Raw genomic sequence first — 143,863 nt, 5'->3', positions numbered from 1 at the left:
CCTTGGCTGTGTCTCAGTTTTCTCATGTGTAAAATGGGGATAATGCTAACAGAATGTACTTCATGGTGTTGTTAAGAAGAATTGAATGAATATTTATGAAGTGCTTAGAATCATGCCTAGCATACATCAAGTCCTATAAAAGTACTTTGATGAGTAAATAAATTTTGGACCTACTCCTTTCCCAAGATATTTTTAAGTTTTTAGTTCCAGCAAAAAGCCTTCCCTTACTTCCTTTGCCCACCAAGAGTTCCCATAGCAATGATTACGCAGAGAAGGGATCAGACAGGGTTCTCACTCCCCCTCACCACTGGCATTTTTTTTCCTCTTAACCTATGGTGGATGTAGAATGTGCATAATAACTCGAGCTAGCTATTTTAAACAAGGACATCCAGATTAGGAAGGGGTAAATGTGCTTGACTTGTAGATGCTGCGACAGGCTGAATGATGGCCACCTAAAGCTGTCCTTATCCTAATCCTCAGATTCTGTGAATGTGTTACATTATACAACAAAAGGAATTTTGTAGATGGGATTAAGTTAAGAAACTGCGAATAAATAGATTATCCTGGATTTTCCATAGGGGCCCAATGTCATCACAATGATCTTTAGAAGATGGAGGCAGGAGTCAGCAAGGAGGGAAGACGCCACATTGCTGGCTTTGAAGGTGGAGGGAGGAGCCACGAGCCAAGGCAAGCAGGCAGACTCTAGAAGCTGGTGAAGGCAAGAAAGCAGATTCTCCCCAAACCCTCCAGAAGGAATGCAACTGTAGCAGCACCTTTATTGCAGATTGTGACCTCCAGAACTGTAAGATAATACGTTCGTGATGTTGTGAACCACTAACTGCACTAATTCACTAGAGTAGCAATGGGAAACTACTAGAATGCTCTATACTAAAGACTTTCTCCAGATGGAAACTAGGAAGTTCAGAGGCCTTGACCTGGAAGCAAGATGCCCAGAGAGAACCATAGCTCAAATGGAAAAAGAACACAAGGAAAGACTGTATTTTTTAAATCATTTTTTATTTTTTTATGTTAACATATTTATTTTATTTCAGAATATGACAGGGGTACAAATGTTTTGGTTGCATGAATTACTTTTGTACAGTTTGAGTCAAAGCCATCAGTGTGCCCAGCACCCAGATAGTGTGCATTGTACCTCTTAGGTGTGAATTAATCCACTCCCTCCTCCCCACGCCCATTTGCTTGATTTCTGTTGAATTTTACTAGCATATGTGCACAAGAGTGCTTATCAGTTAGTTCCAATTTAAGTGAGTGCATGCGGTATTTGTTTTTCCATTCTTGAGATACTTCACTTAGGAGGATGGTCTCCAGTTCCATCCAGGTTGTTACAGAAGGTATTAGTTTACCATTTTTTTATGGCTGAGTAATACTCCATAGTATATGACTGTATTTTTTTTAAAGAAATACTTGGCATCACCCTCTGGGCTCTATTTCATCATCAATTTACAATGAGATCATTTGCCTTCTGGTCACAGCTTGTACCTGCACGTGTTTCCAGACATAGCAGCAAGTTCATTCTATAGAATATATCTGAGGAATGTATTTCTCCCTTGAAAGGTTTCATTTTTGCTTATTGTCATTTCTTCCGTTGTTTTTGTTGACTGTTACCTAAACCTTTTATTTACATTTTTACATGTTTATATCATAGTACTGAGCAACTAACATTTATGGTCAGCCTTCTGTGTTTAGGCGCTGTCCAAAGCATTTGCATGCATTCATTTAGTCTTCACAACAACTCTTTCAAGTATATACTGCCATTGTGCCCGTTTTGTAGATGAGGAAACTGAGGTTCTGAAAGAGTAAGAAACTTGCCCAAAGTGATACAGCTAGAAACAGGAAGATCCAGCCTTCAAACCCAATTGGTGTGGCTCCAGAGTCCATGAGCATAAACTATACTATCTTGCCCCTCAAAACAACCAATTTTCTAAAGGCCAAGACTCAGGGTGATTCTTTCTCATTTTTACCTCCCCAATCCTGCCCCACCATGCCAAGCACATTTATTGAGCACCTGTTATTGGTAGGCCGTGTGGTGGACACTTCAGTGTACATTACTCCATGTAGTCTCTACTATAACCTCAAGTGTCTTGTCCAAGATCATACAAACTCCGATTGGGAGAACCTCAAACCCATACCCTTTTCAATCTGAATTTCAGAAATAGGAGCACTGGAGTTGGAGCCAAAAAGCCTGATTCGAGGCTTAGCTCTTCTGCTTATTACCAGCTGTGTGACTTGTGCCCATCTCTCCAGCACACGGGCCTTTCATTTCACCTCCAGAGTGGAGATGACAAAACCTACTGCTGTGGTTGGAATGCTTGTCTCCTCCAAAACTTATGTTCAAATATAACTCCCAATGTGGCAGTATTGAGAGGTGGAGGCTTTAAGAGACTCTGCCTCATGAACGGATGGATCCATTCATGGATTAATAGATTAATGGGTCAACGGATTAATGGATTATCATGGGCATGGGACTGGTATCTTTATAAGAGGAAGAGAGACCTCAGCTAGCACATTAGCACACTCAGTTCTCTTGCCATGTGGGGCCTTGCACTGCTTCAGGCCTCTGTAGAGAGTCCCACCAGCAAAAAGCCCGTTACAAGATGCAGCTCCACGACCTTGAACTTCTCAGCCTCCGTCACTGTAAGAAATAAGTTTCCTTTCTTCATAAATTACCCAGTTTCCAGTATTCTAAGCAACAGAAAACAGAATAAGACACCTACTTTGCAGGGAGGGTTATAATTGTTCAAGCCCCTGTTGGAGGGGCTGGTGGCACGCCGCAGCTGGCAGGCAGAGCTGGCCTCCCCCACGGCAGCAGGGGCTGTCTGGGTCTGGCTGTGAGAGCAGAGCTGTGGTGGGCAGCTCTACCCACACAAGGCCCAGCTCTGGGCCTCCCTTCCGGCCTTTTCTGAGAGAAGGCATGTCAGAGTGCAGGGCTTGGAGAGGACTTTCTCCCTGGGAGCAGCATTGAATCACCCGCTGCTTCCTCACTGTGTCTCAATGCTAGCTACACATCAGCATCACTCAAGGAACCTAAAGGAAATACAAACATCTACATCCCGCCTCTGATTAGTGACGTCAGAATCTCTGGAGCCGGGGATGGGTATTTTCTAAAAGCTCCTCCAATAGCTTTAATGGGCAGCCCGGCTTGGGGAGTCTGGTGCAGGTTAAGAGCTCAGTGTTTGGAATCAGTCAGCCCCACGGATGGCTATGACTCGCTAGCTAAGCAGTGAGGGACAAGCTACTTGAGTGTTCCTTGCCTCAGTTTGTTCATCAGGAGACGGATCAGTACAGCAGCTCTTCCCAACTGTTTTCATATCATGGTGCACAGAGAAAATAGGAATATTTGTAGAGCATCCCAGTGCAAATAAATGAGGGGAGGAGAAATTTCCAGATGCTTCGACCATCTCAAGGGCTAGGGGATCAGTACCTGTGCACACCTGGGTCCCTTTCAAGGCATGCCAGTCACGAGGCTCTACATAGCAGAGCGAGGGGGGAATTTTCATCAGATCAACTTACCATAGAATGTTAGAGCCCAAAGGGACCTTAGAAAATGATATATTCCAACCCCCTCATTGCACACCGAGGAGGAAACTGAGGCTGGAAAGGTAGGGTGACTCACTAAAAGAGTGCGTTGGATTGGTGTCAGTGATTGCCTTTGGTCAAAATCACACACCGTAGACAGAGGGCAGCCACAAAAGGACACTCCCAGCCCTTGTCGGGGATCTCACTTACATCAGCCCGGACGACAGGTTGACTCACTGGCCCCACACTCTTGCAGCCCCACAGGCTGGCTGAGAGACAGCCATCCTGAAGTGCGGGTGCCCGTGAGGAATGACAGCGAGCAAGTTTCTTTGCTCTTTTTCTTCTTTTCAATCAGGAAAGCTGCAGTCAATGAGTGTCTGCAGAATTAAAGCCAGTATGTAGGAACGGAGGTATAATCGGAAAGCCACTCAAGACTGACAAGTCAACCACTCAGCATGTTGAAATCATTTGTCTAGCTGGAGATCGTTTTTCCCCATTAGGTTTATTTCAGCTCTGGAGTGGTTGGGGTTTAGGGGGGCTGTTTGGGCCCTGACACTTGAGATTCTTCTGCACTGCTGCTGATGTATAACGGACCCTCGATGCTGGAAACGCTGGCTACCCTGTTTGTATGCAGCCCAGAACTCCCTCCCCACCCGCCCCCTCAATTCCACTTCCCCACGCTGCATGGATATGAAAATCCAGAATGTACAATATAAAATCTGCTGGTGACAAAGAAGGGCCAGGAAGCCACTGGTTACATGGATTTGAGAGTGGAAGCCAGGTGCGTTCTCTCCAGTATGGCTGCAGACTGTCTTTGAAACAGATGTCACCCGCTTCCCTGCCATTCTCTTTGCATAGGGGAGGCACAGAGTTCCAGAATGGGAGACAATAGGCATTAATATCCATTGGAATGACAGCTGTTTATGACTCGCTTTGCTTGGGACACGTGTCCCCCAAGCAGAATGTTTAGCACTCCAGCAGAATACGATATTTGCCGGTAATCAAAAGTGAATGGCAGACCGTTTGGGCTAATGGGAAGCAGGGTCCACATCAGCCTTTCTGGAAGTTCCCACCAAGAATAAATAATAAAGTGGGTTCAGAGCAGTAGGCTCCCTGCCACGCATAACATGGTGGATTTGTTTAGCGTATCCTGGGAAAACTTACCTGCCTTGCCAGGGTGTAAGGAGGATTAATTAATGTTTGTAAAGTGCTTGGAATTCCACAGAAGAAATGTACCTTGTCGATGCAAATTATTATCATTATATAGTGCCTTTCATCCCAGAATCTCAAAGTGCTTCCCCAACAATTAATTAAGCCTCACTACACCCCTGCGAGGAGGAAAGCATCATTCTGCCCGCACTAACACAGCAGAGTTTCTGCACCTGAGTCACAGTCTAATGTTCCAGTCGCCCAACAGGAGGGAGAGAGACTCCATTAGCCAGCGTCCCTAAGTGCTTCATAATACATGAGTCGCTAACAATGCAAGGCAAAGCACTATACGCTGCTACCTATGGCCATAAGGACTTGTTTAATTTTGTTTTGTCCCTAATTGTCTGGGCTGCTTGTTTTATTTTTCTCCCTCCCGTGTAAGCGATAAGGAGAGCCTGATTAGCAGCTGTAACGAGTTATATAAAAGTGTTCTGACGACACCATCTAATCCTATTCCTTAGTATCCATAATTCCAGAAACAGGTTGCACCCTCCCCTCCACCACTCACACCCCCAAAGGAAGTTAACTTACCTTTAGCAAAAATTTTAATGGGATTATTAATAGGGTGGACAGTTAGATGCCGCATTAGCAATCTGGAAGCTGTATGCTTGTCTAACGTGTGAGCATCTCAAGCATGTATTGTAATTCTTTTTTCATTACAAGTGCAGTAATTCATAAGCACAAATCTCTTGAGTTGGCTCCTTTTAAAAGGAGCTTGAAAATCAAGTGAGCATGTGTAGCATTCCAGGGGCACGGTGTGTGCTGGAGACAAATCAGCCTGCACCGTCCTTACCAAATGCATTTTGAAACAGAACGTTTTGGCTTCGGTTCTGGACAAGTTTTAAGACAGGAATTTGCTCGGGAGGCCAACTTTCTAGTCAAGAAAACCTGAGAGGCAAATCATGATTTCCAACTCCTATCCTATGTCAGCGGTTGAGTCATTGTGTGACCTCAGAAACATTCCCTAAGCTGACGTAAAGCTTCCAATTTCTCTTGTGCACATCTTGGAGCTGGAAGACCTGGGGTCCCAGATGGGTTGACCACTTACCAGTCATGTTACCCTGGACAAGCCACTAACCTCTCTGAGGCCCCATTTCCTCATCTATAAAATGGGAATAATAATGGCTGCCCTACATACTTTGTATGTTGTATAGATGGAACGAGATCACTTTTATGTGGGAGTGCTTTGTAAACCGTGAAAGCTATACAAATATAAGTGGCTGCTAATAGCAGGAGTCAAGTCATCATAAGAACCCTGCAGTTATATGAAGCCAGGCTTGTTCACAGTCATAAATCCCACTGAGCAGTAGCCATCTCTAAGATGTGACATGCTTATTATCTGTGCTAAGTAAACTGATAAGAGAAGTTGAAGAGCTCTAAGACTGGAAATTTTAGGCATTATCAGATGGATGGCAGCAGTTATGGTGTTGTTAGCCTAGCTTCCTCCCAGCCCCCACCATTACCTAATCCCCTAATTCCATTGAGGAATCCCTCCCTACCGCCCATGTGGTCCTGGTTGGTCTTTCACATATGGTCTTATGACATAGATGGGTGCGTGATCAAGGGTTGGCCAATCAGAAGACTTCACCCTCTGGCCTAAGGGATGGGCATTAATTCAAGCATGGTCAATAGGGGTATTTGCAATCTGATGTACAGATGTTGGGAGAGGGAAGTTTATTTCCATTGAAATTGCTAAACTGGGAGGATGTGAGTTGCTTGCCACTGGAACAAAGCCTGCTTGAGATTGTCACCAAGCAGAGACAAGCTGAGGCAAGGGAGAGATGATTACTTGGAGCACATGTGTATTATGGGGCAATGGTTTAATGCCTTAACAACATTATTTGTGTTCCTGAATCAAGCTGTGCCTTGACTCCTGATTTTGCAATTATATGAGCCAATGAATTTCCCTTTTACTTAAGCTAATTTGAGTTGAATATCTATTCTTTGCAATAGTGAAAGGCTTAACTAATACTGTCATGAACCAATGAAGAATGGACAAGATGCATCAGTTCACCTTTGGGAAAAGGTGAGCCACATAACCCCTGTGATTGGATGAAGCAGTTGCTTTGTGAATCTTTTCATAGTACCTAAAAAAACACATAGAAAAAGTGATTTGAAATGACCCTGTTTTTCAAAGGGAATATAATGGGCCTCCTCACATAATCAGTGGGGCACCACTTCTCTTTGGGGTCCATTCTTCCTGCCTGCTGCTTCTTTTTATCCATATTGTCAACCAGTAACTATTTTCCTGACATTAATGCCTCTGTTTAGGCTTCCCTCTCTCTTCTACACCTGCCCGATCAGAAGTCTTCATTCTTCTTTCACTGCTCTGCCATTTTCATCATATTATTCTCAGTAGGGTTTGGTGCTGTCCCGTGGGTATAGATCGAAAGCTCTTTGGGGACAAGGTTAGAACTCCTGAATGTTTAGCACACTGCCTGATACACGGTAGAATCTTGCATTTGCTAAATTGATACTGGTTGTGACATGCTGCTCACTTAATTTAAGGAAAGATAAGGCACAAAAAAATGACATTTTTATTCTGAGATCAATCTGATTGATTAGGTAAATGAAAGCATTCAAGAACAACTGGTGTGTGTGTGTGTGTGTATGTTTTAACTTGTTCACATGCTTTGTGTTGTTGGATTGGGTTACAGGTATATGAGGGTGCATAGTTATGAGCTTCATTTCTGGTGCCCAAAGGTCTGGGTTTGAACCCTGACACTGTGTGGCTTTGGGCTAATCATTACCTCTTTGCGTCTCATTCACTTTATCTGTAAAAAGGGGCAAAAAATAAACCTACCTCATTATTGTGAAAATTAAATTGATTTGCACCAGTAGTGCAGTTAGAGCAGTGCCTGGATCATAGCAAATGCTCCAGTGGTCCCAACTCCAAGGACCTGTTACATGGAAGACAATTTTTCCATGGACATTGTGCAGGGGGAGGAGACAAATGGTACCGGTCCATGGCCCAGGGGCTGGGGACCGCAGAAATACTCAGTAAAGGCAAGCTAGCTTGATTATGAATGAATTCTGGCGAATGCTGCTCATTCAACTGTGGGTGTGCCCACACAGAATCAATCAGCTCCTCTCCACTACGCAAGGTGCACTTTATATTTTTCTTGATTGTTTTGCCTGTGAAATTCAGGTGATTGCTTCTCCACACCGAGTCACTGTCCTGTGGGGCTGGGCAGCAGGTGGCATGCTCATAAAAGCCTATCATAGTGTATCACCACCATGGCTAGTCACAGATGGTGTCCTGAGATGCCGTGATGAAAACCAGCAAGAGGCGGCTAAGGATGCTCATGGAGCTTCCATGAAGAATCAATCACAGAGCTCTTCGTTGTTGTGCTTGTCAATGTTTTTTCTGGTTTATTACCTTTGTGAACATTTATGTTTCCTTATCATGTCCCTATGGTAGGTTTTCAGTCTCTGTATTTTTGGACGTCAACTTTTACATGTTCGCCAATTTCCTTCCCCACCAGCCCTCATCTGATTCTCATCTGCATCTCCTTGCTTGCGTGAGAAATGTGGCTTGCTCACGAGTGTCAAATGCATGAAATGTTTCTCATGGTAAGGCAAGTTTATGTGTCCTCTGAGGTCTCCTGCAAGGTAACTCCTGACCTCCATGCACTTCATTCATAGAGCTTTGAAATTTGTTCAACTTGCTAACAAGTCGGAGAATATTTACAGAGCAGAGATGAGTCAAATGGGGAACATGAACAGATGGAGAAGAGCCAGTTGTTATGCTTCAAGTACATTTCCCACATTGGAATGCGTCAAAGCCTGGCTGTATACACTGCATGCGAGTTACCCGCATAGTATAAAACTGATTTAATTTACTACCAAGTGCCTTCGTTTTGCCATTACATAATCATAAATGTGCCCCCAAAGAGGCAGTATTGGAATGTAAGCCAGGGCAAGGAGCCAGCAGAAGTGAGTTCTAGTCCTAGTTATATAGTCTCTTCCATGTTCTACAAATCCTCCGTGGCCTTTCTGATGTGTGACAGGGACATACCTTTACACCACTCTTGTCTGTGGACTTGTCTTCCATTTACCTTGCTGGTAGGGTGTTCGGTTTACCAGCTATTAATAGATTCCCAAGCATGCTGGAGAGATCTATAAAGGGTAATTGACACTGGTGCCTTGAGGTGTCTAGGCAACTCTCAGATCCACACCCTCACATCTTGCCCACTTTCTAGTGAAATTGCTGCTCTGCAAACAGAGCTCAGCACAGCTTGACAAGAGCCTGGAGAGGATGTCCCTCGCCACATTTTTCCCCAAGGTCTTGTTGTTAAAATCTCCCACAGTCTCTAAGAGCAAATTATCAGCGATCCACTTAACCGGCCCTAAACACCTCAGCCGCATCTACCTGGATGAAGGAAATTGCTTTCAGGGATAGATACCTCTCAAGAAAGTTGGCTACAAAATGGATTTCTATAAAGAGAATTCCATTTTCTCCTGGCTTCCATTACAAAATTGGAAAATTTGTCACACTGGGGGAAAGAATGCTCTCAGGAGACAAATATGAACATTTGGAATGAAAAAGAAATTAACGTAAAGCCATAGCAATGACACGTCTCTCATTGGAATGCACCAGCACCTGCTGGGAACACCTAATGGTTCACTTTTCCTCTGAATCATTTGCAGTGTTTTGTAGCAGTGTTGGAACTCGCAAACCTAATAGACGCTGTCAGTCCTTTTCCCTCCTCACCCAAAGTTTTTAGACTTTTCCCCACGAACGAAGGTCCCATTTCCATGTTCTTACACCTCACAAAACTTGCTACTGCTACCTCCTATTCATCTGAATATGGCTTCAGGCTGCAACAAAACATCTTATTCATTCACTCCCTTATTTATACCCTACTTCTTTCCTATAAATAATTTGATGTGGCTTACAGGGATAAACGAGATAAAATGGTGTATTTGCATTTCAGATTTAATTCTACTTGTTTCATTTTTACTTGCATTTCAGATTTAATTCTACTTGTTTGCCCTAATTAAGTCAATTTTGACATTTTAATGTCATAAGCCATAGCACTAAATAATACATATGAATCTATTTGAGCTGGAGGAGTTCACGAGGTCACTTGGCCGACCTCTGACCCAGTATGGCTTCCACCTTATCTTGCCTAGTGAAACGGCTCTGGAACAGATGGCTTTTACACAAAACTTTTCTCATGATGTGGCTCCTGAGAAGCCTTTGTTTATGATATGAAGCTTGATGAGTTTCTCAGTAGGTGAAGAAAAATTCGAGTCTCTCTGGGAAGACTTGATCACCAATTACCCAGATAATTGCCCACTATTGGGGCATAAAGGGTTTATTCTCTCAGTAGTTCATTAGTAACACCTGAGGCATTTCTCACTACTCTTTCCATTTTTCTCCTTTTTTGAGGATCCTAGAAAAGCAGAAGTCTCAGCTTTCTGAACCCCCAACTTCATGCCCCCTCCCTACCTCAAGATGAAAACTGCTTACTTCACTGTGAGCCACCTTTGATTCAGTGGAATTTCCTGAATTCTGTCCACAGAATCACCCTGCCCCACACTTCCCTTTTTGTGGGCCAGTTCCCTGAGTTATTTCTGCTTTAGTGACCTGTAACTGTGAAGAAGGCACCTGGTCTTTCTCTCAGGCCCACATGGGGTGATTCTGCTTCCCTCTGGGGAGCGGAAAACATGGGCAGGGACCTGGAGCTAACAACTCAGCGCATCAGCTGACTGCCAGAGACTCCTGATCTCTCCTGCCTACTCTGTGAGCGTCCAGGGTACCGCCATCTGCTCAAGACACTCCAGCTCTCGGAACTGTAGGAAATGCCACCCATCGCTTTGTTCCAGGACCACGGGGAACAACCATACAATGAGAAGTCAGTGTATCCGTCTGCATTTGCTAGCTTATGCTGCTGTGACCTCAAAATCTCAGTGACCGACAGCATAAAGTGAGTTAGTGTCTCACTCCCAGCACACCTCAGCACGGCTCACCTGCATCCCGGCTCTGCTCCTCGTGCTGTCATCTGGGCTCCAGGCTGACGGGGCCGCCTTGGCTGGTATATGCCATCGTCATGGCAGAGGCAAAGGGCAGTGGCCAAACCACATGACGGTTCTCCAAGTGTCACAGGTGGCATATGTCACTTTTACTCACATCCCGGTAGCCAAAGCACATCCCATGGCCACGACTCATGTCAAAGGGGTGGGGATGTGCACTACTTCTTAGAGAAAAATGGATACTACTCTACCCAGCAAAGGAGGATTGTATCATCCTTTTGCAGCAAGTGAGGTGAATAATTGGGACCAATATTCATAATACAATCTAGCTCAGTTGGTGACATTATAGTTTGGGAAAGGCTCCCATAGAGGAGCTAACTTGTTTATACCAATTATGACGCATCATACAGTTTCACTGTCCAGATTTTTGGGGCATCAGCTCACTGTTGTTTCTTCCAGCAGCACTGAGTGTCCTCCACAGATGTTTCTGTTCCTTTCTCATCCCACACCCTTCCCCCTCCCCCACCCCCACATTCATATATAGCACCTGGGTCTTCTGTACTCTGTTCCCCCAAATTTCCGACTTCTCCTTCATTTCCAGGCTGTGATCCTTCCCAGGGCTGCCTCTTGTGCAGGGATACGAACCCGTGCCTGTTCCATTTCCACAGCTGGGGGAGGTAAGGGGAAAGCCTCAAGTCCTCATGTGGAAAGAAGGAAGGAAAGACTTAGTGTGGTCTTGACTTCAGCAGGCAGCTTGCTTTTGTTTGCTATCTCTCTGAATTTCTTTAGTTGTAATCGTGTATTTAAAATAAATCAGATATTTCAGACTGCAAGAGTTTATCTTCTGCCAATGGGCTTCCCTGAGTTTATAGATGAGACTCACATTCTCTCTGCTAGCAAAGCTTTTGTACCTTCTTATCCTAAAAGGATATCTGTCTCCTTCACAACCTTTGGTTACATAGAAATTACTTTTCTGTTTACTTATCCCTGGAAGATGTGGCCAGTGATTGCACTTTGAAGATCTCTCTGTAAGTTTGTCGGTGTGTGTGAGTGTTCTGTTTTTTGTTTATTCATTTTGCCTGGACTGCAGGGGGTAAGTGAAGTCAGTTCTCCTCAGTCACACAGGAGCCCTATGCCGGTACCATCCACATCCATTGAACTGTCTCACCCACCAGCACCACACTTTCCCTTCTCTTCCAAAAGTACCACTCTTTCTTTATAACTCTTGGGACCATCCTGCTGCCCAAAAGATGTCTGGTACAGATGAGCATTTTCAAAGTCCTATGCCCACATGTGCTTCTCCCAGCTTTGCACCGTTCCTTATTGTGGGTGCATGATTCCATGGGACTGTTTAAGCCTCTGTATATTACAGAGAAATAGCCCGGGGTTGTTGCCACACACTGACACTTCTAGATCATCTCCAAAACAATGCTTACCAAATTGTCTTTTATAGTCACTTAAAAAGCTCCAGTTTGAACGCTGTCTCCCTGACTCCTCCCACCCAGTCTCCCTGATGAATCAGAGAAGGGGCCTCTCCACCCGAGGCCTGTGACTCACAGAATACTCCAGAGGGAAGGGACATTGTCACAGGCTCAAATCAAGACCCTAATGCCATTCAGGTATGCAGTTGTCCTGGTTTCTATCCAGAAAGGTATGACCTTTGACCCTCATGATGTTTGCATTCCTGCCCCTGTGCCTAATCCTGCTGCTTTGGGACAAAGTGTGCTAACCTATACATAGCCGGGCTCTTCTTTCAAAGTATGGACAACCACTGGAAATCATGCAAAGCCAACTTCCTCATGAAAGAACATACATTGAGAGAGGGCTGTTGGTGCAAATGTCCGGGGAGCTCACGTGTCGTGGAACCATGGAGTGGAAAGAAGAGCCATCTTCTAGGGAGACCAATCAATTCCAACCCTCTCATTTTATAGAGGAAGAAACAGAAACCCAGACAGTCAAGTAGCACTTGCTTTCAAGGCTGGTGAATGATAGGAAGTAGATCTCTTATCCCTTAAAGCAACACTCCTTCTGCATTGCTATGCCCCTTCCTTGACCTAAGCACAGTAATTTTTTTCAGGAGACAGCAAACTCACAAGAAGATTTTAAAAATTTTTTACTGATACATAATATTTGTACATGTTTATGTGGTACATGTGATATTTTGTTACATGCATGGAATATTAATGATCAAGTCAGGGTATTTGGAGTGTCCATGACTTCTAGTAATTATCTTTCTACATGTTGGGAACATTTCAAGTCCTCTCTTCTAGCTATTTTGAAACATACATTGGGCTGGTCCGATGGTAGTGGGTTATCAGAATTTATTAACATCAGTGTCACTAAAGTTGGTATACAACCCCCCCACTGCTAAATTTGACTGGCTAAAAAAAAAAAAGAAAAGAAAAAAAGAGATGTACAATACATTATTGTTAACTATAGTTACTCTACTCTGCTATCAAATATTAGAACTTATCTCTTCTACCTAACTGTATGTTTGTACCCAATAACCAACCTCTCTTCCTCCCCCTCTCCCAACTACACACCCTCCTCCATCTCTGGTATCTGTCACTCTACTCTTTCCCAAATGAGACCAACTTTTTTAGCTCCCACATATGAATGAGAATATGCGATATTTGTCTTTCTGTGCCTGGCTTATTTCATTTAACATAATGACCTCCAGTTCCATCTCTGTTACTGCAAGTGACAGGATTTCATTCTTTTTTATGGCCAAATAGTATTCAATTGCATACATATACCACATTTTCTTTATCCATTCATCCATTGACAGACACTTAGGTTGACTCCCTATCTTTGCTATTGTGAATAGTGCTGCTAAAAACAGTGGAGTTTGAGTATCTCTTTGGTACACTGATATCCTTTCCTTTGGCTAAGTACCCAGTAGTGGGATTGCTGGGTTGTATGGTAGTTCTATTTTTAGTTTTTTGAGAAATATCCATACTGTTTTTCATAGTGGCTGTACTAGTTTACATTCCAATCAACAGTGTATAAGAGTTCCCTCCTCTCTGCAACCTCACTAGCATCTGGTTTGCTTTTTGTTTTTTTAATAATACCATTCTAACTGGGGCAAGCAAGATGATATCTCATCGTGGTTTTGATTTTCATTTCCCTGATGATCAATGCTGTTGAGCATTTTTTCAACTACCTGTTGGCCATTAGTATGTCTTCTTTTGGGAAATGTCTGTTCATGTCCTTTGGCTACTTTTTAATGGGATTATTATTTTTTTTTAACTGTTGAGTTGTTGGAGTTCCTTTTATGTTCTGGATATTAGTCCCTCATAGGATGAATAGTTTGCAAATATTTTCTTCCTTTCAATAAGTTGTCTCTTTGCTCTATTGATTTTTTCCTTTGCTGTGCGGAAGGTTTTTAGTTTGATATAGTCCCAATTATCTATTTTTGCTTTTGTTGCCTGTGCTTTTTGAGGTCTTAGCCACAAAATCTTTGCCTAAACCAATGTTCTGAAGTGTTTCCCCTATGTTTTCTTCTAGTTGTTTACAGTTTCCGGTCTTACATTTAAGTTTTTAATTCATCTTGAGTTGATTTTTCTGTATCGTGAAAGATAGAGGTCTAGTTTCATTCTTCTGCATATGGATGTCTAGTTTTCCCAGCAACATTTATGGAAGAGAGTGTCCTTTTCCCAGTGTATGTTCTTGGTGGCTTTGTCAAAAATCAGTTGGCTGTAAATAAATGGCTTTACTTCTGGGTTCTCTATTCTGCTTCGTTGGTCTATGTGTGTCTGTTTTATACCAATATCATGCTATTTTGGTTGCTATAGCCTTGTCATATATTTTGAAATCAGATAGTATGATGCCTCCTGCTTTGTTCTTTTTGCTCAGGATTGCTTTGGTTATTCAGGCTCTTTTTTTGTTCCATACGAATTTTAGGATTTTTTTTTTTATTTCTGTGAAAAACAGCATTGGTAATTTGATAGGGATTCCATTGAATCTGTAGATTGCTTTGGGTATTTTGGTCATTTTAACAATAATAATCCTTCTAATCCATAAGCATAGAATATCTTTCTGTTTATTTTTTTTCAATTTCTTTCATCAGTGTTTTGTAGTTTTCCTTGTAAAAGTCTTTTACCTCCTTGGTTAAATTTATTCCTAGGGTTTTTGTGTGTGTGTGTGCTATTTTAAATAGGATTGCCTTCTTGATTTCTGTTTCAGCTATTTCTTTATTGGTGCATAAAGACATTACTAATTTATTTTTATGTGTTGATTTTGTATCCTGCAACTTTACTAAATTTATTTATTAGATCTAAGAGTTTTTGGATGAAGTCTTTAGGTTTTTCTGAATATAAGATCATGTTTTCTGCAAAGAGGGGCAATTTGACTTCCTCTTTTCCAATTTGGAAGCCTTTTTTCTCATTCTCTTTCCTGATTGTGCTGGCTAGGACTTCCAGCACTATGTCGAATAAGAGTGGTGAAAGAGGGCATCCTTGTCTTGTTCTAGTTCTTAGAGGAAAGACTTTCAGCTTTTCCCCATTCAGTATTATGTTAGCTGTGGGGTTGTCATATATGGCCTTTATTATTTTGAGGTATCTTCTTTATATGCATATTTTGTTGAGAGTTTTAATCATGAAAGGATGTTGAATTTTATGAAATGTTTTTTCTGCATCTGTTGAGATGACTATATGGTTTTGTCTTTCATTCTGTTGAGGTGATATATCACACTTATTGATTTGCATACGTTGAACCATCATTGAATCCCTGGGATAAATCCCACTTGATAATGGTGTATTATCTTTTTGATGTGCTGTTGGATTCAGTTGGCTAGTATTTTGTTGAGGAATTTTACATCTATGTTCATCAGCGATATTGGCCCATAATTTTCTTTTTTCATGACATCCTTGTCTGGTTTTGATATCAGGATATCATCATAGAATGAGTTAGGGAGAATTCCCTCCACTTCAGTTTCTTGAAATAGTTTAAAGAGAACTGGTCTTAATTCTTCTTTGTAAGTTTGGTAGAATTCAGCAGTGAAGCTATCTAGTCCTGGGCTTTTCTTTGTTGGGAGACTATTACTGATTGAATCTCATTACTCATTGTTGGTCTTGTCAGGTCTTCTATTTCTTCCTGATTCAATCTTGGTAGGTTATACATGTCCAGAAATTTATCCATTTCTTCTAGGTTTTCCAGTTTTTTAATATTTAGTTGTTCATAATAGTCCCCAATGATCTTTTGTATTTCTGTGGTATCAGTTGTAATGTCTCCTTTTCTTTCTCTGATTTTGTTTATTTGGATCTTGTATCTCTTTTCTTGGTTAGTCTAGCTAGAGGTTTATTGATTTTGTTTTATCTTTTTAAAAAAAAAAACACCTTTTCATTTCATTGATCCTTTGTATCTTTTTTTTTTAGTTTATATTCCATTTTCTGCTCTGATCTTTATTATTTCTTTCCTTCTACTAATGCTGGGTTTGGTTCGTTTTTGCTTTTCTGATTCTTTGAGGTGCATCATTAGATTGTTTATTTGAAATCTTTCTATTTTTGTGTGTAGATGATGTACGTATTGCTATAAACTTCCACTGAGCACTGCTTTTGCTATATACTATTTTGGTATGTTGTGTTTCAATTTTCATTTGTTTCAAGAAATTTTTTAAATTTCCTCCCTAATTTCTTCCTTAACCCATTGTTCATTCAGGAACATGTTATTTAATTTCCAACAAGTTTAATCAGAAATTTTAATTGTATCGTTTCCAAAGTTCCTCTCCACAAGAAAACATTTGAGATATTCTTATTTACAAGAATGTTGTGTGACAAGTAATGGCAACTTGTACCCATTTAGATAGGAGTTAGTTTATTTCACTTCGTTCCCATCGGCATTAGTGGAAATAACAGTCAATGGTTCTCCCTTCCCAAGTCCACCCTGTCTGCTTGTTCCTGGGAGAGATCTGACACACCAGTAGACAAATTATCACTCCCAAGTGTGTATCTTACTATTCATGCATGTCATGCCTCCCTTGCTCACTGGCAGTCTAACTTGGTATGTCGAGGTATGTCTATACTTACATACATGCTGAAAGAAGAGTTGTCTCTTTGCCTGGCCCCAACTGCACCCCAGGAGCAATTAGGTGCTTAGTAAATGCTATTGTAGGGTGACATGTTTTTACTATGGTGGTGATAACTGTTTTTTTTTTTTTAAATCAACATCCTGGTGACAGACTCCAGTTTGGCCAGCTGATGCTAATTTGTGGTATGTTGCAAGATTTCTTTCAGAATCTGTTCCTAAATTCTTTTATAGGCACATGAGTAAATAGACCATGTGGAAAAAGGTGGGAAGAGCTGGAGTCTGGAGTTTGAACAGAGCCCTGTGGGGAGAGTACAGAACTTGGTGTCAGAAGTTTAGAGTTTAATTTCCTGCTCAGCCAACAACTCTTTGTGTGATAAATAAACTGACATCCCTGTACCCGTAGGCAGAAAGACTGTCTAAACAACTCTAGAGCAGGGGGATCTGTTTATTTTGCAATTAGCAAAAGGTAAAGGGTCTTGTCTGAAACATTTAGTTGGGATCCCAGACTTGACACTCCTTCCACTGGCTGTGTTTCCCTTGCCTTTAAACAACCCCACCACCACCTTTTAAGAGATTCTGAGGATTTTTTTTTATTATTCTAATGAATACTACAGCAGCATTTGTTCAAATTGACTTTTTAAAATCATTTTCATTCAATCTGGGCTTTCTTCTAACATGTTACCCTTGAACATAAAGGATCAAAAATATGAAAGCTATTGTAACAGTCTTTCTGGTAAGCATTTTTAATACTCAGCAGAAAAGGCTATGATTTCTTCCCATCACAATGTTGCAAAAAAGCCTAAATACAGCTTTGCATTTGTTTAACTGAAAGCTGCCATTTCTCAGTGTCATTTGGGTGTTGTATCTCAGAATAATGAGTGCAGTTAACTTTAGCTACCAAAAAAAAAAAAAATTGAGTCTTTGCATATCTTCACCAGAGTGTCATTGTTGAAACTATTCTATAAGAGATTCTACAAGGAGAAAAATCTACAAAAACTGAAATTACTTAGGGAAATACATGGGATGGGTTTGCATTTGATATGACTCATAGTTAGCAAAGCAAAGTGTGACTACATTGAACTTCCCTGACCTGGGCAAATTCAACACTAGTAACAAAAGTAATAATAACAACAGCAATAAAAATAAAGACCATAAAATGATACAAAAGCCTTTCGTGATTTTTATACATTTTGAGTTAAACAATGGTTTCAGAACTGATTCCAAGCAAATATGCTTTCGTTAGTGCCATGTCAATCTAAACTTGTAGGGCTAATCAACTCTGGAAACCCTAGTCACTTTAAAAATTAGCGCTTCCTTCAAACAGTGCCTTCTTTTAGATTATTTACAATCAACTTTGATTCACAAAAATGTGACTTCCTATATAACATCTTGAGAGTGCATTTGTTCGTGCCCCTTTGTAGAAACATGACTGCGGCCATTGTGTGCTGGCCGAGCAGTTGTCATGTGAGTGGGGTGCGAGCTTGCTGTTGCTGCTTTTTGGTATACATGTGTCCGCTCTGTTTGGGGAAGGTTGGGTGAGGGGGTGGGGAGATGGATCCAGAAGGTTGGGTGTAGCAATCCTAAACTCTGAGTCAATTTGCCTGGCAATGGATTTTCAGGCAACTAAGGAAATAGACTTAAAAATTAACTTGTAGGCATGTGCACTGGGCTCCACTGACTTATCCCTTTCTTAAGGATGACATATCTCTGATTCCTCAATGGAATCTCCTTGGTGTTCTCCCATCCCAGTGGACGTCAACAAGGGTTCCTGGGGAAGAAAGATGGAAGACTTGGGGCATCTAATGTATAACTTTAAAAAATGATTTTGAGACTCAGAAGCCTACTATTTAAGCCATAACTAAGGAAAAAAAGCTTGTGTTAAAGTGAGATTACTGCCACTCTGACAAAGGTGGCTTAAGAAATGAAAACTCACAAGGTCAGGGGAATTTTCAGGAAGGCAGAATTATCTGGGTCCCCAAGGACAAGAAATAGAAAATTTTTCCTACTAATTCTTTTCTTTTTTTAAACAGTCTAAAGGTTTATTGAATTACAGTTATAAGTAAAAAGAAGGCAATTTGCCCTGCTTGGGAGAAAAACATTTTAAGCTCTTTCTTTTTTTTTTTTTTACTATTAACAGAGTTTTCAAGAATTCTAAGAAAAGGCAGTTTCTAGTATCACAAAAAGAAAGGGCAATATAAATTTTGAATTTGGTTTGTAAGGCTGGCATTTGGGAAAATATAATAAATTATTTTGATATGTTGTCTTTAAATTTTTTTGGTGATTCATATTAGGTGGCTGTATTTATTTTATTCTATCTATTTATTTATTTATAGACAGGGTCTCACTCTGTCACCCAGGCTGGAGTGCAGTGGTCCCATCATAACTCATTATAGCCTCAAACTTCTGAGCTCCAACAATCCTCCTGCCTCAGCCTCTCAAGTAGCTAGGACTACAGGCACGCACCACCACACCCAGCTTATTTCTTTATATTTTTGTAGAGATGGTGACTTGCTATGTTGTCTAGGATGGTCTCAAACTCCTGGACTCAAGCGATCCTCCCGCCTCAGTGTCCCAAAGTGCTGGGATTACAGGGGTGAGCCACCACACCAGCCTATTTTAAGACCTAGCATATAAATATCATTTCCATTAACTCAAAAGACATATATTAAGCACCAATCATGTACCTGAAACTGAGTTACACGCTGGGATTCTCTGATGAACAATACTACTATTTATTTAATGATAAGTAAAATGAAGCAAAAACCATGCTACATTAGACCCTTCCTATAAAAATTTAATAGAATCAGAGTTTGAAAGCTTAAATATATTTTAGAAGTCATCTAATACACAGCAACCTACAAAAAGAAATACACTTCACATGGCACCCTAAATACTTGTGTATGTTTATGTGTACACAATATATACGTATATATAAAAAAATGGAAACCAGTTTCCTGAAACAATACATACTCTTATTCTGATTTATTGCATTAAATGCTGATCACAATCCTCTAAATTGATTTCAGAACGCATTAATGGATCTCAGTCTGAACTTTGGAAAACACCAGTGTAGCACAACCCCTTATCTTAAAGATGAGAGATTGAGTCTTAGCTAGGTTACTTGCTTATATTAGAGCCTTGGTTAGTAGAAGGGCTCAACCAGATTTCCTGTCTGCTGTTTACTGGTCTATCACATTATCTTATTTTCTTCTTAGAACTCATTATCACCATCTGAAATGATCCTGCTCATTGTCATGAATGTTATCTGTTTCTCGCCCCAGGAAGTAGAGCTCATAGAACAGCCATCTTCACTGATGGACTGGCTGATACCCCACCTGTGCATTTGGGAAAATATAATACATTAATATTATTACATATTAATTCATATATTATATAATAATATATAATATATTATTAATATAATTGTATATTTGTAATATAACATTATATTATATAATTATATTAATAATATAAATTATACTATATGCTTGGCATACAGTAAGTGTTCAATAAATTCTTTTTTTAAATCAATGAAGCCTCTAAACTTGGCCCAGCATGAAGTGCAGATATGCCAGAATTTTGGTAGGGCCATTACTGTGGAATAACACCATACCTTTTAGGAGTGAGAAGAATCGCAGAGCGATGAAAGAATTTGGCACCAGGCACACACAGCATCAGCGCAAAAGCCAGAACCAGAAACTAGGTCTCTTGTCCTCAGTTCAGGCCACTGAGTTTCCTATGATATGTTTTCTTCTACTGTTAACCTAATGATGTTATTACTCAGACTTGCCCCAGAATAGTCCTCTCCCATAAAGTGGAACTTTTGCGTCGTCAGCGCTGGGGGAGCTCAGTGTCGGAGAAGCCACACTATTTATGACAATACTGCCCGTCATATACTGCAAGAACTTCCAGGTGTTTTGAAACATCAAAAATTACATTTATTTCTTCTAAATTATGATCAAATCAAATGGGAAATGTTTTCGCATCCTAGATCCTTGCCAAATTCTAACAAAGAAACATAAAGTCAAGTAAAACTACTTTGGGGTACTTATTCAAGGGAAGCAAATTGCTTCTGGTCAGAGAGGTTTTTGTTTGGCCAAGTTTCCAGCATGAATTCTAAAACTTCTTAGAAAGTAAACTACAGGAATCTATGTCACAGAAAAAGGGAATGAGAGACAGGGGATTAGAGAGAGCTTCTCATGTTAAGCCATAAGGAAAACCCCAAATTCTGCAAAATGACCACGGTTTGAAATAGCTCAAATTGCAGCGTATCCTAGTTCATCAAAACTCTGGTGGTCACTTGAGAAAGCCCCAGCTTCATCTGGCCCAGGGGTTAGGGGTTCTTTATGGCAAATGCTCTCCAGGATTTTTCTTTATAACCCCAGCATACCCAAAGTGTCCCCTGCCCATCCTGGGTCTTCAGTAAATATATGAATCTAACAACTGTGATGGGTGATTGAGAGCCAGTGCCTTTGATTGTAAAATGAAAGTTCTCACTGGATTTTAATGAGTAGCAATGGGCATAGAGTTTGGGGCAGCTTGGGAGTGTTCTATCTTCTGAATCAGATTTAGCAAATGGTAAACAGAGGACACCCAAGCATTCCATGTTCTATCTGCCAACTCTAGATCAGGGTTTCCTGATGTTTTTGCCATATTTTTTAAAGTTGGGGAAGGTAAGTTTGGACTAGAAAGAGAAAAGAAGATATTAACTAAAAGTGATCATGTTTATTGTGCTCTAGAAACAATTTTCCATTTAGTATTATCCCAGCACAAATGTTGCCCCTGCATTCCATGCACAATGCAAAACATCAGGGTACAGAACTCCCATGAGGGCTTGTTCCTGCTTAATGTACCCTGGGGGAAACCATAGAAAACATTAAAGCAGTAGCTACGAGCTTTAACAAAGTTAACCTGCTGAAATCAGGGGAGGTTTGCCTGAAGTACACCTGAAAGCACTTTGATTACAGCATCAGCTTCAAAAGAAACCCCTTCCCTCATTTCTGAGCTCTGCTGCACTGAGAATAGAATCATGCCTTGCTATTCAGGCTAATTTCCCTGCCTTGCTGAGGGCTGAAAGCATTCTTCAGCATTCTAAAGATGTAAGAGAAAGGGCTGCTGCTCCCTATGCCTCCCCTACATCACAAACCCAGATGGACAGAGAGGGTTGCCCAGAACCCTTCCATATGAAACAGGTCCTGAGAATGTGAAGTCCGGCATGATCACTGCCTTCCGGTCCAGAAAAAGATAAACTCCCACCTTCTGCCAACATGGAGCCAATTCAGGCTCCACAGGTTTGCTTTAAAAACAAAACAAAACAAAAAACCTTGTATAATGCCTGGCCTTCACAAATTGCTCCTCTCCTAACACACTTCTATTAGCTGTTTAATATTATTACCTCATTCTCCATTTCCTTTTATTTTGTTTATTTGTTTCTTCTTCTTCTTTTTGTTTTTGTTTTTGTTTTGGGGGGGTTGTTTTTCTCTTTGGCTGATCTCTCTTCTTGGCATTCCTTTTATTTCCTTTTGCAGCTTTTCCTCTAGGATTTTAGGTCTTCGTTCTAGCTTGTTTCCTTTTTTGGTCACAGCTGCCCCCTAATGGTTTTCAAGATCATTACTGCTTTGGGCTAGAGGAGAGAAAGAGGGAGGGAAAGAGCTGGAGAAAGAAAAATAGGGAAAAACGTAAGATGCGTCCTTGCTTTGAACTTGCAATGTAGTCTCCGTATCTCTGGAAGGATACTTGAAACCTGCATCAACGGGGAAGTGAACCAAGAAACTGGGGGACAGGGATTACGTTTTCCTGGAATACCTTTTTGTGACATTTGAATTTTTTAAAAAAGATGTACATGTACGACTTATTCTCTTTTTTCTTTAAGTTAGAAAATAAACAAATAGAGTCTGAGTCTGGAGACTGCCTCTATAAATTATTTCTCAGTTGCTGCAGAAAGCAAGCACCCTTCCAAGCCCCCTCCCCATCAGGGCACTCATCCGATACTAAGGGTTGATTGGCAGCTCAGTAAACTGTGTAGGAGTGAATATGAAGGAGGAGAGTGGGAACTAATGACTAAGGTGGGTGTGAATTAACCCACCCCAGAGTATCCTCAATAGCGAAAGGTCAGCTCCCTGACTCTTGCCTTTCCATCAAGACTTTCATGCTCAAATTAGCAGCTATTACCATCATAATGTAACAATCACCTGACATGTAGATGTCTAATTAAGGCACCATAAGTCACAGGTTACAAATTTGAAAACAGCACTAACAACAACAACAACGGAAAAACCCCTTACAAATCTGTGGGGATTTGATAGGGTACATATGCCTATGAGTGAAGGAAAAGCAATGTGCACGCACGGGTGGAAGATTCAAGTTTCCTAGAAACTTAGTGTATGAACTTAGTAAAATCATGAAAATTTTCAGCTCAAAGTAAGCTTTTCCTGAATGATAAAAGAATTCAGATTGTAACCCCGAAATTTCCAATCACATAACCTATAAATGCTGTGAAGTTACAAATAAATTCTTGGTCTTTGTTTGTGATTGCCAAGTGGAATCTTTGTTTTTGTGAGGGGCTAAGGAAAGGCCTCTGTCCACAAATGTCTCCTCTGAAAGCCCTGCCCAGATGTCTGACATACTCACTATTTATTGCTTGCTCTTTGAGAAAAGGTACCCAGAGCAAACACTGTGATGATGGAATATCCAAGTAAACCCCATCCATGCATTGACGTTTTAGGGATAAATGATTATTAATTTCAAATTACTTAGGCTGGCCTATGGAATTTGGACTAAAACCAGGTTTAAATTCGTGAATGAGAATGGGGTCAGGAAAAAGCCCTGGCCAAAATTCAGAACCGGATAAGGTTAAGAGTCATTTAAGCCAACCCCTCTTTCCATACGTGAGGAAATTGGTCCCAAATTGGCTAACAGACTTTTCAAGGACACCCAAGTGGAAACATAAGGTGCATCTGCCCCCACCTGTTTCTCTGTGCTGGACTCCACTGAGGACTGCAGCTGAGGCCAGGAGCTTGGAGAGCTTCATAAAGGACCTGCTTCCAGGTGAGTGCTCTGGAAAAGTCATCCAAGAGAGCGCAGAAGGGGCCCAGGACGATAGACAATCATGTAAGCTAGCCCTTCTCTTCCTTAGCCAAATAGACATGTACCTGTTTCCAATGATGCTTGACAATCAGAGCTTCTGCTGATACTAGGCTTCCCTTCTTGGTGAGCAAGTGTAGTTGCCACAGAGATTTATAAGGTTATGAATTTCTGTAGGTTTCGATGGGAAATATTCAGCTCTGGCCTTTTGATTACCTAAACCTGAGTTCTCCAACATGGTAGCTGGTAAGCACATGTGGCAACTTAACATAAATTAATAAAATTAAATACAACCTATAATTCAGTGACTCACATTAGCCACATTTCAAATGCCCGATAGCCATGTAAACAGCAGAGACCGGCATCCTTGCAGAAAGCTGGATTGGAGAGTGCTGCTCTAAAGGCAAGGGTTGACTGGGTCTTTTTTGATGCACTGATGCCTCAAAAGTATAAAAATTAGGATAGCAGAGGGAGATCTGCTTCATGCTAAAGCCAAGCAGAGTAGAGGGAGCAATATAGCTTCTTTAGTTTCCTTTGCCAAGGATTCCAGGGAGGTTTGAATGAATTTTGCACATTTTGCTACTGCCTTTTTTTTTTTTCATTCATAAGGGTCCCTCCTACCAGATTTGTGTCTGAAGAAGAGATGAGACACATGCACAGTTTGGAGTGAAGGAGACTTCAATACTTTATGAAAATCTCTAAGGATTCTGGGAACCCACCAAAGGTGATAACATCACATGCAAATTACTAGGCAGTATTCAAGTATGCTGACCAAAACAAAAATGTTAATTGTTTAAAAGGTGAGTGGAAAAAAAAACCCTATTGACCAGAAACCTGGACTTTCACATCAAACAAAAGAGAGAATTAAAAATGAGGATCTATTACATTTTAACTGAAGCTTTGCCTCTGAGACAGATGTAGCTAAACATTAACTAGGGCAGTGTGGCAAAGTACAGATTAAGATGCAATTATGCCTCATGTCTTCCCCTTTCAGGATGAGAGCTCGCTGATATCAGGGCACAGATAAGGGGAACACCATGTGATGGGTGGTATCTATGTGGAAGCATGAAATTTCTGGAGCTTTTAGATCTTGTGTTCCCAGGAGGCAAGACCTAAATGTCTGTCTTGCTTGCACACCTCCTGCATAGTCATGCATCCGTGAGCGTTTAATCAGTGTAACGTGATGAACACAGATGGAAAACCACACCTGAAACAAACCTCTAGTAACAACCAATGGTTGAGTGGGTTGGTGAAAAGACTGCATCCAGCTGCATAAACCCATCAGCTGGTACTGTGAGCCTGTCCCTGCAAACCTCCCACCCCCATAGGGTGAGGTTTTTGGCTTTCTGCTGTTGCTGCTAAAGGTCACAGGGTAAAGCTGGGAATCCCACCACCCTGGCATTTTAAGGAACATATTCTTGGTGTTTTTTTCCAGAAATGTGAGACATCTGTCCCCTCTCTGAAAAGTGCCTGGAGAGGAAATATTAAGGAATACTTGGTCAGGTGTCCTTCAAGGAAAGAGCATATATTGAAGGCTGTCTGTAAATTTGACACATCAAAATGGAAGTTCTCAACTACTGGCCTGTTGGGACTTTGCATCAGAATCACCTAAAATGTGTGTTAAAAATACAGACCTTCAGACACTACTCCAGACCCAAGGAACTGATCTGTAGGAGGATGGTACCCTAGGATCTGAATTTTTAACACTTGCCCTAGGTGATTCTGATGCAACCTTGGGCCTGGTACTGCCTAGCTGGGAACACCCAAGTTTCCACTGGGGTGTGGCTGGTAACAGCTTTCTCTTAGCATAGTTTACAAATCCATTTTATGTTTCCTCACATCCCTTCTCATCAAAGGAATGGAATGTAGCATGGGATTACCTATTATTATTTCACAATTAAGGATAATGACGTGAAATATCCTAGGTGAGTCAGTGATATGGCCAGGAATCTCAACTTCACTAGTTAGCTGCTTTCTAGTCAGTTCAGTGTTTTTGTTCACAAACCCATTGTCTCCACCACTGACACTGGCCTTTTAGTAGACAGGTTTCCCTACAGGTCAAGAATCTGGACTCACAAAATACAGAAAAGAGCAGTGGCTCCTCACCACTGCACCTCTGGTCAAAACCAAACCAATTGCAGCCAAATCCCGGAGATTCCAGTCTAGACAAAAACAAGACTGACAGGTCTGAGCCAGCCCCAGTCTGGAGAATTTCCCTAAAGATTCCTTTTCCATGTGGCACATATGGGATTTGTGTTCAGTTCCCAGGAGTCTTTGGAAGTTCTAGGTTAAAGCAATTCTAAGTCCTCCCTGGCCTGGTGGGGTCTTGTTCTGAGTGGACTGGGGGAAATCTGGCCTCACTCTGAATCTTCCCTGGTCTGATAAAGCACTTTGAGCTCCTGAAGTAAAAGTAGCGCGAGAAAGGTGATGGTAAGTGGTGTTACCATTATTTATTGAGTGCTGCCCCCTAGAGGATTAAAAATGGTCCGGCCACTTGGAGTCCCCAGGGCTCTGAATCCAAGACTTACCCCTCTCTCTCCCGCCACCAACTGCAAGAAATGAGGCCTTCACTCAAGGGGATTGCTGAGAAGTCTTGTAGCACTGGTACAGAGAACTCCCAGAACTAAGTTAGCACCCCCTTTAGGACACTTCTGGAAAATGGAATTCCATAATACTGGGAACCAGGTTCAGGAACAGAACACGGAAGCAGATCCTGACTTCTCCCTAAGGGACCAAGGCCCCTGTAAGTTGCCTGGTGGGGACCCTCCACCCTGAGACCCCAAGACCAAAAGTCCAGAGTTGTCGTTCTTATGGTTCCCAGTGGGCTTCAATTTACTTAGAAAAAGGAAAGACATCTCTTCCCTCTTCGTGGTGCCCTTTCCCTAAACTCTGGCTGTTGTGTTCCCAGAAACAGGATTCTCCCATGTCGGGCACTTACTAGAATGGTTTGGCACGCCTGGGAGTTGTGGGGGGAGGTGATACTAAACGATCCTCTGTTCAGGGACTGTCACTGCAGATAGTGTTATTTGTCCTTAGATTAGCATCTTGGCAGTGACATAAACTGGAATCTCTGCTTAAGGTTCAAAATCCAAACTGCCTCTCTACTTCATTAAATATTTGAGGCTGCGAGTCATTTTTTACAATTGAACTTAAAACAGGAAAAATGTAAATCTGGAGTTTTTAATAATGAGGATGTGCTCTTCGGAGAAGGAAGGAAGGAACGAGGGAAGGGAGGGAAAGGAATGAAAGGTAGCCTTTGGGGGTGGGGGAGACGTGCCTCCTGGAAGAACTCAGAGGCCTCTGTTAAGTCCCTCTCCAACCAGGCATCTAAGATTAACAGTGTGATACTCAGCCTGTGGACTTACCCTGTAAAATTCCTCCATGGCTTGGCTGAACTATTTGCAAATCACTTCTGATTCAATTCTGTTTTGGTTATCTCAGTGTAAATAACAGTTAAGTGGGAGTTACAGATTTTTCAAACACTAAAAGTGATAAACAAAGCTAATGGCAAGTCCAGATAAGGAGAGAAACCACCCAGAAGAATCCACAAGTACAAGCAAAGAAGAAAATGCAATAGTTTACGTGTGTGTGTTTCTTGTCACTGAAACTTTTTCTTAATCTACAGAAAACTTTATTTTCTTAATTTTTAAAAATCTTAATCTGAAAAAAAATTTCTTATTTTTCATGTACCTTTTCTGTGGCAGAAAGAGTGTTATTTAGGCTATTTCTGTTACAGTCTTTATGATAATGTAGTAGTAGGTGCCCTGCGTAGCAAGACAGTTTGGAATCCACAAAGCCATCCTCGGAAACAAAGATACAAGTGTTTCCCCAACTGTTAGCTTGCAGCTCCCTCTAAACAGTTTTCACGCCTTCATTTAAAAATAGTTGGCATAATGCTGTTTCCTTTCTCTCGGCGGCGTTGTGACCACATTGCCATGGGGGCAAATGTGGATAGAAGTAGTTACAGTAGCATTTTCACGAGAAGCTTTCATGTACCTGTACTTTTGGGGGGGGGAGCTTGGGGGAATCCAATTTAATTACCTGAAGAAACTCTTTGCTGCAGAAAGTCTTTCTTCCTCTCATGATAGTTACAAGTTAAGGGCGCAGGGATAACTACACCTTCCCCCAGAGAGGAGAGGAGCATGTTTGGGACACAACAAAGGATCTGAGTCGTAAATGCTGGGAGTGTTTGGGGTTTTATTCAGCCCGGGCTGACGGTGTGTGTCGCCGCCACGCACTGCTGCCTGTGCGAACGCATGGCTGAGCTGCCGACTGGCTCCCTACCCCACACACCGCACGCCACCCGGCTCCTCTTGTAACGCCATTGCGCGTGGCATTGTGTTGGGCTCCGCGTGTGCAGCATCGGAGTCCCGGAATTTAGGGGGAACGAGGCTGTCGCCCGCGGCCCACGGACTCGCCCTCGGGCGGGGGCGACGCGGCCAAGGGCAGCGCGCCCTGGAGGTGCCCGGGGGCGCCTCTTCCCCGGGGCGTCACGCGCGGGCGGCGGGCGCGGAGGTGCGCGGGGCGGGCGAGGGGCGGCCAGGTGGGAGCTGCCTCAACTCGGCTCCGCGGCGGCCCGGGGGAAGCCGCCGCCCCGCCCGAGCTGGGTGCGGCGACACTCGCCTCTGCGCCGCGCGGCTCCGCGGCTGCCTCTTTAATCAGGAACACAGAAGGGGCGGGCCCTGAGCCGGCGCGTAATCGGATAGCTCTGCCGCGGCTCTGACATCCACATGCTGCTCGGCCTGAAAAGGCAGGGGGAGCCGGAGGGGAGGCAGAGAACGCGAGCACGGCGGCAGCCCGCAGCCCGCCCCCGGCACATCCTCAGACGCGCAGACACTCGGCCAGGCGCTGCGCGAGGTGGAGGTGAGCGCGGGCGCGAGCGGACTCGGAGAGGGGCTCGCTCGCTCCCGGGCGATCCCAGCCGCCGCCGCCGCACCAGCAGCAGCAGCAGCAGCAGCCGCAGCTTCCTGCCTCAGACTCCCCTCGAGAGGCTGGCCAAGCGGGTGTAGCCGCTGCGGGAGGCTCCCGCCAGGGGAACCCGGAGAGCACCAGAGCAGGGCGGCCGCCTCCCACTCCGGCCGTCCGGCGGTCGCTGTCCCCGCCCGCGTGTGGGTCCCGGGTGCCGGGCGGTGTGTGTCAGTTTACGCCTCTGAGATCTCACAGCTGCCTGGGGGCCGTGTGATGCCCAAGGCAAGTCTTGGCTTTAATTATTATCATTATCATTATTATTATTATTATTATTATTATTATTATTATTACGCTTGGCGTTCGGGAAATATTCGTGATGTTGTAGGATAAAGGAAATGACACTTTGAGGAACTGGAGAGAACATAGATGCGTTTTGTTTTTGAGAGGAAACCGTCCCCTCTTCCCGGCTTGCTCTCTCTCTGCTGATTTCAGGAGCTACCCTCCTCCTGGCGAGGTGGGGATTCCAGCAAGAATAAAGGTGAAGACGGGCCGCCAGGACCCAGGAGAGAAACACTGACCGTTAGAGACCTTGGCAGAAGACATTGCAAGGAAGAAAATAAGACAGAGAGAAAAACACAAAGACTTATAATCAGTTATACAAGAAACCTACAAACCCAGCTCTGGAGAAAGCTTCCGTCTCCAAAATGGATATGTTTCCTCTCACCTGGGTTTTCTTAGCTCTCTACTTTTCAGGACGCGAAGTGAGAGGCCAACCAGGTAAGCCCCTGAAAGTTTTTTCTATTCATTTCAACATGGTTTCCCCTTTAAAAGCTGCTGCTAAAGCAGGGAGGCCAAGCAGAATGGCACAGAAGGAGGCTCCTTCAATACTCAATAATTTAAAGAGAGATCCCAGCCGGCCCTCCCTACACCACCGCGATGCTAAAACCCAACTTTCCTCTCCTGCTAGGAGTGTGTGTGAGTGTGTGTGTGTTTTGAAACAGACAGAATTTGGCCGTGTTCAGATGTCACATATGGACTGAATCAAAGGTTTAAAAATACTACAAAGCCTTTGCATTACAGTTTTTGGGGATTTTTTTTTTCCTGTCTTGAAGCAGAACACATCTCCCTTGAGTTTCTTCAACCTAGCCAGTGAAATATAAATCATTTGCATTCTCTCCACTTAACTACATTGAGCAATATTAACTGAAGGGCTTGGGAAAGACAAGAGTTTCATTTTGGTTTTCAGATGCTGTAGATTCTTTGCAGAATGGGTGGATACGCCTCAAAATTGTAGTGCTCAAGCTGGTGGAGCAAATTGGCTTGCGGCGGAGACAGGGGCTTGGGCTGGGCGCTGCTGGCAACCAAGGCGGTTGGTCGTCCCTGCTCTCTTTCCTGTATCCATGTGTTTCCTGGGAAAGTAAATCATATGTTCTTTTAAAAATTCTTATTAGATCAAACACACTGAAGGCCCTCGAAGGTCTCTCATTCTTGTGAAGTGGTTAGAAACTTTTGAGTGGAATTTTTTATCAACCACTGCCAAAAAGGCAGTGTGTGGACAGTCTGCTGCTACGGAGATAAGCACTGTGAGGCCCAGAACAGTCTGGGACCAGCATTTGTGGGGAGTGGCAAGGGGTGCACTCTGAAAAGGGATCTCTGGTTTTGTGGGGAATCCAGTGGGGCTTGTCCTTCCTTCCCAGAACCAAACTCCAGGGTGAGCCTCTCTCTCTTCTGAGAATAGGGTCTGGAATCTGACAACAAAACTCTTAGCAGCTGCTACAGGTGACTGGGGATGGGGAAGCCATCTATGGACGAAATAGAGGAAAGAAAGGAGAAAAAACCTTACAGAAGTGCCCTTACCCCCAGGCACCTGGAAGGCGATGGCCGCAGGTTTAGGGCTAACTCCTTGCAGGCTCCCGGGCATCCCCCAGCTCATCAGCCAGTGGGTCCTAGTTTTGCCTCCGGTGCTCTGGTTCTCACCCCTCCTTCCTCCCAACACACACACACACACACACACACACACACACACACACACACACACCACTTTAAGCTTGGGTGTTTATTTGAGAAAGAGGAAAATTCGGGAATGACTTTGCCACCCAAATCCACAGGTTCGTACCTCCTTCTCTGCCATAACTGGTTTTCAGGGCAGCTGCAAAGCCTATCAAAGGGATGGGTGCAGGTCCCATTTGGGGAGATTTTATGGGCCTCCCCCATTCCCTCTTGCCTTAATTCTAAATTCCCAGCTTGAAGCGAAATTAAATTACATCCCACAGACCTGGATGCTGCGTAAATTATGTATGTTTGTGTGATTTGCCCTGCGTGTGTGTGTGTGTGTGTGCGCGCGTGTGTGTCTGCATGCGCGCGCTGTGAGGATGCCCACAGTATATTATGTATTCAGACACGGACTCCGGTAGGCCCCGGCGCGCGAGTGCGCGCACACATGCAACTTCAGGTTCCGTGTGCTGTGCGGAGCGGGAGGGGTCGTGAAGACTCAGAGGCCATTCCTTACCCCAGATGTTTGCACATCTGTCCCCGAGCGCTGCGTGGAGCGTGTGTGTGCGCAACACCCGTTCGGACCCACTCCGGCTCTGCCACCTGCCTCCCGCGCTCTCCGCAGAGCCCCCTCCCATCCCAATCCCTGGCCGCGCTGCGTCACTTCCAGAGAAGCCCAGAGGCGCCGAGTGCGGGGCAGGTCACCCACTACGAGGCCGCGAGCAGCCTCGGACCCGGGGTTGGACCTGGAACTGAGACCTTCCCGCGGTGGATATTCTGCAGTCCCGCGAAAATGCGATCGCAAGCCGTGGGCTGCTCAGGCTTTCAGGCGGAGCAACCGACTGGCACCCGGGGTGCTGGCAGCGGGTGGCAAAGGGCGAGGCCAAGCTAGACCTCTGACTCACTCGATGTGCTCTGGCCGGGAAGGGAGCCGGGCCCAGCGGCCGGCGGCGGCGGCGAGAACCGATTCCCGGACCGAGTCAGGGGAAAGAGGGGGCGGAAGGTGCGCGCTGGGGAGCAACTGGGCCAATAACACGGCGGTCGCGGCGCGCGGGTGGCTGAGAGGCCGGGTGGGCACCGCGCACCAGGCTCCCCCAGTCCTCGCCACGTCGCCTCTCCAGATCCCCCCAGTGCAGCCGCCTGCCATCCCAACGCCCGGGCTTGGGGACTCGGGGCCGCTCGACTTAGCCCTGCCCAGGGCGCCCCTTCCAGCCCCCAGCGCTCCGCTCTGCGCCGCATGCCCGCCGCGGCCCCTAGAGAGCCGGCTTTGAGTGACTGGGGCCCAAGGCCTGGGGATCCAGGCGCTGGCCGCACTGGGTGGTGGGCAGCTGGGGTGGGATTTCGGCGAGGAGGGCGGAGAGAGGAGGGAGGGAGCCCGCTGGAGCCGCAGGAACGCGCGCAACTTGCACAGCCTCTAGGAGCGCAGCGCGCCGGACGCCCGCGGGTGCGGCGTTACAGGTGAAGAGCACGCGGCGCGCGGGCATCCACGTGGTGGGGACGTGGTAGCCCCTCAGCTCTCCCCCTACACTCCCCCCAGCGGTGTCTCTAACGCCGCATTGATTTGTTTGGGCTACGCAGCAGAAACAGAGCCGAGCGATCCATAAACATTCTATTAAGCAAAAATATCCCCAGCGAAAGCAAAACCGGGACTGAAGCCTCTGCGAAGTTGGCCGCTGCCAGCTACTCCAATCCTGTCCCCTCCTCCCCTTGACGAAGGACACCCCCAGGGAGAGGCCTGCGGCATTTTCTCGACGCTGCCCAATGCGGGAAAGTTAGCTCTCGGCTGCGGCTTTCTCCTCGGGAGAAGCCTCTGCAGTCACTGGCGAGGTCCCGCCTTCCCTCCCCAGCCGCCCGGCTCTTTGCTTTCGCACGTGAGAAAAAGAAATTGTCACGGCCAATGCTTCATTTTCACTGATCGGTTTCTTTTTAATACCAGCACAAGTTAATGGAGGCGAGGCGCGGCGCGATTAAGCCTCGGGCCGACTGCGCCGCCAGGCTTTCCCGCCGGGGCGCGGCGTCCGGCGGCTGGGCGGGGGCCGCGGGTGGGGCTTACGGGTTTTTGGTGGGGGGTCGAATGGACTGATCGCCCCTCTGGGAATAGTCGGGGATGGGGGTGGGGGTGGGGCGGGGGCGGGAATCAGCTTTCCAGACCAAGTTTAGGGGATCCCGCCCCTCTGTGTTGCGGCTTCTGGGGCGCTGCTTGCATTTCTTCTTGAAGGGAGGGGATCGGCGTCCCGGCTTGCTGGCGTGTGCTGCCTGCTCCGCTCCCCCCTCCGCCTCGCTTCCTTTCAGTTTCTGACAGAGAGCAGAGCCCCCTGGCGCTAGCCATTCCCTGTCAGCGCCGGGCCGCGAAAGTCTCCTTTGCTAGAGTTAATCACGATCTGCGGGGGACTGAGTTTTGCTCAGGAAATCATTCCGGTCCTGACAATGAGTTTCTTCAAGTGGTGGCAACTCCCAGCCCTAAAGTCCCCACCTCCGGGACACACCGCTTGGGGCCAAATGAACCCAGACCCCATAACCATCTCCCCCTCCCCCCCTCGCTGGGAGAGCTTTGATCTGTGCTTGGGTTTTAACACCATTGCCATGGACACGGGCAGATTGGGTCAACTCAACCTTCTGTCTGGACTGGATGATCAGATAAGAGGTGTAAATTGGTTTGGGAGACAGGTCTGGGTTCAAACAAATCCTGAAAGAGAAGCAATGACGGTCTAGGCGCCGAGTTTGAAGGGGTTGAAGAGTTTCTTTTAGCCTGTCTCCCCAAAATGCAGGATGGCCATGGGTGAGCGTAATACTTTGCAAGTAAAACTGTAAACTCCTGGGTTTTACACAGACAGCCTGCTCTAGGCTCTGGGGACTGGTTTCATGCCCACATTAAATGAGTGCCCAGTCAACTTTTCCCCGGTAAGCAGTCCCTAGAGGTAAGGAGACTGTTGCCAACAGAGCACACAGTGCAAAACAGTGGAAAGGGGAGCGCTCCCCACAGGGCTCCCAGCAGGCCCCTGCTTGTCCAAGATGTGCCTGGTAGAATTGTGAATGCCCAGGCAGCTCATCAGGGTTGGAGCTTTATGTCATCCCGTGGAGCCCTCAGACATTAAGCCGCAGAGCGCTTAACTGGCCGGAGGAAAGGCTGGACGGCTGCAGTGACTGGAACCCAGGCTACCCAGACAGGACTCCGGCTGTCTACCAAATGGCTCTGATCCCCTGGTGTCGAAGGTGTAGTCCACATTCTGCAAGGGAAAGGCCAGTTCCTATCTTCATGGCATAGAAAAAGCTGGGAGTCCAAATGCCAATTCATATGCAGTGAGGCATGAACACAGACAGCAGTTAGGGTGGGGTATGGGGGGGAGATACCATGGACTAGATGATTCTGAGGCCTCAGGTGTTTTTCATCTCACTCAACTGTTCAGTAAAGCAATCAAGAAAATGAACTGACTTAGGGTGAACCAAGTGTGGGACAATTCTGAATTGACAGAATTCAGAGCTCTTCACCGGTAAAGAGTTTTCAGAATATATTCCCCAGAGGTCCAGTTTGGAAGGACTTTAGGAACTAGAGATGAGATTTTCCTTTTTTAAAAAGACAGAGCAAAAGCCAAATACCTTTTTAATTTCTTGAATGGACGAGAAAGGATTTGAAAAGGGACACCTGGGCAGTAGTTGGTAGTATCATTAACATATTTGAGATATTTTATCATCTGGCCATCATTTACCACTGCATAATCTTTCAGGCACCCTCCTTGAGTGGCAGATGAGTGTTTTGATCCCCAGAAGTTAGGCATTGTATTCCTTCCAGGTAAAGACTTAGCTATTTCTTTTTTTTTTTTTTTTAAATTAACCCATTCCTGGAAGATACTGCAGAAGTTTGTTGTGGAGATCCTTCAGCATTTTTTCAAAACTTTATCTGCTTTGATGAGAAATGGCCAAGGGCTTAATGGTTTCATTACCTAACAGGATTTAGTGGAGTTGGATTTCAGAACACAGTGGCCTTGTAACGTGGCTGGCCCTCCAGGAGAAAGCATCTTCTAAAGGTTTAGGAAGCTGTCAAGTTTAGATAAGGCTGAGCTTCTATCCTATGGGACCTTGGTTGTATTAATAAGGAGAAATTAATTTTTAACCACTGGGAATGTTGCCAAATTATGTGACCTTTGGCAGACCAGCTGTGCTATAAAAATAAATCCCCCATTTCTAAAAATGCTGCTCCTATCCAGTAGAACAATAACAACATGGCATTTAGAATAGGGAAGAGTGGGGTTGAGAAGAAAAGAGAGAAATAGGAGTTGACAAAAAAACCTTCGATGTTACAATATATGGTTTCAGACCTGAGCATCCTATCCATCACTGCCCCCAACACCTCCCATTGTCCCTGCCCCAAACCCAGGCCTGGGTTTCCAGAACATGGGAAGGAGGGCCAGGATGACAAGGAGCCGAACGCCTGTGTGTGCAGGGAGCAGACAAGGTGTTAAGAGCTTCCAGCTCACTCGTACCCCAGCCTGGAACACATCTCTCGTTGTTCACACATACAGATTACTGGCATGGGCAGAGAAAAGAGAGTTTTCCAACAGGCAAAACGTTCACCTTTCCCCTAAATGAGTTTGCCACTGAGAAGTTTTGGGGGGACCATCATTGGACTTGCCAGTTTCCGAAGAATTAGAGCCAGGCCTGGGTTTAAAATCCAGCTCAGCCACTTGTTGGCTCTGTGATCCAAGTACTCTGTATGATCAGGGTATTTAATCTCTCTGTGCCTCAGTTTCCTTATCTGTAAAATGTGTTTGATAACAGTACCTACTTCATATGGTTATTATGCTACACCTGACTACTTAGAATATTGTTTGGCACATATTAAACCTATTCTGAAGACATTTAATCTTTAAAACAGCTTCAGTGGGGCTAACTGTATCTTAGGATCATAGAAAACACAGTATCATCATTGTGGTAAGTTTATTTTTATGAGTTTTTTAATAAGTAAATAATTATTCATTCCCAGCTCTTCCCCTTCTCAACCTCTGTGTTTTATAAGCATCATTATTATCTCTCAGCACACTGTTCCTCAGAGACAGACATTCTTTGCTGGGTTCTTGTCTTAGATTTATGTCTCCTCTTTGCATTTTTTTTTCCTGTTTGCGCTTCTGTTTTCAGTGTTCTTACCTCCGCTTTCTTTTTAATCTCTCTTTCTTCTTTCCTTTCCTTTTCCTTCCTATCCATCCTTCATCGCCAAGAGTGTGCTCGGCAGGGAACACTGTGTTTAAGGCGCTCTACCGAATGTGTAATAACTTCTACTCTGGCATTAAGGCCCTTCAGCAGCTGAACTCAAAAACGTCGTCATAAAGACAAAATAGCTTTTACCCAGCAAGACTCTTAATAATCCCATTTCCCTCTGGGTCTTCATAAAAGAGTCATGATCTAATCCAGAAAAAAGGGAGGGGGGCTGGGAATCACAAAAGGGAAGCTTTCCCCAGTAGCATGCAGGGCATGGGGCTGCTGGCCAGCTGAATGCACGTCTGTGGTACCCTGCTCCTGCCCCCCAAAACCCTGTGCTAACCAGCAATCAGGTTCTGGAGAATCTTTCAGCGAAGAAGATAAAGGGAATTGCAAATTACTGGGCTGAATGGTAATAATAATTGTTCGGATAAAGGGAGAAAATAAAACAGATGTGCCCAAAAGGCATACTAGGGGCCAGAGAGAGGGGATGGGGAGGGGTTGAGTAGAGAGAGGTGAGCTGAAACCAGGCAAGGGAAAAGCCAATACCAGCAAATGGTTTAGTGATGAAGTAATAGTTAGCATCTTCCTGGGGCTGTGGACAACAAATACTTAGGACTTGCCCTTGGTAGTATGGAGGGTTTGAATGAAGGGGACAGAAAAAAAAAACTTCATATAAATTAACTTTAATAGTATTTGAATTAAAATGTGAGTGTCCTTTGAACTTCACCATTATTATTTAAAGTTAGGGTGTCCTAGGAGACATAGTTCACACTAACTCTACCTTGACCTATGACTAGGTATTATTATCCCAGACAAGTTATTTAAACTCTCAGTTCACCACTGAAAAACATTTACATTTAATAACAGGTGTAGGTGGGGAAGGAAGGATTGTAGCTGTCGAAGCAGAATAATTTTTGATACGACTCACTCAGAATTTATACTCTCTAGTGATGCTTTTTGGTGTTACTTTAGCCAATTCTTAACTGGTTAATTCATCAAATCTCATGGCATCTGACTTTGGGGAAAGGCTCTGGGTTTGATCCTATGAGGTTTGCCAATGGTGGATCAGAAAGTAGTCTGGTTGCTCAAGTTGCTGGTGGTCCAACGGAATGGCCAAGGCCAATGCCAAACTCTCAGACACCTTAGAAGATGCTAAAGAGTTTCAGCCTCTGAGATCCAGAGGAAGGGAAAGATTACTCCCCATGTGGGAGATGGGGAAGGGCAGAGGTGGCATCTGACCCTGGAGGGGCAGGATAGGTGGGGTTTGGAGCTAGGAAAGGCACGCTAGTGGAAGGGGAATGCAGGAGTAGAGAAATGGATGCTGGGTTTGTTTGGGGAATGCTCAGAAGCTGCAGTTTAGAATATGTGGTGGGAAATAATTGCAAATAAGATTAGAAATAATAGCTCGGACTCAACGCAAGGCCCAAATTGCTAGGCCAAGGAGTTTGGGTTTCCTTTGCTAACCAATGGGGAGCCATTGACGTTTCATCATAAGCTTCAGTTAATCAAAATAAATGAAAAAATATATTATACTACCTTTTTTCTCCTTTGGTTTTTGGAGAGACCTCAAAATTATTCTTCTTCTGTTTCCCTCCCCAAATGTCTGTTAAAATGGTCAGGAACAGATCTCTCATCAATGGCATCAAAATTGCATTTGCAACGAGGGCTGGAAAAGAGCGGACATAAATATAAACTAATGATATTATATCGGCTGCCCTATTGGAATTGCATTTGTTTATGATATAAGATGACAAATAACAAGGTTACCACAGGTGGCATGATTCGAGGTCAGGGGAAGTAATCACATCAAACTTACATTTTACCGATTAAATGAGGGTTTATTTTTAGAATCCTGATTGAGGGGAAGAGACGTTCAAAAGGCCCTATTTCCAGACCCAATTTCCAGTTCTCTCCTCAGTGAATTCATTTGAGGTGTTTTAGAAGAGGGAGTTTGCTTCATTCCTTATTCTTTTCCATACTCATTTGCCGCCTGGCTCTCCTGCTCTCTCCTTCTCTCCTAGACGGTTCTTTAATTCAGATTTTGAACTTTATCCTTGCAAAAGTTCATAGGGATTTCCATTTGCTGTGCCTTCAGGAGCGCATCATTCACTGCCACCCAGCCCCATAAATTGAATAGATTGCATCCCTTCCCAGTTGCCTTAGGAAGTGGTCAAACAGCCACATTCCTGGGCTGATGGATTGGCTCATTTCTTCCCAGCTTAAGCCAAGATACAGATTTTATGAGACTGTCTTGTGACAGGCTGAAGTCGCTTTGAATAAAACAAAATCCAGCCTCAGCTCACAAAAATAACTCTTAAAAAGCAGCTTATCCTGGGTTGGTGAGCAAAATTTGGTTAAAACCCTGAGCAAAGGACTTAGATGATCTGGGTGAGGGATTTGAAGAAACTCCTTTTTGGTCTTTCTTTTCATGCATCACCGTTGTTGACATGCTCACATGCAGAACTGTGTATCCATAATATTTATAAATACATAGCCACAGACTCGGTTAAGAAAAGAAACTCATGTCAGTAGAGCTAATGTGATTAAAAGAGACATTTGAACTCTCCATAATGCAAGACAGACATGTTCATCTGAAGAATCCTGGAGTTTTGTTTCAAGCTTACCAAGCCAATAAAGCAGGGGTAACACCTTGCATAAATGTCTTATGGTTAGGAGGGTAAATGTTTTTTGAAGTTTTGCCTCAATCTATGGGTTATCTGGGCTTTGAATTTTAGAACTGGAACTGACCTTTAGAATCTCCCCCCACATTTATTAGGTGAGAAAACAAAGGCTCAGAGTTGTCTACTAACTTACCCAGGGTCACACAGCTTGCCAGTGGTGAGACCAGATTTGAGGACTGGGCTTCTGAATCCTGGTCCAATGCTATTTCCAGTAAAGTGCCCTGGTGGAGTAAGTGGCAAGGTAACAACCTGCTTTCTTTTTAAGTGGAGGGAAGAGTTTCTTCTTTGCCTTGATACTAATAATTAAATGAAAACAATGCTGTAGAAATAGGGACAGGATGGGATTGTGCTGTGGATAAAAAATAAATTATAAAGTAAATAAAATGTATTATTTTCAGGGGAAATGAGACCAACTACTTTTCTCCACCAAGTGCCCTTGGTACGTGTAAGAGAAATGGATATCCGCTCTCTCTTTTCCTGACATTTGAAAGTAACAAGGGAACCGAGATCCAGTTTAGTGGGTTTCTGCTCATGTTCCAAGAACCCCTAGTGAGCGGGCAGAGAAGCCCCCTGAGAGATGAGGACAGGACTGGGAGGTCCCGACTCTACCTCCCTTGTTACCGCTGTCCCAGCATCCAAGGAGAGCTCCGCTTTTATCTGCTTGGGACATTGGGGGTCTAGATAGAGTTTTGTTCAAGGAAAAACAAAAAGTACCCTTCTAAAAAAAATTTGAAAACTATACACCTAATTTAATCCACTCATTGAATTCCAGTTTATGAAGCTGAGACCCAGAAAGGTCACACTGAGTTAAGAAGCAGGCACCGCCTCCCATCTTTTTGCTAATGTCAAACTCTGCCTTTCCTGGTAACCTGGTCCCATTACCCCAGAAGCACCTTTGACAACAACTGGACCCTCTAATCCCACATCCAGCCCACATCCATCCACGTTTCCCTGTTTCCACCAAGGACTGTCTCCAGTTCGACTATGCCAAGAGACCTGATTGTTCTTTTATTGGGCCGTTGTGAAGTAAGCCATTGTAATTCTAATTATTTAAAAGACCTCCCTATAGTCAAGCTTCAGATTTTAGCAAATATTATTGTCAAGTTCAGGCCATACAGTGTTCTTTTAAAACAACTCCAGTTAAATTTTCCTAGAAGGCAGACAGGTTTTTAGAAGATCTTTCTTTACCCCTTCTTAATACTTCCTACAAATCAAATATTACCAAGGAACCAGCAATCTGTCTTAACTTGGGTTCTGTAGGAGAGTGAGTTCCTAGATGAATGGGTACAAAATCTCTTTACCTTATCGAAGGCTGTATTACCCCTAGGCAGCATCAGATGGTGCTTAGGCTACCAGCAAGGCAAAGACACCCAAGAGGGAGGAAAAGAAAGAGAGGCAGAAAGATTTTTGAAACAATCTGATATTGTATATTAAAAACAAAAACACATAAGTATTCATTATGGGGGCAAAATCAGAACTTGGTGACTTTAAAATTTAGTGTTCTCTTTATTTCAAATTACATCTAGGGCTGTCACTTCAATGCTTTCATCCTTGGGCCTCTGAGGTCTTTATCTGACCTGGCCTGGCCTATCCCTTAGGCTTCCCTCGCAGATGCAGGAGAAAAATGCTCTGAACAGTCCAAGCCTGGGTTTTGCTACTTCTCTTTGGGAAATGAATTTGCCCCAGGTGAAAGGTATTCACTAAATAGTTGGAGAATGAAGTCCCTTGTCAACTCACCAAACAGGCTCAGTAGCTCAAACTTCAACGGGGGTCAATTTCCCCTCTGTACATGGAGATTGGCCTTAAGGGGTTTGCCCTTGAGTTCAACTCTTTTTTGGATTGGCTTGACTCCTCTGAAACAGGACAGAAACCATTTATGAAGTTCCTTTTGGAACACAATAAAGGCCTACAAAGTAATGGATGGTATAGCTCTTCAGAAGAAATGCTAGCCAGTTTCTACTGGGGCATGTTTGTATTTAAGAAATGAAGGGTCCCCAACCCTATAAATGAAAGAGCAGTTATCAAGAGATGTAGAAGGAATAAGTGTGTTTTCTTTACCATTTTTACTAATATATTTCAAGAATTCTGTTCTTTCCAAGAAAAATAGAGACAGAAATTATAGTATTTATCTTTGTGGATATATGTCTGTGCAAATGATGTGTGATATTTTATGAGAAGGTGTGAACGTGTATACAGGACTAGAGTGTGAACTACTGATACGTATATGTAATTGATGTATGTTCAATATCTGTGTTTGTGTGTGTTTCTGAATGTGAATGTAATCCAAACAAGAATGCAAGTTTACAAATGTTTGGGTATTGAAAAGGTTAACAACACACAGCCAAAGCAGATGTTTTAATGAGTTCGCAGATATTTCAATAAGTGCCTTGATTTTCTTCAAGTAAAGAAAGTACAGAAAAAAAAAAGTGGATTACTCCTTTTTCTCTTGGTTTAACAGCAGAAAGTACAGTCTATCAGCTGTGGGATATATATAGTTTAAATTTTTTTTTTTTTTGTAGTGGGGAAATGATCATTCCTAGTGTAGATGAGAAATGAAACCTTCCTGGGAGGAAGTTTCCTGCCTTTATTGCTGATCTCTGTGCCGGTCTAATTACTAAAAGCTTAAACTTGGGTTGTGGGGAATTGAGAGGGAGAAGTTCTTTTTCGGAGGGTAATTGGAGAGAAGCAGGGAACCGGTGGAGGAAGGCAGGAGAGAGCGTGGATGACGTGGAAACTAACGGTTACTAAACAGGAGCTCAGCTCAGATTTCCTCTGATGAGTTCCAAGGAAATAAGCGTGGTTTGGGGTGAGTTGGTGGCAGGGCAGCAGTTTTCTGCAAAATAGCTGGCAGAGGAGCTGGACCCAGTAGAAAATTCCCTTGTCCGCCAGTTCGGTAAGAGCAGCTGGTGATCTATGTCTCTACACCTCTGCCTTTTCAGAGGGCCACTCCCAGCCCCATTTCACATGCATGAGCCAAGACCAATGGGCCGTAATGTGGCCAGTGGGAAGGCGCTGGGCACCCAGTGTGGGTGAGTGGTGCAGGCACCTGGAAAGCCTGTGGCATTGGCTGCAGAGGCCTCATTGCTGGCCTCGTCTGGGTGGGAGGGAGGGGCACACTGTCCTCCCAGACCAGGCAGGGTGCAGGGTCATTAGGAAGAGGGTGATGTGGTGTGTACTAGCCCAAGGAAATGGCTGCTTTTGTTTTCACCCAGTAGGAAATGGACCCGAATCCATTAGATTCTGGGCAGTTCAACCCGGCACAGTTTGAGCTCTTGGAAGCTCAATGCTGAAAAGGCTACTTGTGTGGATTTGTGTCCCAAACACCATTGTGCAGTGTGCCCATCTTTTATGCATTTAAAGCCTGTCAGGCTGGTAATCTAAAGCAGAGGTCTGGAAAACAGTAATGCCAACAGACGTGGGGAATAGTAAAGTGCACCTGTAGAGTTAAAAAATGCATGACCTGTTCCCTCAAAGAGTGAACACAGGAGAAAGGCCCATCCTGGAGGGTGGCTGCTGAGTCGTAATACATAATTCACGGGCCCGTGCTGCTCCACGCAGATGGCAATATTAAATCGTGATTGATGCTAAGAGACACACAAGTCTCAGGAAGGTCTCCAAGAGGCTTCTGAATATTTCCATGTCTCTTGTGCCTTTCTGTCGTCTGTCCTACTGTGGTATTAAGCAACCCTCCCCGCCTCCATTTCCCAGCAACCCCTGCTGGGATTGCAGAACTTCACTCCTAAATAGATGAGATTCTTCAAATGTCCTCACCCACCTTTTCTGCCTTTGAAGATGGCTGCCTTCCCTCCTGGGCCACAGGAAGCTGTTTACCTGCAACCAGGCACTGCCGGGGAGGGGCGCCCGCTGCTCACAGGGCTGGGGACGGCTGGACAATGCAGCAGCACACTCTGGTGGTGGGGACCGGGCAGAGGGGACAGTGGGCAGAGTGCAGAAAAAACACAGACGTCCATTCAGCACAAAGCACCTTTGTGGAAATTCTGAGGTCGGAGCCAGTGAATTCTCTAATACAGATTTTTCCACTCAGTGTATAATGAAATAATAAATCAAATTTGTGGTATATGTGGAATTAAATGTTTGGGGGTTTTGTTTTGTTTTTTTTTTTTCTTAAAAAGGAAAAAAAAAAAAAAAAAAGCTGAAATCACCCTCCAGGGCCTGTTCTGGCCCAAAGCTGAAAGTGCTTCCTCTGCACCACGTGTAATTGTTACCAGGCTGGCTTGTGGGTCGGCACCACAAAACCGCTATTGTCAGTTCCCAGAGTCTTGACTGCTGCTGCCGGGGCTGGGCTGGGAGACACCGAATAAAATGAGGGATTTATGAGATAAAGATAGAGATAGGAGGTTTGAATGAGGAGAAGAACATGGGCCAAGGAGGGGAGACAGGAAAAGACAGGGAGGCAGGTTCAGTTTGCAGTCTTGTTTTTTTTTTTTTAATCGCAGACCATGTAATTGGGAATATTTATGACCATGTTCTGGAATACTTTCATTTGTGCATCTGTGTGTGTAGTCGAGTGGGCAGGGGGAGGGATGAGCTGAAATAATCTCTTCCACCGAATGAGTAAGTAGGTTAGTCTTCTGGACTGCCATAAAAGGTCTGTAAAAGAGTTTTAATCAGCCACTGGTAGAGAAGAAAAGCAGGAGAGGGGAATAAAGGCTGTAGCATATTTGAAGTTCTTTGGGTTGTTGGTTTCTCTTTCAGACCCACCCTGTGGAGGTCGTTTGAATTCCAAAGATGCTGGCTACATCACCTCTCCCGGCTACCCCCAGGACTACCCCTCCCACCAGAACTGTGAGTGGATCGTCTATGCGCCTGAACCCAACCAGAAGATTGTCCTCAACTTCAACCCTCACTTCGAAATTGAGAAGCACGACTGCAAGTAAGCACCATCCTGGTGGGACCCCACGGTGTATAGGGGACCATACGGTGGGACCCTATTCATGACACTCATACTCCCCACCCCGCCCCATGCTCTTGTCACTTCTGTCACTGAAAGGCAGCACTTCTCACCCCAGGACCTGCTGCTAACCAGTAGTGGACCCTGGCCCCAGAGAAACCTCAAGGTGACATTCTCTTTCAAAATAGAAATGAAGGTGTAGTTGACCCCATAATACTGTGGAAAGAGCCTTCCTGAGTGAAGGGTGTGAGGAATAGCACCCTGTCTTTAACAGCTGACCGTGGAGGAGAATTTCCACATGGGGTGGGGGTAGACTACAAAACCCCATCTCTCAACTTTGGGATTTACCTTCTCCTTGGAGATCTCCCCATCTCCACAGCTGCTGCAAGTAGAAGCCCCACCAGCTTCCTTAATGAGATAGTAGCCGGATCCTGAAATGGGGGCTTCCTCTGCATCCAGTAGTGGAGGATCAGTGTGTTATTTTATAAAGTGGCAGCTGAGCTCCTTGTACAAAAAGAGTGAAAAATCTGAGTCTATATGGGTAGATCGAAGATTCATATTGATTCTTGATATCTGTGCCGCACAGGTTACAGCCTCAAAGTTGGTGTTATGGATTTGTTTAACAAGCACTGTTCTAATTGCTTTACAAATATTAATCCATCCGCTTCTCACAATGGCCCTGGGAATTTGGTGCCATTATGATCTCCATTTTGCAGAAGAGAAAATTGAAGCACAGAGAGGTTAAGTCAGTCACCTGAGGTGACTCAGCTGGTCTTACAATATCGGCTCTGCCACCTTGGAAGTGTCTAGCTTAGGAGGTACCAAGTGGACATTTAGACATTTGTGAGTGTTTTACAAACGCCATGTTAACACCGAGGTCCCAGTAAGTTGAGGTTGGGAAGCAGGCAGCATCGTGATGTCGAGACTGCAGATGTGCTTTGTACTGTCTAGTGAGCTCTACCTTGAAGTCTTTCCTCGTGGAAACAAAAGTGAGAGTTTTCTGTGCAGAAAAGAATGTGCCAACGATCACATTCTGCTCCAAATGCGCACCTAAGCATGCCGTTGCTCTGATAAGTGTTCAATGCTCCCATGTGATTAATAAATTGTCTGAGCAGTCCTTGTGATGAAGGCATTGTGAGTACTGAAAAATTAATAAAGGGGCCGGCTGGCGGGACAGGTACCTCGCCTGCGTTTCAGAGCAGGCCAGGTCTGGGCCAGCTCCTCCACGAGGAAGAAACAAGGGCCCTCTTTAACTAGTCCTAGACTGTGAGGCTCAGTGAATTCGTGTCATTATTATCCTCGTAGGACTACTTTGCACCTCCATAATGGTTTTCTCCTAACAAGAGGTAGTCTTTGTTGAAAACCAGAGGGTTTCCCGGCTGGATGCCTCGTGTGATAAAGAGTCATAAGGTGGAGTTTCTCATCCCAGACCCTCTCTTGACTCAGTGGGTGACATAGGGTAACTCATCAGCTCCTCGCTAAGTTCAATGCCCACCCTGGATACATTTGCTCAACATCTCAAGGTTTCTGATTCGCTGGCAGTGAACTTTAGCAAGAATTTCTGTTAGAAGAGCTTCTTTATAAGGTGTTTGGGGTCCTGGCTCCTCTGGCTGGGCTGCAGAAAGTTGGCACAAACCAAAGCATAATGCACAGAGAGCTTGGATCTGAGCTCAGGGAAATTTGACTAAGCACCTCTCCCGACTGAGGGCCAAATTCTGTTATGCTTATGCCAGCAAGTCTCCCAGGGAAATTGCTAAGAGGTCATCTTGTATATATTCATGGTGACACAGGAAGAAGGAATGGCTTTTGGGGAGGAAAAGCTGGGGAGCAGGGGAGCAGGGTTTAGAACATGTTGGGAAGGATGAAAGGCCAGGAAAACACTCCCCTGCCCTGCTTTGGGCTGCAGGGTGCCTCTTCCCCTCAGGACTCAGCCCCAGAGAGGGGGAGAACTGAAGGTCGTGGAGCCTCTGACCAGGAAGAGACAAGACATTGCCCCCTGCAGTGGGAGCAGGAGAGGGCGTGAGGGTGTCTTCTGGGTTATCATCCTCACTAAGTCGCTTCCAGTTTTTCTCCTCACTCCTCCGTCTCATGCTTCTGGCTTGAACTTCAAAGGTCAGGAAGGTTAGAAAAAAAAAATGTTTCTGGGGTCTGCTTCCCCCAGTGCCAAATGTCAGAGAGGCTCCGTTGGGATTAAGCCACATCTACTTAACCTTGTCCTTAATTCTCTGTCCCTCCCCCCCTTTTCTCCTCCACTCCCCCTTTATTTCTCTCTCTCTCTCTCATTAATTTTTGTATTTAGAAAGACACATCTGGTTTTCTCAGCCTCTCACTCTCCGATGTATTTTTGACATTTCCCCTTGGCCATTTGCATTTGGAATAAATGAGCTTCCTTCTCTCCGCTGCCTTGTTTTACTTTCTTGTGAGAGGAACAATTAATCTAATTGAAGTCTGGGAAGTTCTGCCTTGTTCCTGCTCTCCAGCCTGCTCCCTCTCTCTTCCACACTTCGTTTTCGTTCCAAGGCAGCTCCTGGGTTTGGAAGGCACTGACTGTCAGAGGAAATCAGCCTGCTTTCTCCTTTCATTGTGGGTGCATGTTTCAAGTTGGATTTGGCTCTTAAGGCCCAGAAGATGGGTACTTCCCAAAAGAAAACTGCCCAAACTGTCCTTCTGATGATAGAACACAGCAGCAACACCCCAGCAAAAAAGGGGAAATGAGTAAGAAAGTCAGGAAAAAAGGCCGGCCCAGCTGTGGAGAAAGGGCAGTGGTCAGCATGTGGCCTTCGGGTTTTCCCTTCTTTTTTCCATGTGCAGGATTAACGGCAAAGGTTGCCTCATGGCCTGCGGACGGGGCCCCGATATATAAGGACTATCCTGGGCTGTGGCCCCTGGGCCCTTGGCTCCGTCTTCCTTGAAATCTACATCCCAAAGGTCGAGGCTGTTGCTGAGTAAACCCCAGACAGACCTTTTCCTCTAACTGCCATTTGTTAATTTTGTTCCCCCTAAGCTTGCTGTCTGCTTGGAAAATTTCACTCACCAACCTCAGCCTTGCCTGAATCGGTACAATCCAAGGCCACCGTCTCTGGTGAGCTTCCCCTGACTCCTCCCTCCAGCCATTTGCAGGGATCCAAGCCCTGAGAACCCACGGGCTGTGCTGGGGTCTGTTTAGCAGCTGTGGGCAGAAACCGGAGGCTGCTGTGGCACTGCCAGGCCCCTGTGGCTGAGGGACAAAAGGGCAGGACTCAGGGCCGTCTGGGCAGACAGAGAGCAGCCACTTCATTCCCTGTGGAGCGGAAGATGCTGGGATGCTGCTGCTTCAGCAGACAGAGGCCTTTCTTTTGAGTCATCAGCTAACGGGCTGAGTGTTATGGTTTTAGAAACACATACACAAAGTTGAGGGTTTTTTCCATGTTGAAAATTTCAAATGTATGTATTTTTAAAAACACCCGCCTGCGTATGATACACAGCTGATTCATGAGTCCTCAAAACAGGCACGGCACCCACCCTCCCAGAGGCTCACCCAAATAAACCGAAATCAAGAGGCTGGGTCCTTTTAAGAGCTAGTCATTTCCAGATGGGTTTCAGAAAGTGCAAAAGCCCCTAGAAAGACTTGAAAGAACATTTCTTAGCCTAAAAACCTCACAAGGAAGTCTATACTAATGATCTTATGTGTTATGTTCAGGACAATATCTCATTTACCATGTATCATTGAAGAACGGCATTCCATCTAAGTGGAATTTCCAAATACTGAAACATCCCCCTTTAAAATTCTGAAAGTTCTTTCTTTGAAGGGTTTCTGGTAAAGAACATTCTAAATCACTTGCCGCACTTCCCTGTCTTCTTAAATAAAACCAACACTAAGGGGAGTCAATTTTTTTCTTGATGACTCAAGCTTCTATTAATATTTCTAAACTTCACTTTTGTGACAGGGGCCAGGTAATGTCATATTTGGAACAGACAGATTTAGATTTGAATTTTTATTGACGTTTTAAACTTCCCAGACCTCAGTTTCCTCATCTGCAAAACTGTGATAGCAATAACTACTTTGTAAGATTGCTGTGCCTTGTTTACGTAGATCCATGATGAGTTAGCAACTGTGTCCACATCTTTGTACTTTGTCATGGGAAAATTTGGGACTATTTTTTGTCGATGCTCCCACTTTCACTTCCTGTTGTGAGTATGCCTGCCTCCTGCAGCCTTCCTCTTGGGACTCCTTGTTACCTTTTTACTATGTGTTACCAATTTTGTTTCGGGAGGTCTTGCTGTCTGTTGGGATGTTTTGGTTCTGGGGTCTAAGCTTTGCCCCAAGCCAGTGCAGAACCAGAGCCAGCATTTCTGTTTAGGTGGCTTCAGCCAGCCAGGCCACAGCAGAGTAAGGATGGGAAGTGACCCCAACGGGACCAAGGGAAAGAGCAACAGAGCAGGGAGCTCTCGGCTCTAATTTAGCCGCTCATGATCTTTTCTTCTGAACCCCCTCACACCCTCCCAGTCTGGGTATTTAAGGTTTTGGTTATTTGGCCTCTAAGTGTCCTAGATGAACAAGGTGCTCTTGTGTGTGTTTACAGCCAAGGGAGCCTTCTGCGTCTTGGAAGATGTGTCTGTGTCTCCCAAAGTAAGGGATGGTATCTTAGAAAGTAGCCATTTCCCAGGTTGTTGAATGGATCATCATAAACAGAGGGAACAGACCAGACCTCAATAATCTGGCTTCTCCCCACCCAGCCGGCAGTTCCCTGTGCTCGGTGAACACCCTCCATTCCTTGCAAACAGCCAAACGCCAGGCCATCTTGCATCCGCGTGAGCCCCTGAGTTCCTGAGCTCAGAGCCTCCCCGGCTTCCCTCCACAGTGTCCAGCTGGAAGCTCCCCGCCTCTTTCCCTCAGTTTCCTTGCTTCCTCCAGGTCTCTTTTATCAGCCCCTATTCCTGACTCCTGGGGCATTGGATATTGCCTGAGTTGTCTGTTTTTTGTTCACGTGTGCTCATCTTGTGTTTTGAGCATGTAAATTCTCCAAGGATATGGACCACATATTTCATTTCTAAACTCTAAACTACAGCATCTAGTTGGGGACGTTGCTAAGCAAATGTGTGCAGGTGATTGTTTTAGTGATAATTTTACATTGGAGATGCCAGGCAATAGGTCAACATGACCAGAACCCGCGCTGGAAGGCAGACACATCTGTTTTCCCTATCCATCCATCTGAGGATATGACATCGTGACTGCAGGAGGATAGGATACAGGCTATGAGTGTCACTTCCACTCCGTGACTTGGCTCTCTCACCAACAAAGGGGCAATAGACCATTCTTTCATTCATCAGGAAATAGTTATTAAACACCTACTATGTGCTAACCACAATGGTCGCATTGGGAATACAGTGATGAGTAAGTTGTACTCTTTGCCCTGTCCCTCATGGAGCTGAGAGTTTGGGAGGAAGAGGCAAGCGAAAAGATGATTATTGACATCTTTTGGATGTCACATCTGGAACATCCCCTATGAGCCTGGCACTTTGCTAAGCACTTTACACTCATTATCCTATTTAACCTACACACACACACACACACACACACACACACACACCTGCACAGTTGCTGTAATTCTCTCCATTCTACCGATGAAGAAACTTGGGCTCAACGAAGTTAAGGGACTGGCCTGTGGTCCCGCTCTCATAAGTGGCAAAGAGAGGATCTGAAGCTAGATGCCCTAGTTTTCAATCTGTACTCTTTTCTTTACTCCTGAGATCTCTGCCTCCCCCACACTATGTGTGTGGTGGGGACATGCTATGGGCCTGTTATATGAGCCCACAGCACCCAGGCCCAGCCTCACCCTGGGAGATCAAGGGGGGCTTGCTGGAGGCAGTGATGCTATGCCGCACAGATCCTGAAGAAGTTAGCCAGGCAGCGGGGGAGTGCATTTGGCTGGTGGTCCAGGCAGACAGCAGCACACTCAAACACAAGAAGGAGAAGGGGTTGATGCCTTTGGGAACCAAAGTCAGTGAACATGTCTGAATCCAGTTTCCTTCCCCATGAGCATTGTAAGAGTAGAGTAAGAACGGCTGTCCTTGTGACTTGCTGATACAAAGCCTCTTCCAGGTGAAGAGGTGCCTGAACTATGCTAATTTAATTTTATTTCCTGGCCAGGCAACTTCCACCGTCTAGGAGACGGTCTGTGGGCAGGAAGCAGGAAAGACTAAGATTATGGGGACTCTCTGCTGCCCCCAAGCCTCCCAGTCCATTGCAAAGTCTCTACAGTCTCCTATCCTAAGGGGCCCTCAGTTTAATGCCTGAAAGCGGGGTTTGGCCTAGGAAAGTCCAAGTAACACTTTGGATTAAGCTCCTCTGGTCAATTTCCTCCTACACAAGACTTTCTCTTAATCCAAGTCTCTTTCCTATGAATAGAGGGCGGGAGGCCAAATTGCCCAATGGGAGGTGTGGCTTCAGCTGGTGTCCCCCGCAGTCTCTGAAAAGCCAACAAAGCAGAGTAAGAGTTCTCTGTGGTTCAAGAGGGTGTCTTGTGCTCACTCAGGAGAGACCCTCGGGTTGATTACTCATGAAATTATTACTGACATTATTATTTACTGCCTGCCCAACCGCAGAAATATTCCAATTCCCCCAAGGAACCAGTGAGCGGTAATGCTTTTCTGTATTGCAACAATCCTCCTAATGACAGAAACAGATCCACCTCCAGGTACGTGGTGTAGTAATGGGAACAGTCCCGCTAACTCGAGCCCAGCTGGCCGCTGACCCCACGCTTACCAACCTTGACCGAGGGCTCCACCCAGCAACTTCACCTCGCCCGAGGAGTGGAGGAAAAACAACTCGCAGATTGTTCTCCTCCTCTTACCAAGGTTAAAGAGCAGTTGGGATTATTTTGGGCAGTTTGTTTTTAAACACGCAATGTTGCAATCATAACTGTCTCAGTGCAAGCTTCACTGTGGATGTCCTTCTTAACAATGCATTTTAACTCCTGATTGAGAAAATCACTTGAGATTTTGTCATACACAATCCCACTTGTTCTGCTTCTCCACCCTGGCACCTTCTCTGAACCCAGAGGTCCCAGGGGCCAGCATCTCACCCCATGTAACTCCATGTAATTCTCCCATCTAATTACACCGGCTGAGAGTCTGTCTTAAGAAATTCAGTGGGAGCTCTAAGTGTGGAGGGGATAAAGAAGAGAAGGAAATATACCAAGTAAAGAAATTAGATTTTTCTAAAAATGTATTTGTGTATTTTGCTGGAGTCATGAGTCCTATGGAAAAAAAATACATTCTCTTTGTTTTGTCCTTTTTAGTGGCAAGGGGATTTAAACCTTTGGATTAAGAGAAACTCAAGAGATAATTTAATTCCATTCTTCTACTTCTGCCTGGATAAATCATCCCAGAAAAAAAAAATATTAGCTGCCCTTGTCTTTTCTTCTAGACAAGAGCTTCCATAATCGTCTTTCATTATGGGACCTCGAGCCTCACAACTCATCTCAGTTGATTGCAGAGGAGATGGTTGTATTTAATTTACATAATCAAAATTTTTTTCCTAGAAGGAGAATCCCTGAAAAATGTTAGCTGGGTCAAAATAAATTTTTTAAAAAAGAAGAAGGGAAAGGAGAAAGAAATAAATGTGAATTGGGCTTATTAATAGATTTGGAAGGGCAGCAGAGATGCCACATGATAAAGGAAAACCCTTATGATTTTTTATGCCTTTTTTTCTAGCTTCGTAGCCAAGCATCTTGGCAGTCTTTAAATGTTTTTCTCCTTTGCCCCATTAGGGACGCAACTATATGTTTGTAGGTCACACGGAGGGACTCTCAGTTAGACAGTAATAGGAAATATTTGTTGAGCTCTTGCCAGGGCTGATGCTAAGAACTTTCTATGTTTAACTTCCACAGCGGGTACTGGTACTATATTGTGCCCATTTAGCAGATGGAGACACTGAGGCCCTGAAAGATCACACGGACAGTAATGGTAGGGCTGGATTCGAAGCCAGGCAGCCCAAAGCTGCCTTGTGTACCTGTGTCATCTGCTTAAAGCTGTCATCGGTTGTCCCAGTGCTTAGGTATCTGGGGCCTCTCTGGTCTCTTTAGATATCCTTGACAAGGCTTTTCTTTTCCTTTTCTCTTTTTATTCCTTTTCTTTGCCTCTTCCTGCCATGTGGTCACCTCCGGATGCCGGATGCCAGCGGGGCAGTCAAGGAGAGAGATCTCCTTCTGTGTCTTTAAATGCAAGCTGGAGGCCTCTCAGTCAGTCGTCTCTGTCTGCCTCCCTGTCACCCACGTCCTGCTCCCTCAGCCCCAGCCCCCCTCACCACCCTCTTCAAATTCCCTGCCATCCCCACCACCACCTTCACTCTCCATCTGGAGTCCGAAGACGTGAGGGCCAGTAATAGAGTGTCAGCGGAAGTAATTGATTCCTCACACCGAGAGAATTCTCCTGCCTTTAGTGTCAATGGAGCTGAACCAGAGCCTTGGAGGGTGAGCGAGACGTGTAAACAGTCCATGGCTGAGCTGTCAGGTCGAACTTAGACACACCGGAGAGCGAGCGAGGGGGAAAACGGTGGAACAAATAATTGTTTTATTGGGAAGGAAAGGAGTAAATAATATTTCAGCTCAGGCACTGGCAGTTTGAAAGAGACGGTTGAGAGGCAGGAGCAGAAGGAATCATGAGGCAGGCTTTTAATGGGAAAGATTTTCTTTGTCTCAAGGTAGGAGGTTCTGTCCCCACCCAACCCCCTTCTGCCATTATCATCATTATCATTAAAATAATTACCGTAACAATTACAGTTGATGAGACCTGAGGTTTATAGAGCACCTTTCATCTGAAAGTTCAAAGTGATTTATCTATGTGTCATCCCTTTGAGAGTGGTAGGAGGGTAAGAAAGTATGATTATTTTTTGGATCTCATCCACTGGGAAACTGAGGTCCAAGCAGATACAGGATTTAGTCCAAGCCTCAGGGCAGGCTGCTGGGTTAAATGTTGGGGTTCTGACTTCTGTTCTGGGGGTCTCTCCTGCTGCCCTCTTCCCCACCGGGGCACTGATCCACGCATGGCTCTTTCGGCCCATCCCTGGCACAGACGCCTCCTCCCACACTGTGAGGGCCCCACTGGTGGCTGCAATGTGGTGGCCAGGCAGCTGCCAGCAGCCGCGTGCACAAAGCACACGGCCTGCTTACGGCTGTGGGATGAGTAAAGGTCCTTCAAGGTCTGACTCACACTGTTCCCATCCAGCTTGGAGACTTCCTGCAATCTGGTTCCCTTTCTTGTAGGAGCTCATGTCCTTTCCAGACATATTTCTTCGTGGTCTCATGAGCCTTTAACCATGAGCACTCGGCATTCCCAAATGTTCACTGCTTCCACCCCCAAGAAACCCTGAACAGTTCTTTCAGAGTGGAAGGGGCATTTCAGTGATGGGAAGAGGCAGGTGCTGTGACATGCCTTGCGTGGACCGGGCTGCCTCTGCAGCCGTGGAGAGCACAGTGACCGAGTGGAGGTCTGAGAGGAGGAAGCAGTTCCAGCTGACTGGCTGCTGAGTGCTATATACAGAATCTCCACCCTGGCGTGGCCGCAGCCCCTTCCTGCCAGGACATTTAGTGCGGGCCCATCATTTCCACACCACAGTGCTTTTTGCACAATAGTGACAAGTTTGCCCCTAGAGCCAGGAAAAGCCCTGAGCTCTGTAACCTGAAGCTCCAAGAGACTGAAACCCACAAATGGGCCTGTCACATCTGCCATCTACTCCCAACCTGTCCCCCACTTGGATTTCTATATGGCACATTGTTCAGATGAGCTTTGTGTCTTCTGAGTTTTGTTATGGAGTCTGGATGCCAGCAAAAGGGAGTAGGAAAATGACTGGGTGCCTAAATCCCGGGAAAAACAAAAAGGGCTTTTCTGATCCGTGATTGATTCTCTTGTGCCCAGCACACCTCTGTTCCCAGCAGGCTCCCATTTTTTAGACAGATGGGGAGGTTATGGTTTGCTGTCACTGTTGGAGCCTCCGGGAGCCGGGATTAGTGAACACCTATCCCTGAGGGAACTGTTCACACCACCAAGTGGAGGGACACTTTCAGTTCACCGGGGGCCCCAGGGCAATGTGCTCTGATTTTCCCCTCCATGGTTGCCAGTCACTTTATGCCCCTTCTAATCAGGCCTGAGAGGCACAGAGGCATGATCCCTGTTCCCATTTATCAGATGAGGCAAACTGAGGCATGATAGCTTGCTTGACCAAAGCCAGGACAATTTAGTGAGTTCCAGCCCTGCTGCTGCTGCCTCTAAAGAAGAAAGAAATGGACAAAACTTGCGGGCTCCTCTCACCCACTTTGTGCTAGGGTCTCATTACAAAATGCTGGCAAGTTGACTGCAGAGGGTGAGGATTTTATAGATGCAGAGCAGACAAAAGAAAGCCCCAACAGTCATCCTGAAAGCAGCCGGCCACGCAGCCTTAAACTTCACATTGGCACCGGTTGCCTAGAAAATCCTTCCTTACATAAGCAAACACGTTCCATCCCGGTGGCCTCCAGAGTGCTTGCTGGTCCAGGAGCAGAGCAGATCTGTGGCCATATGGCCTCAGGAATGTGTTCTGCTGGAAGGCCAGGTCAGTGGGGGAAGTGGTGTTCGCCCAGAGGATCAGGGCAGAAGTGGTGGAGGCTTTGTTGTGTGCCCTTAATTCTCTGCAAGTTCACCTACAGTGAGACTTATCAGACACCCTGTCTGCAGCGGCCCCCTTCCTCACGTCGAGCGCCATTTTTGGCAGCCTGCTCGGTGAGGAACAATGAGCCCGGCAGGGCCGTCTCCATCGTCCCAGGGCTTCTGCGGAAAAACAACCCGCAATTATAAATAGATGTTATTTGTAGTTTCCATTTTCTTGCCTTCAAGGTTTTTTGGAATAATTCCTTCAGTTTGTTTTGGGTTATTCTCTTCGTGTACTTCCTTTGCTGGGTGGTCAGATTTCCTCCCTTCTAAAGAGCTGTGGTGACCCTGTTTGTGAGGGGATTGTGGATAAGCAGCTCAAAATATCAGAGATTTGTGGTGGGCAGAAACGAAGGCAGAAAATGCAACTGCAAACAGCCGTTCTTAAAGAGGCACCTGCTACTACTGCAGATACACAGACAGAGTTTGGGAACTGCTTGGGGCTTTGCAGTCCCATAACAAATAATAATAGCAGCAGTAACAACTCACGTCTACTCACTGAGCACTTACTGTGTGGCAGGTACTTGTGCACATGCTCCCGGCTGGGAAACATCCCTAACTTCAAGTTCTTGCTGTTGTGGTTTCTTTTCTCTGTTTTTATTGGCCCTGACCTTTGGGGCCGTTGACCATATCCCCCTATCTCCTGCCCTGCCACCTGCATGTCTAACCACCTGCTCTGCCACCTGCATGCCCTCATCCCTACCTAACATGCTATTGACGTGCATTAACTCTGCGGTCCCCAACCCCTGCTACCATGCCCATGGCCTGTTAGGGACTGGGCCACAGAGCTCTGCAGACCTCCACCCCCACCCCAGGTCCATGGAAAAATGGTCTTCTAGGGAACAGGGATGGCTGCATTAACTCACCAACCTGTAGGGGGGTTCGGTACCTTGCTGTTCAAGACACAGCAAATGGAAGAGGGGTGGTTTTGAACCCATCTGAGCCTGGACTCAGCAACACGAGATTGAACTAAAATCTCAAAAACTCAAGTGACTGAAGCACTGTTGATGGATTTTTGTGTGTGTAGGGGGCCTTTTAGAAACCTAGCCCCGAGGTTGAGGGCACTGAGACTGTCTCTAACTGTGGCTTTTAATTTCGTCTTCTCATGTCTGGTGCTCAGAGCATCACGTGTGTGTAACTGTTTTCTCCCCCAAGTCCACCATCCAAATATGTCGAACAGTGAATAGAATAAGAAAATCACTAGTAATAAGAAAAATCACTAGTGTCTCTCATGTGTTTTCTAAGGCATCTGACACTGTGCTGAGCCTGTGTCTACCTTCACAATCCTGCCACAATCCCAAAAGGTGAGGACTGTTATTATGTCCATTTTATAGATGAAAAACTGAGACTCAGGTTAAGTACTTTGCCTGCAGTCATACCACTAGCAAGTGACGGAAACCAGCTGGATCTATCCACGAGGCCCATACACTAAGTGTACAGTGTGTACAACACTCTCAGACAGATACGTTTTTGTGTAACAGTAATTTAAGATTTCTTTTGTCTCAGACCCCTTCCCTAGGAAAATGTACATATACACAAACACACAAAATTTCAGCACATGACTACAGGGGTTTGTGTGCCAACCCACTGAAACTCATGTGTGGACCCTACTACAAATCCATGGATTTTAGAATATGTGTTGTAGATGGTACTTTGAGAGCTTATAAATACACAGGATGCTGTTTTCTCACTCAATGGGCCATATGTTCACAAATGAATATATGTGCTTATAAAAATACTACACTTACAAAAATTAATATGTTATCCCATCTGAACATTTACAAGCTAGATTTCTACCGGGTGAGTCTTGAAACCGTGAATTCTAAATCACTGTTCCTGTTGGTGATTTGTCTATTAATTTTGGTAAGTCCTGCAGATGTCGTTTAAGCAGAGCAACAAGATTTTGTTAAGTCTATTTCATACCTTATACCCATTTTGTGGAAACCTGTGGCCAAAAGGATTCTTTCTGCCTGGTACCTGCTGATACTATTGTGCTGTGGCAATCTGGTGTTTTCACTGCTCTCAGATCTTTATTCCCCAAGGAAAGAAAGAGAGGGAGGTGGGGTGTGTATGCCTTGGAGCTTGATTGCCTGGGTTCAAAGCCTGCCTCTGAGCTGTCCTCATCATGTGACCTTGGGGAAGTCACCTAACCTCTCTAGCCTCAGTGCCTGCATCTGCAAATGCAGGGTAATTGTAACAGGCAGGGCCCAGTGTATATTAAATTAGAATTAGATGAAATAATATCTAAACTGAGAGCCTGGCCCATAGTACATGCTCAATAAAAGGCGAGCACGTTTCATGATATACCAGTTTCTTATTACATGGATGGTACCGATGAAAGGCAGAAATTCAAGGAAATGAAATTTACTTTGTAAAAAATTCAACCCGACAACAAACTAGTTTCTTCGTAAAGCCCGGGTGTCCATACTGAGCCCAAGCAGCAGGTGGCCTGGGGTTGGCCCAGAACTGACTGGAGACCTTAGCATTGTGCAGACTCACCTTGCAGCATCTTCGTTTATCAGGCGGCTCCTTTGTTGGGAAGTCGTCCACGTTCCTCCTAGTCTCCTCGCAGGTTTTAATGTAAGGATTAATAAGACAGTGTTTGTAGATGTCTTTGAGCTTCCTGGAAGAAAGGCACTCCAGGAGGTGATAAATTCTCTGGCCTGGATAATCTACTCATGAAATATGGAACTTTGAAAGTGTGAGAAAAATCTCAAATCACTTTGACAGCATTTTAATTATAGTTGATTTGTTTGCCGCTAATAGTGAAAATGCTGTCAGCATGATTTGAGATGTTTCTTCCACTCAAAATGTTATATTTCATGTTTTTGAGTCACGAGGCAACATTTTGGTTTTCAGATACAACCAGAATAGCTCAGTAAATGTGTCGGGGCACAAAGGCAGAGAGTATAAAATGGACCTACACAGCAAACCCCTCAGAAAGCATCTTCATAGCATGCGTCCTTCTTAATGTGGAACACTGACCTCAAAGCCCGCATTCATTTATTCATTTAGCAAAAATTTAGTGAGTTCTCCTATGTGCCAGGCACCAACCAAATCTTATAAATTCAGCAGTGAAAAGACAACCCTTGCTCTCATGGTGCCTACTGCCTAGAGCAGGAGATAGATCATAAACAAATAAGTATGTTGACAAGACCTTTCCAGATTGTAATAATAGCTATAAAGGAAGTAGAGGATGGCAAGGGCATGCTATCTGAAATAGGGTGGTCAGGGCAGGCTCCTCTGAGGAGGTGACACTGGCACTTAGGCCTGAAGGATGAGAAACAGCCAGCCATGGACAAAACTAAGCAAGAGCATTGCAAGCGGAGGAAAGAGCAAGTGCAAAGGCCCAGGGGTTGGAAAGCACATGCCATATATAAAAAGTCTCAAATGTTTTATGATCCAAGCAGTGTGAGAGGAGGCATTGCCTGGTTGGCAAAGGTTATGACTTCAGGACTTGAGCACAGATGTTCTGATGTGTAGACCCAAATCCCATAGAATGGACATAGTATTCTTACTTAGAGGACCTAAATACTCTTTGATATGGAAAGCCCTTCACAAGTGGTTCTATGATGCATCCTAAAGGTAGACTCTGACAGTAGCTAGACGTCATCCCGCCTTGGGAGAAGGGCCCCAGCTTGGTGAATCTTCCAGCACCGGTTCCACTGGGCGACCCAACCTTTAGTGTCCTGCTGGGAAGTGTCAGGCATGGATAGAGTTGTGGAAACCGGAAAGCTGCTTTCCATGTTTGCCTAGTGATGAGAGGAAGAGATGAGATTGTTGCTTTTTCATATCTCTCCCGTGGACTCTTAAAATTAATTCTACCATCAAGATTCCCAAGCCCTACATGTGGGTTTGGGGAGAGAAATGTAAGACTTTGAAGTTGAGAAAGAAAGGCGAGAAAGCATTCTCTAGACAAATGCTCGACAGGCAGATGTCAGAATCCGTGAGGAGAAAAGTCAAAAGGCACTTGGGGAACCATTTTAGGGAGAAAAAAAGAACCGGGAGTAGAGATGGCTACTTCAGCTCAGGAAAAAAATAAATAAAATAATAAAAGGTAGTGTTAAAGCCTTGAAAGGAATTTTTTCATTTAAGAGAGATTATGAATAATGAAATGCAAACACTATAGTTAATATGGTTTATGTTGCCTTCCGGAGAATCAGTGATATGTTCTAAGAGGAGCAGCTTTTCAAGTCACCCCCCTTGACTATCGAGGGGGTAAGCTCTGAGTTTGTACCCCAGATTCCTTTGCCAAACAAACACTGGACATCAGCTGCTAGATGCAAAGCCGTATTTATTCCAAGGCCACAAACTTCCTAAGCCTCTGCCGAACTCTTCACGAATGAACCTGACAACACTGAAATTTCTAAGGAGATTTACTCCAGCTGTAGCAAATCCCTAATAACAAAAAATTTCCCCAAATGAGTCAGTCACACAGGAGGTAAATGAGACATTCTGTGTGAAGTCAGCATGTCATTTGGAGTGTGCCCTTTATGTAAAAAGCCCAGCCAGAAGACCATGTGGTTAGGTGGGGCTTGTCCACAGGGCAGAACCAAACCAGGGGGCTCAGCCACGAAACTGTAACTGAGTCGCCTCCCCCTCAAGCAGACCTTACAGGAAAACCCGGTTTTCCGAAGAAGTTCAAGTAAAAGCTGATTATTTGCTTCGCAAAAGGATTCACCAGACGGGTCCTTTACCTAACAAGCTCAGAGAGAAAATTTATGACATGATTGAATTATATGGCCCTTTTTCAAAAATGCATCCCTTCTGTAGATATGTATGTAGATACGTAAGGATGTATTTGTTGCTGGCCGCATTACAAAAAAGGATCTCCGCTGAGTAAATTGAGGCAGGCTTGTCACTGTGGCATTTGGTGGGTAGATTCATCACTGATTCTGTTAATCCTCTAAATTACTCTATGGGTGATTAGGCAACCCGATAAAACCTCCCACTTCTGAAGAACAAGCCAGTGGGATGTCAGGGCCTCTCTTTGTCAGTCCCAGAGAAACGGGTAACACAAAGACTAGAACTCTCTGGTGGTCTTCAAAAAAAATTTTTTTTTAATTATTTATTGAGTATAGGCCATGTCCTTGGCCCTACCCTAGGTGTTCTGACATACTGTGTCTTAGTTTGTCCTCACTCCAGTTCTGTGAGCCGGGTGATGATGAGGATGATGGTGGTGATGAATTTATTTCTTTATCTGCTAAATCATGAGAGCTGGATTATTTTTCTCAGTTCTTGTACTTTGAAAAAAAATTCCTAATACAAGCAACTTTATGTATTTTTGGCTTATTAAAGAAATGTGGGCTCCTCATAAACAATTCAGATAATAGAAGGGAACAAAAAAGAAAGTAAAAATGACCAATTATGGTATCACCCATATATCTTGCCACCGTTAGTATTTTAATATGTAATCTTTCAGACTTTTTTCTGCATGCTTATGCAAGGAAATGTATACATATATTCAACATACTTTTAAAAGATTTACTTTTTTAAATTAATAGTCTATCATGAGCATTTTTCAAGTAAAAACAAAAAATCTAGACCTGCAGCACTATTTACTATAGCAACAGAATAGTCCATTTTCTAAGTATACCAAAATTGATTTGCCCACCCTCTACGGTTGGACTTTCAAACATGATGCTATTTATAAACACAGCATCTTCCCACTTTTCATATGCTTTTTTAAAACATATGCACAAAGATGCATATATATCTTTGCACAATTGTGTGATAATTTGCTTAGGAAAAAGTCCTAGCAGTAGGATTGCTGGATTAAAGGCTATGTGCATATTAACTGTTGTCACATTTTGCCAAAATGCCTTCCAAAATGTTTGAATAGCTTTTCATTCCCACTTATTCTGCACCTTTGCTCTCTTAGAGAAAGTCACTTCTGCTCTACGCCTCGTCCCCCTCGCCTCTGAAATGGGTGAGAACACAAGAAATCGCAGTTCACATTTATTAAGCACGCACCGAGTGCAGACTGTGTACTAACACTTTGTATCGACTAGATTCAGTCGTTTAAATCTCACAAAAATCCCAGGAGAAAAGTTCTAATATCCCTATTTTACTTTCATCTTACCCATTTCTGAGGCTCGGAAAGTTTCAATAACTTGCCTGAGGACGCCCAACTGAAAAGTGGCCAAGCTGGGATCCAAACCCAGCTCTGCTTCTGGGATTGCAACTCCTGGGCCCAGGGCCCGCGTTTCCCAGTGCAGGTGAGCGCAGTGTCGTGTGATTAATGAACACAGGTGGCAGCCTCGAGACCTTTGCCTACACTGCTAGGGCGTCACCATCGCTCAGTGGCACGGGACTGTCCGGCAGCGCCTGCCTCAGTGTAGAAATAGCGAGGAGGGGTTTTCCAGAAGGTCTGGGGAGTTTCCCCTGAGAATGAACTAAGCACTTTTTTTTAGAAGTGAAGAAGCATGTTTTCAAAGTCAGCACCATCTCCTGTGCTGAAATCACAGACCTAAACAGATTCCCCCACCCCCACAGGCTTCTCAATCTGTGGCCATCTCTCCAGAGCTCCCAGGGGAAAACTGCTATCTTAACTTCTCCAGACTCTAAACCAGCTTCAGCGGTTCTTTCGACTGTAGGAGTCCAGCCTGTGGGGTCTAAGTATGAACTAATCCTGGTCCATTCTTTCTCGTATACTTTCTTTGCAGCTCTACAATTTGGAAGTGGCTGAGCAATATGGCTCCCGGGGGCTGAACTGAGGCCTCTGCAGCTCACACCAGCCCCTTGTGCAGGCAGCCAGCGCCCCCAAACCCTGGGAATGACATGAGCCAGCTGGCACATCCCAGAGAAGGGGGCCTTCCCAACCCTTTCTTTACCCACAAAGAAGAGATTTCTTATGTGTTGCTTTAACAGGTTGATACAAACTAAATAAACAGAGAGGGAGGGAGAGGGAGATGGATGGTTTCAGTAAATAATGGTACAGTGGCCAGCAATTTGAAGGGAGCTGGTGGAAAGGAAGTTTCCCACCTAAGCAGTTGTGACAGGAGTATTAACTGGGAGCCCAGAAAGGGAGCACAAACACAGCACCGTGAGGATTGCCAGAGCACATACCGAAGCTGAAAAATGTGTGTCTGTCAAGATAAAGTGGTGCACTATGTGTGCGCCGTCCCATGAACCTAGCCAAGGATGTCTTGGAGGTGTCTTTCCCCCACCCCCAGCCAGTCTGACTCTGCTTAAAGTGAGCACAGGCCTCAGCTCAGGGAGGGCAGCCCGCTCCGCCTCTTGCTGAGCTAATAGTTGTGTGTGCGTAGACACTGGGTCCCTAGGGACTCACCCCCTGCTTTTGGAGGAAGGTTTTTATTGCTTTATCTAACATGATGCTGATTCCTTTTAAAAACGTGCATTGACTAGACGCTGCTGATGTGAACTTCGCAGAGTGATCTCAGGGAAGGAGGTGATGGGGAGCCTTTGTCACGAACAATTAAGGAGAGGATGACCCAGGAAAAAATTGAAACAGGGGATGAGAGGGAGACAGGAAAATAAACAGCATCTCTGAAACATCCCCAGTGGGGCTGGCACAGTACCTAGCCCCCTACATGTTTACATTCCATCTCCTTCCCAGCCTCTGGAGTGGATATTCCGATCCTTGCCCTACAGATGAAGAAGTTGATGCTCAAAGGGGTTAAGCAGCTTGCAATGACACAGAGCAAGAAGGAGAGACTGAGATTCTGAGAGATCATAATGGAAATGAAAATGGTGCTACCAGAGGGGAAAAAAATGTCTGTTTTGAGAATGAGGCTACTGCTCTTACGTGGGCAGGAGATAAGACCTTCCAGCTCATTCACTCTCTGGCTTTAACAAAGCACAGCAACTTCCTGTGTCTCTGTTTGCCAGTCTATGCAAGCAGACATAAGTGCCCTTTATTTATCTGTCTGAAACACCTGAATTGTGTAAATGAATGGAGAGAGACATGAGTGGGAGCGAGACAATGGTCTGTCTCATGTCCTTGTAGTGATCTTTTCTTGTCTGTGCCATCCCCACCCAGGTATGACTTCATTGAGATTCGGGATGGGGACAGTGAATCTGCAGACCTCCTGGGCAAGCACTGTGGGAACATCGCCCCGCCCACCATCATCTCCTCGGGCTCCATGCTCTACATCAAGTTCACGTCCGACTACGCCCGGCAGGGAGCAGGCTTCTCCCTGCGCTACGAGATCTTCAAGACAGGTCAGTGTCACCCCAGGCAGGGGCTGGGAGCTGGGCATGGTAGAGAAGACGGGCGGACAGCAGCCCAGTGGGTTGGGACAGGTGGTAAGGGTTACAGTTTCATCCAGTGGGAGCATGGTGAGAGGTTCAGGGTGAGTCTGGAGACACCCCAAGAAGAGCCAGTTCAGGTTATCATCCAACTGGAGGGGCCAGAGTGGGGGCACCAAATAAACAGAAAAACACTTTTTGAAAGAATCTAATTTTTGTGCGTTTTTAAAAATCAAAATAATCTTCATGGGAAAAAGCAAAACTCAGTTGAACTTCCCACCATTTACTTCATGGTTTAATGTTGCCTTTATTTGGAATTACATGGGACTGAGGACATAATCTTTTCATTGTTTAGAGTCTCTAAAGATCTCACCATGACCCTCCAAATGAGGTCACACCATAACTCTTAAAATAAGGCTCCTAGAAATTCCCCTTGGCGAGCCATATTACTACTTCTACCCATTCAACCCCAGCTTTCCAATGAAACTGACGCCCTGAAAAGCAATGAGAAAGATAGCAGACAAAGGGGCATGGAACACTGCACGTGTGTTAAGTTGACTGCTTGATTTCCATTAGGTCCGCCTTAGATAACTTTAGTCCCAGAGAACATGGGTGAGCGCGTGTTTCCATAACTGGGTACAGCAGACATTTATTCCTCCTCTCCCATGCATGGGGCACCTTATCTCCAGGCTAAGGGAGGCGTGGCCTCCAGTTCTCCCCTCCCCCCACCCCTCTCCCCGCCTCCAAGGCTCCATCCACGAGTGCGTGTCTCCACTCTCCAGCAGTCCAAGTTTTACAACTCACGGATGGAGTCTGGTTCAAGGGGAGGCTGTCAGCCTGTCATCGAGAGGCCCCAGACTCAGCGCCTGTCGAGTTCAGTGTGAGGGGAACTATTCATATATATTTTCTTTTTCACTAAACAGTTCTTGAAAGGAAGTGGTAGCTGCTGAAAGCACTTTTTATATCCACTCTGTCTAAATATTTGTCGGATTTGTCTGCCTGAGAACAAGAACGTGGCATCAGACGCAGGGGTGGGGCGAGGGAACTGTGTTGTGCCAGAGCGGGAGTCCGAGCTGTCACAGGGTACAAGTCCCAGGAAGGTCCGTCTGCCTCGGGTTTTCATGCTCCTGACCACGGTGAGGTCACAGGGACTGACAGTCTGTGCGTCCAGTGGCTCGGGCTGGTGTGAGGCCCCCGAATAGCTTGATGCACGTTCCCTTGAGCCCCGTGCAAGCTTCGGGTCAATGCTACCGGCACTGATGGAACATCCTCTGCCGCCCAGCAGTGGGGACAATAAAAGAGAAAGGAATAAAACAGGGTGTTTGCCGTCTCCTAGTTGGAGAGACAGGTGTGTAATCCCTCAGCACAGGCAGAAGCACAGTCGATGTTGCTGGATGAATGTGTATGTAAACTGAAAGGAAAACTCTACTATGAGGCAGAATGAGTAAGTGCTAAGTAAAGGTACAATTGACGTGCTGTGGTTATGAAAATGAGGAAGCAGTTGAGCAGCTCTGAAGAATCTATCAGGTAGCAAGGTCCCTAGTGCTAAAGTTGTCACTCAATTCCACTGTGCTGAGCATGAAAGGAAAACAGCTTCCAGCAAGATCTTCCAGGGAGCTGGCCCAGGGACGTCAGAGCAAGGGTGAGCAGAGCCATTAGAGCTCATCTGTGGTCTCACACCTCCATGCTTAGTATTTCACAATGCACATGCCACAGTCTCCAGAAGGCCACAGAAAAGGTGAATGTTCACTCTATCCATTATGCAAATTTGAAAGAAGGATAGAAGGCTATTAAAAGATGAAACATACAAGAGGGTAGCATAATTCAGCATTGCTGTCTTGAGGACATGCTGAAGAAAGATTTGGAACGAGACAGCAAGTCTGGGGACTGTCTGGAGACAATGGTGCTCATCAAGGAAGCTGGGTGGCTTGGGCTTGGAGAAACGGGGCTTCCTGGGTTAAGGATCAGGGTTGCCCGTAGAAGGGATTGCCATAGTGAGAGACAGCCCTGCCAACAACAACCTCACTCCCGGGAACACAAGAGAAAGTGAGAGCCCAGCAGCCTTCTCAGGGCCACTCACGCCTGCCGTCGCACCCATCCCGAAGAACAACACTCAGCACAGAAGTCAAACGCATATAAAACACAGAAATGTGTGGGGCTGCAAAATTCAAAACTGAGAAGTTTAAAAAGATGAGCGTTCTTGCAGGTGTCGTGTCCTATACCCTTACTTCCATTGTTGGAGTCCTGAGAGAAAATACACAAAGTCTACGTCATTCGCAGAACATGAAAGAAGTGGGTGGACATGCTGAAGAAATCCAAACAAACACAGCTATGTTTGCTAGTCGGATTCATAAAGAGGAAGAAGGAGGAAATTGTAAACACAGATACGCAAATAGCCATACAGAGGGCTCTGGAAGCCTTCGACAGCACACTGTCCTGGCAGGGCTGCGCCGAGGAAGCCATGGTGTGGGTGCTGGCCAGGTGCGTGTGGCTGCGGGAGAAGGTTCATGTCTGCCCTAAGTGAAACGGTTCATAAAAGATTCTATGAGCTACTAGACTGTCCACATGTCAAAGGGTAAGCCCAAACAACTCACAAACTTAAAAGATCTCAATAATCACCAAATCCTGAGCAGAACAGAAAAAGGAATTTTTAAGCTTAAAAAAGTAACATCAGAAACAAAATCAGTGGAAAATATATGTGTGTGTGTGTGTGTTGTTGTTGTTGTTGTTTTTTCCCCTGATGCTCCTTTGACCAAAGTTCAAGATCAGGTTTTCTTCCTGTTTGCCCAGTGACATTTCTGAAACTGAAATTTCTGGGGTCATTCACAGGTAGGGAAAACCTGGAGCACCCACTACCTCTACTCCCTGAATTAAGGAACTGAATTCACCTTCTGTGATCAAGGAAAGCTCAGCTTTGCAGAAATCTGCCATGTTTTAAATATCTTCGTATGTATAGATTCTTCTTCCACTTGCAGTTATTATGAAATTCACAGTGGAAAAACACAGAGTGGGCAGTTTTCATACCAGAGTCCTTTGGTATGAAATCATTCACTGTAACCAAAATCTCCAGCTTCTATGGACAATCTTAGCATTGAGTGGACTTGCCTATTTGTTGCCTGAGTTACTTTTTAAAACTTTAATCCTTTTAACACATTGCAGAAAAAGATGTTGGATTAGGTAGATATTTCCAAGAGTCTACTTTTATCTCCTTTTCTGAGATCTCTTCTCAGCATTTGATATTCAGTTGCCTTTCTGATGCTTTGACCATGCTGCACACAGTGAAATGGTGAAATTAGACAAAAACACATGATTTTAATAGACAGGTTTGATTTTTCTACATAAAAAAAGATAAAACTAGATGAAAGTTTTCCCACCTCATTCAAACTAAGCCAGAGGATATATTCATTTATAGCCATATATCAGAAATGGATACTTTTTTTTTTTGCCTTAAGAACCTACAGTTGAAAATTTCTTTCCAGTTGAATGCTCAGAGCCCTGGAAACTGTGGATACTGTAGACTCTCACATTCTCCAGGTCTCTCTCAGATGCGCTGGATGTCCATCATGGAAGCGCTTGTGCCCCACCTATGAGAGGGACCAAAGAAAAATTCCACCACAAATTCCCTACTGCTGGGGGTGGGGCTTCTCCTTGCCTTCTAAGGGAGTGACAATAGCGTAGACTCTAAGAGGAATGTCAGGATGCCCTTTCTAGCTCTCAAGCATGTTGTGAATAGAGAGTTAATTTCCTCCCAGCTGTGTGCAAGGCTCAGCTAAGTGGCCCACATGAAGAAGGCTGCACAGCAGCCATAAACTCTAACCTTTTCAAAATTCCTCTTGGCCCCCTGAAGACCTGCCAGCTGGCCTGGCTTTGCTGAATTGCATCATGCCGGGCCATTGAGGAGGCCCTCAGGAGTTTGCAGCCCGATGGTAAACAAAGCTGGGAGGCAGCTCCAGCTCAACCCTCACTCTGGGCCAGCCCTGCCACTGCCATGCCTCTGAAGGACCGGGTGCAGAGCGCAGTGCTCAGAGCCACCAAAGAACCCATGGAAAGGTTAGCACTTGCCCTCATGTGTCCCGGGTCCCCATGCTGCCCAGGCACAGCGCAAGGCAGAAACAAGGAGGTGATGGATGTTCAGGTAGGAGATGCTGGAGTTTCCCGTCTGGCGATAAAGAAAGTTGTAAACCCCCACGCCCACTTATTTGCATGGCACCTTTTCCAAGTCAGACATTTCGCTGCTTTCCAGAAAGCAGCCGTCAATAAAGAGACTCGCGATGGGGCCCGCTACAGGAGTCGTGGATAAAGACATCGCTGCGGGCTAAGATCTGCGTATTGACATCACCTAGTTATATTTCAGTGCGATCCCCAGAGGACACTTCCTGCCAGTAAACACCTGGTTTATCAAGTATTTCTGTGGGGTGTTTTTTCCTTCGTGCTTAGAGTTTCTATTATCTTGCTCGTAAATCCTGCTTCCTTTTCTTATTTAAAAATCCGAACGCAGTGAATGAAGTCAGTTCTAAATGTCCAGCATTTGCATCCACCAAGTTAACTTGCCTCAGTTCTTGCTCTACGCATCTGCGTGGGTCCGTGGGTCTGGGTCCCGGGACCCTTCAGTGCTGCTGCCCTGGCCAGTGATGGCTGGGTTCATGTGACTCCACCTGGAGGCATCAGGAGATAGGGTGGCTCTAATCCCCTTACGAGCTCCTGCTGCCGTCCAAGCTTACCCCAGGATGCGAATCTGTGCCGCACTTAATCAGGACGCCTCCATGCGTCCCAAGAAAACAGACACAAGAGCTCAGGAGAGAAACAAGGCCATCCTCACCACAAAGGAACCAGAAGCCTTCCAAATGTCAGTGCACTGCTGCATTTTTCCAAACTTGCTGCCGGAGCGGCCTTTAACATCCCCGACGCCCCGCTGTGATCCACCAGCTAAAAACATCGATTGTTAATTGTCCGACCACTACAGAGCAGCTCGTTTTAATATAGTCATGACATGAATGAGACCCGAGCTCCCCTTTGCCCCTCCCCTGAGGCACCTTGGATCTTGCAGGGAAAAGGCGGCACTTAGTTGGCTGTGGTACAATGGGGGCTAGTGTGGAGGTCAGCAGTAAATAAGGGGTAACATTGTTTTCCCTGCTGGCAATCAGCAAGCCTTCCTTAAGGATTGAAATAACTTACATTTCTGGAACGAGCAGCTGAGTAATTGAGAAAGAAGACTCTGTTCCTCTTTTCAAGAGAATCTCCCTCTCTCTCACTCTCTCTCTCTCTTTCTCTCTCTCTCTCTCACACACGCCCCCTTCTCTCGACCCCCAACCCCCAATTCCTCAATTGCTCCTCTCACTCTAATATGCAGAGCAAGCCAGTTGTGCCCCCCTAATTTCTGTCCTAAAGAGGGACTGGCTGGAGGGCTTGAAATGTGCATGTGAAGAGCATGTTGCTTCAAGAGCCACTCCAGTGGAAACAAAAACCTTGTGGGTAGGGAGATTTGGGCCCAAACATTTAAATAACCCATGTGACAGAGGCAGCAAAGAAAGGCATCTTCTTCTTTATGCTACGGTTCTCTTTTACGTGCAGGCTCTGAAGATTGTTCAAAAAACTTCACAAGCCCCAACGGGACGATCGAATCCCCTGGGTTTCCCGAGAAGTATCCACACAACTTGGACTGCACCTTTACCATCCTGGCCAAGCCCAAGATGGAGATCATCCTGCAGTTCCTGACCTTCGACCTGGAGCATGACCCTTTGCAGGTGGGCGAGGGGGACTGCAAGTACGACTGGCTGGACATCTGGGATGGCATTCCAAATGGTGAGTGACGACGCGTCGTGAGGTGCTCCTCAGCGGCTAGGCCTTTCCCTACTGATCGCTTTAGTGATGATAAAAAGGTAGAACAAAGAATTCAAAGCTCCTTAGAGTTCTTGTGCAACCCACGATGATTTTCTCTTTTTTTCCCTCACCAAGTATGCTTAGAGGGAAATTACAGAAAGGCAGCCTACTTTCTTGGACATATTTCTTTGGAAAAGGATAGGATACTACGGACTAATAGGTACTTTGGAGAGGATGAGAAAGCCTAGAGGTGATGTTCTTTTCCACTCCAAGTTGTCAGGACAGAAAGTGACTCAGTGGCCAAGCCCTAGGACCAAATGCAAGGACTCCAGAGCCAGACTGGGCTCGAGTCTTGGCTCTGCTTCTTGGCTCCACCGTGCAACCTTGGACAAGTTACTTAACCTGTCTGTGTCTTATCTGTATAAGTTAGCTGCTATCATCATTATTATTAATATAGTCATAGATGTTGAAAAGGTGCATCACCCAAGGCCAAAAGGGACCTGTACTTCTCAGATGAAGACCAACATAAATCTCGAGTATGGTCGGTATTAGTGTCTGAGAGGAAACAAGTCTTTCAGTTTTGTAGTCATTCTACATATTTTCCAATGTAAGGGAGACTTGGTGGCTCCCTCAGTGAGAAGTCCCTTAAGACTTAAGTCTCCTAAGACTTAGTCAGAAAACTTGAGTTAAGCAGTGTGAACAAGAAAGTCACATGATTTCTCCAAACCTCAATTTCTTCTTCTGTAGAGCAGGTATTGCAATGATACCTTTCCAGCCTGTCTCCCAGGGCTGTGACAACAGAGTGAAGCCAGCAAAAGTGGCTTGTATTTTCTCATTAAAAAGTAAAAGTACTTTTAAATGTACAGGAAAAATACGAGACTTTATTCTTAAAACCTTTCTTTGGGTCTATGGTTTTTATGCCAAGGCATACAGAGCGATGCTCCATTGAATGACTTGCGGTGGTGGGAAGGGCGAATGTGTTGAAAACCACGTTTGACATTTTCATTTCCGCTGACCTCTCTTTGTCCTGCATGTCCAGTGGGCCCCCTGATTGGCAAGTACTGTGGAACCAAAACGCCCTCTGAACTCCGTTCATCGACAGGGATCCTCTCCCTGACCTTTCACACGGACATGGCTGTGGCCAAAGATGGCTTCTCTGCACGTTACTACCTGGTCCATCAAGAGCCGCTAGAGAGTGAGTGGGCCAGTTGGGAACTTCTGTCCTGTCCTTGCATCAGGGCTGTGAGGGTGCACAGGTGAAGGGAATCTGACCTCTCCGAGAGAAGGAGATGGGAACATCACGAAATTTGTGCTGGCAAATTTCGTGCTGGGGTTCAGGGAATGGGAGCTGCATCCTCTTGCCAGGCAGGGGTTAATGAGAAAAGAACAGGGGTCAATCTGGGTGCTCATTTCTTTAAAGAAAAAATGTGTGTGTGTGTGTGTATACCGAGAATTAGTTATTCCCGGGGAAAGTCATGGGACCATCTCATGTCTCAGTTTCCTCATCTATGAATGAAAGGGAAGTTAGTTAAAATGATCTGTACAGGGTCCCTCTTATGCTAACATTTTTTGAGTCTGGGGCCATTTTCCCCCCTCTCTAAATCTGGGGTTATTGTCTCAAAACTGAGCCATTTTAAATTTCTCTTTATATATCTTTTTTGACATTAAGCATCTCTGGCCCTAGGTAGAGTTTCCCTGGCTAGACTGCTACAACTGCTGGGACTTTCCCTTCATACTCCCAATAAAGACAGTTTTTGCAGCTTCTGCGGTATGCCAGGCACTGGGCAAAGCCTTATAAACTGTCACTCTGACCCTAGCTGTCATGGAGCTTGCGGTCTAGGCCATCAGTCTTTCAACCCCGGGCTCTGTCTTCAAGTCAGCTGCTCTTGGACATGTGCTTCAGATGTGCTGCCATTTCCACTTAGGAACCCAAACAATAACACTAAGAACTAAAGAAGCACTTTAACAATGATTAGAGCCGAGGAAATCCTGCCATGGTTGTAGACAGCTCACCACGTAACAGACATGGCAGCCTGGCCTGCAGGAAAGTCTCTGGGTTTTGTTGCGGGTTAAAACCATCAAAGAGCTCATGAAGACTGGGCAGATGGTACCAGGCCATGCAAATGGCCAGTGCAGTCACAGAGCTAAAGAATAGGTTCGATGCCTGAAAGAGATCACTGGTCCAAATCACACACACAGACAAACACACACAAATATTGATCAATGTCTACGGCATCCACGGGAAGGACAGCAATTTAACTGATGGCTTGAGGCCAGAGTGAGTGACTTCTGGGTCTATTTGCCCAGACAGGTGGCACAGAGGAACATAAAGTGACATGAATGTGCTTATAGAGAGGTCTCCCAAAGACAGGTATTTATGCTTTGTAATGTCTGTCTTCTATGCCAGAACTCACGAGACAGCTGAGTGAAAGAAGAAAGCAAAAGTGCCTCCTGGGTGTTTATTAATAAAGCAGGCTTCCCACGATGCAGCAGCCCACCCAAATTGCCACGAGTTTCTCTCCCGTTTACCTGTCTTGCAATCATGGTGCATCTGGCGTCCGTGAGCATCTGTAGCCTGCAGCAGTAACAGTTCTGCTTTAGATTGTATTTTTAATTTGTATGATGATTCTTATTTATCCACAGCCTGATTTCTTATAGGTCCAATTTAGTTTCTTTCAGACCCAGAGGGGTTGTCAAGCTCCATGACTTGGTGTAGTTGTTTTTAAAACGAGAGCATATAATTAGGGTCTTTAAGATGAGGGCGTGCCTGTAAGGACTTGTCCCCAGAAGGGAGCAGTGTTTGGAGAGTCCCAGGGGCTTGAGGTTGAGAGGCCTAACTCTGCCCTTCCGCATCTGCATTCCCCAGACTTCCAATGCAATGTCCCTCTGGGAATGGAGTCCGGCCGGATTGCTAATGAACAGATCAGTGCCTCATCTAGCTACTCCGATCGGAGGTGGACCCCTCAACAAAGCCGGCTCCATGGTGATGACAATGCCTGGACCCCCAACTTGGATTCCAACAAGGAGTATCTCCAGGTACTTGCTCAGATACCAGAGAGTGTGCAGAGTGTGTACGTACTGGTGGGGCAGGGAGGTAGCTCCTCAGATAGAGGAGATAAAAGACACAAAGAAAATAAACACAGCATACTTGAGAACTCCATTCATTCATTCATCTGAACAAATATGTATGCCAGGCACAAATAGACTGTGCCAGGGCCTGGGCTACACGCTGGGGTACACTGATGAGTAAGAGGGACCCTGTCCCTGCCCTCGTGGAGATGACCAGGCCTGGGAGAAGTTGCTTAGCTAGGATGGTGTGTGCCCTATCACCATAGACACCCAAGGAACATTCTGTAAGCAGTTCACATCTTCCTCATTCTTGGCACAGAGAGGCATCATAGACTGGGGTGGGGGCGTTTTCCTAAACGCAAGTTTGTTGAGGGGCTGGCTGAGTGTGGCAGCTTCCCCTGATCTTTGCTACTGGAGAGTCCTGCCAGGAAGGTTTTGCACATAGCTATCAGAAGAGCACATGAGAAAATGTCACTACCGGGAATGCGCTGCAGCATCTTTTCAGACTATTGTTTGCTTTCTTTCCGAGTAAGACTTGCAGCCCATGTTGAGTAATCTTCCCACACTGCAGACTGGTTCCGTCCTCATCCCCTGGAAAGAAGTAAACAGGGGCAGAGCACGCTGCTAGCTCCATACTGGAGCAATGCTGCTTTTACGACACACGAAAGACAGCCTTGTGACCCATTGACAAGCTTGTCCTGGCTCTGATGCGACACAGTGACCTCTGCTCTAAGAAGGGCGTTGCAGAGCAGGCAACAGGAAAGGGAGAAAGACCACTTAGAAACTCCAGAGAGTCCACAGGGGTTCTAACAGCACAACCCTAAGGCCATTTGTCACGGTCTCTCCTCTCTGCCTCTCCAGAAATCTTTCTCATCCTGCAAAGCCTCCAGAAAGTTTTCCTTTAAATTGGCATTCCATTTTTTGGTCCTTAATCATATACTTTCTCCTGTCAGCATCCACCTGTTTCTCATACACACAGACGGCGTTGCATACTTATTCAAATGTTTGATAATGTTGAGCATATATTAAGTAGCCAATAAGTGCTTGCTGAGTTGAATTTTACCAATGTGTGCTCACGAAATTTTGATCACATGGAGATTGCCGTTAAGAAACACCATGGCCAGCAAAGGAATGACATCCAGCAATTTCCAGATGACTTTGGTGTTGTGGGAGAGGAGGTCCCTCAAAATGTTGGCCGTCCTCCTCGCAGAGCAAAAGGTCAGGACTTGGTGCATAAGCCTAATTGCTTGGGCAGACTCTGCATGCCCTTTGACCCCTTAGTGACCTGAGTGACTAAATACACAATGGAACAAGGGGGTGGGGAGGGGAGACAGCTATGAGCTGTGACTTTTGCAGCTAGGGCATTATAAGTGAATTGGATTGAATTGAATTGAGTTGAATTGGACTGGAGTGGGGTGGATTCATTTAGCCTGTTCCTTTAAAACACCATCTGCTTTCATGATCCAAGGCAGGCCATAGTTTACTAAGGTGAGATGGTAGTTCTAGATGTTCAATGATTATTCTAAGAAAAACTGAATACTGTCTGTTCAGATTTGCAGAGAAAAGAAAAAAAATCAAGTTACATTTTCAAGATGTCTGATTTAGTGTCAGATAAGTTGAGTTTAACTAGCCAATGAAATTGCAGACTTACACTAATTACAAATACATCTCAGTGAATCACAGACACGGGAGGGGAGCAAGTCTAACGATTGTGTTCTTTGAAGGAAAAGCAAGACACTGCCCTGTGTGGGGAGGGGTGGTCCCTTACTCCTGGCCTCTCTTCCTCCCCAGGTGGACCTGCGCTTCCTAACCATCCTCACGGCCATTGCCACGCAGGGAGCGATTTCCAGGGAGACGCAGAACGGCTACTATGTCAAATCCTACAAGCTGGAAGTCAGTACTAATGGCGAAGACTGGATGGTGTACCGGCATGGCAAAAACCACAAGGTAAACCCGGGTCCCCACCGCAAAGGCTGGGCCGGTTCCTGGGACAAGAGGAGCTTCAAGCCAGCCCCACGCAGGGGAGAGGGCCTGTGTAGTGAGGCTCAAATAATTGATGGAGGAAGGGACATACTGGGCCTGAAATCTTCTTTCTTAAGCTAAAGTGATTGGAAAACACCATTTCTCGGACAGCCTGGCTGCTGCTGCATCCTGCCTAGCAGGGAGAGAGCTTGCAGGGTGTTCTCTGACTTCAAATGAAGGAGAAAATGCATTCCCTGCCCATGTCGCCCCACACAGGATTCACTGAGCATTTATGGCCTGAGTCCCTTCCACATGCTGGGTTAACAATCACAAAACCACATGAAACTACAGTTCAGGAGTTAGTTAGGAGTTCTGGAAATGAAAGGGCACAAACCCTGAGAGGGAATCACAATGTCCCAGAGAAGAAAAGACAACAATAAATAACGAGGAGAAATTCGGTTTGTCGGGGATGGGATCTGAACGGGCATTCATGCTTCGCAGCGAGGCATTGAATTCTCTCGGCTGGGGCTGCGGTGTGCACGCTCCCAGAGGTGTGGTCCGCGTGGGTGACGCGGGGCTTTTGTTGTATACATATGGATGAATGTCTGGCACTCGGCTTTCCTAAGACACATGGCATTCTGGGTTGGCGCGGCACACTCAGCGTATGGGGGTCTCGCCTGGGCAGGAGGGGGGTGGGTCTGTGATGGGAGCACAGGCCGAAGTGGCCCCTGCAGATGGGGGAGCGGGGCTGGCTCTCAGGTCTGGCAGGGGAGCGTGATGCCAGGATTCCCAGAGGCTGCTCATCCTTCCCTAGAAGAAAAATAGGGAGGGAGGAGGGTCTCTCCTCTGTGGTGCTGCAGCTCCACCAGGCCCTGGTGTGTTGGGGTGGGAGTTATCAAAATGGGGTGCATGTGGACAAGCCTAGAGAGGCCAAAGATCTTCACAAGGGGAACCTCCTCAGCCTCTGTCACTGCCCCAAGGTAGTTTGCTTTTGCTGGTGCAGCTGGAAGGCTTGGACCTAGAAAATCCTCAACTATAATGTTGGCAGTCTCCCTTGGGAAATGTGGGTTTTTAAGGGAGTGGGTTTTTTAAAAATCAAAATCGCCATAGTAACATGGCACCATTCATCTGAAAATCATGCTTTTAGATGTTACCAGGTATCTCTCTCTCTCTCTCTCTCTCTCTCTCTCTCTCTCACACACACACACACACACACACACACACACACACACACACACACACAAAATTACTCCATTTCCCCAAAAAAGAAAGAGAAGCACTTAGCAATCAAAATACATCCCACCTTGATGTATTGGGTCAAGTCTGGCCTCCCATTGACTCGGTCTCAGGAAGAATTGCCAAATGGCAAGCCCCACGGGCACTGGATGCTGGGCGCGCCGGGGGCCAACTTCATCACACCCGACCCATTTCAGAAGAATCTGGTAGCTCCCAGAAGCTCTGCTAGCAGGCGAGGCAGGTCCCAGGGGAGAGGAAGGAGGCTCACCTGACTGTCTCCTTGTCCAGGCACAATGACTAAGCAGCACTGGCCAGGGGGATACTATAGCATAAGCTGATTTTAAAAGCACACAGATGGACTGGGATGCCATTTAAAACACCATTTGTAGTAAATCTGCTTTTGGAAATACCTTAGCACTGCACATTTTGATAGAATGCTGTCCTCCCTGGCTTTATCCCTGGTATTCATTCTGCGGGGAAGATATTCCTGAGAATTGAATTTAGCTTTCTGGTCTTCAGAGTCATTCTTCTCAACTTTTTCATAGTGGATATTCTCTCTCTCTTTCTCTCTCTCTCTTTCTCTTTCTCTTTCTCTTTCTCTTTTGCCTCCTCTTCCGACCCTTGGCTAAATTTCTTTCCCCAGTAGCCAAGGGGTAACTTGGGGTTTTGTTTGTATTTGAGTGAATCAGTCCTGCCCAAATAAAGGAATCTGGGGCAGAGGAAAAGCCCTTTTTCTCCCCATTAGAAATTCATCCTTTGGGTACTTAGAAGCAGACAAGAGAATGGAAAGCCTGCCAATTAGGCACTGCCTCGCTGCCCAGGCTCCCTTGCCCCAGTGCGGGTGTGGTGGGCAGCTGGGGGCCTTCCTCATCTCCCCTGCAGGGGTGATCTGGATGCCTGTTCATGAGCCGATCCTTTTCCCAGATATCTGTAGTTAATGTGCAGATTCCACCCGGTGCATGGTGCGTCACTGCAGCTCTCTGGGCCGTTGGGGTTGAAATAGTCGAGTGAACCGTGCCAAATAGATTTGTCAAGTCTGCTGCAGTTTGATTTGATGCCACAAGGGGCAGGTGGGGTGAGGAGGGAACTTGGGGGCAGTTGGGGGAGAGGTTTCGTCCACACCGGGTGCTACCACTGAGTTTCTTTGTAGCCGTTGGATGACGGGCACTGTGCCAAGCTAGCTAGTGCTCAGTGGTGGGCTTGAAAGTGAAATTTCAAACAACAGCACCTAGTGGAACAGCAAAGCAGAGATGAAGGCAGCAGCCTGCTCTGCTCTGTGGTGGTGCAGGGGGAAGGTGTGCAAACGCCTTCCCAGTGCGCAGGGAGGGAAGTGGGGATTGTGGCATTTGGGGCAGAAATGTGGGAACTTGATTTCAATTCCCTGGTCACTGTCAACACCAATGCAGTGTACCAAAGACCAGGGAATTGGGGAAATCGGAGAAAAGCAAGATTAATGAGCACTCAGGGTGGTGGGGGGTGGCTGTCCTGTGTCTTTGCAAAACACTGTTTACAGTTTGGACCCAGGCTGGGCTGAGGCAAGGCCTATGGAGGAATGACTTCCTCTTGCTGCCAGGAGGTGAGGAAAACTAAGGAACTCTTTCCCAGCTTTTCCCACACAGTGAGCAGCCTCTTCTTAGTTTCTTTCCATCCAACAGGTAATCATGAGGTTGCCTATGAGAAGGCCTCCTCCTGGCCCAGTGCAGCCTGGCTACACGGGCCACAAGCACTGCACATCCCCAAATCCGTATCCAACTCCACATGGCGTAAATATGGAACCTATGATTTTCATATAGGGCGGGACCTCCTGATGCATATTTATGGCTTAACCACAAGGCAGAGAGCTCGTCTGCCAGATGGAACCCATATTCAACCCTTGCACTCCCTTAGATTATACAAATTGCTTCACATACATTTCTTCAGAAACCACAAGCAGAAACTACTGCTTTTGCTCTTCCCGGCTGGATTAGCAACACCCCAGACACAGACATAGCATTGCCAATGCAATAGTAGAAGGCTCACACATGTGGGCATAATTATAGGGACAGTTAGGTACACACACACACACCACGAGAGGTGAGTGGAGCTCAAAGGCACAAGGCCTCGGTCAAGGTCCTGTCCTCTGAGGAGGTGAGTCCACGAGTCAGCACTGGAAGGGTCGGCTGCACCTGAGGAATGGAGCAATGACAGGTGTCAGGACAGAGACCATTGCCCTAACATATCTAAGCAAAAGCCCTTATCTTCAGTCCTGCCTCATTTGGCAAATGCGGGTGTTTTTCTTGTTAACCAGAGTAACTCTCCAAATTAACCCTGGTCAACTTGCTCTTAGTCAAAGCATTGCTGTGCCGTGCTGATGTATTTGGAAGAAACCTGGGCTAAAAGAGAGTCTGTGGGGCTGCCAAATACCCTCTGATGGCCAGACGGAGGGTGGAAGGGTGGGGACAGTGTTGAGGCTCGGGTCCAAGAGTTTTCAGAATTACCCTCTAATAAGTGGCAGAAGTGGCAGGAATGCACTAAGCTCGTCATATTAATGTAACAATGACTCCAAGGGACTCAGAAAAGCCTCAGGCAGAGGCTTATTTGCTTCAGAATTTCACAGTGTTTCACAGACTGTAGAATTGAAGCTCTCAGAGACTAAGTAGCTTGCCCCAGGGACTGGGGAACCATGCTGTCCCCATGAAAGGAGCCTGGTCGCCAGGCTTGGATTTCCAGGCTGGTACTCTCAACAGTCTGACCTCAGACTTGCTCCCCATCTTGCATCCAGAGGGAAACTGGCTTGAGGTGTGCATTTTCCTGGAGAGCCTCTGCTTCGGTGGAGGTCTGAACGCAAGATGGGCTTGGGCTCCGCCACAGAACTGTGAGGATAGAGAGCTGAAAGAAGTTGCTATTTGTTTGATTTGGCCACATCCTTTCAAAACAAATAAACACCCCACTTCAAAAATCCTCTATCCTATATTTATTTTCTAAATTAAAACAAATCATTTTTAAATCAGAGACTTGAGAGAAGGGAGAGAGAGCGGTGTCAGAAAACCAAACCCCCAAATCAGTTGGCTAACAGAAGCACATGACATCTATTTTCCAATCTTCTTAGAGGATGTGCTGCGTGACCTTGCAAATGTCTCTTAGTGGCTCCGTGCCTCAGTATCCCCACCACCAAATGGAATGGGGCCGCAGCTTCTGTAGGCAAAGCACCTTGGGATCTGCAGATGGAAGGCTCTCTGCAGATATAATTAATGTATTAGACCCACAAAGCTCTTCTTGAGTAGAAGCAAGTTGCCAATTTAAAAAGTAACAAGGTCCCATGAGATATTTATCAGCCTCTTTTAAAATCATAGGTCCGGAATGGACCATGATAAGTCATCCAGGCCTTTTCCTGCAGCCGCTGGAGCCTGCACTTACACAGCCTGGGGTATGCGCGCTCCATCCTAGCCTCGTTCTTCTGCTAAGGATGCAGTGATTCCTCCAGCTGATCTTTTGGGTTTGCAAAAGAAACTTTTTTCTAACCTCCTAGTGGGTGACTGGCTTCTCCTTCTTCCTTTTGTGGCAGTAATTTTGTTTGTCACATGTAAGATTGGGACAATGCCTCAAACCATCCTGGGCACCAGCCTCCAGAAGTCCTGGATACAGTGGCATCATCTAACCATGGGTAGGTGTGCTCTGAAGAGGGCCGATACCCTTTCCAAGTTCAAGTCCCTCAGTCTGTCTGCTCCCTCAATTATAACTGAGGAGAATCCAGTGCCCAAGGTAATTAAGTTTGTCCCTTATCCGTTTGCCATAGGATGAGCTCAGACCTTTAGCCTCTCCACTTAGGAAGCTCAAGGGAAAATTTCATTACACATAAGCTTGGACCTTTCCTCTATCAGGCTGCCATGGCCAGCGTCACCCAGCTCCCACGGGCACCGAACTGTCTCCAGGAGCTGAGGCCACCTCCCTGGCATGTACAGCCTTGATGCTAAAGCAGTCTTCTCACTCCCAGGCCAAGTGTACACAGATGCCAGCAACAAAGAGCAGACAGAGGGGATGTGGACAGGCGCTGTGATTTTGCTTGGGCTGAGGAAATGCTCTCCTTGCCCCCACCCGCTAGATGAGCATTGGAGCAGAGGCCTCACCTGGTAGATGGTCACACTCTGTGCTGTCACCATGTCCCCATTCTATGGTTTGCTGAGGCTCCACCCGAAGAGGTATGCAGGTGGCAGGGGCACTCTGGAACCTCACTGCCTGTTCCCTTGGCTCTCTTCTGCCCACGTGGGAATTAAAGGCACCTCCTTGAAAAAAGCCGCAAACGTCTGTGTTAGGAGGCTTTCAGGTGTGGAGCACCTGTGTTTCTCCCTCCGTCTTGACAGGAGGACGTTGGCCATCCCCGTCCAGCCTGATCGTTGCTCTTCCCCCGCCCCACGCTCCTCCAGGCCCGGCTCCCTGAGCTCCCCTCCACTCCTCTCTTCCCTGGTGCTTTCCCCTCTCCAGCCCTGAAACCCTAATCCTGTTAGTGTGCTGTGCTCCAGGGCTCAGCGTCTCGATGGGGGTAACATAATCCTGTAGTAAATCTAGCAGGGCCCACAAGGCCCACACAGATGGGGATGTGCACATCCCCCCGGCCACCCCCAGAACCAAGCACCCTGCTCCTGTGACAGGAAAACCGCTTGATGACAAAAACAGCCCCAAAGTAAAGGAGGATGAGCACAGAGGTCATCACAGTCATTAGTGAGCATTTGGTTGTCAGGGAGCTTCTTTGCCGACCCCCCTCCCCATCCTCTCTTAATCTGTCTCTTTTACACACACACACATCCCTTCTGACTCTGTATCTGGCTAAGTTCCCACATCCACTAGAATGAAAGAAGCTTTAAAAGAATTTTTTTACAGTCTTTAAGGGGGAGTTTTAAAAGAGAAGTATCAGGACTGTGACTTACAAACAATAACAAGCCCATTGCCATAGCATCATTTTCCCCCAGTGCAGCAGTTCCCTCCCTCCTCCTTGCCTGTTTGGTGCAACAAATTAATTAAACAGGATGGCATTCATTGATTAACAATTTATTTTTACATGTAGACCCGGTGGCTGGTTTTAGAGCGCTTGCAAGGGAAGGGGTGAGAGAGGGAGGACAGGCACCGGGTTCTGCAGTCAGGATCAGTTGGTCTAATTGTTTCTGAGAATGATTTTTAAAACCTGCTACCCGTTCCCCAGTTTCTGCCACCGTTCTCTTCTGCCTGCTTTGTTCTCCTTCTCCTTGAGTGTCTGTGCCAAGTAGATTGAAAAGGAGAACTTTAGATGCAATGAAACATTTATTAGTGGAGAGAAATATTTATTAAAAAGAAGAAGAATATCTCATGCACAATTTCTACCTCAGGGCTCCAGCACTGTGCTGTCTTTGAAAAAGATAGCTTTCTTTGCAGTCCCTGGGGCTGGCTGAGTTCAGATATTTACAGCAAAATAGAAGTAAACAGTAGGTCACACCATAGGTAATGAAGAGACAGGTGTATGCAGGCTGAAAACCGAAGCTCTGCTCAAATCGGAAGGAGAGACAGCGTCTGTCCACCGAAGGGCCTGCCTCATTTGGGAAGGTTAAAACAGCCAGGTAATCCCGTGAACCAACGCTGCGTCTGTCCTTCTAGGCCCCCAAGGACTTTGACAGAATCTTCTTGTTGGCCCTGTGGGGCAGGCACAGTGACATGCAGCATGGACACTGTCCTAGGCACCTGGATGTGGATAGCCAAGAGTACTGGTGTATAGGAAAGGGATTCAGCTCAGGCAGAAATGCCCCTGCCTCGAGGCCTGGAAGGTAGGCAGGCTGCAATGCTCACTGTCATTAGCCGTGCCAGAGTCACTGCATGGTCTTCAAAAAAATTGAGGGGTGAGCAAAGGAGAGGTGGCTGTGACTAGAAATGGGGTGAGAAACAGAGAAAAAATGACCTCAAAAAACATCAGTGATGTGCTCTGACTAGATGTTTCTTACTAGATTTTATAGATGATAGATAGATAGATATAATTTTCTTTTATATTATACTGTCCATGCCTGGTGGACTCACTGGCATGGTCAAAACTCAGATTTTCTTTTCCTGGGGGGTGGTGTAGATAACTACTAAACTGGAATGTTGGATAGCAGCCAGTTTAATTGGCAGATCCCCTCCTCCCCCAGAGGTGCAAATCAGAAAATCCATGAAATGCTGCTGGTTTTCAGATTCTGTCTTACTGAAAATAAACCAAAGGTCTCAAGAATCAATTGGAAAATGTTGGATTATGTTCAGAATTCAGTGAGGGACCAAATGGATTATCCAGACCACTTTGTACCCGGAATTTTTTTTTGAACTTGGTTTACAGAAATTCACTTGAAGAAATCTTTATGTTCAACATCACTTCTTTTTTTAACACACATACACACATATTTTAAGTAATTACAGCATAATCAACACTGTCCCCAGAAAGCTAGGGTCACCTTGAACATACTTCTGATTTTCCTTTGGGTGGTAAACAACCATAGTAAGATTTTTCCTTTAAAATTAATAAAAATGTATATCCTCTGTGACATCCAGCTTTTAAAGCAGATGTTAAAATTCGATCATCGTGTTTGATATATGTCGATCTGGGTACATGGCAGTCCACTGATTTTTCTCGGCATTGCAGACACCTCACTGCAAAGTTATAGTCTGAAAATTTTGGGCTTCAAGGTGGGACCTGGGAGTCGTGGCCTTCAGAACTTGAATTCTCCCAATTGTCCAAAGACCCATTTGCTACTTGTGACTTGGCTTCTACTGTCATGGGTGTTGTGCAGACATTGGAGCCAGCAGGGAGGGCCGGTAAACTTTAGTGTCTATCTGCAAGCCTGTTATCGACTTTATTTTCCTGAAGGAGAAACCAAGGTATCTAAGGTTTATTGATTTGCCTATAGCGATTCAGCAAGTCGGCAGGGAATAGGGAATGAAACCAATTTCCTGGCACCGTTTCCCACGCACACAACCCCTTACCTTGCAATGCCTACACTGGAAGCCAAGAAACCATCTCAGGGAATTTGATCAGAAAATAGATGAAGGGTGATTCTAAAACCACAGAAGCATTGAGAAAGTCATAAAGATGTATAATATATGATAGCATTGACCGGCTATAAATAGGGGAGATGCAGGGAGAAAAATAGAGACCTTGTAAATCCATTGGGTCAGAAGAAATAGAAGCTGCTTAATATTTCATTAAAAATGGATTTTCATAAATTGCACTTTGATATCTTTGGGCAAAAGACAATATGTAAGGACTAAGGTGTTGTTATTCATTACTCTGTTATGAATAATTTGAACTGTTATTGAACCAACACATCAACAAGGTAGACTCTCCCTGTGAATGGGGCACTCACCAGGTGTCCTGGGCACTGTTTGAAGTGGATAAAAAATCCACAGCACTTGTCCACAAAAGCACTCAGGCTATCAGGGACAACGGGTAACTAAAATACCCATTACAAAGTGGACACTCTAGTGAAGAAAGGCCCAGAAGCAGGGGGCCAGAGAGGAACTTTCAAATCAACTCGTACAAGCCCCTCGCTTAACAGAGGAGGAAATTGGGGCCCGAGGGAGGCAGAGATATTTGCCCACACTTATGAGCTAATTAGCAGTAGAGCCTGGCTCCTGGCTTCTCATTCAGTGGGCAGTTTTTGCTTTTTCCACCAAGCCACACTCAGAGTGAGAGCTATGTTATAAATCTAATAAAATAAGATGATGTTCCTTCAGCAAAGGGTCCGGAGAACAGGGGGCAGATATGGATACAGGTCAAGGGCAAACAAGAAACCAGTAAGGAACTAGGCTCAGAAACATGAAGGATAATTTGAAGCCAAGTTGAAAAAAATCCTTCATTTGATGCCAGGGGTGGGAGCAGGGTGAGCAGAATGAAATTCAACTTGAGAGCCCAGGAAGAGGGCCGAGGGGAGATCAGCCGTGTGCTTCCCTCCCTCCCCGACAGATGCCCCTGCAGGCAGAGAGTAGGGGCGGGCGTCATCCAAAGCCTGTGGCCACACGTGTCTGCAGGAAGACCAGTCCCTTCCCAGGCACATTCCAAAAGCGTGTGCACCCCTTGCCCCCGTGCAGCCATGCTCACCCGCTCGCCACCCTCCCAAAGACGGCCCAAATACGCAACCGTTTCCTCCCTGAGGGAGGAAAGAAAAGGTTTCTTGGTGGTGTCTGCCAAGGCTGAGAAATGAAGGGGTCAGATAAGATAAAATTGGACATTAAAAACACATAAGACGTGCTGTGTTTCTAAACGGTACCAGCGTGGTGTGGATGCTGAGGCTTAGCAGCTGTGTTAAAGTTCAGCTCCACTCAACTCTCCAATTATGCATGCACATGACAAATAGAGCTATTTCCCCGATATGAACTCCTTAGCATCTCCTGATGGAGGCCACACACACACAGTCCCAGCACCTTCCTTGGGGAGCAGGCTGGTGGCGACCCCCCGCTGCTCACAGCACCCGTCAGAAATAAGCAAAGTGCTGCATTTGCTTCTTCCTTGCCAAAACAAAACAAAAAAACAAACAAAAGCCCTCTGCCTCCCATGAGTTCTGGGAGAGCTGATTAATGTCTTTCCCTTGGACTCAGTTCCCCCACCCCTTTCCTGACCACTGGGGTTCCCTTTCTCTGCATGGAGGGAGCAGGGTCACCTGCTCCCCGAGGGCCTTCTTCCAGGTATCTGGCCCTACCCCTCTGTCCTTCTTTCTCCTGGCCCCTCTTCTTCCCATGCTAACTTTGTCTTCTCACTGGTCCTTGTCCTCCATCCCTGTACAGGAAGCAGCAACATCCTGGGAGCGGGGTGTGGTCCACCAGTCCTTCCTCTGTGCTCCCGGCTGCCCGCAAGGCAGGGAGGAGGAAACTGACAGCCTTAGGAGAAACTGAGGGCTGTTCAGGGGAGCAGAGGGAGCAGCAAGCTGGGTGGGCAGGGTGGGAGCCATCACCAGATTTGGTAGGCTTAGAGCCAGAACAGTTGTTAAACTGAATATGGCAAAGCTATGAAAACCTGTTTCCTTCTTTGTCTTGAGCAAGCCACTTCCCTTCATTTAGTTGCAGAAGGTTTGATGTCTCTGCTCCACATCAGTGGTGTGCTATGAAATGGTTCTAACTTTAGACATTAGCACGTGGGAAATACAGAGGGCTCAAGGTTGCCAAATCATGTGGTTCACAGTTTATGGAGAAGAGAGGACTATACAGTTAATTGACTCTAAATTCCTGTGCTGTTCTTTGCCTTTCTTCAAAGCCATTCTAAGGTGGGATTATGAACTCACGCTGGGAGCACACCGCTGGACAGCAACTCGATTTCCATTCATCCCATGCTTAGAGACCTTAAGGGTTCCATGACTCCTAGCCACCAACATAAGCACCTCACATTTATTAAGAGATAAAAGTTAACCTAGGAAACCACAAGCTTAAAGCCTACAAATTTGGCAAGGGCCTTGGATCCAAGCAAGCATCTCTGAGCCTCAGTTTCCTCATCAATAAAGTTAAGATAACAATACTTATCTTCTGGGGGTATTGCAGACATAATTGTGTTTACAGTGTCTGGCTCAAAGGTATTCAGATATGCCAGTTTCCCATTCCTCTTGTCTCAGCCCTGTTGGTGCCCCAACACCAGGTATGTCCTGGGTGTCATGAGCTGAAGCACCTAGTTCCCCTATGCAGGAGAAATCACCGATTGCTGCAGAGTTGGCTGTGAGTAGATTTACAGAGTCCCTTGGTGGTACAGCTATGACAGGTATAGGAGTGATGGTTGGTTGGTTGGTTGGTTGGTTGGTTGGTTTTTATAGATTTAGAAGTGATGGTTCGTTGGTTGGTTTTTCCCTCTACCCTTATCCAGGGAAACCAAGAGAAATTCACATATACTTGCTCCAGTTACTTTTTGTTTTTTTAATGGAAACACAAAAAAAGCATAAGGTCCATATGGCAGCTATTGATTTGGACCATCTGGTGAGCCAGGACTTGTTCCTACCATGTTGAACCAGAAGCTGCTCCGAAAAGCCTTTCCTCCCATAAGAGACGTATTGGTCAGATGGGGAGAGGGATGGATTTCATTATAGGGCAGGGACTACAGTGAGAGGAAGCCAGAGCAGGACTCTGAGGGACTGCCTGCAACCCTGACCCTACAACAAAGACCAGAGAGAACCAAGAACGTGTTGATTGACACAGGGGCACTGGGAGTAGCGGGTGCCCCCTTACCATCTCCCCCGCTGGTGGGGTAGGACGGCATCAAGTAACTAACAAAAACAATTGTGGAGCACTTTATAATTGCAAAACACTCTGCAAGTATTCCTGGGTGCCTGCAACAGGACAAGAGGGAGTGTCAAGTTCACCCTCAAGAGTGAGGTCTGCTAGCCCTAAAAGATGACACACATTTTCCCTTCATTTGTAAAGAATATTCTACTTTTTTTCTCCCTCTTAGCTTCTGAAGTGTTTTCCTTTCAAGGCTCCTTCCTCTGCTTGCTCTCAGCCCAGGGGCAAAATTTTCCTTCCCTCTAAAAGTTTTTGTGAAGACTGTTTATTGTTTTCAAGTTGGAACAATGGGAGAATTTTTTTTTTTTTACAGTGTCTCTAAAACAGCCCCAAACAACAAACCCACTGATTATTTGTAAGCTTGAGGGAGATAAAAGTCAACAGGACTTTCCCACCCGCTTCAAAGACTGCTGAGCGGCTAAACTGCGAACAGGGATTTCAGTGATGTGGTTTGGTGTCTTGCGCTGCAGGTGTTTCAAGCCAACAACGATGCGACCGAGGTGGTTGTGAACAAGCTCCACACACCGCTGCTGACGAGGTTTGTCAGGATTCGCCCTCAGACCTGGTACTCGGGCATCGCCCTCCGGCTGGAGCTCTACGGCTGCCGGGTCACAGGTGAGGCGTGGGCTCCAGTGACAAGGGGAGCCGACTGCACGGCACGACCTTCCCAGCAGGATTGGCGCAGGGACTCAAGTCCTACCAGAATTTGTCTTTTCAGTGATTCATGCATTCAAGTATGTGTTTATTCAGCATCTACTATTTCTGCCAGCTGACATTTATCGAACACTAACTATGTACCAGGTTTCATTCTAAGCACCTAAGGTGTATTATCTTTTATTATCCTCATAAGGACTCTGTGTTGTAGGTATTATTCTCATCACATTACAGATGAGGAAACCAAGACTTAAAGAGCTAGGTCACCTAGTCAGCAAGGGGTGGAGCCAGGGTTTGAATCTAGGCAGTGAGTCCAAAGCCCAGGCTCTCCAATTACACTCTGTACTGCCTCGACAGGGGGCCAAGAGCCATGCACAGCTCTGTGGATACGGCGGTGAGCACCGACGACAGACCCGGTTCTGTGTGGGCACATGGACAAGCCGGGCAGACATATTAATGAACAAACTCGTAAATAAATGTAAAATCAAAACTATGATAACTGTCAGGAGACAGAAGCTTGTGATCCTTGGAAGTGCAGTGGAGGGGATTTGACCCAGTCTAGGAGGTCAAGGAGGACATCCTTGAGGAGGTGATGATTGAGCTGAGGTTAGAAGGCAGACTGACATTACCTGGTGAAGAGGGCAGGAAATGCACCAGGCAGTGGTCACAGCTTGCTCAATGGCACTGTGCCAAGAGAGACCAAAAGAGAAGGTAAGGAGGGCAGGCAAAGCGTGTGGGCTGAAACCCACAGAATATAGATTGGAGAGGACCAGAGTGGGAGCTGGGACTCCTTTAGGAGGTTGGTGCAGTGGTACAGATGAGAGATGATGGTGACTGGACAAGCCCCAGATATTTACGGATTGTCCAATCCCCTCTGTCTTGTGGGCTCAGCCCAGGGCAGGGAAGTTGCTTCTTTGACCTGGAAGGGTCTGCAGTGTACATCCATCCCTGCTTTCCTCCTAGTCATGCCAGCTCTGACGGGGACTGCTCCGCGGCACAACCCTGTTGGAGGCTTCCCGTTTAAACACTTTGCATTTGCACAGTCTCTGCATCTTTCACATCTTTCTTGCGCATCATCTTGTCTACCCTTTCTAACAACCTGTGAGGTCAGTGGGGCAGGAACTGATGAGAAAACCAAGGCTCACAGAGGCTAAACAGCTTGCCCAGTGTCACCCACTAGACAGCAGCAGAGCCAGGAACTGAACCCACATGTTCTCAATACAAACTCTCTGCTTTTACCACCTTTACACAAAGACCCAGTTTCCCTCTTACGTAGTAGGTTTATCCAAATCCCACTTAGGGGACTGTTTTCTGTCCCTTCCATGTTGCTGTTCCAGCAAAGGCTAATCAACAAGGATGTAGTTAAAACTCATTTTCTGGAAGATTGGAAGGAGGGAACCAACCAGTGAATCTGAAGAAGGGATATAACCTGAAGGATCTTTTTTGTGTCTATAACTCAGTTTACAAATATTTAATGCACACTTGCTATAGACCCTGCCTTTTCTGACATCATTTATTCGTACATTCTTCACTCATTCATTCAGTCCACTAATACTGTGTGCCAGGCCCCAGCCTGGGCATTGGAGATAGAGAAGGGAACAGAACATATGGGATCTCTGATATCATGGGGCTTTCAGGAATTTTCAGGCCAGTAGGCAAGAGAGATGACAAACAAATGCAAGTACTGGATAATTATAAGCTAAGATGTGTGTATGAAGGACAAGAATAGGGTGCTCTGGAGTGACTGTGGGGACCTAATTTAGTGTGGATTAAAATTTTGGGGACAGCATTTTGAAGGATATGGCACTCAAGCTTGGGGTGAGCAAAGGCTAGTCTGGGGATGACTGACAGGAAGAGCATGTGGGTAGCAGGAACGGCACGTGGGGAGGATCCAAGGCAGTAAGCAGCAGTGATGACACAAGTGGAAGTAAAGTTTCCATTCACCTGGCAAAACTATCACCAGGGATCTTAGCTGGCTCCCCTGTGCTCACTGTCCTTGAGAGGGTCAGTGGGGACTAGTGTCCTCCACAAGGATCTGCAGACACACATCCTGACAGTCCTTGGTTAGAGCTGTAGGTACAAAGAGCTACCAGCCATTAGATACTCAGATATACCAGGCACTGTCCTGGGAGCCATTATATGGTAACTAACAGGAACCTTGCGACAACGCCAAGAGGTAGGTACTGCAATTGGATCCCTTTTAGATCTGGGGAAACTGAGGCACAGAGCAATTAAATAATTTGCCCAAGGTCATCCCACCAGTAAGTGGCAGAGTGAACATGAACACAAGCAGTCTGGCTCCAAGTCCGGGCTCTTGATCGCAGTGCTAGACAACCTCAAAATGCAAAGAAATCGGTGCTGACTTAAAGCGTGTGACAGTTGGGTTCTTTTGCAGCTCCCTACTAGTGGGGGGAGGTTCCGTGGTTAGAGGGGTGTCAGCCATGACCTCTTACATCTTCCTCCCCTCTCTGCAGACGCCCCCTGCTCCAACATGCTGGGGATGCTGTCGGGCCTCATCGCGGACACCCAGATCTCCGCCTCCTCCACCCGCGAGTACCTGTGGAGCCCCAGCGCAGCCCGCCTGGTCAGCAGCCGCTCCGGCTGGTTCCCCCGGATCCCCCAGGCCCAGCCAGGTGAAGAGTGGCTTCAGGTAGACCTGGGAGCACCCAAGACGGTGAAAGGTGTCATTGTCCAGGGAGCCCGCGGAGGAGACAGCGTCACCGCAGTGGAAGCCAGGGCGTTTGTGCGCAAGTTCAAAGTCTCCTACAGCCTAAACGGCAAGGACTGGGAGTACATCCAGGACCCCAGGACCCAGCAGCCAAAGGTAGGCTGTTCCTGGAGGCCTCTGTAACCTTACCCTGAACAGAGAGGCCAACTGGGATGCAGGGAGTTAGGGGTGCCGATCTCCCAGCTGAAGGCCATCCTCCAACCCCTGCAATCCAATAAAATAAATGTCATTCAAGAGATTATCTTGTGCCAGGCATGGTGCTAAATGCCTTATTTAGACTCTCTTCTAATCCCCACGTCTCTACAAAGTAGGTCCTTTTGTCACTCCCATTTTAGAGATGATAAAACTGAGGCTTGGTATCATGCCAAGGTCGACAGTTCACCTGTGGTAGAGCCATGACTCAAAAACCGTAAGTCTGACTTCAAAGTCCAAATGCCTAACCACTAATCAACACTGCATTTTTTTTTTTAAAGTTCAGCATCCTTTATACCCTCTTCCAGATAAAGTTTCCTTGAAATTGGCCAGACATCCAAAGGGGATGTGGTTTTTGGAGGCCAAACTATAGAAACTAGGGATTTACTTCCAAAAATAACTTTTTCTGAATGTTGCTGCATTTCTTTGTATTTTCCTAGTCTTGGCTGCTTAGATCTTTCCCACCTCTCATACTGAGGCTCGGGAGGAACTTACTCCAGGCCAGAAGTTCAGGCCAGTACGGCCTGACCTCCCGCCCGCCCGCCATCAGAGGAGTGAAGGTTGGCCTTTCACGCAGGAGCCCCGAAAAGGGGAAGGACATCATGCCTCTGTCCCTCTCCAGATTAGTTTCCTGGTGGGCCAGGCACTCTGATCCTCACTTCTAAGTTTCCCCTTGTTTTCCTCCAAAGAAAAAGGCCCCTAAGAAGGAAGGGAGTATTGCATGTCTCTGGTCAGCCACCTTTGCTAAGCGAATGTTTCCAATGCAGAGGCAAGGTTTGGGTTGGAGGTTTTGCAACGCCAATGTAAACTCCCAGCTCATAATTGCAGAGGCTTGGAAAGGCTTGGGGCTTGGTAACCAGAATCTTCTGTGGATGGAGCAGAAGTTGGACCATAGGCTTCCCCAGGGAGAGCTGATCCTGGCTCTTCTTGGAAAAGGAGATCTTTGGCAGGGTCAGAGCCTGCCCTCCCAGGGACAGTACGCCCCTTTCAGAATTATGGACCCAGGGCATCCTGAAAAATGGGGCGGCCCTGCAGCATCCCATGGGTTAATCGGCTGCAGCCCTGGCCACCCCACCTGCCCTTCCCACAGATGAGTCTCTGGGTTGGGTCCCCCACCTGGCTTCACCAGGGCAGCCGCACTGTCATCAGTCTTACGTACTGGGGGCTATGTGAGCTTTCTTTTGTCAGAATTGCTTTTGGAAACTATCTCACATTATCAGTGTGCAACCAGAGGACATTGTCGTGAGCCTAAAGGAAAGGGTGGTCATGTTCCCTAAAGGCTCTCAGTGACTGGGAACTACCATCGATGGGTCTTTCTAAATCTAGGTTTTCAGGCATTAGAAAAACAAGCATCCCTTCTTCAGTAAAGCAAGCAATTCAGAATGGTCAAGACAGCCTAAATTGCCTTCCTTTCTCTTTAGCCAAGCTCAGCTTAAAACACATTTAGAGTCTAATTCTTCCCTGCATCCTCAATTTCAGTCCCTGGATAAAAGATACAATCTGGAAATGACCACCTTTGTTCACTCCCAATTTCCATAATCTGGGTCCCTAACCACCTTCCAAATGAATAAAATCCTTGGTCTGAAAATGAAGCTCCCATGGATCATAATGTCCCAGTGACCGTGCGTCAGCTCTGAAGCTGTCTTCCTGGTTGGATGTGAGGGGCCGGGGGGAGGTGGTGAATGGGGAGGGGTCCCGTGCCAGAGGGGCTGAGTGGCCTGTCTCCCTGCAGCTGTTTGAGGGGAACATGCACTACGACACCCCTGACATCCGAAGGTTCGACCCTGTGCCGGCGCAGTATGTGCGGGTGTACCCGGAGAGGTGGTCGCCGGCGGGGATAGGGATGCGGCTGGAGGTGCTGGGCTGCGACTGGACAGGTAAGTCTCTGCTCTCCTCTGCTGGCCTCCCCCACGTGGTCTTGTGACCCTGGCATCCAGGGATCCTCTGGGTGGGGATTGGGGGGGAGCCATCTCCAGTGAAGCCCTGCCAGCTGGAAACCCCTCGGACCCCTGCCATGTTCCCAGGCCTCAGACCAGACTCCTGCAGCCTCTGGACCCGGGACAATTTCTGAAGGGATGCACTTTGTCTTTTTTGAAGGATCATTTCAGTTCTCCAACTCGCCAAGTCTCTCAAAAACAAATCATAACCACACACCACCCACCCAAATTCAATTAGACCCTGACTCTTCAGGCCAGAGGGCTGTGGCTGTTGATTTAGGGAAGGAAAAAAAAACCTCATGATAATAAAGTAATCGGTTTATGTCTGAATCTGGCCTCCAGATGTCAGTGGCTAAGAGACTTCATTTTCATTTCGAAGCCACATCTGTAAAAGGCATTTATTTGTCAGGAGGGACCCTGTTGCAGGGAGCTGATGGGAGTAGGAGCCCTTCCCAGCGCACAGTGGAGTCTCGCTCACCCCCTGTCCCTGCCAGGTGGCACAGGCCTGGGGGCACCTCTAATTCTCCCTAATGAGGGTGAGGCCTGCTGCATGCCCCCCTCCGCTTGCTTTTCAGGGAGGGCCCTACCCTTCTGAGTCACGCCTCACCTTTCCTCTGGGCACCGGCCATCCTCTCTGGGCAGAGCTGGCACTAGCTGTCACCCAGAGGTCACTTGATGCCTGCCAAAAGGAGCTCATGGGAGCCTCCAGGGCTGGGGGCCTGAGCCCAGTGCCAGCAGGAGCAGCCGGCAGGCTGAGCTGTCCTGCCTCTCTCTACCAGGGCCCCAGGTATCCCGATTTTCCTGTCCGTGCCGTACTTGTCACCAACTCAGCCAGCGAGATAGCATGAAGGATTAATAAGGGCATGTTGGAGAAGTGCTTTTGGCTCCCAGGGAGAAAAGTGCTGCCTGTGTGCTGGCTACAGCCGCGCAGAGGAGCCCCATCGAGGTGCACAGATGGGGAATCGGGTCCAAATTAGCCTCCTCACCTTTGAATTGAAGGCAGCCCCAGCGAACACATCTTCGTAGGAAGACGCTTTACTCCCCATTATGTAGGGGTGAGGCCAAGTTCCCTACAGCCTGCTAAATGGGTCTCACCTGTCTTCTCGCAGGTGCTGGAACCCTCCGCTCCAGTGCAAGCTGGCTTCATTTATGGCAGCCTTAGAAGCAGGGGCTTAGCGCTGTAGGGGATTCGGGAGCTTATAGTCCAGTGGCTTTCCCACGTTTTTGACCATGATCCACAATTCAAAATAAATTTCTATCGCTTCACTGACTGGCGCGTACACATACACACAGACAAGCACTCACATGTTTGTGCATAATGGGGTACAGGATATCATGAAGTGCTTGGACTCTGGAGACAGATTGCCAAGTTCAAGTCCTGCCTCTGCTGATCGCTGGCTGCATAACCTTCGGACAAGTTACTTAGTCTCTCAGTGCCTCGGTTATCTTAGTTGAAAAATGGGGATGACTGTAGTCCATCTACACCCCCTAGGATCATAAGAAGACTAAATAAAATAATAGATATGATGTACTTAGATGCTGCCCGGGACCCAGAAAACCTGTTATAATGAGTAAATGTACCTGAAACAAAAGGTTCCCAAAGCAATGCTCATCCTCACCATGTTGTGCGCTCTGAAATCTTATGGTCCATAATTTTAAAATGCTAGTCATGACCTAGTAAGTGGATTCCACAACCTACTGATGAGTGTGACTCATGGTTTGAAAAAAATCACAGACCTAGGCCAAGTCCTCTTTCACAGACAGGGAAACTAAGCCCCAGGGAGAGGAAGCCACTCACCAGAGGTCACTCAGCTGGCTGGGGCCACCTCATACTTCCCTCCTGTCCTTAGCCCTTCGGTGCCCCGCCTCTCCTGGCCTGGCCCTGCTTTATGGCAGCCGGACAGTTGCTAATGACCTCTTCCCCTCATTGCCCCCCAGCCCCAACCCGCCCCAAATTACACTGGCAATGGTCAGTAACAGGTTTCTCATTTCAAAGCCCAGCCTGGCCGTTCCTCGGAAGATCAGAGTTGAGGCGCTGAGGAGCGTTACCCTCTGCCCAGCCTCCTTCCCTTTGAAGTCTCTGACATCTGGTTTCAATTTCGGGGAGCACTGCTGTTTGATGGGCAGTTACCTCGGAGCGCCCAGTGCAAACACAGCACACACACAGTATAAACACAGCGGCCTCTGTGCCGCCGTTTCCTCACTTTCCCTAACACGCCCTGCCCTCTCGCTGCCTCACCGGCCCCCTGTGCCCCAGGATTTAACATGATCTACACCAGTCAGCTGACCCACGTGGCTACCTAACATTTCCAGAAACTGTTCTCCGTAGGTCATGTGGCTTTGTTTGCTTTTCAGATTTCCATCCGTTTCTGCAACTCATCCTTGGTTCACTTCTTCTTTCCTACCCAAAGGATAACAGGAAAAATAATGGGCTGGGTTGAGGGGCTGCAGCTAAATAATTTGACAGGGCTGCTTCACCTGTTACTTGGTTTGTTTGTGTTTCAAATGATTACGTCTTGCCTTGCCGCCTGTAGTTTACTTTACAATCGAGTTTCTATGACACAGTGACAAAATTTGAACTTACAAATTAGGACGCTTCGAGGTTATTTACTATTTACTGTGAGCAAGAGGCAGACACAGCAGAGGGAAGTATGAAAGGTTATGTGCGTATTATTTAATAGCAGAAAGGTGGGAAGTCGACCGTGAAAAAGCTATTCAGCGTATTTAGCAATTTCCTCCAGCTCCTGGCTTTATTAAATGGTATCCCGAAGGGTGCCTGACAAAGGCGCCTAATCACATACAATAGTGCAAAGGAGCACGTATAGAAATGGGAGGAGCAGTGCTCCCGCTTCTACGGAGCGTCTTGGTGGAGGACAGCTCTGGGGTGAAGACACCACCCCAAAAGACATGGACTTGAACACCAGTTTCCATAACCCCTCTCACCCCACCCAGGACCTGACTCATAGCTCCATTCATTCCCTAAATGGCTGCTGAATGAATGACTGGTGTGAGCAAATAATCCAATGAATGGGTGAATGAATCACGGAGAACCCAGGTCAAAACACACTGCCTGCAGCCAAGTTTGGCCTAGCCAGGGTGTATTGCACGCTACTTATTATGACAGTTTGAATAAGGTGCCAACATGTATGAGTCTGGAGATTTTGCGTGGGGATTTTTGCCTTGGGGGTGGGAGGAAACTTGGAAAACCTGGTCGCACTGGGCCACTTCCTTGCCGGGTCCCAAACTGCTGGGGCCAGTCATGGTGGCCTCCTTTAACCCAGGCGTGCAAGATCCCAGCTGCCACCCCCTCCTCCACACCTTCCCCTCTCCCCCCAACCCCCAGTCTGCTTTCCTGGTTTATAGTAGCTGTTTGGATCCAGGAAACACTTGAATTTGCCACACCCTGACCTAAAGGCACAGCCCCAAATTCCTCTCACCAAGTAGAGTCTGAGCTCCTTTAAATCCATATTCCTGTCCATCCAGTTTCGTGCAAACACGAAACACAGCGTGGCTTAGCCCTACTTTGGAGTCAGCATCCCCACCACCCAGCTCCATTATTGTCTGCTGTGCCCTTTCGTGCTGGCCGCCGGGCCTCTGCCGTGGAGTAGAGCGTGGGTTTGTGTGCGCACCTCTGTCACAGCTCTTTCTGCAGCCCAGGGCCATTCCCATTCAACTCAGGCCACGCTCCTGCCCTCATTGGCAGCACACAGAGGTGGCTTCGGGATTTTGCGCACCTGAGTGCGTCTTCGTTTTCCTTCTCTAAAAGCCCACATGTGGGGAGGAAGCTTCACCTTTGGCATCTTCCTCCTGCTGGGCTGCCATGCAGGCTGCTGCCACATTCTCTTCTCTTCCTTTGCCTTCACACAGACTCAAAGCCCACAGTAGAGACGCTGGGACCCACCGTGAAGAGTGAAGAGACGACCACCCCGTATCCCGTCGACGAGGAAGCCACGGAGTGTGGGGAGAACTGCAGCTTTGAGGATGGTGAGGATGGGTATGGGGCATACCGCATCCAGGATGGCGTGGGTGTAGACCAGTCGGAGTGGAGGGATCCCCGGGTCCGAGGTCCAGGGCATCTTAGGCAGGGATCAGGGAGGTGCAGGTACTCAGGGGCTTGAGCGGTAGCTCTGAACAACCAATCCAGACCATAGCAACCAGTACAGCTCTATGGTTGTGAACCCACTGGTCATCGGCTGAGCTGAGAACCAAAGAGAACGCCTCCTTTGAGAAGTCTCATCCTTAAGCCCTCACCACCATGCTTCTCCTGTTCAAGGAAAGCCATTCTCATCCTTAGAGCCCACGTATTTTCCTAACAATCTGTGTCTCTGTGGTACAGTCTAGTGAAGATCTGGTGTTTATCTGGGTGCTTTGATCAGTGGACTATGACAGTCGGGTTAATTCACCAGTTAACCATGACTTGATTTCCCTGTGCCTTTCACCACCGCTGATGTGAGGAAGTGTGACAAGGGCAATTCTATAAGGTAGCGTATCGCATCCTCTATGCCATGAGTGCAGGCCCGAGACAAAGGCAGAAGTGTAAAAAGGCATCCTCAACCGTTCCTCCTCGTGTTTGGATCAGGCTCACCACTTGGGAAATCTGTTTTCTTTCCACTTTGTCTTAGGAGCATATCCAAGTTAGATAAAAACAAAAATTGGCAGAGCCCAACAGTAAGTCACATTTTAAATCATATACTGCTAAGGTCACCAAGTATGAGGACGTTCCTAATAAACCACAAATTTTGGAACACCTGGCAGTTTGGGCTAGAATTTTAACCTTGACAGCCTCAATTTACAGTAAATTATGGGTTATTACTAAATGTTCATTAAACAAAATGAGGAGAGATTGGCAAAGAGACACGAGAAGTAACAGAGACATAAAGACGGAGGGAGACGGGGAATCGGTGGAACCTGCACATGCAGCTGTTTGACAGTAGGAGGAACCGCTCCGGTACAGTGGATGCTCCAAACACTGGCTACAAAGAAGAATGGGAGGAAGGCCAAAAATAAATGCTGAAGTTGCATGACTGAAAAATGATAATTTAATGCATATGCTTCTGGGAATGTGCTTTCGTATATTGTGTGGGTGGGGGACACTGTTGGTCAGGGTTAGTTGAATACAGAATTCTGACATTTTAATGAACTTGTTTTTGTTTTATGAAGAGAAGAAGGAGACTTGGAGAATCTTCCAAGACATGTTTAAGATAGTTTGCGAGCCAAAAGTGGAACGCATAGGGAGTTAATATATGGTATTTCAGGGGTCCCCAACCTTTTTGGTGCCAGGGACCAGTTTCACGGAAGGCAGTTTTTCCATGGAACCTGGGGGTGGGGGGCAGGGACGGTTTGGGGATGATTCAAGTGCATTACATTTATTGTGCACTTTATTTCTATTATTATTGCAATACATTGTAATATATAATGAAATAATTATGCAGCTCATCATAATGCAAAATCAGTGGGGCCCTGAGCTCTGATCAGGTGGTGATGTGAGTGATGGGGAGTGGCTGTAAATACAGACGAAGCTTTGCTCACTCACCTCCTGCTGTGCAGCCTGGTTCCTAACAGGCCATGGACTGGTGCTGGTCTGAGACCTGGGGGTTGGGGACTGCAGTGGTATTGGATTCCCAGAGCTACCCTGCTGGGGGACGGGGTAGAGGTTCTACCTAAATGACAATCCAAAGGAAAAATGAAGAGTTCTGCTGCGAAATTTCAGAAGTTTATTTTTAATATAATTTTCCCATTTATAGTGGTTTGTTTCATTTGAGGTTTCTTTGATGGTTCCTCCCCTCTCTTTTTGCAAAAGATCTTTCTGTGGAATTTGATTCCTGAGATACACAGTATGCCTGTAAACATTAGGGAGGAATTATGGTATATTGAATTACTCCATGTTTTTGAAGGGAAAAATAGAAATTCAGAAATTGTCAGGAGAAGGGGATGGTGGGGGCTAAGGGCTGACTTTTCCAAGCCACAGGTTGATGTTTCTATAATAGATTCCGTGTGTTTCTTCAACTTTGAGCTGACTTTGGCCAATGGTGGGCAAACATTAAATATCCCCTCTTGGGAAGGGGAAGCACAAACAGGGCCTGGTGGCAATCTGCCTCCTGCCTTAGAGGCAGCAGGGCCCTGTCCCCCTAAGGGGTAAGCCCTCCTCGCCCCCGTGGTGAGCAGTTTGTTTCTACCAGTCTGTTGTTCCCTTTAGACATCCTAACCTGCATGCTAAGCCTTCCCCACGGAAATTCCTCTCTGGGAACCCTGGGAAGGGAAGTGAGAGGGCCAGAGACCCCACTTCCTCCCTGCTACCAGCGTTAGCCAGCACTTTTCCGCTGTCTCTGCAGCCACTGTGGGCAGACGTCCAACCTGCGTTCCCGTTTCCTCTTTCCCCACCTCCATACCACCCCCTCTTAATCACACATTTGGCACGAGCTCACACTGGATTTTTGAGCTGGGTGCAACCTCAAAAGAAACTCTCTTGGTTCAGCCTTCAGGCTCAGGCAGGTGAACCAGCAAAGCAGACAGGGTGAGCCACCATGTAGCCACTCGTTGGATTTCCATGGGGAGAGCTTTCTCTGCCTCCCCAGGATCCTGGCCCTCAGGGACTCGGCACAATATGAAATTACTTTTCCTCCTGGTCAGAACTGAGCCGGGCAGCCGGCTGGTGTGGCTCCTTCATTTTGCTCCTAACGTGCCAAATCTCCCGCCTGGTGATACCTCCCCATGGAGATGCCCAACTGTCCCCGTCTTCAGAAATAAGAGATGGATCACAAAGAGGTGAAGAACAGCAAACAAGCCTCCCTTGTTTCTGGGGTCACTTTCTCCTCACTGGCCAGAACCTCCAGGCATTTCAGCCTCTCTGGATGCTAACGGGCTACCCAGCCACTTCTGAGAGCCAGGTTGGCAGGAGATGAGATAATACTCTTTTTGTGAGCCAGCCCTCCATTGGGGCACTGGGGAGACATTCTTCTCTGGCATTTAGAGGACAGCAATTTTCACATTTGTCTGCTCTCTGAGGTGGGACAGAAGAGGCTGATTAGAGCCTGAAGCCATTTGGTGGCCTCATTTATAATTGCTTACTATGGGAACCACTGGCAGACTTGGCTTTCCTGCCTGGGAAGGATGAGACCAAAGTCTGACCCGAACGCCAGCCATCGCCAAGATGAGTTAAATGAATAAGCAAAGGGAGCCACTTCTTTCTCTGCTCTCCACTCAGGCCTTGCCAGCCATTTAAATAGCACTACTGTGGCTGTTCTCTGAACCCATTTCATTTGCCTTCCTTTGGGTTATTTTTTTTCCCTCTCCTTTTAGACAAAGATTTGCAGCTCCCTTCAGGATTCAACTGCAACTTTGATTTCCCGGAGGAGCCCTGCGGTTGGATGTATGACCATGCCAAGTGGCTCAGGAGCACCTGGACCAGCAGCTCCAGCCCAGACGACCAGACGTTTCCAGGTAAGCCAGCTGTGAGTTAAGAGACGAAAGAGTTAAGGCCAGCCGGCTCCACATTTTTCAGCCCTGATTCCCTACCAGCTTCATAACCTCCCACCACAGAGCAATATTCTGTTCTTTGCCCACAAACCACCACAGTCTTTGCTCAAGACGTCACCTCGCAGAGAAGCTGGTTGGTGGTTCCCAGCCCTCTCCTGTGATTACAGCACAGCCTGGAAGCTGGGAGGGAGAGGGGAAGGCCAAGATGAAAGAAAGAAAGAAAGAAGGAGCAACTGGGAGGTCCTGGGGATGGGATGAGTCAACGCCCTCTTGATCCCATAGCTAGTGCTGGCTGTCACCATCACAGAGCCCCTTGTCAACTTCAAGTTCACTGGGAAGCCTCTGGCCTTGAGTCTGACTGATAACTTCTCTCAGGGTGTCATTGCTTCTAAAGCAAACCAAGTCGAGGGACTGAAATGCCGTCACACCCCTGGGTGTCTAGCAGAGCTGCCCGGCACTTAGCCTCTAGAAGAATGTTGCTCCCAGTCCTTGAAATATTGTTAAGCCCACCCTTTTGGTTTCAGAAAGCCAGATTTCAGAAGCCTCTCCTGGCACTGTGGGCAGAGAGGGGCTGCCTTTAGCTTTTCTAAACAGGCAGAAGCAAGAATTGTCTACTATCTCCACTCAAACTTGCTTTAACAGTGGCATTCTGGTAAATGTTTAACAATAGGCTTTCCAGGGACTGAAAAGAAACCCCTGCTTTGTGACATGGGCCATTTTTGGTGGTGGAAATACTCTTACTGTGGTTGGGTTTAAGCTACCAACACGACATCACTGCAGGTGGAGTTGAGAATGCAACGCAATAGCACCTGGCCAAATGTATTAAGATAATTAGCAAGGGTTGAGTTTTGAGGATTTGTTACCTTTGGTATTTTACAAAATTTATTTAATTGTAACGTTATATAATTTAAATTTAATAATGATTACCTTAGACCCCATAGCATCTGAGAGGAAAGGGGTTAATTCTGGAAATTTCAGAGATCAAATGTTGCCATGGCACAATGGGAAAACACTAGAAAATAAAAGGGGGAAGGGCCGTCCCCCTCCTGCAGACTTCCTCAGAGCCACTCCCTTCCCCCACCCCAGGACTGGCCACTGTCCCCTGTCCCCAGGGGGTGACAGTGGGATGGAGGCTAGGAGAGCACTTCGGGTGGCCTCCTGACACAGCCCCCACTTGCTTTCCTGGCGGTCACAGCGTCTGCTCTGGAGAAAAACATTTTCATATTTCAAGTGTTTATCTCTTCAGCATTTGAGTGCTCAGAGAGATTAATATCTGAAGATCACCACAGCCTCGGGCAACAGGAGAGAACACTTACCCCAGGCCCAGCCTTAATCACCCTCCCCCCTCTCATTCACTGCAATAATGTTTAATTAATATAATGAGCCTCCTGCACGTTGGAAAAAAAAAATACTTATTTTTATAACCCAGCCTGGATTTTTCATTTCATTTCCTCTCCTTTGAGACTGGGTCCAATTAATTCGTGGTTTTGCCCAACCCCCACCTTTTATCTGAATGTAAAGAAGGCTTGTGGGGTCTGTGTGTGTGTGATCGTGTTTGTGTTTTCTGTGCATGGGTGTGCACGTGTCTGTGAGGTGTGTGCCTATGGGGGCCGCTTGGCAGAGACACTTTGAATACAGGGATGTAGCCTGAGTCCCCTACAGGCTGGGAGACTGGCTGGCTCTTACTCAGAGTCCATCTTCAGGTTCATTCTAGTAATTCTGGCCTCCTCCCTTGCACTCTTCTAAGCAGGTTTTCTCTAGGAGTGTCTGAGGCCAGCCCTGCCCGGGCTACAAAGCCACCAATTAGCAAGTAGCAGTTCTGGGAGAGCTTATGTTACCTCCCTTCAACCCTGGCCTATACCCCTGTCCCTTCGCCAGCTCCCCTCTGCCTCCCCCTCCTGCAATCCTGGCCCCCACCTGAACGCCCCGACAGTCCACCCTTGCTACTGGTTGAAATTCTAGTCTTTGTCCTCATTCCAGTTGATTCATTACACCCTGCGGTTTAGGAGGGCTTTTCAGAGCAAGCTCACAGAGCAGGCAGAATTCCAACCTTTGGCTGAACGGATGGGGACACAGAGAAAATTAGGGCCATAAGGAACTGCTAGAGCTAATGTTCCTCCCTTAAGATATTGGGAAGGAAAATAATTATTTTCCTCTTGCAGAAGAATCCCTGAAGTTTGGGAAAGTGGCACTTGTGACCTGCCTCCGGGAAACAAAATCATAATATTGTTCTCCGAGCCCTTCCCTCTATCCTCTGATGATTTTAAAAACTGTTTTCTGTATGTCCCATTTTCCTGCTCACAAAACTCGATAAGCTTTAAGCAGGAGAAGATAGAAAGCCCTTTCTGTTTAGGGTGGTCCTCTCTGTTTCTTCAAAAAAAAAAAAAAAAAAATGGAGCCCTGAGGGGAGCAGCTGGGAGGAAGGAGCAGCTGTGCTGGGTGGGGGCTGGGCAGACACTACCGGCCAGGGCACTGGGCCCCCAGGCAACCCTGACTGCCGGCCACCACACTCTGCCACCCACAGACGGGAGACCACGCGTGCCATATGCTTTATCCCCTTATGAGACAGGTAAACAAAAGTAATTAAATTTAAGAAAGGAGGTGTCTCCATCAAGTGTGGAGGGCGTAGGGGTAAAGGGAAGGATGGAAAGGAGAGAGGAAACGGCCATGTTGGAACACCCATCACAGCCCATTTGACGAGAAGCGTCTGTGGAAAATACTTGCATTCCTTACATAGTTTCTGATTTGGCTGTTTTCTCATGTTTTCTTTCTTTTTTTCTTTTTTCCTCCTTTTCCTTTTCCTTTTAAGTAAGCAATTAGTTCTGTCCTTCTGGCTAGTGGTAATGGTTGCTTAAGGCTGACAAAACACCCACTGGTTTCATTCCACTGCTTTTGTTTTTCAAGATAGTCTTTCAAGCCACTCAGAATTTCTTTTTTTAGCTCCTTGCTTGTGGCTTAGCTGCCTGGAGTGTGTTCATAGCAACCCCTGGGGACCCTGTTCCAAATTCAGTGACCCCTGGTGGTTGCGGAGGAACAGTGTGCTCTGAGAAGCCGCTTCGCCTCTTCTCTGCAGCGGTAATGACACAGAATGTGTCTCCCTTAGAAGGAGCTGGCATGTTTTCTACAGACATTCTCAGGTGCTTGGATCATAAACAATTTTGAGAAAGTCAGATTCCAGTCTTTAAGGATCAAGGCAAAAAGTTCTTGAGATGATGGGGGTGGGGGGCAGGTATCTAGAGCTGGAGTGTTTAATATGGTAGCCATAAGCCACATGTGGCAAGTAAATTTTTTTTTAAATTTCCTTCTAGAGATAGGTGTCACTCTATTGCCCAGGCTGGAGTGCAATGATGCAATCATAGCTCACTGCAACCTCAAACTCCTGGGCTCAATCCTCCTGCCTCAGCCTCTCAAGTGGCTAGGACAACAGGTATGTGCCACTACACCTGGCTGGGTTTTTTTTTTTTTGTTTTGTTTTTAATTTTTTAGAGACAGGGTCTTGCTATGTTGTGCAGGCTGGTCTCGAACTCCTGGCTTCAAGCGATCTTCTCTCCTTGGCCTCCCAAAGTGCTGGGATTACTGGCGTCAGCCACCACACATGGCCTTAGATTTTAATAATTAAAATTAATACAGCTAAAACTTCAGTTCCACTGTCCCACCAGCCACAGGTGAAGGGCACAGTAGCCACACTGCATTGGTCAGTACATACATACAATATGTCCATCATCACAGAATGTTGTATTGGGCCTTTGGGCATTAACATGAGAACAATCTCTGGGGCCTTGCTGATGCTTTCATTCTTTGGTTTTGGTATAAACCAAGAAGCAAGTACCACCAGGGATGTGTCTTCTCTGTGATCCCATGATGAGAATGTCCAGGGGCTGGTATTTTTATCACCGTGTCATTCTTCCTCACTAGGCAACCATAGTAAAGTAAGCAAGTCACATACCATTAGATGATGTAGGAAATCAAAAAGAGTATCCTAAGTAAATACGGAATAATGCCAATAATAATAATTTCTATTATTACTGTTGTTATGGTCATTATTATTATTGTCAGGAATGAGACATGAAGACTAGAGATAAAGGATGCTGGGCCAGGTCAGCTTCAGAATCCTCAAGTGTGCGGTCGTCCTAAATGGATGCTCTTTTATTCACGGGTTGACCTTGTGAAGTCTGATTGCAGGGTTACTTCATTTTGATAACTTCAAATCATGAAAGCGATATGAAGAAAACAGGCAAAGCCGACTTTGAACAGTATGCCCTTACGAAAGGACAGAGCTTTGGCTACCTAGCTTACCTGTTTGTGTTATTGAGAGAACAGAACCTTTACCCTGGGCTCAAAAACAAGCTCAAGGGGTAGTGAGTCAAGAATCCTAATGTTCTAAAATACTCAGATGTTACAAATGGCAGCTCCTCCTTCAAATGTAAGTGATAAAATCATTCACAATTCACTGGGGCTGTTGTGACACAGATAGGGCCCTTGAATGAACTGCATTAAGTGGGAGACCAGAGCTGGGATCCGCTGTGGCTGTGCACATGAGAAGATTAAGCGAAGTGCGGGTGGGTATGGTGGGTGGATGGTTACAGAGAAATCAAAGGAAATCATTGATGAGTGAACTTACTTATAATGGGCTTGATTTTTGACAGTAGGTTAATGGTGACTCTGAATTAAAAAGAAATTCTCTGTGCTCAAAAGATCAGGTGGGACCAATGGCAGCAAATAATGCAGACATTGCATTGGCATTAGATTGCCTCACCTCCCGGAAGAGGTTGCTGCGGCTCGGCTGAGGCATAGCCACTGCAGATCCAGAGATAGGACTCCGCGGACTCTGGACTGTGATAGATAATTAAAGACCAGGAGCAGTTTGGCTAAAAGAAAGCCAGTAGTCAAAGAATAATTTCAATTGGAAAAGAGAAGGATAGAGGCCTCTTTCCTACCTTGAAGGAAGGTGGGAAAACATCTCTGGCTTCATAGAAAAGACAATAGCAGAGACAAGCTCTTACCTGCTTTTTTTGTTTGTTTGTTTGTTTTCCTGCAAATCATGATTGGTTGAGTTCCCCAGCAGTGTGTGGGTTGATAAAGAAGGGGCAGAATGATAATAAGCCTTCCTCAATAACAAAACCTTCATGAAAGCTGGCATACCAAAAATCAACACTAGGTAGGCTCCTGCGAAGACCAGGCCTGAAACCTCAAATGTCCACGAAAACGAACTATTGTAAACCTTGAGAACATCCTGCTGAGTTCATCCGGAGTCAATGTTTCCCTTAACTGGTTGTTAATTTGAGGACCTTAGCAGAGATAGACTGACCTTGGGAGGCTAGCTGAGGGCTGACTCATGTTTTAAGCATGACTATACAAGGAGACTACATCTCCTGCAGCACTAAATATTCTTTCAGATGGTTGTTCTAGTAGGAGGGCAAGATGCTAGCCAGGAGATGTGTGTGTTGGACAGATGGTGTGTTTGGCTTTGCGATAGCCAGCGGGATCAAGCTGGTGATTTATTTCAGGGTTTGGTAAGGTGTAGACACAACTGATTCCGTTGCTGTTGGGCCAGCTGCAGTCACGTGTCCACCTGACACTTACGCAGCTGAAGCCAGATGCAGCCGTAAATCGCCAGGTGAAATGTCAAGAGACCCTTTCTAGAGACAGCAGCAGGTTAAAATGCTGAACGGCCCTGTCCTCTGCACTTCCTCTTCACCCTTTTGAACTCGTGTTGTTCATTCCCATGCGATTGTTTTCCCTGTATCACTGGCAACAACAGATGTTTTGAGTCAAGGACCCAGCAAAGTGCCTCTCAAATATGTCAGGTCCAGGAGGAGAGGGATTGTATCTCTGGGACATTATTTCTTCATTCTCTTTCAGCAACCGAACATATTTCCTTTCCATTGTCTTTTTGTTGGAAGCTATCCATTGCCGGCATCACTGCCATCAGCTACAAGAACAAGAAGGCAGCTTCCAGCAGGCAGGGCCGGTTCTTAGCCAGTCACTTATGTTCAGGCAATCTCTTGATAATCCAAAGGGCTTTTCCTTAAGGTCCAAGTAAATCAATAAAGTAGCCCCCTCCCATGTCCTGCCAACCCTTTTCTGTATCAAGTAATCAGCAGCCAAGGGATGTTTAGAACTTCTTCCATGTTTGGCATTGGTGGGCCATAAATTGGGATATTCCAGAAGAGCAGACTTCAGTTGCAGCACATGTATGTGTGGGTGCCATGACTTAAAAGAGCCAAAGCATTGAGCTGGGAAGAGGGGTCAGTGGCAACTCACCAGTGGCGCGAATGGCCTGGACAGTAGACATTCAAAGGGACAAGGGTTATGTTTCCTGAGGAAGCAAAGACTAAGGGTCTTAATTCTTCACAAGTTAAAATGTCTCTAAGTCAGAGGACAGAGACTGTCTGTGCTCCATCAGAGAGAGGAGGAGGAAATGTACCTAAACAACAGAAGGAAAACTGAAAAGTGAATTTAAGAAGTTTCTGACAGTTAGGGTTGCGACCTAGAAAACACATTGCTGACATGGCCTATGGAAACCCCATCCCTGGAGAATGTAAAGCAAAGGGTGGACAGCCGTTCTCAGGGATATTTTTGGCCTCCTTCCTCTGGGAGGCAGGCCTGGTCTGCTCTAAGTGGTCGCTTGAGGTCCCACTCTTGTTCCAGGATCATGTAGTATTTTATTTCATTTACTGTTGGATGGATACAAAAGACATGGGGCCAGCTGGTGTCTGGGGTGAGGGCAGATGTGGGGAGCCAGAGAGCATCTTTACTGCCCTCAGGCCAAACCATACTTCTTTTTGAGTCTTGGATTGGCCTTCCTAGGTTATTGGTGATCTTCTACTGTTTTTCCTTCCGAATAAAATAAAGGCAAGTGTAAGTGGTAGCGATAGTAGTAGCAATAATAACTTTTAGTGAGCTCTTACTGTGCAAAACACTTTACATAGCCCATTCCATTTACTCTTCCCCACAACCCTATGCAGTAATACTGCTATTATATCCATTTTACAGATGGGAAGGCTGAGGCTCTAAAAAGTTAGTGAGCATTCGTCTGGGATTCCAACCCGGATGAGAGCTCATGCTGCGGCAGGTTCACTCAGTACAGTTAGGGTTCCAATCCCACTTCCACCACTCTCCAGCAGTGGTCTGGGACACAAGACTTCAATTCTCTGAGCCTTGGTTTCCTTTTTGATAAAAATGGAGAAAATACTACTTATTTCACAGGGAAGATGATGTCAGATGAGGTAGATAGAGCCCCCAGCGCAGTCTCTTCCCCCTGCTTTTTTCCTCCACTTCCTGGGGCTTCCCCTGGTCTGAGCCATTCCTTCACGCTGTCCCTGGTTCTAATCAAGCCGCTCTCAGTGACAGGCGTTTTGCAGCTCAGCATCTCTCTGACTGATGTCTACTGCTAATTCCTTAAATTTACATATCATCTTTCTTCCCTGGAGCTCATAGCACTTAACAGACAAGTGGGGCACAAATGATTTAACTAAGTGAAATCCAGGGGCCTGCTTGTCTGCAGACTCCGCACACTGGTGGATTAGCTCAGATGTCAGCACTGAATTATGATCCTTCAGCTGCTCGTGCTTAGCACGCTACTGGCATTAACTCCCTGGTCTTGCAGGGGTCCTTTAAATCATGCATAGCGATTATCATCTTATTGTGAGAAGGAGAGGGGAGGGGGACACACCAGGGGGAAGGGGAGGGGAGGGACCCTACCTGGGGGTGCAGGAAGGGGCAGTCCCTGAAACCTCTGGCTCCATTGGGCCTGGAGTTTTAGTAACAGGATGGGTAATAGAACAAACCCAGACAAAATCCACCCAACCGGTTCTTCACACCTCCACACACATTTAACTTACCAAATTCTAACCATAATTCCATGATTTCCCTGCCGCTTAAGAATGTAAATTCACATAAGTGACAGTATTTCTGCCAAGCAATTTTCAGGCAGCAAGTAGGTCTTATTTGTAAAACTGTGAAGGAAGAAGGCTGAATAATAAGTCTTTGAAATCTGGTTTCCTTTATATGAGGTGGAAACAGTAAGAGCCTGGAAATTATCGGGCATGTGGGGGCGTTTGAGGGGTTCTCGTGGTGTCTCAGTGGGCTGGGTGCTTCCATGGGCACCCATGGAATTCGCCATGGCATCTTTGGCTCACTTCACCTTTGAAAGGGCTGTTGGCTCAGGAGGGTAGAGGCAATTGAGAAGGGATTATTTAAATCTGAGGGATTACCAGAGGCTAGCTGATTCTCCCTCTGTCCTCGTTTCCAATGGATAGCCTCATAGCATTCTTTGTCATTCATTCATTCATTCATTCATTCACAGGAATAACATCTTCTTGAGGAGTGGCATCTATATAGCACTAGGGGTAGAGGGACAAGCAATGTTAAACCTTATATGTGTAAGGCCAGGACCTTGCAATCTAACTGGACTGATGAGAAAGACACAAGAAACAGTTAAATTACAGTGCCAGGCTGTGGGGAGTTACCTGTTGAAATCCATGGAAAATGGCCTGAAGTCCTTTTAGAAATAAGGTAAAATCATCACCACAGTCAATAAATGCTAGAGTTGCTGAGAGAAGAGGGGAATTAATGTTGTGTGTGCCAGAATGGTTAAAACAATTAACAAAAAGAGATAAGATAGGTTCGGGTGGGGGGTGAGCAAGGAATTACAGGTAGGAGGAGAAAAGGCAGCAACAGGCCCAGCAGGGAAGCCAGTTTGCCTCAAACAGAGCGTGATTGATTGCAAGGACTTGGGGCAAGGTACTGCGGAGCAGCTGAAATAAAGAGCTTACAGCAGGAAGGTGGAAAAGCCACAGTCAAGCCTGGGCGCTAGCATTTCAGTAGCCTCCCTACCCTGCACAAATCACTTCCACCTTTCTGAGCCTCAGTTTCTTCATCATGTGCAAAGTAAGCTTAGGAAGTCCCAGCTCACAAGCATATAGCAAGGATAAAATGAAATGTTGCACGTGAACGTGCTTGTAACCTGTAAAGCATTATGCAAATGAGTTATAATTATTATCATTAATAGCGGTAGTAATAAGATCTGATATGGGAAGCATAGGTTTCGAGATCATGGAGGGTCTCGTTTGGCATCAGCGTCTCTTCCCTCAGCAGAACACCATCATTAAAATTCTCTTCTGTAGACAGCTGCCTTTTGGTTACCTGAGCTGATTTTGTCCTTACGGAGGTCACACGTTGTGGGCTTTGTAGACAGACACAGTTCTGGTTGGTTGAGGAGCACACACTGGAATCCCCCGTTGGCATTCTACCTGGTCTCATTTGACTTAAGGGGAAGGCAGCTTCTAAAGCAACAATCCCAGAGAGTCTCCAGGAAGGGGCTCAGGGGAACCAGGGAGGGGGCAAGGTGGCTGCCGAGCTGGGGAGAAAGAAGCTGTCTCTGGGCCACTGATGAGAGGTCTGTCACAGGCTCAGCTGTCACCTAGAAAGATGAGGTCGGCAGGATAACAGCAGCACACCAGTGGTCCAGGGAGTGTTGTATTGATTCAGGGCTCTGCGGTCCTAGCCTATCCCACCCTGACGTCCTGGACATCCAGGATGTTCACTGTCGCTGTTGAGTGAGCAAGCTCTGAGCACATGTCCCAGATTAACACGGCATCACATTAACATGATCCTAAGGTGTCTGATGTGCCCACATTCCTTAGTGGGTATATGGTGGAAAAGTGCCCCTGCCATCTTGCAGAAGTGTTCTGCATAAGATGCCCCTGTTTCAGGGCCAAAATGAGATAGTGAGATTTGCTCCTCAAATGCCAACTTGCTGTCTGGACAAGTGGTCACAGTGGTCCCACACAAGTTGGATTTGCAGGTGCGGATACCTGCACCTATGTCATGCAAAGCATGAGAACTCGGTCTTCCGCATAAGTGTCTGATGAATTTAAAACCAATCAGCCAAAAGGACCATTCTCCATACATTTGGATTAGTGAACCCTTAATTTCCCAAAACATGTATATTCTCTGCTAAACACATAACCTTTGTTAATGACAATGACAGCACCTTTATCATTGGAGCTGTGTGTGCTTGGCTGTCTGAGAAAGGCCACACCCAGGCCTCCCCAGGGTGGATAGGAAAGAGAATGGTGTGTCAGGGCCCCTGAATTACCCTATTCAGCTGCCACCCCCACTCTGCTTGAAGTTGACACTGGGCTTCTGAGTCACAGCCACTAGAGTTCAGGCGTAGCACTGATGGAGACAGAAGGTTTTAAATGTCTTTCATTTGGACAGTGCCCAGCCAAGACTGCAAAGGCTTCAAGCATAAACATGGCTAGAGTCGCCCTCCAATCTAGCAACCACCTCATCCCCTGTAAACCGCTCCCTTATAATTCAGTACATTCTACCGCATCGGCTGTTTGGGTAAGCCAATGACAAATAAGACATGGGTCTGGCCTCATAGAATCCAGGGGGAGAAGGAGAACACATGCACGACCAGCCAGGACATGAGGCCGGCTGTGCCAGGGGCGACATGTGAGACAGAGAGAAAGGAAGCGATACACAAAATAGGCAGGAGGAAGCGATTTGACTTAGAGACTCAAGAGAAAGCTTCAGGAGGACACAGCATTTGAATCGAGGCTCTGAAGGAGGCTTAAGGACACAGGGCCTGGAGAACAGGGACGTGAGTAAACCAAAGACACTCAAACTCCAGTCCCAAGTTTCCCCTGAAGGGGCCACAGCTGCAAGCCGGTGTCTTTCCCAAGCATTTACCAGGAACCTCTGTTTGGATTTGTTTCCCCCAGATGACAGGAATTTCCTGCGGCTGCAGAGTGACAGCGGAAGAGAGGGCCAGTATGCGCGGCTCATCAGCCCGCCGGTCCACCTGCCCCGAAGCCCCGTGTGCATGGAGTTCCAGTACCAGGCCACGGGCGGCCGCGGGGTGGCGCTGCAGGTGGTGCGGGAAGCCAGCCAGGAGAGCAAGCTGCTCTGGGTCATCCGCGAGGACCAGGGCGGCGAGTGGAAGCACGGGCGGATCATCTTGCCCAGCTACGACCTGGAGTATCAGGTGGGCTGGCGAAGGGAGCTGGGTGCGGAGCTCCAGGGGCTCTTGTGATGCCTGTTTCACTATTTCAGAGGGCCGCCCATTCATCATTAGGGGACGTGCTTAAGCGCTGCTGTTTTCATTGTGTTTCCCCGTTGCCATAGCAACTAAATGACACTCTTATTTGTTATTCAGAATGTGCCTATCTCTACACCCAGACTTGGTTCTTTGTTCCTCCTATTGCCTTTTATATTGCTGAAATCTCCAACAAATGTTTCTTCTCTCCATTTTATTTTAGATTGCTATCAGGCAGGCTGACAAAGGGATACAAAGCCAGGGAAATAAACACAAACAAACCCTCCACACACAAGGGAAGAGAGAGGCCTGTGAAGCCCCCCTGAACCAAATCCCAATCCCAGGAGGAAATTGGAATAACCTCCCAGACCTGTCCCCGGGAGTGTGAGCACAGGAAGGGGAGCGGGCGCTGTGCACGCTCGGTGGCCCGCAGACCTGAGAGAGTCCTAACTGAGTGGTTTCTCACTCCACAGCTCTGGGAACGGAGTTCTATTATCTCTGTCCCACAGCGCAGGAGGCTGAGGCACAGGTGGGTGCACACAGCTGTGGCTGCAGCTTGGGTAGGAGTAGACGCGCTGTGGAAGAGGTGACTGAGAACCAGCCACGGCATTAACCTTCTCCTCCCCAGGCGAGGAGCAGCAACAGATGGCTGGTAGGACAGCCAGCCGCTCACCCGGCTTGCCAGAGGACGCGTGCCGGTGTGCAGGGAGAGCGTAGGAAGAGTGGGAACCAGGGCTGACTGAAGACCGCAGAGCACTTCTGTGTGCAGCCTGTGGTCACTGTCCCTTGAGGTTGTAAGGTGTCCTGGGACCTTCCCCACCCTTGCCTGGGATCCCATTTTTAAACCTTAATGCATTGTTCTCTGAGTACCTGTTTACATTTGTGTCTCACCTACTAGAATGAGCTTCTCTGGACAGAGGTCTCATCTTACTAGGTTTTGTCACTATCCCTGTGCCCAGCACATAGTAGGTGCTCAGTAAACCATTGGTGGAAAACAAATCCTTTCCCTCTTATTTGTCATAATGGAGCCCTAAGGTAACTTATAATAAAAAGCCAGAAAGCAGTGTTCCCCATGAGTCAACCCAGACCTGTGTGCTATGTTTCTCACATTACCCCCACCTGCTCTCATCCTCTGAGTTTTCAAATACCTCTACTGGGCATTTGGAAGATTTATGAGAAAGGAACCTCAAAAATAGCTGGAGAAATTTCAACCCCCCTTTAAACATGCCCTGATTGTGGTCCTTTTAATCAATATATTCTAGTTACTGGACAACAAGATCCATCACCTTGTTATACTTTCTTATTCCTTCAAATATGCATTTGATTTGAACAAACTCATTTTAAATTAAGATTTTCAAGAGCTGTAGCCATGTGGTCAACAGATGTGTACCAGGTGCAATCACACACACACACACACACACACACACACACACGCACACACAGAAAGCTGCAGTTAACAGAAAACTGAAAATCTTTGCACTGTTTGGACCAGGAGGCTCAGTTAACCATAGTTCTTGTTCTTCTGGCTTCTAGATTGTGTTCGAGGGAGTGATAGGGAAAGGACGTTCGGGAGAGATTGCCATTGATGACATTCGGATAAGCACGGATGTCCCACTGGAGAACTGCATGGGTACGTGAATATCTGTCTCTTTTAAATAATATGCCAAGGGCTGGGATATACAAGAGGAGGCTGCATGCCATTTTCCAACGGGTGGGGCAGTGACAGTCCATGCAGGAGGAGAGGTGTGGGTGTAGTTGTATCTGAGGCTGAGTTCAGGGTAGGAGGGGGTGAGACAAGAGGAAGGCTTCTATCCCTGTTCCCAATTGGAAATAGATGCACACTAAGTGGGTGGAGATTCAGGGGGCCAAGACCCCATCATCAAACTCCAGCTTTTAGCAAAGAAAATGCTAGAGGACCAGAGCAACTGCCAGTGAAAATTACATGCTGGAAAGTTTTGATGGATTTAATGGAAGCCTTCACTGATGATCAAAAATAGTACATAAGTTATGTAAGAGTGATAACACAATTACCTGAGTAGTTCCTTTACATGAATGAATTGCAGGGCAAACTATGGCATATGAAAAAAAGACTTCGGACTTGACTTTAAAACTAGTGCCTCTAATGCCCAAGGTCCCAGAGTTGTAGGATTAAACAGTGCCAGCCAGGTGACCAGCACGGGAAGGATACCGTAACTGTCATCTTGGTCAGAAGTGCTGAGCAGACAGCCCAGCTGAGATGCACACATTTTACTCAGGGCCTCCCCTGGCAGAAGAGATCACCCCAGGGGCACCTGACTGTCTCCCATCAGAGCCATAGACATCCCCCAAAACAAGGGGACTATCCTGCGAAAGCGGGGCCTGCTTTCGGCCGGCAGAGGGGCCACAATAACTCACCAAGTGCTTCTCTTGGCACATGAGTCCCGGGGGTGTATGCCTAGTGATGTCAGAAGCACGTGGGACTGCCCCCGTCCCTTCGGGCAACTCTCAGGACCCGGGCTTCTAAAGTAATCCCAGCTCTGAGAAAGTAATCAGTGGTAAGTGACTGATTACAATGCTTTGGGGACCCATTACTCCATGAAGGACTTTTTGTTCCAAAGCAACTTTGAGAATCTCCCCCCACCTACCTCACCCCCGCAATGATGATGTGTTAGACACAGTTTAGAACGTGTGGGGGACGTGGGACACTTTCCATGGAATGTTACAGAGAAAAACCTAATGAAATCTTCTTCATCATCACATTCATCCAATTATTCACCCTGTGTTTACTCAATTATTTCTTCCCTTTATCTAACTCAAATTTTTTTGTTTCTTTTTTCCCCCAGAACCCATCTCAGCTTTTACAGGTGAGAATTTTAAAGGTAAAAATCTCTCTATATATATATATATATTTTTTGCATGCCTCTTCCTTTCCCCGTGTGATGTGAATTTGGTGGCAGGAATAAACCTCCAAAGTTGGCAAATTTCTCAGGAGAATATAGACACCGCACCTTCCCACCGCTAGATGGCACTGGCAACACCTGTAGATGCAGGAAGAGGGATTGAGATCCTCACTGTCTCTTGTTTAATTAAAGTTTAGAAACCTACAATAGAGACAAATAGGTTACAGATAAACCTTTCAGCCTTGCATTGTCCAACGGGGAGCAATGAGGCTGAAAATGCAGCAGTGGTGAGAAAGGAGAGGCTGTGGGAAGACTCAACCAAAAAAAAAAAATTAGTTGTAAATTAAAAGTGAAATGAGGTGGAAATGATTTATTTTAGCCTGAAGATGGTTTCTTTCCAGTTCCAGGGTACCAAGGCAGCAGTCTCAATTAACCCTCAGTGAGGGACAGTGGTGGGCAGTCTTGTGAAGGAAGAGAGTGAGGGAAGAGACACAGGAGTGGCGGTAGTAAGAAGGGAGAGTTGCCAAATTCAGGAGCTGGTGTCTGGTAAAGGGAGTACAGAGTCGCATCCAGTGGCTGGAGTTAGAGCACTTTCAATGGGGGACTGAAAAACAGAAAAGGACATGCTTTCCCTAAGACAGTAAATAGAGAACAGAAAAAGAAGAGAGTATTTCGGGATGCTTGCCTCACTCAGGAATAAAAAAAAAAGGCCTCCAACCTTGGGTAATGTTTGTGCTGTTATCACACGATGCGTTTTACATTTTGCCATCTTTGCAATCCAGTTAGTTGATACTGCTGAGGTTCCTACGCAGGTTTCTAATGCTAAATGTTATGGTCTCAGATGCAAGAAATGACCACCTAAAGACTGAATTGAGCCAAATCAGGAGTCTTTATTAGCTGGCCAGTGACTACCCTCTGCACTGCCAAAGGCAGCAGCACAGAGAGCAGCAGTGAGCCTTTGAAATGGAAAGTTTTTATATTGTAAGTTTGTGGGTGGAAAATTATTGAGATAGAGCAAGCATGTGTACAAAAAGCCTTGAGTAAGCATTATATCGTTTTCTTATCTTTGGTGTAACAGGATCTGGGCAGTTTGGGCTCTGGGCCATATCTTGTTCACGCAAAACATGAGTGTTATAATCGCTTCACACAGAACATGGGTGTTGTAATTGTTTTATGTAGAACATGGGTGTTGTAGTCACTTAGGAATTTCTGTGTTGGGGGTAGCAAGCAGGAGCAAGCAGGTTTTACAGAAGCAGAATGGCAGATTAATGATTTTTCGGCATGAAACTCAGACTCTAACACTAAACATTTAGGAGCCACTCTGAATGCCTTGCTGCAGTTGGCCTTCGTGAAAAACACACTGAGGGACACTCACCCTCACCTAAGGACAGGGGCTGTTCATGACCTGGTTGATGCCAACAATTATGAGGGTTGCTGTGCGCTGTCTGTCCTGGCCAGGCTTAACCGTGTGGGTGACAGCATTTCAGAGATAAGGGCTGCCATTTTCATATCTGACGTCTAGACTCGCTATCTTCACTCTCATTAATCTGTCCAGCTCCCGGCTAGAAAAAGATGAATTCCTGGTTTGCCACCTAGATGTGCTCCCTGGCTCCAAATCACCTTTTCTGATTTGCCACTCACCACCCACAGCTCTAAGGCAATCCATGAGGAGCAAAGCTGCAGAATAGAGAGAATGACAGCCTGACTTAGAATGTATTTTCTTTCTTACCCTTCCTTGTCTCCCTGGCCCCCGTGCCCACTCCCCATCCCGCAGTTTAAAGTAGTAAGAGCATTCACGTACCCACGTGGGTGCTCTCTGGGTGTGGGATTTATGTTAATGCAAATCCAGAGTATTGGAAGGAAAGCTGAGATCCAAACCGAACGACTTGGATTAAGCTGAATTCAAGTTCTAACCTTCAGGACCCCAGGTAATGCTTATGTTGGTGAAGTGAAGCCTGCTTATGTTGTTTCACCTGACTCTGTTTGGGTTGTTGAGACTCAAAGCTCCCAGAAAGGCTGGTTAAAGACGTGCCGGCAGCTGCCGCAGACACCGTTCAGTGTGCGCACCGTGTCGGGTCGTGACTGACAAGCACGGTGGCTAAGTGCTCCGCTTCCGTAAGAGAATAAACAGACCAGGGCACGTGCGCGCTCCTTGAAGCTGTGCGTACCATGAGGCTTCACAGTGCAGTCGTGTTCTCTTGTAAAAAATACACAAATAAAATCTCATCGGAGCGGCAGTGCTCATTTAGCCAAAATAAACACAGGGCTTAGTGACTTGAAGGTAAGAATTTCCAGTGTGCTCCCGGTGGGCCGCTCGGAGGCTGAAGCAAAGGCAGTGCACAAGTTGAACGGATTGGCCGCATTAGCCGTGGCTGTGGTCTCAGAAAATGGCAAGCATCTTCGGAAGGAGGAAATCAAGTCTTGGAGAGTTTTGGCCCAGGAACACAGAATCCAGAGCAGAATCGGAATTGGGAATGAGCAATTGCTATCACACTGGCACGTTTTCCGTGGAGCTCCCAGTTGGTAGCCAGAGAACCTAGCGCCAGGGGTCTCCTCTTCCCAGCTGAGACCTGTTTGACCTCAGTGTGCAACTCTGTGTCATTCCATTTGGGAGAGGATGTATGTTCCATCTAACCTAGTGACTCATTCTGTTTCTCACCAGGTCAGGAGCCTCTCTGGGTCAGGGCATAAAATCAGCCTTTTCACCCATAAAAGAAAAAAAAAAAAAAAGGAAACAAAGAAATCAGGTTTGGGCAGGCAAGCTATGGAAAGTTGATGCTGAAACACTACCAACAGTAGGCATTTACATTGTTAGTATGTTTTTTGAAGTGGAGTTGTTTTTCTTTTCACTATAAATTGACCGTACAACAGAAGTAATCTCATTCTTTAGGAGAGATCAATGTATCCCAGGTAAATCTTTAGGGAAATGCAATAAAAGTGGCCTTTAGACCTGGACTTATTAGGTATTCTTGATCTCTTATATTGTGAAGTGTCTTTCATTTTCTGACTCTTATTGATTTCTTGCCCTGCAACATTTTCTTTTTATTTCAATCACCCTGTGTTTTCTGCTTAGGATACATACTTAGGCTGTGTACCAGGGTGTGAGTCAGTAATGAAGAGACGCTGAGGAGAAAAAGAGGACTGTTTTGAGAAGGGAGACAGAGAAGAGAGAATGAATAAACTGTGTTGTCATGTGACTTTTAAAAGGGCCTCTTCTTGTTGCTGTTATGAGTCACATTTTAAACAATGTAGGCTGGGTGCGCATTTTTTTCCTTTTCTTTTTTAAAGCAGTGGCTATAAACATGGTGCCGTCATGTATCTTTTTCCAGGATTTGAGCTTTAACAAATGAAAAACTGTGTGTACAGGTAGGGGGAGGAAAAAAAGAACCGAAAAGTGGTGCAATTAAGGTGATGGATTATTTCCTCTTACCCAATACTTTCTTTTTTTCAATAAAAGAAAAAAGAATAATAAAGAAGCCAGTAAAAATATATAAAGCCCATAATCAGGGTTCTGTAGTTGTTGGCCAGGTGTGTATTTTTAGCAGCTCACTGTGAAGGCAAGAGTTTTTGTTCATGTTAGACGCTATAGGCTTTGAACAAGGCAGGAGCAGAGAGACCGGGTCTGGGGCCCTACCTATTAGAGACCCACGGAAATCCCAGGCAGGGTGCTCCTGCGGAAGGTGGGCGTTAGAAGGAAGGATTCAGAACTGCTGTCTGAACACTAATGGATGCCAAGAGGAACATCAGTATCTCCTGTTAATGGCTGTGAACGCGGATTTTATGTCTCAGACCATTTCTGAGGGCCAGGGGCCCCATCTCTTGGGTTTCACTGCAGTCCTCCGCAGTTTTCATCCATGTAAAACCAGGAGAAAGTGAACATCAAAGGCTGTCTCTTGGGCATGGATGGAGCAGTCTTAAGAGAGGCCCATTTGGGGCCAATCCTGGCTGGCATTTAACTCCATGCCACCGGCTTTAAGCTCTGTCTATGTGGTGCCACCTGGCCAATTCTGCCATTTCACACCCGCATCCCTCCTTCCCGTCCCACCCTCCCTCTATTGCCTGCGTCCCAGAGGCATGGCCCACCAGTGTCAGGTCCCATGTCCCAGGGCACAGGGCTTGAGCTTGGCCTCAGATTCCCTTTCTCCATGGATGCCCTTCCTCCCACGGCTCTCTCTGCTAGCAGCGCTTCTGAGCTGCGTAGAGGGTTAAATGGTGTTCCTGAACGTCCTCCGTACTTGAGGAAAGGGAGGGAAGTGTTCCCCGCCAGGGCTCCAGATAGGCAGCTGTGGTGTGCGAATACTCCTCCTTGTCCCTGCCCCCTGACGCCTCCAGCTGCCAGATCAAGCTAGGTGTTGCTGAGCAGGAGAGCGTGGAGATCAGATGTGTGAACCGGGTAACTGCTTGGCTGCCATCCTCGCCCGGGGGGACACGGAGGCGTCCTTCATGAGGTTTGCTTGTGCCGCTGCCTCTCCTGCCACAGAGGCCTGACACGGCCCCTCCCCACAAGTTTACCGTTAATCTCAACAGCTGCCGAGGTCAGTTTATCTAGGGGAGGAAGACAATGTTTCTCACCAACTTCTTTCTCCAAGAATAAAAGGAGGAGACTTAGTTTAAGGAAAGTAGCATAAGTGTCACCAAAAAGTTGCAAAGTGTCTGAGACTTCAGCCAGCTAGAGATCTGAATTCAGAGGCATTTTAGATCAACGTGGGAGGGATCCCCACGGTTTCTGCCAACTTACCGAAAACCTCCCAGTGGCCCTCCCACCATCCACTGCTCATAAGGCAAATGGAAAGAGTCATTTCTCAGGGGTGTTTTGTACTTTTATATCCTTTTTCCAAACAAATCCGAGGGCATGACCGCATTCTTCTACTATCTTCTATAAACTTCTCTAGAGGAGCCAACCTTTTTTTTTTTTTGTATGTTTAATCTCATAACTTAAATAAACCTTTATCTGAAATGCCCCTTCAGCGGCACTTCATTTTCAACCTGTACGAAAAGGAGTGCGCGGACAGGACAGGCCTAAAACAGTTCTTATGTGCAATGAGCCTTTTTCTCTTTCTTCTTTTTCCGAGAGAGAAGGCTCACCACTGGTCTTTCAGAACACTTCTTTTGGAAACCTGAGCGACTCCTTCAGGTCTGGGTGGCATTTTGTAAAGGTAGCTATAGGAGATGCTTTCTCTTTTCAGTGATTCAGTGAGACCCTGACTTGACCAAGACACACCAAACCTCAGACAGGTTCAGACAGAGTAGGGGGGAGGCAGAAAGGAAGAGAGCTGCTTCCTGCTCCGACTCGGTTGGAGTGAGGGGTCTGCAAACTTGTTCTATAAAAGGCCAGATAGTAAATATTTTAGGCTTTACAGGACATACAGTCTCGGTTGCAAGTACTGAGCTCTGCCATTGTGGCACAAAGCAGCCGTAGGCAATATGTAAACAAAGGAGGGCAGCTGTGTTCCGATAAAACTTTATTTACCAAAGCAGGCAGTGGGCCGTATTTGACCGATAGGCCGTAGTGAGCTGACCCCTGCATTAGGGCACAGGCTAAGAATTAGTCCACCAGGCTCCAGTTCTGCCTCTGCCACTTACTAGTGGTATACAATTCCTCTGAGGGCTCTGGGCCATCTCTCGGGGTTCACTGTATGCTCTGCCTGCCTCCTCATTTTTCCTCTAAGTAAAACCAGGAGAAAAATCACTTACCCCCTCAAGTCCTCAAGTCTTCCCATCTCAGGGTCATGAGGAAATAAACAAGATGATTCATGTGAAGCCTATAGACCATGGGCTAACACACAGGAAATGCCCACTCACAGCAGTTACTGTCGCAGCCACATTTCCCAGTGGCTTATTAATTCAATAGCCCTATTTGCAAATAGGACTGGAAGGAACACTACCTAATGTGTCCTTTTTTTCCTTATTTTCTCCCATGTGCGGCTTCTCAGAATTTATTGTTTCTCAGAATTCAAATTCCTTGTGTTCGCATTGCTTTTCTCCAGAGAGCTCAGAACTTTTACAGATGGGAGCCTGCTCAACCTTGCAAGTACACTTGGAGTTATTGACTATTAAATATCTGTTTCTCATTATCTCGCACAATGGGAAAACCTTGTAGAGAATTGAGGGGGGGTGGAAATTAATGAAAAATAGTTCAGGAATTGAAAGCATTTTCCCATTGGGGGAAAAACAAAGATATATGAATAAACAGTAGAATTTAGATCAATCAAAGGGGAAGTTCAGGTCAGCACATTACCAGCTCTGGGTAAGGTTGAATTCTCACCTGTGCTTTCTCCCATGTTGAGGGACCTAGCCCAGGCTTCTTTGTTGTAAAGCAATGGCCTGGCCACCGTACATGGCGGATGAGGCAAGTGGAGCTGAAATTGTGCAACTCACCAACCTGGGCACCGGGTACAGGTGTCATCTGCCTTAAGTAGGCACCGTTTTCCAATTCCCCATAGAGGCACTGTATGAGCTAGCAGAATCTGTAGCACTTTCTGAAAATGATTTTTCCATGAAGTACCAGTGGGTTATCAACATTTTCCAGAGAGTCTGACCGTTGGTCCAGAGTGCATTCCTCCATCCATCTGACATCCATCCATCTATCCATCCATCAGTCCTTCCATCCATCGATCTAGCATCACTAGATTGCAGCTGTTGTCTCGGAAGCTGCCTTATGTGGAGATTTCACCTCTATTGAGTTATCACCTTCCTTTCTCTAACCGGCAAACCACAGCCCCATTAGCATATAGCCCTCAAGGCTGGGACAGAGCCAGATTCCAAACCTGCACAATCCACCTGCCTTTGGGAGTTATCTCTTCAGCCAGAGAATGTTCTGAGAAACTTCTGGCTCCCGAGTGCAAGTCAACTAAAAATTGCTTGTGAGGGATGAGGAAAGGGTTATCAGTTGTATTCTCTCTTTGCTAACTGACTTAACATTAAAAGCATCAATTCATATAGTTTTCTCATTTCTCCAAATGAATGCCCAAGGGAAATGTTTAAGGAGCCAATCTAATGTCCCCAAATGGCTTTTGTCACTAAAGTTTACTACATGTTGATAATTTCAGGGTTGGGGAGCAAAGCTAGGAAACGGGAAGAGGGTGTTATGCTAAAGTGGAGTTTGTCTTTCAAAGCAGAGCAGAATTCTAAGGGAATGGGTCTCTCACTCTGGTTCTGAATATGGGACTCACATATTATGCCTTAACCTTCCTCCAGCAGGTCCCCTAGAGTCTCCGCCAGTGCCCCAACTTTGTCTCTATCACAAGAAACACTTGGAGTAGCATTAACACTCCCTCCTTCCCCAGCCCCAGTACTTTAAGTCCTAGGTGGTGTATCTGATGTTGGAAACCAGCATTTTGGCTGAAGGACAGCAATGCTTTGAACTGAGACTCTGTGGCGATGGAGAGAATGTGGGTAGTTGTGATCGTGTTCTGCTTCATAAAAATGTGTGCTCCGGCCTTTGTGGTCTGGTCGGGTGCTTTGGATGGAAAGTTAATCCATGTGGCTTCCTCACCTTCCTTTTCTCTGATGGGCGAGCCATGGCCTCCTTAGAGGATGGCCCTCCTTATAGAGGCAAACCCGAGCATGCTCCTCGGGGAGAAGAGGGACGGCTCTGAGGAACTTCGGGCCCATCCCTGCACACGTTAGTGTTTCCTGTGCATTCCTGTGAGCTCACATGAAAATCCAACAGCAAGATGGTTGCCAGGCAGCAGGTACTCTTGGTGACCTGAATAATGAGTTGATACCAGTTCACTGTGACTTGCAAGCTAGACACTTCAAGGAGCCATGTCCCGCTCCTTGCTTTCTCTTCCTTTCCATTTCTATGCATAATTTCTAATATGGCCACAAATAAAAGAGAGAGAAAGAGAGACAGAGGGTCCTTTTATCAGTAAAAGACAGAAACAGTTTGGGGACAAAGGAAAAGAGAGTAGGCAGTAACCTGGGAGGTGGTAAAGATGTAGAAAGGTGCGTTTGGGAGGATCCTGGGATTCTGGGTCCTTTCTACACCAGGAGATGCGGATGTGGCTGCCAAGGTGGTGTGCGGAGCAGCACGTCCTCGTCAAAGCTCTTCCAGTATCGTAGAACTTACGATCGCCCAAGAGGTATCGATGAACTTGCACCTTAGCAGAAGGGAATTCCTAAAACTGGAGGAAGCAGTGATTAAGAGCCAGGAAATTGGGCTGGCTGTGAAAGATTTTGCAAAAAAAAAAAAATTCTCTCATTTTTCTATCACTTCTGAGAAGACACTAGAAGGTCTGACCCACCTCTCAGCTATTCCCCAAATCAAAGAGAGGAGTTCTGATGTTCAGACTGCAGGAATTAGAGAATGCTGACTCAGACATAAGAATCTTAGCCTTAGTTCAGTGTTCTATTCACCAAGCATTTAGTGAGTGCCTTCTTTGTGTCCACCCTTAGGCATGGATGAGAGCGAGTTCCTCTGCTTGAGGAGCTCGGAGTCTGGGCGGGGGCTGGGGTGAGTGGGGAGGGGAGGCAGGAAAATACCAACAAGCCCTATCTGCGTCCTGAGCAGAGGCGCACCCACAGCGCAGGACCGCCGATGCATGAAGAAGGCAGCAGCACCTCCCACCCGTGGCTCCACTCCCATGATTAAAGAGGACACATCTTTCTGGCTACCACCACTTGATGCAAGCAGCTAGGGAGGCATTTTTCATAGGGGAAGCATTCATCATTTTTCAGAAGTAAAGATCATGTCTGGTTTTGGCAAGCTCAAAAGCTCCTAGTCCTTTTCTGGTCCAGATTCTCATCTGATGTAAATCTTTGGGAGAATCAAGTTGTAACACTGCTTTGCATCAAGTGGGACTCCAGCCAGTCTTTCCCCAGAGTTACCCTGGGCTTAAATCTACTACATCATCTCCATGGCAACCAGCAGCGGCCAGTGAACGTGGTTGCCTTCTCAATACTCTGCTAGCTTCTCCTCTCTGCTCTGTCTTTTCCATGATTAAGAATGATTTCCCTCCCTTTTCTCTCACTTACTCTCTCACTCTCGCTCTCACATACCCTCTATCATTTTGTGCCCACATTTTTTGTTACGACTTCCCTTCCAATCTGCTCTTAAAGATCCTCCATCCAATTAAAAGAATGAAGATGCGTTATTCATTACCTGACAATGGTAATTGACCTGTTTAGACAAGACCAGGCTGATTTCAATGGGCACAGAAGCCTTGGCAAGCCAAAGTGGAATTTACCTTCAAGTCTAGCCAGCCTAATTAATACATTGTGTGAGAATGCTGGCCAGCCAAACCAAATATGGTATTTCCACCCATTCGGGGAATCTGCCTTCCTGAATCCCAGAAGTCATTTCAACATCATTTACTTGTGTGTACTCAGGCATGTGCGTGCACGTGTATGTGTGTGTGTGTGTGTGTGTGTGTGAGAGACAGAGACAGAGAGAGAGAGAGAGAACTATAACATTTCTATATATTATAAAGTCAGTGTGGTTAAACAGAAAGAAGAGAGGTTTGTACTCATACAGCTCTCGGCTGAATCCCATGCTTACTACTCACTAGCTGTATAACCACTGTTAATTTAACCTCTCTGAGTCTCTGTTTCCTCATCTGTAAAATGGGTCTGACAGTATCTACCTCGTAAGGGGGTGAGCAGGAATTAACGGCAATCGTTGAAAAGTGCTTGGCACGCGCTAGGGACTGAGTACCAGCTCAGCACACCCCCTTCCCTGTATGTCCCAAAGCATGTGTGTGTTTCTTTCTCTTTTTTAAATTAAATTTTGTATCCGTCTGCATGCTCTCAGCCTAGCAACACTCTTCTGTGTCTCTCCACCAGGGGGCACCCTCCCGCCAGGGACCGAGCCCACAGTGGACACGGTGCCCGTGCAGCCCATCCCAGCCTACTGGTATTACGTAATGGCCGCCGGGGGCGCCGTGCTGGTGCTGGTCTCCGTCGCGCTGGCCCTGGTGCTCCACTACCACCGGTTCCGCTATGCGGCCAAGAAGACCGATCACTCCATCACCTACAAAACCTCCCACTACACCAACGGGGCCCCTCTGGCTGTGGAGCCCACCCTAACCATTAAGCTAGAGCAAGACCGCGGCTCGCGCTGCTGAGGGCTGAAGCAAGAACAGCACCCAAAACAAACAAGAAAGACTGCAAACACGTTGCCTCAATTTTGCACTTTTTCCTCCTCGCCTAGTCTCTGTTGTGAACTCTCAGACATCTCTCTCCTGGGCCCCCAACCCTCAGCCCTCTTAGCCATCCCAACCATCCTCCTTGGGTTCATTTTGGTTTTTCTTTTTTTCCTTTTCATTTGGTTCTTTTTGTTGATTCCAAACCAACAAAACCCAATTCTAATGCTGCATCTTGGAATATAAGAAGAGACCCACCCCCTAAGCACTTCACCACCCAAGGCTCCTCTGGTTTGTTCCAGAGACTGGTTCTCTTGTTTTTCCCCCTTGCCTTATCCCAACCTCCCCTCGGTGGGCAGTCTGCCAGGAGACTCGAGGGGAACCTGGATCTGTGTGTCTGTACATAGTATACATTTGCACGTGTGAATAGCTCTGTGTGTGTGGGTGTGTGAGAGAGAGACTGGCTCATTGTGTGGGGGGGGAGTGCGTGGGAGTGTTCAGAGAGGGCCCCTTTTACTCTTGTGTTACTTCTCCTGGGGTACATTTTACAAGAAAATAATATACTGTACAAGTTTTGTTTACTTGGAGAAGAGATTGAAGCTTTTTGTTGCCTTATCTAGCTCTGGCTAGGTTTCTGTTGGCTGTCATTGTCATCTCCAGGTACCTAAAATAAATAGAGGCCATATGGAATGCAATGTGGCCTCCCCCATCCCTATCCCCCACCCACCCGACCCAAGAGGAAGTTTCCCCAACACACTCAGATGTGACCCCTTGTCATGTCTCCTGGTGTCTTTGAAGTATCGAGACAACAGCCATTGGGTGTGAGTGGAGCCACCTCTCCTTCCAGCCCTGAAGCAAATCTGTCTCATGTTGCCTTATAAAAGAGAAGCTCATAATGAATGTTTAGCTTTTATCAGTTAAGTCCAATCTTGGAATAAGTCATAGAGAATAACGAATCTGGGACTGGTGTAGGAAAAGCAGAAGGCTGTTTAAGTTGAGAGCAGAAGGAGAAGTTGAACGAGAGAAGGGAAGAGGAGGAAGAACCGAAATGTTGTCTCCTCACCCCAGGGGTGGGGGATTTATTGGGCCCAACTTGGGCTGGGGTTGAGTAAGAAGGTTGAAAACCGTATTCTTTGGTATTCTATTGGTCATTGTAATAGCGTTTGTAAAATACGGAGGGGAAAAGGGATCATTTGCTTTCCTTTCGTGGTGTTAATGTGTGCCTGAATCTGTAGCCACTAAAATGTACGGCTGCCCACCTGACTTACCTAAATATTATGAGAGAATAGAAAGTAATCATTTTTTTCAATGTACCAGTGTGCTACCCCTTAAAGCATTCATGGCATGTGGCAAGTAGACCCTTGCAGGCTGGCCTGGCGTGTGCAGATGTTGCTGCGTCGTCAGAGAGAAGGTGTGATGAAGCTATGTCCATTGCTCCTCATTTGTCCTCTCTAAGCAACTCGAGGAGAGGGATGTAAGAGAGAAATTGCTCATGATACTGTATAAAGTATGGATTAAATAATGAAGCCAATTTCATTGACAGAAAATGCATCTTTTAAGATTCTCAGTGTACTAGGACTCTGCCTTGGGGGAGTTTTTCACCTTCCTGCTGGGAATCCACTGGGGAGGCATAAAATTCTCTCCAAAGATGGTTACCTGGGTCGAAAGCCTCCAGGTACCTTCTGAGAACAAAATACTAATGATTTTTTTCTTTTGGCTGCTTGGGAGAGAGACTTTTAGCATTCTTTCAGAATATTCAGATAGGTCCCTCCAGCACACACACTCAGCTTTTGCATCTGGTTCGTTTTATCCTCCTGAAAGAACGGGGCTCTCCCACTCTTATTCTGTTTCAAAGAGCTACTCTGTCTCGACCACAGCTGCCCTTTCAAGAAGAGAAAAGATGAAAGACTAGAGCATGCGCTACCTTGAGATTTCAAGAAGTGTCCTACCCCAGCTGAAAATGGAGAAAGAAGCGGGGGAAGGGGGAGGCCAGCAGCCCAGGGTGCTATGTGATGACTAGCATGCCAGTCACTAAGAGCTTTTATCTCAGCTGTCCACATGCCCACAGAATGACTGGCATTCCTGTAAGTGCCCCATGAAGGCATGGCATCAAGAAATTACACCTGGAAATTCTAGCCAGTGTGGTGACTGGCTGAGTCACCATATACCCTTGAGGTTTCCCCTTCTTTAAAAGAAGATGACAACAACTTTGTGAACTTTCTCTATCTTTATCTGATGCCCCATGTGGCATCATCTTTACGTACATGCCATAGTTGAGAATTTGAGACTGCTCAAATCCTTGGGAATTCCATGATACACTTCAGCTGGGGATGTCACTTTCTCCCTCTCTCTCTCTCTCTCTCTCTCTCTCTCTCTCTCTCTCTCTCTGCCTCCTCTGTCCACCCCCACCCCACCCCAGCAATTTTCTTTCCAGGTACTGTGCTAAAAGGGCAGCTCTTCTGTAAAATGCCATGCTTTGCAGCTTTAAAAAACAAAATTCTGTATTTCATGGAGGGAGGGAAGAGTCATTCTCTTCCAAGAAAACTAGACTGGACAGGTGAATGCATGCATGCATGTGTTAGAGTTGCTTCTCAAAAGACAATGAGGTGATAGCAACTATTAAAATATGAATGAATGAATGAATGAATGAGTTGAAGGCCTAGTTGGGGCTGATAAAGCTTTTGCCTTATTAGAGGTTTCATGTCAACACCTTCAGGAGGGAAGCCCTTATCTCTGGGGTGAAAATCCCTTTCTTGATGTTAAGCTAGCAATTACTATCACCTAATTGCTGGCAAAGGCAGAAAAAGAAAAAAAAAACATATAGCATTGCCATTGACAAAACAGGATGCTGAAGATAAAGTAAAATTGTCTTTTCCCTTGTTTCACATTTTTGGGATTAAAGCCAGAATTGAATAGGAAATCCAGTAAAATTCTGAGGTTGATAACCCATCTCTAAAAAGACCCTGTCTTTCAAAGGAAACAAGCAGGCAAACACCTAAATAATCGAAAATTACCAAAGAACAACAACAAAACAAGAAAACCTAAAGATTTTTACTTCCTATTCTTTCCCTCTCCCTATTACTGTGACATCCTTGCATTGCTCAGTTGCCTGTGTGTCAAAATAACTTGTGGACGTTGGAAACTATTTGAAAATGTATTGTGTGGAATGTAATAAAATGATGATATTTTTATACAAACATCTGGGCTTTTTTTTCCCTTTGCCTGTGAGAACAAAGTTGAAATGTAGGCTTTGAACAAATCGATGTTTCCAAAGTTTACACATCGCCTCTGAGCTACAGGGCATTTCTGTGGGAGGTAGGTGGGTTTCCTCCTTGAGGCTGAATGCCAGCTTTTCCTTCTTTTTATTTTTATTACTGCTTGTTAGGATTTTTATCCAATTTGTGCAGCTGAGCCAACTTTTATGATTGGTGTGGGATTTTGCAAACGTTGCTAAGTGCTAAATTGCTAAATGAGATTCCACAAAATTTCTCTTGATGGCAAATCCCTGGAGATTGGATTCAACTTTCAAAGGGCCCCAGGGGGAATGGGACCAGCTAAGCTGAATCATGTACTCAGCTCTACAGAGACAGAGCACTTCCTTTGGAGAAGTGGCGGTGACATCTTACTCCTCACCTAGCAAATCAGTGCTCCCATGGGGATGTGGATCTCCAACTTAGGAGAGCTTTCCCAGACCTAACAGGAATGTGTCGCGTGTTCAGGGCTCAGAGATGTTCTAGACTTTGTTGTGAGCAGGTAATGAAGATAATTGTTTGATGACTGTGGACCTGGAACTATCAGAGTGGAACATTCTACAAAAGGAACAATCCTATATAAACTTCAAGGAAGAGCAGTTGGGGAAACTTACTCAAACGGACAGATCTTTTTTGACAAGGATTTTTCTTTGGTCCTCCTCTTTGGGTAGTTAGTGATCTAGTTATATAAAATATTTCTATCAGAGGGAGATTAGGGGGGAAAAAAATCTAGGAAAGACAACCTCCCAGCACCACCTTGATCCTAGGTAGTGGTCAAGAAGAGATGATGGAAAGATTTTCCACTATCCCTGTTCACGGGCTGTATCGGGAGCCTTCCATCCACCCAGGAGCCTCCCTCAGGGCCCCAAGAACCCTCCTTAAAGGTCCTGAGAAAAGGCACATGTTCATAAGACCCTATTCCTGCTTTTCTTCCCATCCAAACCTAGATCCAGGAAGGAGTGCTTTTTACAGCTGTAAAACCTTATCCAAGTGATGCTGAAAGGAGACAGGCTTCTGGCATTCAGATCTTACAGGAAGCTCTGTTAGTGCAGATGGTTCAGTATAAATGTCACTCTCTGTTCTCTGGAGAATAGAGTAGAATGTCCATGATTAGAGCATTGTTTGATCCCCCAATGGCAAGCTCAATTATACATTTTGTCTAAATAACATTTGGCTTTCCTGAAAGCCATTTGTTCCCATTAGTAAAGAATGAAATGAAAACATCTCCAAAGTGTTTATTTCAAACAAAGACCCAGGCTCAGTCAACATTTTCTTGAGCTGACCTGGGACCAAATTTGCCAGACTCGACTAAATTAGCCATCTGACGCTTTGTTAGCATGGCTGTTTTGGGACCATGTTTGGGAATTTTCCTACCTCTTTTCTAGTCCCAAGATTATTTTAGGAGTGCGTTCTCCCCACAAAGGGGCAAAGACTGCTAGACCTCCCATCTTAGAGCGTCAAACACAGCACTGTTACAGCAAACATTCCTCAGTGTGGTATTCAGACTTAGCACAAGCATAAATGTTACAGAGATTGCATTTCCATGGATCATAAATACCGGAGGTCAAAGCCTAAGATGGTCTGTTTCTGCTCCTACCTGGTCCTTTCTCATGATTTAAATGTGCGTTCTTGCTTCGGCCGCTGCGGTACTAGCCCGGATAACCGAAGCCCAGCCACGCTGATGTGGCACGAGGTTCCTTTTCCTCAGCCCTCCTCATTTCCTCTCCGGTTGTTTTGCGCAAACGTGGCCTTTCTGTAATCTGTGATGAAAAGAGCTTTGTTCTGAAGTTTTGATTTGCCTCCATTGTAGGCACCACATCTGAGCCAAACTGCAGATCTGTAGGTGCGGGCTTGTTTTTTCTCTTTAATTGTGCAGATCACTGGGGCTCTCACAGCTGTAATTTGCCTTTCATCCACTTCGGTGACAGCCCAAAGAAAACACAAAACAAACCCAACCAGAGAAGAAGGAGGGGAGAGGGGAACACCAGCTGATGATCTTACAATCAGCAGGGAAAAGAATCACCTTATATAAGTACATAAGAAACTAGGAATCGTGTGGCATTTAATTAAGCCTGACGTAGCTGAGGTGCACCGGAGTATGTATAGAGGTCAGATATGATCAGAATGTACAGAGGGCAGATGCAATCAGAATGTAGAGGGCAGATGCAATCAGAAATGTGCACCCTTCGCAGGCGTCAGGCCCCAGGCCTCAGCCAGAGCATGTTTGCACCTACTGCTTGGACGTGTTCTGTTTGGTCCCAAACCTAAGCACTGGAGAGAGATAAGATTTGGGAAATCATCCAAGAGCAAAACCCCATTTAGCATAGTGTAGAACAACGGAGAGTCTAGGTGCTCAGGGCAACCAGCAGAAGGCATTCTCGCCGCAAGCCCAGTGGGTAGCAGACCCAGAAACTCCTTCTCTCTTCTGGGTAAAGCAATTGCCCTTGGGCTTCTCTGTCCTCAACCTCTGAGAGTCCCAAAAAACTAAAGTCCCACATACATTGACCAAGAAATAGGAAAGGCCATTTGAAGGGCCACCAATAGAGGAGCTGGGGACAGGGCTGGGTGTCGGGTGGGAAAACACCTTTGCTCGGAGGCTTGTTGCCAGAGTGGTTATTGATACTGACAGAGGTTGTTGGAAGGGAAATTTTAGGGTAGGAACTGGCTGGATTTCGTATTTTTTTAACTCAAAGGTTATACATGACTACATTCTCCAAAAGTGTTATAATGCAGGAAAAGCCGAAAGCCCATTTCATCATTGACCAACCCCACGCTCCTCCCCAGAGGTAACCACAAGAGGTGGTTTGAGGAATACATTTCCAGGCCTTGTTTTATACCTTTAGAAACATATACATTCACATCAAATTATGCGGTTTGGTTCAGCGGAGTTTTGTGTTGTTTTGTGTAAGTGGTATCATAGTGTTTGTTTGCTTTATTGGACAACTTGCTACTTCTCATTTGACAACATCTCCAGGATAATTCAGCACATACCAAGAGATTCACGCCGTCCTCTTTAGCTGTGGCGTAGCATTCCATATTGTGCTGATACGCCAGAGTTTATTAACTGCTCCCTACCAGGGGGCATTCAAGTTGTGTTATAAACAATACTACAATGAACATCTTTGAAGTTGCCTCTTCGAGAACATGTTTTCCTAGGATAGAATTTTGGGGTCAAACGTATGTCTATTTTCACTTTAGTAGCTGCTCTAACTGGCTGAGGTTTGCCTATTTAAACGAACTTGTCCCTACTTGGGAGGGCAGCTGAAACTAGTGGGCCTCCTAGAGGTAGCTCCCCTGGCCACGTTTGCCCAAGGCACACGATCTCCATGCCCAGCTCTTTCTCTGCGGCGGGCGTGGCGCTTGCAAGAGAAGACTCGGGGCACTTTTAGCTGAAGGGAACGTTAAGCTCAGGGAGTGTTTCTGAAGGATGTTTCTATAAACTGCCAGCTTGTGGAGAATACAGGCCTGGCTCTAAGTGGCATCTCCCCCGAGCTGCGGCAGCTGAGGCACAGGAGTTAATTCCATCCCTGGGTTCAGCAGGCAGAGCCTTGCTCTCGGTGATTAATGAGTTCCACTTGGTTTCTTCAAAGAGTGACTGTGCAGTGCCTTGCTGTTATTTATTTATGTTTTCTGCTAAAAAATTTATGTAAAAAACATCCTTTAAGGTCAGTACACAGTTTTGTGCTGCAGACTAAACTATTCCAGCAGCCACAGGTAGACCCACATGCCAAGTGAAAGCCTCAAATTTGGGGCATCCTTGGGCCCCAGGCCCCCACTCTGGCCCTGAGAGGGGCAGACTTTTGGGCTGAAAGGAGGCGTCCAGCTTCCTTCTGAGGAAATTCAGGGCTACTGTAGGGAAGGCACCGGGCAGTGAGGTTGTTTGCCAGTGGATGTTTGCAGGTGCAGGCAAGCTACTAGCCCCACAGGGCTCCGGCAAGGAATGGTGGGTGGACGAGAAGCCCAGAGAGTTGTTAGTCAAGCACCATTGCCACCAAGAGCACTGCCCTGATTTCCATTATGTGCGGAAACCAAAGGGTCCTAATAATGTGACTTTGACTCTGAGCATAATGGATAGTGTCTGTGGCCATGCACGTGCCGTGTGGGCTTTCTCTGACCTGCCAAAAACCAGGGTCTGCTGCCTCTTGGGCATGAGCGTGAGCATCTAACTCAGGAAGGAAAGCGGCATGAACGTGAGATCAGGGTGAACTAGAGATATGTCACACACAATGCCTTGTTTTACCTTCTCTGTATAATTGTGCAAAATTGAACCCTTTTAATATCATTAACTAACATTCCCGAAAGCAAAGGCTCTGACCCAGAACTGGAATGATAGTGGCTTTCAGCAATGGCAGTTTCTTTCTCCGGCAGCAGGGTTCACTAACAGGACTCCTGCACCAGCGTCCTCTGCACCGCGGTAGACAGCAGCCGCTCCAGTCACAGTGGGACTGTGGAGGGAGCCTTGCGCCGGGGGTGGCCTTGACCAACGTCCTGTTCTCAGCAGGCCTGCTGGTTATGGAGGCTTCATTTTAGCAAAAAGAACCTTTTTGTCCATTTGTATTTCCTTCCTACCACCAAGGGCCTGGGAGAAGGGGCGAGAGGATTTCAGGGCTGGTGTGGGCAGTCCCTGGAGAAGCTGGCACTGAGAGTGAGGCGGTATCATTAGGACCTGGACAGGGCCAGCACGCGTGGGTCAAAGTAGCCCCAGAGGTGGCTCATTCGCCTCCGCTGGCTGTAGACCAAGAGTGCAAGCCCAGGAGCAGCGTTCATGGGAAGCCCTGGGCCCACAAGGCCATCACCACCTTCCAGCTCTGCAACTCCTGAGAGGCCACCATCCCCACCTCTTTCCCCAAGGAGGACCTGGTGACCACCCATCTGCCTTTGGGCCAGGTGTACTTGTCTCCAACCTCCCCTTTCGGCTCCTTCCCCCTCTCTTGGTGGCCCCTTTTCCTCTCCTCTGTCATTCTTACCCTTTCTGCCCCCTGCCACCATCAAAGCCTTCTCCTAGAAAAGCATGGGTCAGATTCCTTCGCACAAAAGCTTAATTAGCTACTTCCTCCACTAGTTGTGCTCTTGCAGGACACTAACCCTAAAGCCAGAGGAATTATTCTCTTATGATTACGGTACTCAGCCACCAGCAAGCTACTGGGGGAAACCCTCTCTTGAATGGGCAGAAAGAGGCACCTTTTTGGCAGCTGTAAAATCATATCACAGAGTCATTCATCCTTGCGTTCAGAAGATGAGCCTGGCTTTTAGGTACAGCGAATTCTCTTGGTGATGTACAGGTGTACAGTTTTCTTCAAGGGCCTACAACTTAAGAGGGGCAATCTTTAAGAAGACATCATTCTTCACGTTGGAAGTGGATGTAGTTTTGATTCTTCAACTCTATCCTCTCACTTGACCAAGGCTGCACCAAACCACTCCAGCTGAGTGATGTTTCTAGTGTGTGCACCTCTTGAATACAGCGACCAGAGGAGAGGAGAAATGTCAAAGTCCACTGTGAAAAACTCCCTGAAACAGAAAGATATAAGGTTTTTTTCCTAACATCTCAGGGAAAAATAAGAATGCAGGATAGGAGAAAAACAACACTTTTTCCTTAAAATTTTCTGTTTTTCCCACGTTCATACCCTAAGAAGGAAGCCAGCAAAGGAAGTGTAAGGAGCCAATAGCTTGTTGACATATCTACTTACAGTGGTGGAGAACAGCTCTGATTTTTCAAAGACTTAGGGTAAAAAAGAGATTCCAGAGCTTTCCCCTATCGACATTGCTGGGGTTTTCCAGCCTACACGACTGTGAAGCCCATCTTCGTAGCTAAACATTTCTCTTGTTTTTCTTATTTTCATGCCATCTATGGGGCTCAGTGGAGACATTGTGGCCTCAACTGCTCATCTGCCTCCACACTTGAAAGTATTATTAGGTCATTTCACAGCCTTCTTGTTTGCAGTCAGTATTTTTAATTCTTTTTAGCGTTTCCTCTGAGTTATTCCACTAAAAATAACAGAAAATATGGCAAAATTCAAGATCAAACGTTTCCAATAAGCTCATACCAAGCCCCCCTTTTTTTCTCACTTGAAACCATTTGAAAAACTCCAAAAAATAGTTTTTTCCATGACCTTGCATAGATTTGACTATAAGCCAAGAGATAAAAACCCATGATAAAAGATCTTCTGATGGTGGTTATAAACTCAAGCCAAACCCAGCAAGGAGTGAATGGCTCTTGAGTAGCCTGACTTTCCAACAGAGGAGGTTTGGCAAAGTTTAGATCAACATCTGAACTTTTGGCTCCTTCTTGCAACTGGGGATGAACAAACTGAATTAGGGAAATTAAGTGTGGTGAAGAGGGGGGACCTTCAGCCAGTGCTAAATGTTAAACTGAATTAGACGTTTCAAAGTGCCAAGAAATATCTCCTTAGTCCTTTATTATTTCTCATGTATTGAGGTCTCAGTGTTGTGTTTCCTGCTGGGATTAAAACAGAATGGCTGAGAGAACTTTCTGGAGGCTGCTCCCATCTGAACAATCCAGTGGCTCAGGGGGTTCAGGAACTTGGAATCAAATTCAACAAAGGCTCTAAGTGGCCAAGAGCTTATCCCAAATAAATCACAGACCCCAAAGAAGGTGTTGAAAATCTGTGGCTTACTCTTAGTTCTACTGCTGATTTATTCAATGACTTATTGCATTTTTCTACCCTCCATCCTATTTCTTCATCTTTAATATAGAAGCGACGACACCTGGTACCTGTAAGAATGAATGATTTCAGGGGTTTCCTGTGAGTGACAGGCTCTTCCATCCTTGCTTGCAAGGCTGGTTGAAGTTTGGTGGGTTAAGTGACTTGCTAGGACTGGCTTTCCATGTGGTTTTATCAGCCCAGCCTCAGTTAAGGTGGAGGCTTAAAACTAAGGGCATAGTTTACCCACTTTGTCAGTTCCTCGATTGCCAATTAGCAGGACTGAGTCCTAAGCCAAACGGACAAGTACCAAACTCATGGAACCTTGTGGTTTCCCTTTGCCTGTCCCTTTCATGGTCCTCTCTTTCCACGCACACCTCACAACAACTGACTTCAGGAATTGGCCACTTTCAGGCCAGGACAGACCTGGGGTGGACAATGGGGCCGTGCGCAGTGTGGGGCAAGGGAGCTCTTTTGTTTAGAAGTTGCTTGTCAATCTCAGCCATCAACCCTCTTCAGAGAGCCCTCATCAGAAAGCCCCTCAGACTTTTCTCATTTTCTTCCCGTAAAGACAATGGAATTCTATAGCAAGGGAGGACATCCGTGGTTACTCTACAGAGGCGCAAACTGAGACTCAGGGAGGTCAATGACTGGTCGAGGCTCTCACACCTGGGCAGAGCCAGAGGGAAGTGGGCACCCTGCTCCCCGCCTGGTGCCCCCTCCATGGCCCGTACTGCTTTCCTGCAGTGCAGAGTGACGCTGACGCCGCCTGGGCCTTGGAATGTCTCCACTACACATTCTGGACGGCAAACCTGTCATCAGCTTCAACTAGGCTTCTTACTCCACTGCTCAGAGTTGGCATGGAAGGGACTCTTCAAAGAAGCCAGTGCGTGCCAGGGTCCTGAAATGATCTGCGTACAAGTGTCCCGGGGGTGAACTGTCTTAAGTCATTTATCTGAAAGTAGCCAGTGGTTTGGGGCAGAGTCCTCACTCCCCTGACAATCTCGTGACGCTCCTTTTACAATGCACGTAGTAAACAGAACAATGCCAAGGCCAGTACACTCACTGTAGGCCACAGAAGAGGTGAAAGTGAAGGTTGTGAATTTTCTGTAAGAAACTGCAGAAAAGCAAACTAATGAAGGAATGCCAACCCCGCAAAGAATCTTAATTTAGAAGAAGGAAGAAAATAAGGGAGAGAGGAAAGATAAAGTGTGTGTGTGAGAGAGAGAGAGAGGAAGACCATGAGAGACAGGTTCTTGTTTGGGGCCTCGGTGGGGGTTTCCTGCTGCAGGTTGAAGTGTGACAAGGGTGTTTCCCGAGAAGAGCGTGTGTGGTCTCACACCGCCAGGCAGTGTTCCAGAGCCTCAGGGAGGAACATATTTCACTACAGATGGTTCGGTTTGTGACCAGGTATGGCTGTTCACCATTTGTGCCATAGTGTGACAACTTACTGACAAGGAAACCAGAGAATATTGGACTCTTCCGGGGTGCAGGGAGTTTCTGGAACAGTCCAGTGGTTTCAGTAACTAACCACTATGGTCTCTCACTCTGAAAAATCAGGACAGCAGGAGATGGGTGAGACCTTGACTCACATGTCACCATGCGCCTACTCTGTCTCTCGATGATGGACAGAGAAGGGACAACTGAGGAAGCGAGGGAACTTTTCAGCCCAAGGCTGATCTCAATGTGAAAATGACCACGTTCCTGTGGAGTGAGGTTGTTTTTGTTTTTAAGCAGTAGCTACTCTGCCTACTTGATTGCTTGAGCTCTGATAAACCTTCCGGTCACTTGTGAGTTCCCTTTTTCCTCCCACTATGCTGGTCTGCAGCAGCCGGTGAGGCGGACGGGGCAGAGGTCTGACCCTCATGTAGATAAATACAGGGTGGGAGATTGGTGGCCAAGCAAAGCAATCTCTTTGAATTCCTTGGTGGGTATGATACAAATGAATGCAAGCCCAAAACCCAGAGAGTGTCAGATGGGTCAAAAGGCTCCGGTGCCATGTTTGAAGGAATTCCCATCAAACAGATCAAGGAGCTAGAACTCCCGACCCCCACCTTGCAGCAGCCCCAATTCCAAAGTCTCCATCTCCCCACTGCCATGTTTGCCCAGTCCCTGCCCTGGGCTCCACAGCGCCCCACTTTCTTTTGTGCTAATTTGGCACGAGTGAGTCTTTGCTTCCCAGCCACACTGAGGGGCCTTGGTGGTCCTATACCTCTTTATTTTCCAAAGTCCTCAGTTTGGTTCCTGGACACCTGGAAACCCCTCTTCATAAGCGATGGTTGCTTCGTTGGTTAATTGGTTAATGAAGGCTGTCCTTTCCCTCTCTGGGTAATGCCTAGCATAGAAAACGTGAACCCCCAGATTTCAGATCACCGCATCTTCACGTTTATAAGAAGCCCCCATGAATTCCCACCAAAGTGGTGAGCCAGCGATGCAGCAAACAGCCAGAGAGCACGTGTCCAGCCAACCAGGGTCCGAGACAAGGCGGCGCTTTGTTCTGATGGAAGGGGCAGCGGTGATGCGGTGGTTACAGAGCCTGCCCACACCCAGAGAACTGGAATGCGGACTCAGGGGGCCTCTCTGGCGCTAACACAGTGTTTAGGAGTCAGTATTCAGGCTCTGGAGTCAGACCGGCCTGAGATGGAATCCACACAGGGGCCTAGAAGGAAACAGGGTCACGGGAGCACAAAGGTCAAAGGTGGAAGTCATGTGGGCGGTAAGATCCATTCCTGACCTGTGTTCTTCGAGAGGTGTGGCCCATTCCACTCTCCCTGGCCCATCTCACACTCACAAACACACCCGCCCACTGAAACAGAGTCCTGGAATGTCCTCTCTGAGGTTTTCCTCATTAAAAAAAAAAAAAAAAAAATTACATGCCTGTAGTCCCAGCTACCCGGGAGACTGAGGCAGGAGGGTCTCTTAAATCCGGGAGTTTAAGGCCAGCCTCAGCAACACAGACCTCATCTCTAAAAAAAATAAATAAAATAAAAACAAAATTGTGAGTTCCTGGCCCCTTTCTCCTGCCATTAATATTTCCTGATATCTACCCCTGACCTCCACAGTGGGGTTCACTGTCCTGTGCCTCCCCGTCCCCTTCCCAGGAGGCTGCTGCTCTACCCTCTGTCTGCAGCTCCTGGCCCATCATTTGCCCTCCTGTCCCCATAGAAGGCCCCTGCCTTTTCCCCCTAGGCTTCCTCTTGGCAACTCCCCTGCCCCACCTTGCCTTTTTTTTTTTTTTTTTTTTGCTAGAGCTATAGGGACCCAGTGGGAGAACCACAATCCTTCCCGCCAGCATCCTAAAGAAACAGGCTGAGGTTTACCCACAGGGCCCAACAGAAAGGAAAGTGGCCTGTGAAGGGCAAAGACACTTTTGAGAGAGAAAGCTCTTAATCAAACACAGATATCAAGAATATTAGCAAAGGGACCAGAGAAAATTGCTATCAAAGTAAATGGCTTTTTGTACAAATGTTCCCTTTATTTGTGTTTTCCCCGGTGTGCTATTCTTTCTTTAAGGCTTGGTGAACAGATGCGCTTTTGAAATTGTTGATTAACGTATCCTTTTTCCGACCCCTTCCCACTCACCCAAACTCCTGGGAGCGGTGACTGTACACAAAGCCAAGTTGAGCCGCCAAAGAGTTCTTCTTCACCTTAAGTAGCCTTTGATTCTCCAGGTGCAGAAATCTCAGCTGCATCTGGGCAATTGATTTCATTGAACTTTAGAAATAGACCAATTCTTGGGAAATCATCCCATCCAGTTCTCTGCCTCCAGAGAGGAGAGGCTGTGGTCTTCTGGGATAAAATGCTCTCCCAGTCATTACCATCCTTTTACCCTTTTTTCTTCAAGATCAAGCGGTGCCACATCCACCCCTTTCCAGCCCATGATCTATGGTGTCCTAAGACTTCTTCCCCGAGGGTGTGAGATGGAGCAAGAAGGCATTCTAGCCTCCGAGAATTCATCACTTCCTTGGCAGAGACCAGATCCCTCAAAGCAAGCACAGAATTTGGCCCCCAGGTCACTGGCAGGAGCCCCACAGCTCTCATCCTAGTCTGATTTACGTATCCTCATCCAGTGTTCTGCGTTTTTATCCATAAAGGTGTTAAGACATAGGAACATCCCATCAAAATGATTCATTGTTAGATATGTGGCAGTTTTCTTCCATGTTCTTTTTTTTTCCCATAAAGTTAAAAAGAAAACTCTGCGTTGACTTTCACAAGCTTGATTTGATCCGTATGACAACCACCACCTGCCTCTCGTTGATTCTCGTTCACAGCTTCATTCCAAGGGAACAGCCTGCTTTGTAGGTGTGGAGAATAATGCAGGGGTGGGCACTGAGGTGAGGAAGCTGGCGTGGCCTGCAGGTGCCAGTTGCTGTGCTACAAACGTGCCAGGAACGGGCTGGATTTGTAAAGCATTGGTGCCACATGGCATCGATTCTTTCAAGTCGGGTCTTGGCAAGTTATTTTGTGCATCCCTTACTAGCAACGGAGGGGATGAGAATGTGCTGTAGTACTTCGGCCAGAAGTGAGGAGGACTCCTAACATGATTAAAACCATGGCCTGCAGGAAAAGACTGAATTTCAAGTGCGACAGTGATGGATCAATCCTCAGTTCAGATCATGGTCAAGTAGATCTTCCCTGAGATGTTGTGCTGATGAGAGAGAGGCACTTGGGATGGTCTTAAGTTCTTTTTTTTTTTCCCCTTTTGTCTGATACTTTAGCTGTTGGGGATTTTTATTTTCTTGTAAGTCTTGATTTTTGGATATCAATTTATAGTGCTGACCCCAAGATTGTTCATCGGACTTTGGGTTGAACATAAGTCTGAAACGGCCACATGCATTCGCTGGAGCTGTCTTGAGCTGACAGTCCGGAAAGGTGTAATTAGCTTGTGAGACGGGAAGAAATAAGACCCTGCTCTTTGCCACATAGTTGGTTCTTTCTTCTAATGCTTTACTATTTTAGATAGGTCATTTTCATGGGCTCTGATTTCTGTAAGTTGGACAGCATAGTGAATAGAGAGACCTGTCTTACACCCCAAAAACTGTCATAAAAAATAAAAAGATAGATGGTGGTAAGACAGGAGAAAATTCAGAGTAAATTAACTTAGCTGTATTCAAGCCCGGCTAGTCAGAAAGGATGCCCACGTTCGATCTGTTCTGAACCATGAAGAAAGCCAATAGGAAAAACAGACCAGGGAGGAAAGAGGAGAGATATTGGCACAGATATGTGAAGGTGGGCTGGCATAATGAGATTCTTTCCAGTTCTGCTCTTACATGAAAACACATAATGATGAAACAGGACTTCCTTAAATTACCAACATTTATTTGAAATCCAGAGGAGAAAGATTCTGGTTCTTTGTGCCCACTTAGATGTGTGCACATAAGAAGATACTGTGTGCTGCACTGAATGGACATCCCAGTAACCTCGACTGATGTTGGGCATGAGATGCTGTTGATGGTGCCTTAGATAAAACCCACACCTATCCTGGTGATGAATGACGGTCATCAAAAAGACACAGTGAAGGGTTTACTTGGCACTGAAGACCCAGCCTTTCTCATTATTTCTGTTTTTCTGGTTGTTGTTGGAAGAAAAGACAGATCATCTGAAGCAGAAATGATCCAGCAATGTACATACTGAATGTTCTAGAAGTGGATGATCTAGCTTCCTCCCAGAATGCAGAGTCTTTCTCAGAAAGGTTGCGTCTATGCCTTTTAGCCATGGTGATAGAACTTGTCATAAGTTGGTTTGTTTTCCTTTTTATTGTAGTGGACATCCCAGAAACAAACGGAAGAGAGGGCTATGAAGATGAAATTGATGGTGAGTATTGCTATGATTCAGCACATAATAATGAAATTTAAGTTAGGTTATAAAGCGGTCAAAAAAAATAATGCCCAGGGTATTGGAGGACCAAAATTTAGAACTGTCAGTCAGCAATATATAAAAGAATCCAGAGAATGAAGAAACAATCACTGCTCTGTCAAGGTCAAGTCTAGAGACGTAGAAAGTTTATTGAGTTCCCTCTGCCTAATCTGAAACAGGTCCCTCTTTTAGGCAACTTCTTGCATGGATGGGCTTCAAATCTGGATAAACCCTTTAGGAGTGAAAGGCTGGCTCCTCTCTACGGGTCACTGCTTGAACACTTTGACCTTTCCCCCAAATGGCCTGAGGGGATGAGCATAAATGTGAATATTCTGAGGGGCCTGCTGTGGCTTCTGGTTCCCTGGCTTGGGGCAAACCTCTCACCTACCATCCAAGACTCCAGGTTAGGGCACATTGCAAGACTGAGGTTTCTTTTTCACCATGCCCATCTCGTATTTTCATATTTATTTCAAGTGCTGTTTTTCCACTTCAAATACATACACCTGGGGAAGCCAAAGCGAGAGTCCTGACTAGAGGCCTGCTAGGTGAACCCAGAGCTGTCACTGCTTCCCTTGACGCAGAACAGCACAAGTCTCCCAGGGCTTCTCTGAGTGCCCGCGTTGGTCTCCAAGAGACTCAACAGCAAGATTCCACTCAGAGAACAATTTTAGACCAAGATTGATGCCTTTAAGAAGAGCTGTTTATACAGCAGCTGCTTTCAACCTGACCTTAATCCAAAACTTCGTGTGTAGTTATAGAAACTGGAGTGACTAACCCCGACAGCACCTTGTTAACTGACGGCAGACTCTGCCCGCAAAGCCCCATCCAACGCTCCTTTTATGGGCAAACGCGCACGCCTGACCTCCACGGAGAGGCTGCAGCAGATCCAGCAGCAGAAGCGGTGATGACGGAGGCGAAAGAGCAAGGGCTGTGGAAGCAGAAAGCCTGATTTCTGTTCCCACCTTATCTGCTTGCTAACTCCGTGACCCGGACCGTGTTACATAGTCACCTCACTTCTTCCAACCTCAGTATCCTCACCTCTTAAAAAATACATATTATCATCCGGCCTTCTTCATAGGATTATTAGGAGACGCTGAAAAACGAGCCCTAGATGTGGTCAGGCCTTGGCCACACTATGGAAACGCACGTAGATGAGTCCCGCTGGGGCTGCCACAACTGAGTGCCACACGCTGTGTGGCTTAAGCCACAGAAATGTGTTTTCTCACAGATCTGGGGCTAGAAATCCAAGATCAAGGTGTGGACAGTGTTGGTTCCTCCTGAGAGCCGTGAGGAAAGTGTCTGTTCTAGGCCTCTGTCCTTGGCCACTGTCAGTCAGGACTGCAAGGTCACAGACGGCCACTGTCAGTCAGGACTGCAAGGTCACAGACGGCCACTGTCAGTCAGGACTGCAAGGTCACAGACGGCCACTGTCAGTCAGGACTGCAACATGAATCTTAGGGGTGGGGACACACAAGTCAACCCATAGCAGTGAGGCACAACGCACACCAAGGGAGGTGTAGCAGCTGGGAAAAAAATCTGCTGCTTCTATGCCCAGGAGTGCCAAGTTGGGAAACTTGTCAATTGAAAATAGTCCCCACCTGTCCTTTGACTGACCTGAGGCAGGTGGAAGTGAGGGACGAGGAGGCTCCCTGGAACCAAGGCAATCCCAGGGGCTCCAGAGACACCCCAAAGGTTCTGTTGTCATCTGCGCTTACCTGATACAATTTAAGTATCAAATGTTTAGATAGTACTCACTGTGCACCAAGCACTTCACAAGAGTCAGTTCATTTAATCCTCCTAACAACCCAGGTGAGGTGGATTTTATTAATATCCCCATTTTGCAGCTGAGAGAACTGAGGCAGAGAGGAGTTAAAACACTTGCCCAAAGTTACACAGTTAGGACGTGGTAGGACTAGGCTTTGAGCCCAAGCCGTCTAGTCCCGGAGCTCCTGCTGCTTACTGCTGTGCTCTGAGGGGCCCCTGGGCTGGGGGGGTGGGGGCGCAGTTATTTCACCCTGACATAGCAGGGTGCCTGCAATCTCTCGTGTGTTTGTATATCACAGATGAGTACGAGGTGGACTGGAGCAATTCTTCTTCCCCAGCCTCAGGGTCTGGTGCCCCCTCGGCCGACAAAGAAAAGAGCTGGCTCTACACACTGGACCCCATCCTCATCACCATCATCGCCATGAGCTCCCTGGGCGTCCTCCTTGGGGCCGCCTGTGCGGGGCTCCTGCTCTACTGCACCTGCTCCTACTCGGGCCTGAGCTCCCGCAGCTGCACGACGCTGGAGAACTACAACTTCGAGCTCTACGATGGCCTCAAGCACAAGGTCAAGATGAACCACCAGAAGTGCTGCTCCGAGGCATGACGGATTGCACCTGAATCACAGCTGACGTTTCATTCCAGCAAGAGGAGCTGGTGAAGATTACGTTTTTTTTCCTTTGGAAACTGAATGCCATAATCTCGATCAAACCGATCCAGAATGAGGAAGGTATGGACAGGACAGACAGGCAAGTCGTGGGAGCGGGGGAGATGCAGCCACAAAGAAGTGATCACCCACCCAGGACCGCGGTGGCTGAGTCACTGCAGGAACGGGGCTGTGCTCTCTGCTGGGAAAAAGACAGGAGCTCATCTCTTTGGGGTCACAGTTCTATTTTGTTTGTGAGTTTGTTATTATTATTATATTTTATTTCTTTGTTCTGTGAGCAACTCAAAGAGGCAGAAGAGGAGAATGACTTTTTCAGTACAGAAGCGGAGCAGTGATCATTATTCTCCGCTTTCTCTTTCCAATCAACACTTGAAAAGCAAAGCGTCTTTTCAGCCTTTCCATCTTGAGAAATAAAACTCAAAAGAAAACAAGAGAAAAAGCCGTCCGGCTTACCCGTCCTCTGATTGTCTGATGACTTTAGGGATGTACTGTGGAGTCAGTTCTGCCAGCCAACCCGACAAGCTGCCGTTTCCAGTCCTAGCATTTAAGTAGGATGTTGTTGCCTTTAACTTTTTTTATCCAGGGGAATATTGCCATTTTAGGGTCAGCATGAACAGCTGTTTCTTGTATGCGAGTTAAAACAAACCAGAAAGGAACCTTCACACATCAAGATTCACAGAAGCACCTCCATGTTAGAAGCGGACGAGCCTTCAAGTGCTTTGTGAGTGAACGGGAGCCATTCTGTAAATCCAGACCCAGAGCTTGTGGTGGTGAGGTTCCCTCGTGGGGCCTCCGGTGGTGGTTTTGCCTTTTCTTTTCCCTCCTTGTTGTTCTAAAACGTACACATATACACAAATGCGTACACACACACACACACACACACACACACACACACTTTGCAGTCTCTGAGCCCCAGGAAATAGCATTGTTTGATATTCTCATAGGCGGGCTGGGGAAAATACCGGATCTTGGTATGTTTTCTCTGTGGGCAAGATGTGATAACTAGTGACCACTGGACAAGAAGGAGAACCATGGGGAGAGAGAGAAAAGCCCAGCCTCTGTGATCATGTGATGGCAAAGGCTGAGCAGTGTAGACGGGGACGTTTTGATGAGTTAGTCTCTCTGATAGGCTCGTCAACACAGATCTCTCCTTTGGGTTATAGCCACTGCGTCAGCCTTCCAGGAGACGCAGAGCTAGGATGTGCAAGAACTGATTCTAACCAGGAGTCTGCAAGTACTGTGGACCAAAATGCTAACCACACTGCTTCAAACCCGGAGAGACTTAGGTTTTCATTTATATGCATGCATACACACACCCACACACACACATACACACACACACACACACACACACACCAATTTATGTGTTTTTATTAAGTGCCTTGAAAAAATGAAGAAAAATGTATTTTCCCTCTGTGTAGAAATCAGTGAGTATCTTACAAGTTAAGGCATTCCTCCTTCCCTAACCCCAATGGCTCCATCCCCAGCTCCCCCAGCTCACCACTGATCCTACCAATGGAATGAGCCCTGTTGCCAAGGGGTAGTCATGGCCCTAGATGACACTCACCTACTCTAGAAAAGGAGGCATCAGGAATAGAATGAAACCGTGTGAAGGATAAGATTGTCCGCATCGAGATCCAAATCTTGATTACGTATTAACGCCTAAGTATTGCCTGTGTGCTGGGAATACGTTTGAAACTCAACCAGTATGCTCAGCCTGTTGCATATCAATGGTAAACTTTCAGACCATTTTTGCTGCTATGGTCACCTACAATTTCATTTGTCTCATACCCAGGTGAAAGGGGAAGGGTGAATGGGACTGGCTGGTTCCTTTAAATGTTAACTTATGAAAATGCTAGTTCAAATGGTAATGTCACAGTGTTTTGTGTGCAGAGAGGGAGAGTTCAACCCACAGCTATTTATTCACGTGTGTGTGTCTTTGCGGGCCTTTGAGTTCTCTGTATCTACTGTGTATGTGAATGGTCACGTGGGATCCAGTGGTGGTGTTGTGACTTTGACCTAGGGCCCGAGTGTCACTGCTGATCATCTCAGCACTCGTTGGCACAGTGGTAGTTAGAGGTGAAAAGTAAAGCTGTCATGCCCAAGGGCTTAGCTTTAGGAACCCCTGAGCTGGGAATGCAGCAGAAGCAAGTTTTTAATTAGCCCACCATCCTCGCCCTCCCATGCAGCTCAGTGTTCAGAATGCTGGTAAGTCTTAGGGATTTCCAGAAGTAGCCTGCAAAAGAAGAGAAGTTTGAAAGTCTACACCAGGGGTCCTGGCCCTCTCATGCCCAGTGGGCCATTTATAATTCCCCAAAATCCAGCCCTGCCTCAGGCCTGCAGTTCACCTCTAAGTTGTGTACAACTCAACCTGCATTCCTCTGAAAGTCCTGCATCCGTATTCGCCATTGACTGATTGGAGCCGCTGAATGGGCCGTGGATGCTGAACAGAAAGCAGCAGGGTACCCAGGGCTACATGTAGATACCTCACCAAGGCTGGAGGCTGGTCCACTGTAAGACAGAAAGAAAGACAGCTGGGCCCGATTGTAACTTGGCCAGGGGACAGTTTGGTGCATTTGTTACCTGTATCTGTAGGTAGGCTAGCTGACCAATCTCCTTGAGTCGTTCCCATTGGGAAACCCAACTCCCAGTATTGATCTCCTTTTTGCCTTGTACTGAATGACACGTTACCTCCACGCTCTCCTGGACTAGGTGTCGACAGGGCTGCAGGGTTGCTGTCTCTCTTTGGTGGGGCTGGGGAGTTGACAGGGATGAGGGTCCAAGGAATGAGCATGAATGACAAGAAAACAAGGGACAAAGTTAAACTGTCACGCAGAAGGTTAACTTTTCCAGGGTTTGCAGTTAAAGGTATTCGACCATTTGCTGGCTGAGCCAGATCACGGGAACTTGAGAGCTTTTACTGTGATTCTTTAATGTAAAAAATAAACAACAATGTCAAACTGTGTTTATATGATTTGTATAAAGCCTTTTTAAGATTACTATTTAAATAAACATTATACCAGAGATGTTTTTTCTGCATTGTTTTTATTGGAGACAAAGAGACTTGGGATGAGGGTGACCAAATTGTCCCACTTTGCTTGAGACTTCCCTGGTTTTTAGCACTGACAGTTCTGTATTCTGGGGAAACTTTGTCTTAGCTTGGGCTGCTATAACAGAATATGAAAGACTGGGTGGCTTCAACAACAGACATTTATTTCTCACAGTTCTGCAGGCTGGGAAGTCCAAGTTCAAGGCACCAACAGATCCGATGTCTGGTGAGAGCTCTCTCCCTAGCTTGCAGGTAAGCTTCCTTCTCTCTGTGTACTCACCTCCCCTTCCCATGGAGAGAGAGAGATGGCTCTGTCTTCCTTCTCTAATAAGGACACGAATCCTATCATGAGGGTCCTACTCTCCTGACCTAATCTGAATTTAATTAGTTTCCAAAGGCCCCACCTCTTAATACCATCACAATGGAGGTTAAAAGCTTTAATGTATGAATTTTGGGAGGACACAACCATTCAGTCTGTAACACCCTTCAATCCTGGGTAAACGTAGAGGGTAGGTCATTTTCTTGGGATAACGTTTCTTAACGTCAGAGTTAGTAGACTGATTGATTGGTTGGCTTTTATGAAGACATGGGGATGGGTAATAGGCCATCTGACCAGGTGAGCTACTTTAACTCAAAGTCTTGCCTGGTAGACATCAGAGGCTGGGATCCCTACACTCTTCTTCCCTGAGCATCGCCAGGCCCTGCAGTTTTTTATGTTTGCTGCTTCCTTTCTGCTCACTTGATTGTCAATGTCTCTGGTGATTCCAGCATCTACGACAGGGTGGACCAGCAGCATTAGCACCATCTGGGGGCTTGTCAGAGATGCATATTCTTAAGTGAGTTCCATCCCAGATCTGCTGAATCAGAAACTCTGCAGGTGGGGCCCAGGGATCTGTTTCAGTAAGCCT

At 46.4% G+C, this 143,863-nt stretch overlaps 1 protein-coding gene across 4 annotated transcripts; it reads left to right on the top strand.

Annotated features, from left to right (window-relative positions):
* Positions 1 to 28,568: 28,568 nt before the first annotated feature.
* On the top strand, positions 28,569 to 142,932 carry NRP2 (neuropilin 2). Of its 4 annotated transcripts, XM_045560138.1 has the most exons (17): positions 28,569 to 29,520; positions 43,329 to 43,506; positions 62,192 to 62,373; positions 67,972 to 68,202; positions 69,260 to 69,415; positions 71,087 to 71,256; positions 73,081 to 73,236; positions 85,185 to 85,329; positions 87,843 to 88,192; positions 90,021 to 90,165; positions 94,093 to 94,209; positions 97,525 to 97,665; positions 108,435 to 108,697; positions 110,282 to 110,378; positions 111,571 to 111,591; positions 137,386 to 137,436; positions 139,542 to 142,932. In XM_045560138.1, the coding sequence occupies exons 1-17, from the start codon at positions 29,448 to 29,450 to the stop codon at positions 139,844 to 139,846; spliced, it is 2,781 nt and encodes a 926-aa protein (XP_045416094.1). In that variant the 5' UTR covers positions 28,569 to 29,447; the 3' UTR covers positions 139,847 to 142,932. The 4 variants fall into 4 exon arrangements, with proteins under 4 accessions (XP_045416094.1, XP_045416096.1, XP_045416095.1 ...); XM_045560140.1 differs by lacking the exons at positions 137,386 to 137,436; positions 139,542 to 142,932 and adding an exon at positions 121,411 to 124,906; XM_045560139.1 differs by lacking the exons at positions 137,386 to 137,436; positions 139,542 to 142,932 and adding an exon at positions 121,411 to 124,906 and having other exon boundaries at positions 111,571 to 111,606.
* The last annotated feature ends 931 nt before the right edge of the window (positions 142,933 to 143,863 follow it).

Source organism: Lemur catta, chromosome 8 (genome assembly GCF_020740605.2).
Source record: "Lemur catta isolate mLemCat1 chromosome 8, mLemCat1.pri, whole genome shotgun sequence".
In the NCBI taxonomy this organism is placed as follows: domain Eukaryota; kingdom Metazoa; phylum Chordata; class Mammalia; order Primates; family Lemuridae; genus Lemur; species Lemur catta.
Note: the sequence above shows the minus strand (reverse complement) of the source record. Positions and strands in the feature narration are given on the sequence as shown.

What these genes read in the sequence shown, in the direction of transcription:
- NRP2 (XM_045560138.1), top strand. Translation starts at nt 29,448, where the DNA reads ATGGATATGTTTCCTCTCACCTGGGTTTTCTTAGCTCTCTACTTTTCA. An exon ending in CCATCAAGAGCCGCTAGAGA is followed by an intron (nt 69,416 to 71,086) that starts GTGAGTGGGCCA and finishes TGCATTCCCCAG; the next exon opens with ACTTCCAATGCAATGTCCCT. An exon ending in GCTGGGCTGCGACTGGACAG is followed by an intron (nt 90,166 to 94,092) that starts GTAAGTCTCTGC and finishes GCCTTCACACAG; the next exon opens with ACTCAAAGCCCACAGTAGAG.